At 40.0% G+C, this 144,179-nt stretch overlaps 5 protein-coding genes, 2 long non-coding RNA genes and 1 other non-coding gene across 12 annotated transcripts in view; 4 read left to right on the top strand and 4 right to left on the bottom strand.

Annotated features, from left to right (window-relative positions):
• LOC148356798 (uncharacterized) overlaps nt 1-2,153 on the top strand; it is a 7,622-nt gene extending 5,469 nt beyond the window's left edge. The window contains exons 4-6 of the mRNA XM_088348052.1: nt 1,623-1,748; nt 1,841-1,882; nt 1,990-2,153. Coding sequence (XP_088204178.1) covers nt 1,623-1,748; nt 1,841-1,882; nt 1,990-2,088 — 267 coding nt within the window. The 3' untranslated portion in view covers nt 2,089-2,153. The remainder of the gene's footprint in view (nt 1-1,622; nt 1,749-1,840; nt 1,883-1,989) is intronic.
• A 2,101-nt stretch (nt 2,154-4,254) lies between these two features.
• Nucleotides 4,255-50,503, top strand: shank3b (SH3 and multiple ankyrin repeat domains 3b). The gene is made up of 28 exons (XM_088346787.1): nt 4,255-4,547; nt 9,356-9,573; nt 13,661-13,832; nt 13,963-14,166; nt 17,487-17,558; nt 17,632-17,740; nt 20,097-20,248; nt 20,334-20,463; nt 24,814-24,851; nt 24,971-25,087; nt 25,394-25,471; nt 26,621-26,687; nt 26,781-27,000; nt 28,536-28,714; nt 28,795-28,908; nt 31,243-31,318; nt 31,394-31,476; nt 33,484-33,608; nt 33,701-33,833; nt 35,701-35,781; nt 35,862-35,879; nt 38,013-38,143; nt 40,315-40,408; nt 41,767-42,309; nt 43,516-43,800; nt 44,572-45,673; nt 47,191-47,217; nt 49,339-50,503. The coding sequence occupies exons 3-28, from the start codon at nt 13,665-13,667 to the stop codon at nt 49,937-49,939; spliced, it is 4,947 nt and encodes a 1,648-aa protein (XP_088202913.1). The 5' UTR covers nt 4,255-4,547; nt 9,356-9,573; nt 13,661-13,664; the 3' UTR covers nt 49,940-50,503.
• LOC148356797 (U2 spliceosomal RNA) lies at nt 23,239-23,426 on the bottom strand. The gene has a single exon (XR_015852147.1). It is a non-coding gene; the product is annotated as a U2 spliceosomal RNA (small nuclear RNA).
• Nucleotides 50,504-59,721: 9,218 nt separating the features above from the next.
• Nucleotides 59,722-78,304, top strand: tymp (thymidine phosphorylase). 2 transcript variants are annotated; one of them, XM_088347828.1, is made up of 11 exons: nt 59,722-59,901; nt 60,734-60,848; nt 63,330-63,453; nt 65,144-65,346; nt 66,860-66,958; nt 68,706-68,835; nt 71,422-71,540; nt 72,976-73,138; nt 75,853-76,080; nt 77,736-77,876; nt 77,936-78,304. In XM_088347828.1, the coding sequence occupies exons 2-11, from the start codon at nt 60,771-60,773 to the stop codon at nt 78,076-78,078; spliced, it is 1,428 nt and encodes a 475-aa protein (XP_088203954.1). In that variant the 5' UTR covers nt 59,722-59,901; nt 60,734-60,770; the 3' UTR covers nt 78,079-78,304. The 2 variants fall into 2 exon arrangements, with proteins under 2 accessions (XP_088203954.1, XP_088203955.1); XM_088347829.1 differs by lacking the exon at nt 60,734-60,848.
• A 552-nt stretch (nt 78,305-78,856) lies between these two features.
• Nucleotides 78,857-89,314, bottom strand: lsm8 (LSM8 homolog, U6 small nuclear RNA associated). The gene is made up of 4 exons (XM_088347830.1): nt 89,097-89,314; nt 85,413-85,453; nt 79,334-79,461; nt 78,857-79,260 (listed from the first exon to the last, which is right to left on the bottom strand). Exons 1-4 carry the CDS (start codon nt 89,296-89,298, stop codon nt 79,170-79,172), a joined length of 462 nt encoding a protein of 153 aa, XP_088203956.1. The 5' UTR covers nt 89,299-89,314; the 3' UTR covers nt 78,857-79,169.
• A 20-nt stretch (nt 89,315-89,334) lies between these two features.
• On the top strand, nt 89,335-90,510 carry LOC148356793 (uncharacterized). Its single transcript, XR_015852047.1, has 2 exons — nt 89,335-89,715; nt 90,135-90,510. It is a non-coding gene; the product is annotated as an uncharacterized LOC148356793 (long non-coding RNA).
• Nucleotides 90,511-90,593: 83 nt separating this feature from the next.
• LOC148356792 (uncharacterized) lies at nt 90,594-92,063 on the bottom strand. Its single transcript, XR_015852048.1, has 2 exons — nt 91,823-92,063; nt 90,594-91,060 (listed from the first exon to the last, which is right to left on the bottom strand). It is a non-coding gene; the product is annotated as an uncharacterized LOC148356792 (long non-coding RNA).
• Nucleotides 92,064-93,798: 1,735 nt separating this feature from the next.
• Nucleotides 93,799-141,036, bottom strand: grip1 (glutamate receptor interacting protein 1). 4 transcript variants are annotated; one of them, XM_088347825.1, is made up of 25 exons: nt 140,819-141,036; nt 117,392-117,472; nt 117,185-117,320; nt 115,393-115,538; nt 115,235-115,318; nt 115,095-115,170; nt 113,290-113,435; nt 113,048-113,195; nt 112,766-112,935; nt 110,613-110,750; nt 109,439-109,585; nt 109,068-109,254; nt 108,853-108,998; nt 107,386-107,466; nt 107,238-107,307; nt 107,031-107,176; nt 106,820-106,964; nt 104,980-105,119; nt 104,722-104,907; nt 104,494-104,647; nt 103,759-103,870; nt 102,225-102,335; nt 102,029-102,145; nt 98,055-98,201; nt 93,799-97,978 (listed from the first exon to the last, which is right to left on the bottom strand). In XM_088347825.1, exons 1-25 carry the CDS (start codon nt 140,871-140,873, stop codon nt 97,688-97,690), a joined length of 3,360 nt encoding a protein of 1,119 aa, XP_088203951.1. In that variant the 5' UTR covers nt 140,874-141,036; the 3' UTR covers nt 93,799-97,687. The 4 variants fall into 4 exon arrangements, with proteins under 4 accessions (XP_088203951.1, XP_088203949.1, XP_088203952.1 ...); XM_088347823.1 differs by lacking the exon at nt 140,819-141,036 and adding an exon at nt 128,950-129,123; XM_088347826.1 differs by lacking the exon at nt 140,819-141,036 and adding an exon at nt 118,951-119,177.
• Between the last annotated feature and the right edge of the window lie 3,143 nt (nt 141,037-144,179).

Here is a 144,179-nt window from a genome sequence, read left to right as displayed (position 1 = left end):
TTTGGTCTAGAGAAAGAGAGCAGCTGGGAGAGAGAGAGAGCGAGCTCATCTTTATAACTCTTTTGGCGCGCGTGACATGAGCGAGCGACTTGCGGTTCTGGTGTCCTGGAAAAGAGCGAAGCGCTGCATATGCCGCCACCTTTTAAAAGCCTTGGAACGTCATCGACCACCAGAAGCGTGTCATCTAAACCTGCTCTGTAATTTCCTCAAAGCAATGTACTGAAAGCTTCATTAAAGCAAAGTTCTCTAGATGCCAGAATGGGGCCAATTTCACCAAACACGCTATAAAATTCAAGGGCTGTGATCAATCAACAATGTTTTGATTACAAGCTAAAGACTTTGGTGATTTGATGTGATTTGATAAGTCTCTCAAGGCATGTCATGGTCCTGGAATTGGAAGATTGTGTATTTGTAGCAAGGGTATCACCCTACAATATATTATCTATAGGGTTTGTACAGCTGCTTGCAATCCTTGACAATGCTTGAATATTAATGTTGTTTTCAATGTCAAGAAAATGCTTGAATTTTGGGTGTTTCCTGGCAGTCTGACTCTGTAAGACCACGCTTTTAAACAAAGCAAAATTTAAAGTTATAAAAATGACGCAGATAGTAGCTCTAGTCCTCATTATCTAATCGTCATTGTTTCATCTAAGACCACAGGTTTATCACACTAGTCATGGGAATTCATGCAATTAGCACCATACACAGGGTAGGATATCAGGATCATACTAATATTTTATTCCTGCAGTCCAAATTATTAAAATTGGATAATTTAGTAAAATTTTCCACTTCACAACTGCTATTTAAGGTCAACAAAAACATAGTGCCAGAAAACATCCAAAAATGATTCACTCGGAAAGAGGGAAGTTATAACTTAAGGGGCTGTAGTAAATGCAAAATCCCAAAGGTGAGAACCACCAGGAAAAGTATGTGTGTGTCTGTGTGTGGAGTCAAACTTTAGAACAATTTACAAGACGACATTAATCAATGTCCAACGATTTACGTGTTCAAATTTAAATACAAAATAAACATTTCTGGCAGATACAGAGATGAAGAAAATGGGGTATGAGTGATACTAAAGATTGGAAATACTTTGTTAACAACTATAGTAATTTTGTTGTTATTGTTACTATTATATAATAACTGTTATTGCTATTGTTATCATTGGGGTCACAATGATATTTAGTGACTAGTAGCATTATAACATTAATAGATGGCTACTACGATGATTAGTGTATAAAATATGTGACTATTCTTATAATTATTGATATCTGACTTATGTAATATGTATATCCGTGAGATTTTGTTATATTTAGACACAAAAGAGGAGCTATCTGTAAAATGTAATTAATAGGGAAGATGAAGGGGTAGGGAAAATAAGCGTCTGCTTCTGACTACCCCTTTTCGAACATGTTATAGCATTATTTTGTTGTTGAGTCAATGTTTTTATCCTGTTTTTATTTTAATGTTCGAAATGAAGTATTCATTCATTCATTTATTCTTCCTTTGGCCCTGTAAAGAATGAAAAATTGGCCTTGAAAGTGCTTAAATGGGCTTGAATTTGGTCATGAAAAAGGTGTACGAACCCTGTTTGTATCATCCCCGTTTGTGTGTGTGTTCAGGCAGTGCTGTCTGATGCCCTGGGGGTTAAAGGGGAGGTGCGTAAAGAACGTCGTCTCTTCCTGATTGGTCAAACAAGGGTGCACCTGGATGCAGTGGAGGGGCTTGGAAACTACATGGAACTCGAGGTCTTGTAGCCATTTTATTAATGAAATTAGCGCTTTGTGGTTATTTTTGATGAGATTTATTTTTGAAGTCAAATGTTTGAACGTATCTCCAGGTGGTGATGCGTCAAGATCAGACGCTGGAGGATGGCCAGCAGGTGCGCTTTTTTCTGCCTTTACATCATTGAAAATGTGACCATGTTTTGAGTGTTTATTCATTATATGAGTATACATTTGTCTTACACTTTTTCTCTTGTGGTCGCAGGTGGCTGAAGACCTCATGGTGCAATTGGGTGTAACAAAAGAGAGTCTGGTGAAGGGTGCTTATGTGGACTTGCTCCTGGAGGGACGTACCGACACGTAAATTGAACACTCGAAGCAACAACACAGGACTATAAAAAAATAAATCAATTATCTTCAATTAAAAACTGGTTTGTCTTTGAATACAGTAATCTCTCGCTGTGTTATGGTTTACTTTTCCTGGTTTCGATACTTTGCGGATTTTCATCGTACATTGTAATCTGCAGCAGACAACACACAGCAAATGATATCACACGGGCAAATGGCTTATGGCTTTGTATGCTTGTGTTGGGTGGGCATGACTGCGTGTGTATGCGACTGTATATTTGTCAGTCGGGGGTCTCCCAACATCTTTTAGAGCTACTTTTTGTCACTAATTATCGCAAAGGGCTACCAGTTTGATATCCATCCATCCATTATCTGCACCGCTTGTCCTCAGTAGGGTCGCGGGGGTGCTGGGGCCCATCCTAGCTATCTCCGGGCAGTGGGCAAGGGAATTTTGGAATGTGGAGCACGGGGAGAACATACAAACTCCGCACAGGAAGTCTGGTAGCTGGATTTGAATCCACGACCTCAGAACTGTGCCGCACACGCGCTAACCACTGCAACGCCGTGCTGCCCACAGTTTGATATGTATTTCTAAAATAACAACTTATCATCTTATTACTAGATTATAACTATGTTGTTGCTATATTATTACCCTTTCAATTATTGAAAGTAGGGTTAGACTTATTTAACATTTAGAAAATAATTTGTATTAGAAAATCACAGTGACCAGCGCTGGTGAACTACTGGCATTTAAGCAACCGGTCTGCAGGCTACTCAGCTGGCCTTAGGGGGGGTTACCTGGTGCCTGCGGGCACCACATTGGAGACCCCTGACCTATTGTATTTTCCTCTATTATTTGTTGCATGTTCTTCATGATACAACTTTAGCAAGAGCTCATCAAATAAAGCCCTGCCTTCTTTGGATGTTGGCACGTTTTTAATTTTGTGTCAATAAATTCTCATACATGATCATAAAATCATCCAATGAGCAAATTAAAATCCCTTCCCTTTTCCCCTTCCAACATTTTTTCCATTCATTATTGTCTAGCTAAGATTGTCGTAAATGTAAATTGCTTGTTCACTATATTTAAAAAATATACACAAAAGTCTTGAATGAAAATAACACATAAAACCTTTTGTGAAGCAAATTTAAGCTTCTTTGTTACTTTGTCTCTGAGATTGAAATGTAAATAGGCAACTTTATTGTCCTGAGTAACAGTTGGCAGTTGTCATGGTAACTGTTGCCTGTTGTGCTCTGGAGATAAAACTTCCAGCAGGGAGCGCTATAATACTGCTCACGCGGTATTTTTTCCTGCATTCCTTGCATTTTTTAAAAAGCAACCTTTTCCACTAATTGCACCTTTTTAGTTTCTTTTAAAAGTAATGTGACCATAGTCACCATACTGTATTGTAACTTGGACGTTTTTGTCTGCTTTGTTTTTCTGTTTTAACTATTTTCTGTCATTAGGACGATTTGGGCAACAAGTTCAACTTGTGTGCAAGCATTTGAAATAAAAGCACTGTGTGGTGGCTTTTACCGTCATCATTTATTCTCCATTTCCTGCAAAGAATGGTTAACATCTTCCTGAAGAGTGACAGTCTTCATTTAAGTTATTTTTGCTGCCAGGAGACTGGCATTCACACCAAAATACATGTAGCCCCAATGCTCTCAATACTCGCTGGTCCCATCTCTTGGCTTGTGTCGTTGCAGCCTCTGTCAACCTTTTTATGTTGCGCGTGCAAGTACGTGCACTTCTCAGATGTGCTCGAAATAAACTGTTCTTTTTCATCTTCCTTGGGGTTTTGTGTTGGCATTTGGACTGTACTTGATACGCGCCCTTTCTTACTTTCGCCATTTTCATTCTACGCTAAAAAATAGAGGAAAAAAACGTGGGGATGAGCATGACTCTTGGGATGAAATAAACTTTTATCTAAAGCAGGGGTGGGCACTCCGGTTCTCAAGGTCCGCATGTCCTGCAGCACCTCCGATCTAAAGTCACCACTGCACTTTACAGTTTTTGTCCTCTTTCAAATGGTCAGGTTTAGTGTATAATTTCCCATAATGCAGCAGGGTGGGCTGTGATAGGCCGAAGAAAGCACCCCCCCTCCGTCCGTGTTCCGGTGCATCGTTGTCATGGCGACGGGGCCGCTCCTCCACACCCACGCCAATCACCCCGATTCTCTCACCGTGGAAGCCAGCTAGTGGGCAAGTGAGGGGGGGAAAAAGTGAGAAAGAGAGAGGTGTGTTTTCAATCCCACGCATTGGAGTGGGAGATAGTGTGCAAATGCTGACGTTTGTGTGCGTGCTTGTGTGCGTGGGCTGAAGCGACCAGCCTTTCACTCGTTCTGCTACTACCTCTCCCCGCTTCATCTTCTCGTCTCCAGATACACCTCCTCCTCTTGATCCATCATCCTCCACCTCCTCCTATTTTTCCCATCAGTCATCAGGATGGAGACCAAGTCGCAGCTCTGCTGGGTGAGTCCCTAAATGTGTGTGGGTACATGTGTGTTTGCGTGTGCGATCATGTCAGCATCATAACAGTTGTGTGTTGTGTGTGCAACTTTTTTTTATTAGTTGTTCTGTTCCACTTGTCTTGAGGGAGTGGCCAGTCGTCATTATAGTTTAAAATGTGTCTATACTTAAGATAAGACCGTGTAAAGTTGGATTTGTTTTTATTGTGGATTTTCCTCCAGGAATTGTTTGAAGTTTTGGGCTTTTCAACTTTTGTTAGAGGTCAACTTATCCTTAAAAGTGCTGCCCCCTTCAGTTTTGGAGGCCTTTATTTTACTCTTTGGGCTTCTTTCTTATATTCCCCCATATAATAAAGTTGACCATCTCTCTTGACTATTCCTCATCTTACTTTACTTCCTACAGTCTTTGTCCATCCATATTTTCTTCACTTCTCTCCTTAGTGTTCTCGTTCTGTAAATGTTTCCTTTCCTCATTTGTCATTGCACAAGCACATGACTAATAAAAGATTGGATTCGGCTGTTGGGAGTGGTTGGTAGTCAGGAACTGCAGTACCCAATTTGGCTTCCAAAAGGTATTAGAGACCCAACGAAAGCAGACCACACGAAAACTGATGTTTATTGATTTTGTTTATATTTATTGAGGGTGCCTTGACACGAATCCGAGCTAAAGTCACTCACGGAGGCCTTAAGTACAACTGTGTATATTCATGGAAATCGGTTCCGCCGTTTCAGAGCCTATAAGTCACATATAAACGCACGCACACACACACACACAAATTGCGATTTCTAAAGTAGTTTAGATAGATTAGATTACATTTAGATAAATTAGATAGATTACATTTACATTTGTTATCTCATCCTCGAGTCTCCCTATCTCGAATATTTGGCTTATTTGCATCCCTTTTTAATTCAATTGACCTCTTTATTTCCATGATTACTTTTTCTCTCTCGTTTTTCTACACTGTTTCACTCCTTTTCCCACCTCCTTGTCCTCCTCACCTTTATCTTACCGTCTTTTCTTTTTCCTTTGATGACTACTTTGCCTTTTCACTTCGTGCTCCTTTAAAAAAATCTAATCATCTATTGTCATTCAAACCTTTTATTAAATCCTCTGTCCATTTTCATCCCTCCTTTGTCCTCCTCCCTTTTTAGTTGTCCTTTTCCCCCTTACATGTCTCTGCCCAATATGTGGTTGTCTTGGGTAAGTGGCTTGTTGAAATTATAGTTTAAAATGTGTCAATATTTGAGGCAGTGGTTCTCAAATAGGGGGCAGCCCGGTCCCGGGCGCCCCCCCCCCCCCCCCTGGGTAGCGCAAGGCTCCGTCCTCGGAGCGCACTGTTAACCTCAGAACTTTTTTTTTGCTTCCATAAGAATGAAGTGCAATCGCACCTCCACTTAACTAGGGAGCAGTGATACTCTCGTTGGCAGTATTTTTTTTGTTTATCCTCCACGCCATGCATATAGCACAGAGTATAAGGATTAAGTATGAATTGTAGATACAAAGTGAAGCAGACCTTCAAGTGATCACATGAAATAATAAATAACCCGGATGAGGGGACCAACTTCCTGGGGGAGACGGGAGAGGATTTCTTCTTCTCATGGGGTGGGGCATGACATAAAATAATTGAGAAGCACTGATTTAAGGTAAGACAGCATAAGGTTAAATAAGATTTTCCTGCAAGAATTGTTTCAACTTTTTCAACGTTTTAATTATGCTGCCCCCTTCAGTTTTGGAAGCCTGATTTTATCTTGGATTTTTTTCCTTCTGCCTTGTTCCTTACATTCCTCCTCACCCCTTTATGATTAAGTTGGCCACACCTCCTCCCAATTGACTCTCCTGTTCCTCATCACACTTTACTCCCTGGACTTTCTCCATCCATATTTCCCTGACTCATCTACTAAGCACTCTCATGTATTACACTTTTCCTTTCCACAATTATTATTCTATTTGTCAGGTCATCTTCAAGTCCTCCTAATGGTACTTCCAGTGGCGGTCTGTGCATTTCACACCTAGGCTTTCAGCTGTGCTACGTCTGAATCAGTCCAGCCTTCAATAACTATTTTATGGCTATATAACACTTACTACAGATACTTTATATGTGTTCACAACTGTATCTGTACTATCCTCATAATATTGCACTATTATTTAGGTATATAGCCACATTTTACTCAGCAAAAATATTTTTTGGGTGCAAAAAATCCATCCTATCTTTCTCCAAGAAGATTTCAGTCTCACTGTCAAACAGATTATCCATGCGTTTCAGTTCCATAAAAAAGTTATTTTCTATCGCTATCGAAGCTAACACTCAAAGTCGAGTCTATTCTGTTGTAAATCTGGCATATTTCTGGTATTTACTCAATTTAGAGCTAAAAAAGTTCCTTCAACAGATGGATTTGCAATGGATTTTTTTCTTCACTTTTTTGTTCAGGGACAAATGAATATATTATTATAATTAATGTTAGAATCCACCCCCTGCCCCACAGCCAATCATAGTTTCTGAAAGTGCTGACATGTTGTTACACCTTTGTGAAGGCCCTGCACTGCCAACTCGAAATCTGATTGGTTTAATTTAAACCAGCAGTTTTATCGACACTGATGTTTTGCCTCAGGGCCTGCAGAACTGATTGTGAAGGCCTCCAGGTAGATTTCTGTACCCTGGCAACAAGTAATAGCTTATATGTGATTGGTTAAATGCTTAAATATAAAAGCACACATTTGGAATCAGGGTAGCCAGGGGAAAAGTGATGAAATGAAGATGAAAGACAATTTGGAATTATTTTATACGCATTGATATTTTTTAGGCCAGCAGAGAAGGGCTTATAGGTCCTGACAGCGCGCCACCCTGGGTCCTTCACTCTCATTTGCATGTGTCCTTCTTTTCTTACCTTCTTATTTCCATTTTTCCCTCTTTTCTATACTCTTTCACTCATCCCTCCACCTCCTTGTCCTCACATTTTCCCTACCTTTTACCCTCTTGCTCCTTTAAATGTTCTTTTCTGATCATCTCCTGTTGTTCAGACATTTTATTAAATCCCTTGCGTCCATTTATCCCTCTTCTTTCTTCCTCCTCCTCATCCTGGCCTTTGATCTCCCCTCTGGTCTTCTCGCTTTACTTGTCTTCTTCTTTCCTCATTTCCTCAACCCCTTCACCTCCTCATTTCCTCATCTACCTCTCTCCATCCAAACCACTTCATTTACCTCTTCCTTTTTTGCCTTATTGTATTTATTCTTTTGGATTCCTTGGTACATCATTTATTTCTTTAATTACCTCACCTGGAGTTGGTAGTTTTTTGATTCCTTTCCTTTTCTCACCCAACCTCCACTTTTCCCCTTATTCTAACCTGCTCTTCAAACCCTATTTTTATTTTAGTTTTCGTTCCATCCTCATCTTCCCTGTCTTGCCAGAGCCTTCTTCTGATGCTTCAAATCCTTGCCTGCATGCTTTAATTCCATTCTCCTCTCTATCCACAAAGTGTTCTCAGCCCTTACTTTTTTGTACTTTTTTTTTCTCCAGCATCCCCCCTTCATCTTTTGCATTTGTGCGCGTGCGTGTCTGTGCATGTTATGTAAGTGCGGCAGTGAGTGTGTAGGCCGTGGTCTATCTAAAAGCTGATCTGCTGCACATGCTACAGGGGGGAAAAAAGACCACTTCAAGCAGGAAGTGTCTCTCCTTGGCACAGCACGTGGTTGCCATAGTAACACTTCCATCTTTTGGGACAAATTAATGTATTATGTCCACTGTGTCTTTGCGAAAAGAATAACAAAATTCCAAAGCTTCAACTGCTAATGATGTGAAACTTGACAATGTAACGTGTGTGTGCGTGAACGAAAGAGACGAGTGGATCTTATATGCTCCTGTCAACGGTTGCCATGGTAATTGGGCAAGGGGAGCTACAATACCAGGACTGACTTGGGTCTGTGACCATAAGATAATCGAAGCTGGATCTGCATCTGGGTATTATGGTAGCGTATTCCTTAAGCTTAACTTAAAGTTAAACTTCAGAAAACGATATGTCTGTGTATGAGGAGAAATTATATATGTGCCTTGCACACACACGCAATATTATGAGAACATGCAAAAGTGGATTGCTATTTATCTTAAGTACTGTCTGCTCAAAGTTCTACTTGGATTTTGGGGTTGCCCATCCTAAAATTGTATTAAAAGTTCAGCTCTCTGAACAACAACATTTGTGTAATGTATGTTGAGTGGCTAAAATATGTGAGATATATACACACACATTTTGTGATTACAGCGGATGAGCCTTATATTAGGTTATCGATCAAATCTCAGGAACTCATCTTTCTAAATGTCACAAAATGTATCCACGCGGTGTCTGAAGTGTGTATGCGTGGTTGCGCGTGCGTGTTATCTGAGTTGTCCAGCTTCTCACCTTTTCCTTCCTCTTATCCGTTTCTTCGCCCACACAGACAGGAAACGGGAAGTTTGAGTCACAGGAAGTAGTTCTGATCTTTGAGGGGAACGGACATTGTTTTTGATTTTAGCTGTCCACTTGTTGGTGTGTGGCGCCAGGGTATAATAATGCTCCCTCGCTATTGTTGAACGCAGAAGAGTTAACTGCTTTCTTTTCTTTCATGACATTTCGTAAATTGCAAGTTAGCCATAAGGTTATCAAATTACTCCAAACAAAATTATATCAAATTGTCTCAAACTGGCCTCCAAAGAGGCAGTTGTCTATTTGCAGTCTCCACTAACCCTATCTCTTTTGTTTTACCCTCTGCCCCACCCTCCCTTTTTCCACATCCTGGCGCCTGACCCCCATCTTCCTTTCACTGTACCGCCCTCTCCCCAGGATGGCCCGACCGACTCCCACAATACAGTCTGAAAGTCTCCCTGTCACCATCCACCTGAGGCGTCCTGGCCGCATCCCTGACCTCCAGACCGCCAAGCCATCCCCTCCAAGCGTCCCAGATCGAAGGCAGGTTGTAAGCCTGAAGGTGAAGCAGTAACGCCGTCAGGCTTGGGATCAGATTGCGCTTTGGAACATTTTGATGGGAGAGCTGCTAATAGGTAGGAGACTTTACCCAAAGAGAATCCCTAATCCAAACACTGTTGATTTATCGTCGTGAACCATATTGAGCAATCCTGTTGAATGTTAAACTGACATGAATAGTTCACTTAAACAGCAAATTTGCTGCAACACTATCTTGGTTTGTCTTGCTACCAAGCAACTATATACTGTAAACACCATATTTGGACAAAGGTTGTGTGTTTCTCCATCATCTTCTAACATTTTGATCTAGAGAAAAATATCAGCCTGGATAATTATGTGACATCTTGTTTCAATAATGTTAGTTGAAATGAACTGAGGAACTTCATTAACACAAAAGTATTATTTTGGTGCCATCTTCAGGCATTTCGGAACTATTTTGAAGTATTTTTTAGCTTTGTCTTAAAGGTAGTCGAACCACTTATCTGTGTTATGGCTGATGGAAACTTTCCGTGACTTACTTTGTCCAGGCTCTGAGTTCAATTTTGGACATGAACAATGTTTGGGTTGTTATTCTGGCACAGTACCATTATTCAAGTAATGCAGTGATCCACGGACCGATTAATGCCTGGCTATATTCTCACGACCCAGCCTAATAAAAACATTACTAAAAAAACAATACTGGTAAAAATAATAATAAGCCTAACTCCACTGGGTAAATGCTAGACCACTAGGGATCTAGATAACAAAAGAATAGGCATTCGATTTTATCCTATCATCACTCCATTATTACTTACGGTACCATGTCGTTTTGGCTGAACTGTTTTCCGTAATGCTCCATTAAAACGTTGTGCAACTCGGCTCCGTGTGTGAAAATAGTGCAATAATGAGATAAAATCGAATGCCTTTTACAATCCTATATGCCTAGTAGATAGCATTCTGCGCTCTTACCACCGAGATATGGGATCAGTTCCCATTGCATCCAATGCTCGGTAAATATTTTTAGCGATATTTGTTGACTAATCAATCTTTGCTCCATTACGTTATCACTATAAAACATTGGTATAATGCACACTCAAACGTTCAGGGTTTCTTTAGTTAAAAAAAATATGTTTTCAAATGAATAAATATGATATATGCAAAAACCAAGGCCTGATACGAAATTTTATACTGCCCGGTGTCAGTCCAAAGCCCAGTGGTTACTGACCAATGAAACAGTGCATGGCTACCAGGCGGTATCCGGCGTTTGCCTTGAAAAACACTTCGAGCTCCTGGGTAATTATTCACTTGACGAACGTCGTCCTTGTACAAGACAATGCAGGAAAGTTGGCTGCCTTACTTATCACTTATTCAGCAGTCTGAGTCAAGTGTTGTCACCAGCCTAGAATAAACCCATTGAAGCTAGAGGGGGGCTTCTTCTCCCCCAAACGTGCATCTCTTCCTGTATGACAAATGTGGCGGGTATTGTGAAGTTTGGTGGGGTTTATGATATAAATATTTGAAAAGACCCCCCGCCCCCCATGCAGATTAAAAGGAATGGGCCACTGCATGACTATAAGCCATTGAACATGTTTTTTCTGATACTGTAATACAAGTAAATGTAATTGAATATCTACTTCAGTAGACAAGTGGATTGTACCCACAACCACAATATAGACACATGATAAAATGTAGTCACTACAGAGAGCTGTAGAAAAACACACATTACATTTTCTTTAGTGTTTTAAGATTTATTTTGTCTTTTTCAACGATAATATCCAGCAAGTACATTTTTAGATACTCATTGTGTTGTTACATTGTTCATTATATATTATTATATATACTGATTTGGTCAAACCTCAAATAAATAGACTAAATTCTAAAAGAGCAACAATATCACTTTCTCTAGATTTGAAGACAGTGATATAAGAAAGAACCTTCTTTAAAAACAATACTTTTTTGCCGTAAAGGAACAATGTGTATTATTTGACCACTGGATGTCTCTGTAGGCAGCACGGCAGCACAGTGGTTAGCGCATGTGCGGCACAGTTCTGAATTCATGAGATCCAACCTTTCTGTGTGAAGTTTGCATGTTCTCCCTGTGCTTGCGTGGGTTTCCTCCGGGCACTCCGGTTTCCTCCCACATTCCAAAGACATGCATGTCAGGTTAATTGGCCGGTCCAAATTGTCCCTAGGTATGAATGAGCAAGTGAGTTGTCTGTCTCCGTGTGCCCTGCGACTGGCTGGCAACCAGTTCAGGGTGTCCTCTGCCCACTACCCGAAGATGGCTGGGATGGGCTCCAGCATCCCCGTAACCCTACTGAGGATAAGCGGAGCAGATAATGGATGGATGGAGGTCTCTGTATGGTGTAGTGTGATTGAAAAGTGCCACAATGCACAAAGAATAATACTAACTACGCAGACTTAAAGTGATCAAAACATATCGTTTTATGTCTCTCTTTTTTTTTTTAGGTTAGGGTTATGTTATTTCACATAAATCCAAATTTCTCTACCTGTGAGTATTTTTAAAAATGCCCCTTTACATGATAGGTCACGTATTGCTTATTGCTTATTATCCAAATACATATTGTAATTTTTAATGAATGGAGGGTTTTTCCTCTAGGAGGTGTTAAATATTACACACTGTCACTTTAAATAATAATTAAAAAAAGACATTTTGGTTCATTACTAAAGTTATTGATTATGACTGTATGTTTAGTTATATTTTGTCTGTTGGGACAACATAACCAGCAATTCAAGCATCATTTTCGGGCGCCCCAAGCTATGACTGGTGAGGGAACAGCTTAAGAGTCCTGCCGGCTCACTTCTCCATTTTTGAGAATCTCCAAATTGAGCACAACGATATTGAGATCAGCTGCAAGCTTTGCTTCCCAAGTCTCTCCGCAAACATCTCGCCAGGGCAAGATCCTGCTATTTGACAGTGTCCCAGATGTGTCAGAGGCAGATGAAAAAACAGTGAGAGTCAGCAGGTAGGATGTAGTTTTCAAAAAAGCGAACTGCAAACATATCTTCATCTGCGTTGCCATGGCAACAACGAGCACATCGAACGCACACGCGCCCAGAGAGTGACACAGTGAGGTTAGCACAGGATTCCCTGCTATTCCAGTTGCCATGACAACACGTCACTTGTGCCCCCGCCAGCTCACTGGGATGCGGGCGGTTGTTCAATTTGGTGCTTCATCAAATGACGGCTCGTCTTCGTTAACAGGAAGCAGAGTCGCGTTCACAGGAAATAGAGAAGCGGCGGTGTTGTACTTGAACTTGTGAGTTTGTCACATCACCAACTTGTTCCTTGGAAATGACAGGTTTTTGTATTGTTCTTAAAATGTCACTGGCATGCGTGTGTGTAAGAATTTCTCAGAGTTGAAAAACAGGAAGTGATGTAAAATTCCACAGCTAATATTAGCGATGCAGATGGCAGCAGTCAAATGAAGCAAAACAGGTCTTAAACGTCCCCCTGAAGTAAAAAAAAAAGTCCAATTAAGTTCACCTAAAGTTTAAAGTGCAATAAGGGTCCATCCTATAATGTCAAGTAAAGTTTTGCTAAAGGTCCTTTTGAACAGACTGAAAGTACAGGCTGAAAACATGCTAGCCGAAGAACATGCAACTTGTCCGCGAAGCGCGGTCATCACAGTCAACTTTTCTTTATTTACAGTCGCCATGTCGGAAAAGAGGTGGGCTGAAATTTTCACAGAATTCGAAAGAAAAGTTGGCCAAAAGGCAACTGCCATCATCTGGTGAAATGGTGATTCAAAAGGAAAATGATTTTGTACACATTTATTTTATAATGCGGTCAACATTACTAGCGGACCAAAGATTATTCTTTTAATGACAGAGGCTGCAGGCTAGTAAAAATTTAATCACGGGCTGTAACTGGTCCCAGGGCCGAACTTCGGACATGTCTGACCTATGTAGTTGAGGGAACCGCAAACCTAAAATGTTACAAGTAAAGATAAAGGTCCACTTTTTCTCAAACGGAAGTCAAGCTTATATCTGTAATTGTTTTAAGTATGGTTTTTAAAGTAAAAGCAAACTGCCTATATAAAATGCATCATTGTTTTTGTTATAACTTTTATTATCAGAATGTTTGGCCTGGAGGATGACATGGGGGCCATTAAATAAGTTTCTTACCTGGTGTGTGACCATTGGTGACTTCCTGTCTTGCAGCCACATGCCTCTGAGTCCGGCTGCTGACACCAAACATGATCGCCCACGCCAACAGGCGGTTACTAACGGCAACCCGACAGGCTCTACCGTCGCCCGGGACGACGACGCGGAGGACACTGCCTCTGGAAACAGCGTCGTGGTCCGCATCGGCATCCCGGACCTGCAGCAGACGGTAACACACACGCTAGCTAACACACTCCCGTCCGTCGGCCGGTCGGAAGACGAGGAGAAAGTGAACACGAGGCCAAAGTCAGAAAGTTTGCCGTCAAACATGTCCATTTGTACGTCTTTGGCTCTCTCAGAAGTGTTTGCGGCTGGACCCAGAGTTACCCGTTTGGACCAGTAAGCAGAGGGTTCTGGTCACCTTGACTCAGTCTCTGTCGGATGTTTTGAACTATGGTCTCTTCCAGCCGGCGTTCAACGGCCGAGCTGGCAAGTTTCTGGACGAGGAGCGACTTTTGAAAGAGTACCCTCTCCCACCTATCACGCCTATTCCATATCTTGAGGTGCGCTATTTTGTAAACAATTTTAGTAAAGCCAGGCTGTGTTCGGAATCACTTTCTACCCACTACAGTGAAATCGCATAATTTTGGTGGCAGGTAGAGATAAACCAACTGTTATAAAAAAAAACATGAAGGATTACTTTTATTTAAATTACTTCTGTTTTCATTTTATATTTCATTTGAACTTGCTACCAGAACAGGAGAGGACTCTACAAAAAAATCCATACACTGCCAAATACCAAATCTGTCCTTTCATCTCTTAGGTTATCAAAGAACAGAAAAATCATTGGCCAATAGTGATAATGATGTAAACAGTGCATAATAGTCCAAATAACAAATAGTGATAAATAACAGTCAAAATAACAAACTGTCATCCAATGCAATATCCTTTGTAGGTGTCCAATATTGAAAACATAAACAAGCAGAATGAACTAATCAATAAGGTAATTGACAGAGAAACTGATATTGTTTTTTATTTTTAAATGAGAAGAAGAGTCGACTGAAGGAGAACACACTTATCTCCAAAGCAATCAAATATGCCTCATTTTTACAATACTGGTACTGCTTCCCCAGCACCCTTTCTAAGATGCATTGAATCTTTTAGTTCAATTTTTCGGAAGTGAACGATTCTAAAGAAGCTCAGTTAAAGAACCATCTCTGACGCCAAGAAGAGCCCACTTATCCGACAAAAGTAGGTGTTAAGTTTTGGGTTTGCAGCGTCCTTGCCAATTGATTGGAAAGTGGCTTATTCGTTTTTCTAGGTGACTGACATTAAGCTGTTTTTTTTCCCCTCTGCCGTTATCTTAAAGGTGCAGTGTGAATTATTTAGTATATTTCAAGTGGTAAAAAAAAAGTTCATTTATTAAAACAACATTGATTCAAATAATAAGCAAAAATACATTTTTACAAATACTTGTCAAAAAATTCCTTTTTTTTTTTTACCCAAAATGAACTTTAATTTTAGCAGAGGTCGGGAACATTTTTGACTCTGAGTCAAAAAAAAAGTAAAAAATGTAATTTGGAGGGCTGGGGGTTAAGAGCCACACCATATATTTTAAAACAAATTTAACAAAACCACTAACCAGCTCTCCACACAAAAGCTTATTCTTCTTCTCATTTTATTTCACTGTGTGCGCTTGATGATTTGATGGAATCCATGCAATAATAATAATGCCAGTGCTTGTGTCCCATATAAATACAACACTTAAAATTCTGCTCCCGTAAGAGTGTTAATGCTTAGTTTGACCGTCATTTTTCTCACAAATTATGGTTTCAAGGTGCGAGCAGAGTTATTTTGTAAAAATGGCACAGCATTCTGCAAACTGAGATCCTGAAGATTTACTTTCAGAGCAGACGGCGCAGGGCGGGAGACAGAAGAGAGGGAAAGCTTGCGTTCTGTGCATAGCTCCGCCCAACCCTACCGCTCATCCAATCAAATTTCTCTGGGTGCACTGCTGGCGGTTTGGGATGTTTACAGTTTTTATGTAGATTTTCATGATAAAGTGTCTCAGCAGTGAACATGGACTATTTATACTATGGGCTTTCATATGAAGGATTCCTTGGCGATGCACAGTCAAAACTGGATTCTTTGGTGACACTGTGACTGTAAACTGTTGTTAGAACTGTAGCCTATATATTCTGGACAGTACCAATCAAGACCTTAGTGCTTACTTGGCTTTGAGTGCATGACAATGGACTTTAAAGTTGGGAAAAAATTGTGTGGGACCAATATGTAGCCATATGTACTCATGAAAAGAGCCTTATATGGCCTTGCGAGCCATAGGTTCCCGACCCCTGACCTTTAGCGAGATGACACAGATGACACTACGCCTAACTTAAAAGGCAGGGTAAAAATGAAAGTGAAATGGTGCTATTTGGTCACTTTGAATCCCCGTAGTTTGTATTCTTCCTTGTGCTTTTTAAGACTCGTTTTCAGTAGTGGTCAGATAATACACACTGTCCCTTTAACATGAGCCGTCCTCTGCTCATTGCTGGTCTGCGTGGCTCTTAATTACGTGATGTTATTTACTCAACATCTAGCAAATCCTTTGTCCTGCTGCTTGTTCGATCTCCAAATGTTATCTGAGAGGTTTTTACATCGTAGTACCTGGCCCAAAAATATTTTTGGGGGAGAGGAAAACGGGCATTATTTGTACTGGAATGTAAGTCACATTTTTGGGTTCAGTGTAACGGCTTAGAAAAAGACGCTAATTTCTGGCTTTTATGTGTCACTAGCTTTCTGTGTAGATCATGGGTGTCAAACTCATTTTAACTCTGGGGCCACGCGATAGAACAAACATTAAAGAGATTAAAAGAGAAATAGTGATAGAGGGGGGAAGAAAGAGAGAGAAAAAAAAATCCAAAGAGAAAGAGAGGAGAGAAAAGAGGAAAAGAAAAAGAGAAGGAGAGAAAGAGAGAAGGGGAAAGCAAGAGAGAAGGAGAGAAGAGAGAAAAGGAAAGAGGGAAGAGGGAGCAAAAGAAGGTAAAAAGACACACCGAGAGAAAGAGACAGAGGAACAAAGAAAGAGAAAAAGAGAGACACAGAGAGTGAAAGAGAGAGAGACAGAGAATGAGAGAAAAGGGGAGGAAAAGAGAGAGAGCGAAAGAAATACAACTACAGCGTCTTTGTGAGAGGCACCGGGCTTTGGCAACATCAAGTGAACATATTTCAACCTGCAGCTCGTTCTTCTCTTGCACTTCCCTCAGTGTTGTCTCGTGGGCCGGATTCGATCCCTTAGCGGGCCTGATCCGCCCTGCGGGCCGCCTGTTTGACACCCCTGGTGTATATGATAGCTCATGTTTATAACGTAGAAAAAAGAAAGCTTCTTTAGTTGTGAAATCAGACAACTTTTAAACTAGTTTTGGGCAAAGAAGCAGCAGCTTGTTTTTGAAATAGAAGACGACAAATTGTTTTTCTGCATTGACAAAAGATGACATTGCGAGTTCTTCGTGTAGAAGATGACGGCTCTAGTTTTCGGCTCACTGGAAGAACAACAAAGCACAACACACACAAACGTATCTGTTAAATGACATATATATTTTGATGTCAAAAGTCATTTTGACATATTTGTTCCAAGAGCTGCCTGTGGAGAGAAAGTTACCGTTACCTATCGTCTTGATAATATGGCAAGGAACCGTTCCAGAAACAAAAATGTTTGTGAAAAGATGAACCGCTAACACTTTGCAGGATTACCCAACCTTTGCTCATTTTACAGAACAAATTATAATAATACCTTGTCATTCGTCAGACGATTGAGTGATTTTGAACACAGCACAAATGTTTTTCTCTTTCTGTGCACTAACGTCGCTGTCTTGTCTTCCAGTTTCGTTACAAACGCAGAATTTACACACAGAGTTACGTAGACGACAAACAGCTTGCCAAGCTGCACACTAAAGTAGGCAATGTTTTTCGTGGCAAGGCAACGTTGCAGGAAAGGAAGTTCTGACCAACTTGTTTGTCAATTTCAGGCCAACCTGAAGCGATTCATGGAACATGTCCACCAGAAGAATGTGGAGAAGGTTTCCAAATGGCTGGAGAAAGGCCTGGATCCCAACTTCCACGACTCAGACAGCGGGGGTGTGTAAACTAATTAATGAAAAGATTTTTGTTAGTATATTTTATGTGAAAGGAAACAACAGATATTAATTAGTATAGTTAAATTTAAAATTATATTGATATAATTTCAGTGCGGCGCAGTGGGTGTCTGGTTAGCATGTACAGAGATAATAAGTTCAATTCCAGCTACTGGCCTCCTTGTGCAGAGTTCCCATGTCTGTGTGTTTCCTCTCATTTCCCAAAAACATGCAGGTTTTTTGGGAGGTCCGTATTGTCCCTTGGTACGAGTGAGCGTGTAAACGCTTGTTTGTCTCTGAATGGATTAATAAATGTCAAAAAGTAAATTAAATATATCGCTTAAAATAAAAAGTTTCCTTGTAAAAATCATATCCCAAGCCCCAAAAATAAAATGTTTGAAAGCAGATTTAGTGATTCAACTCTTTTTTTAAAAAAAAGCATTTCAACAGCATAAATAACCTTTCCTTTATTTCATGTTAAAATGGGATTTCAAAATAAGACTTTCATTTTCTTTCTTAAATTAATGATAGTTAAAAAAAATAATACAACTGCTTTAAAAACAATAGAGGATATTGAGCTTGCAGTGCTATTGCCATTAAAAAAATCTTCATCAACATCCCGATCGTTATTTTATCATGATTTAAAAATGAAAAAAAATGGAGGGACTAATTCAATTTGTGCATGGGTAAAAACTGCTAATGCCAGCGTCGCAGACATGGTCACTAAATTAGGCGTTAAAACTATTAGCAATAGCTGCTTGAGTAATGCAAGTTGCTAAACCAGCTAGTGGCCTTGTCACCAAACTGGGTGCTGGCTCCACCCTGGAACAGAATTAAAAAAAAAAACCCAGAGACAAATAAAGGGACACTGTGTATTATTTGAGTATTAGATGTTGCTGAATGTTGTAGTGCACAGGTGTCAAACAGGCGGCCCGCGGGCCAGATCAGGCCCGCTAAGGGATTGAATCCGGCCCGCGAGACAACACTCAGAGAAGCGCAAGAGAAAAACAAGCTGCAGGTTGAAATATGCAAACTTGATGTTGCCAAAAGAAAGGTGCCTCGAACAAAGACACTGTACTTGTATCTCTTTTTCTTTCTCTCTCTCTCTCTCTCTCCCTCTTTTCCACCCCTTTTCTCCCACTCTCTGTCTCTTTCACTCACTGTGTCTCTTTTTCTCTTCCTTTGTTGCTCTTTGTCTCTTTCTCTCTCTGTGTCTTTTTAACTTCTTTTGCTCTAACTTCCTTTTCTCTCTTTTCTATTTCTCTCTTCCTACCCTTCGCACTTTCGTTTCTCTTTTCTCTCCTACTGTCTTTCTATTTCTCTTTGGATTTCTTTCTTCCACTCCCTTTCTTTCCCCCTCTCACGACTTCTCTTTTTATCTCTTTTGTTTCTCCCACTCTTTCCCTCTCTCTTTCTTTGTCCTGCCTTCTCTCCTTTTCCCTTCCTCTTTGTCTTATTTTTTTATCTCTTTTTCTTTCTCTTTGATCTACTAGTCCGGCCCCCGACAGAATGTTTGTTCTATCGCGTGGCCCCCGAGTTAAAATGAGTTTGACACCCCTGTTGTAGTGAAACAGAAAAGTAGTGCTCAAAAGCACAAGGAAGAATACAAACTACGGAGACTCAAAGTGACAAAAAAATACTATTTCACCTCACATTTTTTGCCCAGCCTTTTTGAGGTTTTTGGATAACCTCACAAGCAAGATACCGAAAAATTATGTCAGCTCCCTTAAGGTGAGGCTCATGTTATGTCAAATAAGTGCCTACAAGTAGTTAAAAAATGCATATTTATATAATAGTTAATGTATTTTTACTTACTATTTAAATCAATATTTTTTTACCTCTAGGAATTACTACATAACACACACTGTCCCCTTTACCAAAACACATTTTAGACAAAAAAGTGCTTTAAAAGGTGGGGTGAGTCGTTTGAGGTGTATTTCAAAATTTTTAAAGTAGATTTTTTTTTCTCTGTCAAATAAGTGTGAAAAATACCCATATGAGTTCAAAGAGCCCTTATCTCACTTTTAGCAACGTCGATAAACACAATAGTTTGGAGGAAAAAGTGGGGTTAGCGACTTTATGATCATCACCGCAGGTTTTTGTTAGTACAGCATGAAAATGGTGAAAGTAAGAAAAGGCCTGTTTCAAGTACTGTCCAAATGCCAACCCAAACCCCCCAAAAGTTGAAAAAGGGTTAGTTTACCTGAGTACATCTATGAAATGCACGTGCAACATAAGAGGCTTGACAGAGGCTGCATGCCTCAAGCCAGACTGTGGCATCAGCAAGTACAAAAGTTCCCAATTCCGTACAGCACCTTTGAAGAAATAAAAAAAAGCTGTTGCAATGTGCTCCCTCCCAGAGTGTCCTCTGACATTGGCAGTCCAGCTGGAGGAGAGCTGCGAGCTCATCAAAGTTCTTCGCAGTGGTGGTGCTCACCTGGATTTCCGCACCCGGGACGGAATCACTGCTTTGCATCGGGCCGTCATGTGCCGCAACAGCGCCGCTCTCACAGTAAGGCTGTTTTTTGGCCAATGGCACCCCCAACGACCTGCCTACCTCCCCACCTTCTAGATGACTCGCTTCGGTTACTTTCCAGACCCTGCTGGACCTTGGAGCATCACCAGACTACAAAGACAGCAGGGGACTGACGCCTCTTTATCACTCCGCTATGGTAGGCGGCGCCCCCTACTGCTGTGAGCTGCTTCTGCAAGACCACGCCACACTAGGTACTCAAAATATCCTCCAAATACTTACCATACTCGTTAACTTCAGTCAATTGCTACTGTTATTAGTAACAACCATCCCTATTAGCAAGCGATAAGCCTTACAAACACAACACTCACAGCAAATCAGACTAAGTAGAATACAAAAAAAGATCATTTGTGTAAACAAGTTTATTTTATTTTATAAATAATCACCATAAGCAATTTAAGTCCGTTCCCCACTTGCAGTAAATTTGGTGTTCCTTATAATTGATAGTTTTTGTGTGACGTCATGCGCATTGCCAAATGTAAACAGTCGGCTATATTGGATGGGTCCAGCAGACGTGGTGAGATGTAGTCATGGGTCTACAATAAATTTGTTTTATGTTCAAAATAAAGAGGAATCTGTCTGGCATTGTACTGCTACCTGGTAAGTGGAACCCTGGGGAAGAACCACAGTTGCAATGCTCCCTTCAAACATAGTGGGCCTCGCCCCATAAACCCTAGGCAAAAATATTGCGCAGTTTTTCCAAAGACAACCCTGGGTGACCCTAAAAACTTGCCAAAACGAGTGCACCCTTATCCAGTGAATGAAGGGCAGAGATAGGCTCCGACTTATGGGAATGCAACCCCAGGGATGGCCCGGGCACCTAAAAGATGTTGCCTGCTGAAACGAGTCTCAAATATCGCCTTATACAAACCCTAATCCCTATACCACACGCTTTTGTTTTTACATCAACAAACATTTGTTGACGTAACTTAGCCCACAACGTTAAACAAAAGCCAAACTAATGTCAATCACAATAATAATAGGTAAACTTACACCTATTCAACATGGCCGCCAATACGTGGGTTTCCCGGAAGTTGTTCACGTGATTAGGATACGGTAGCAGTGCAGGATTTCGTACTTTGATGACGTTTTTGTCTGCTACCAGTGACCAAGACGATCCACAATAGGGGCAAAATAGGCAAGATGAGAACTTTATAACAAAAAAAATTGAGGGTCTTATGTAATTTGTATTTTTTTCCCCATGAAAAAATGTTTTTACCGTGTAAACAATTAACAGATAAAACGTATAAATTGACAGGTATGACTTTGTGATGTTCCCAAACTGTTTTTCAAAATTATTAGAATTTAAAATAGGTTACAGTCAGGACCAGAACGAAGACAGGATCCGATTGTGTTGCGTTTCTCAAAAGTTATATTGGAAGAAAGGGAAAGGGTTGCGCCCACGATCCAGTGATTGCTGGACGCGAGAAGCGGTGTCGGGAACAGAAAAAACGGGTCAGTAGACAGAGAGCAAAAACGTGGTTGGGGTCGGAAACGAGTCGTGAGCCAAGAAAGGAGAGTAGACGTGGTTGGGGACAACAGAGGTCGAAAGCCGGGACGGGAGAGTAGACGTGGTCAGGATCAAAAAAGGGTCGAAGCCGGGGGACAGACAGGAGCAAAAAACGAGACAGGTGGGAGTCAGGGTCGAAAAAGGCTTGCCTAGTGATACCTGAGGTTCGCAGACGAACTGACAAAAGTGGACAGACAGGCGTGGGTACAAGTACTGATCGGGAGACAATCAGAGTCCGAGGCAGTTCGCGCCAAAGGAGCAGGCACAGGTGATTCACATCGGTAACCATGATAGGTTCCTAGGTAAAGTGTTTTTGTGAGGTTTAGGGATTCCAAGTTGGGATTCTAAATATGTTAAAATTGACGCCCTGTTTAGGGTTTGCATTGATTGTGTTGAATTTACGTAGTTTTGTGCAAGGGTAAGGGTTTTAATAGCAAGTTTTAGTTTAAGACTTCATTGAATTTTCAGACATACAGCCTTGCTGTTTAATTTTATGTGTAAGGATTGATTCAACATTTCAGCTTAAAAGCAGGCTTCGAACTACACTTCAAAAAATAAGTTCGGGTTTCATAGAAGGACTCAAACTTTGAGTCCTTCTATGAAACCCGAGTCTCAAAGTATGGTTATAAGTTAGGGTGCTGTATATACTGAAGCTTTGAAAGTAAGTTTTCAAGACAGGATTCTGCTTCAGAAGTCACATTTCTAGACCTTGATTACCATCTTTGTGGTGGAAAAGCTCTACTTTAAATGAGATCTGGGGTGTCAAAGTCAAATAGATGGAGCTGTGGGCTGGATTGATGGAATGTTAAACATTTAAACATTTTTAAAATTAAGCCCAACAATTATATTCCAATAGGATGAGATAAATAAAGCAATTTTTTCTTCTGGCTTTGTCAGTAACCTTGAACTTTTGAACAGGCACAAAAAAGAAGTTTCCTTGATATCAAAATCCCTATAACAATGAAAGAAGCTGGTATCGTTCAAGCATATCAGTAGGATATTTCTAAAAGTGGGATTCATTTACTTCAAAGAAAACATTGAAATAGCAACTTTCTATCATTTATTTAAAATGAAATATTTGTAAACATGAAATACAATAAAGTGCTAGAACTTATGACCCAAAGTACCACTTTCTTCAAGAAGTAATTGCTGCAGTAACATATAACAAAAAATCAAGATCACTTCAGTTTTGATAAGTAGTAGGCAACCTTTTCTGTAACACTGAACGGTTTAATATATGACAATGTTCTCATAATGTCATGAGTAAAATAACAATAACCTTAATGATATTAGGGGGTTTTTGGGGTTTTTAAGGGTTATTGATCTATCTTCGTTATTCATTATCCATTATCCGTTATCGGTCAGTTCATTATATGCTACAAAGCCTAGGAGCCGGGACACTTACTCTCAGCCAAAAGGCCAAGCTAAGGTCCTAGCCCTAAAGCCTTGTTGCAATCATTGCGAATGCACCGTTCCCGGAGGTACTGCAATACCGGGCCGATGCGTGGAGTGGACAGAGCAAGCTCTTATTCCATCTCCGGAATGCAAAAATCAAATGGCCAAGCTAAGGACCTAGTATATAAGGCCAAGCTAAGGACCTAGTTAGGCCAAGCTAAGGACTTAGCATCAAAGCAAAGGCCAAGCTAAGGACCTAGCATCAAAGCCAAGTTAAGGTCCTAGCAATAAAGCGTTGCTGAGCATAAAGTACTCAGTTCAACATCGATACAATTTTGTGACTCTAATAACCCAAAATCCACTGTGTAAACACTATACCACTGAAGATATAGATGACGGGAAAAGGCATTTAATTTTTATCTCATCATCACAGTATTTTTACTCATGGTACCACGTTGTGCAACATTGCTTTTGCTAAACTCTTTCCCATAATGGTCCTTACAACGTAGTACAACGTGGAACTGTAAATTAAAATGAGATGATATTGAACATAACACCTTTTCCTAGGTAATCTACAATCCTAATGGCCTAGAGCAGTGTTTTTCAACCAGTGGGGAACACTAGTGTGCAAGAAGACCTTGTCGAGTGTGCCGCAGGATATTATCTATCAATAAAAAAAGCATGCCATTGTTCAGTATATTTCCTTTTATTCCAGTGGTCAGCCAAAAACCTTTAACATTCATCCACCCGGCAGCAGTTTCTTATTCTTTTACCTTTTATATATTAATCATAGACAGGGAAATGTTATTAATAACCTCTTTTGTTTGATGAAGCTGTTCAAGATTGTAATCCAATAGAAATAATATAATTAATCAGTGTAAAAATGCTGCTTTTAATTGTACTCATTTGGATTGTTTTTTCTTGTTTAAAAAAAAAACTGAAAAAGTTAATGTAGTAAAATAAAAAGTCATTGTACTGGCAGATCTTTTTGCTCATTTTAAGTGCAATATTTTTATTATTTTTTTAAGAAAAAGAAGATTAATATGTTCTAAAACTTATAAAAGTTATAAATATAGTAAAATCCAAAATTACTGTAATATGATTAACCAAAATAAATAACCTGTATTACCGCCAGATATACGGTGAACACAAATTATGATAAAAATGTAACACTGTCAATTTAGGCGACACTATCATTCAAGCTTTAAAATTACAAAAAATTGAATTAATACCTTAACATTTTCAAAGGAGAGTGTGCCTCAAGATTTTTTTTCGATTAAAAAAGTGTGCCTCGGCTCAAAAAAGGTTGAGAAACACTGGCCTAGAGGTTAGGATTCAGCGTTGTCACCACCACCATCTAGGTTCGATTCCTGAGCAAAAATGGTCAGCGTTATTTATCGATTTGTCATCGCTCAAATATAGTAGTATACTACCGTAAAGCGTCGTGTATGACGCACACCCGAACTTTGAGCTTTTTTGGGGTAAAAAAAGTGTCTGTACTTCAATAACTAAGGCATAATCAGTATTGGATGAAGTATTGGACTTTCCTCACCAAAGTTTCTTTAATGCCCACATATTGGGGTGCTGAAGGTCTGATGCCAAATGTCTGATTAAAGATCCATGGTTGTTATGGTTACAGGCATGACTGATGAGAACGGATGGCAGGAAATCCACCAGGTGATAAACACTCACTCAGCCGTAGGCACCCACTCACAAGCGCACAAATCACCGCTACAATTATAAGTATAAATTTAGTAAGGGTAATCAGTCGTTTGTGTTTGTATGCGTGTGTCTAGGCGTGTCGTCATGGAAACGTGCAGCATTTGGAGCACCTGCTGTTCTATGGGGCTGACATGAGCTCCCAGAATGCATCAGGAAATACTGCACTGCATCTCTGTGCTCTCTACAACCAGGTTAGAAGATTATGCCTAAAAAGTATGATATGAGGCCGCCTAGTATCTGACTAAGTTGTTAATAAAGTCCCAGCATCAGAATCAGAATTCAGTGAAAGTGCCATTCACAACAACAATCAACTACACCTTTTTCCGTCATTTCACAAAAAAACATGCAAAATTAGTTGTGATTTATACCAAGTTTACCACCATTTCTACATGCGCAATACAATTCTGCTTGGATGTTCTTATACTATCTGTATAAAAAATAAGCATGAGTTTATTTCTGTTGGTCTCGTCATGGTTGTTTCTTGCTTTCCCTTGCAGGACAGCTGCGCCAGAGTGCTGCTGTTCAGAGGTGCCAACAAGGACATCAAGAACTACAACAACCAGACAGCCTTTCAGGTGAAAACTTCTACTATTATAAGTAAATTTACTAATACTATTACCAGTATCATTATGATTATTATAAGTCAGTGGCGGGCCGTGCATTTCCACCCAAGACCTTCAGTCGCGCTATGTCTGAATCAATCCAGCCCTCATCTATTTTATGTCTTTAAAACATTTACTGTAGCTATAGCTCCGACACATATAAAACCATCAATAATAATCTCATAAAATTGCAATATAATTTAAGAATATAGCCACATTTTACTAACCAAAAATTATTTTTATTTATGCACAAAATCCATCCTCCTCTCTTTTCTCAAAAGGATTTCAATGACGATGTACAGATTCTCCGTGCGTTTCCGATCCCTCAAGAAGTTCTTTACTATCACCGCCGAACCTAATGCTGAAAGTCGAGCCTGTCCTGTCATACTTTTGGGCATAAATTCTTATTAGATTTAGGGCTGTTTGACAAAAGCGGTGGATACAAGGAAACTGTATTTCTCTTCACCTTTTCATTGTGATACCTCTGTTACCGCCCCAAATCATACCGCAGAGGTTTCCTTGTGCCTAATAGAAGGCCCTGGCCTACCAACTCAGAATCTGATTGGCCAAACCAACAGCTTTATTGTCACTTTTTTTTATGTATCAGGTCCTGCGGAGCTCATTATGAGGCCCCCGGGTAGATTTCGGACCCTACCAACACAAAATGTGTTGTGAAATGTGATTGGTTAAATGCTTAAATATGAAAGAACACATCTGAAAGCAGCACTACCAGAAGAGAAGGAATGAAAAGAAGCTGACAGACAATACGGTATAATTTAAAAAGTATTATAGGACAACATATAAACATCACATGATATTGATATTTTTTGGCCAGCAAAGAAGGCCTTACATGCCATGATGGCCCGACCACTGATATATATGGTCATAATATTTTTACCTTTTTTATACAGCGGGCTGAATTAAAAAGCTTGACAGGCCCCCAATCTGTAAAAGTTATTTTGTAATTTTGTTTTGTGCAGGAATTTGTCATTTTATTTTATTTCAATGTAAAAAATTGATTTAAATTGGTTACATAACACTATATTTTTCAAACGACATTTGTCATTGACCCCAAACTCAGAAAATTGTATGTGTAACAAATATGAATGCCTGTTGGTGTAGGTCGCCATCATTGCAGGAAATTTCGATTTGGCTGAAATTATCAAGATCCACAAAAGTTCTGATGTTGGTGAGTGGTTCACTATATCTCCCCATGACTGTTTTGATGCTTGAAATCCACACCAATTTAGCAACAAGAGTCTTTGTACGCGTGTGTATGCAGTCCCATTCCGAGAATCTCCGTCATACACCAAGCGGCGCCGCCTGGGAACTCTGCGTTCCCCGGCAGGGAACGGCCTTTCGTCGCCACGCTCTCTTATACGCTCCATCAGCGACAACACACTGGAAAGCCCCGCTTCTTCTCCAGGACCGTCCCTGCAAAGCTTGGAAGCGCACCTTGACACGCACACGCACTCGCTACGACGGCACACACGCCGCCTAAGGTGAGACATACAGGCAATAAAATAGCTACCATTTAATGGATCAATAGGTACATAATAAAAACAAAATATAGCGGCCCCTCTTCTTATGAGGACACTCGAGTTATCAGAAATTTAAGATACGAGATGTCGCTCAAGCAAAAATCTTGCTAAGTTAGAGAAAATCCAAGTTACAAGAATTTCCAGGCGCTACCACTAGAGACTGCGGGAGACAGCTCACCGCCAGCATCAGCTTCTCCCAGTTAGCATGTGCATTTGCTGCCATTGTGCTGTTAGTTTTCATCATGTTGAGGCCGCTCGCTCGTTCCCGCACTACACCTTTACACTACTGACAACGGATAGGCGATAATTGGAAAGCGGAGAAGAAACAGCCTTCTTATTTATATTTTTACTTTATTTTCATGTTCAATTACTATTCAAATGGGTTTTGAGTGATCAGGAATATGTGTTTAATAGCTATTTAGGGTTAACTTAGATGCTTTTGGAAAGCAGGGATCGGATTAAATGGTTTTCAGTTGTTTCGTATTGGGAAAATTCGCTCAAGATATGAGAAATTCGGTATACAACCTCGTATATAGAAGCATCACTGTATTGAAATATTTTGACAGAAATTCATTGTAACAAATTAAAAAAGACAAGACCTCTGTAGAATTGCTAAGTCAAATTACATTAGGTGAAAAAACAGCAACAAAGAAACAGTCTTTTTGTCCTGCTAAAAAGCGCACAAAATATTATAAACTACGAAGACTCAAACGCACCATTTTATCTTTTTTTTTTTTTTTTTTTGCCCAGCCTTTTTGAGGTTTTTGGGTACTCGTAAGAGCAAGATGGAGGACATTTTTGTGAGGCTCATGTTCTGGAATATAAATGCTTGTTTCTTTGCCCACGAGTAAATTAGAAATGCACATTGTGATCATAGTTCATGTAATTTTTTTAATTATTTATTTAAATATCATTTTTTTGAATGAACGAAACTTCTTTTTACCAAAAGAGGCGCTAAATAATACACACTTCCTCTTTAAAAAGTGACTCAGAAAAACAAGTTTTTAAAGGTATTTTCCTAAATGAATGCCATATGCTTCCATACAAAATACTATTATAGCAATGCATAAAAACCTATACTGATAAGTTCAAACTTAAGTAAACATTCAGAATAAGGAGAAAATATGTGAATGGATTTTGAACTTGCAAGGAGGAAAGGGAGAGAAGCCTTTAGATAATAAAGTCCAACCTGTTCTAAAAACCCTCCCCTCAGCCCTTTATTTTTATCAAACTTTCTAGGTTACGAAAGCAGATCCCCCCCTAAAGTGTATGCGGGAATCAATGAACAGCAACACGATTGGCCGATAGTGAAAAATATGTAATGGTCAAAACAACAGACAACAATGCGCAATAAGTCGAAATAACAAACTGGCATCCTATGAAATATCCTTTACGGTGTCCAAGATTAAAAACAAAAAAACGTATCAAGTTTTGACTTTTCTTTAACTTTCTCTAAAAGTGGACTGTGTCACAAATGCACGTTTTCATTTCTTCAGTCCAAGTGGCGGCGGCATGCACATAGACACCAGCCCCCCGTCGTCGCCACCTCTCACCCCGCAATTGAGGAAGAAGAGGCTGTACAGTGCCGTGCCGGGGCGTACCTTCATCGCCACACGCTCGCACGTTCCTCAAGGTTCCGGCGAAATCCAGCTACATCGCGGCGAGAGGGTGAAAGGTCACTACGCCCGAAACCTCCCTCATCTTATGATTTATGTGGCCTGCTCACCTCATGTGTGTTTTTTTGCGCACTTCCAGTTCTGTCCATTGGCGAAGGCGGATACTGGGAAGGCAATGTGAAAGGAAGAACAGGCTGGTTTCCTGCTGACTGTGTTGAAGAAGTTCAGATGAGACAGTACGATCCCAGACTGGGTAAAAACATTTTGAGTTTGAAAAGTGCTTGAAATTTAGGTGAAGTGCTTCTAAATGCTTGAAATTGTTGCTATGTTTCTCAACAACTCTGCATCAAAATTAAATCCACACTGCTCCCTGGTGGCTTTGCTTTCGCTATCGCATTTCGCAGGTGGCATTAGTTTGTACGGTATTGTCCTATGAAGCGTCATTGCCCACCATAGGTTGCACACAAGAGGACAGGTGCAGGGCACTATAAAATGTCTTATCAATGATTACGTATCAATTAAGGACATTTATAATCGGCCAGGGCAGCACGGGGGCGCAGTAATTAGCGTGTGTGCGGCACAGTTTTGAGGTCGTGAGATCAAACCTTCCTGTGTGGAGTTTGCATGTTTTCCCTGTGCTCCCAAAACATGCGTGTCTAAATTGTCCCTAGGTGTGAATGAACAAGTGAGTTGTTTGTCTCTGTGTGCCCTGCAACTGGCTGGCAACCAGTTCAGGGTGTCCCCTGCCACTGCCCGAAGAGAGCTGGGATGGGCTCTAGCACCCCCGCGACCCTACTGAGGATAAGCAGTGCAGATAATGGATGGATGGATATTATAGGCCATGCAAAAAAAAAAAAGGTAGCGTTTCCCAGTAATAATGGGAAGAACTTCCTGCAACTGAAAACTGTCATATATACCTAACACCTAAATCATAGCGCCAGAAGCGCTGCCTATCCCATGCTAAGAACATTACCGGGGACCCCTCTCACCCCCATCATGGACTGTTCACACTGCTAGCCTCTGGGAAGAGGTTCTGCAGTGTGCGGTGCAGGACCACCAGGCTCCGCAACAGTCTAGTCCCACTGGCCATTAGACTGTTAAATGGTCAATCTAACATATAGTTAACTTAAATCTAAGCGGCTGCTAATCTGACTTTTTGCACTACTGGCAGTTTTTTATAGCTTGCCACTCATTGCACATTGCTCTCTGCACTATGGTAATTACAGCGTTATTGTTACAGTGTTAATGTTACTGTGTACCTGACTTGTTAACCTGACTGCCCATTTTGCACATCTGGTTAGCTACTCTTCTTGCACTATCGGCACTATGGTAAAATACTATACGTAGCCAATTACAATACGACTTTATTTATATCTGTACATTCAAGGAAACTGTGGGGGTCAGATGCATCGACATTTCGTTCTGTATACACGTGTACTAGAATGACAATAAAGTAGATCTGAATCTGAATCTGAATCTGAATCTGAATCTGATATGTCTTGATAAACGCACACGCAAGATTAAAAAACACATATGTAAATATCAGATATATTTGTGTCTCTGCAAAATACATGATTCATCCATATTATTTCTTTTAATGATACTGGAGTTATTGGAAGGTTTTACAAACCCTGGTTACTCAGAAACATTATTCAGTTACAGTTACTTCATTTAAAAAGTAATGAAGTTACCCCCCAGATTACTGACACCAATAACTAGAGCGTTACTAACTTTTTAGTTGCAAATAACTATATGTATATTCACATAGAAAGCTTCTTTCAAATAGCCACACAATAAAAGAAATAGAAGAAAGGTGTTCACCAAAGTCTGGAAGCAGTGAACCCTTTATTATTTAGGCCTTAAAATCGAACACTAACCCGAACCACTCCATTTCCATATATTTTGTCTCTGGGATTCAAACCACTCCCAGATCTTCTTACATTTCTGGGTACTGTCCAAGACAATTTTTTTTTCTCCAGGGATGGTGTATTGCAAAAATAATGTTACAAATAAAAAGAACAAAATTCAGCAAAATTTAACCGGATATTCTGTGCTCACGTTTTCCCTATGGAGTTCCAGTTGGTTTGTTGTTCCTGTAAAAGCAATGGGAGAGGAGGGGCCCCCACTCCTGCCTACCATTCGCTGTTAGTTAGTGATGACACGCAACCAAATATGCGTTTATAAACTGATCACTGATTTTAGTAGTTTATTTTATAGTTGTAAATTCAGCTTAATAAACAAGTATGTATTTTAGGGAGAATATCTTTATATGGAGAAATTCAGCCTTCTCATACTCTGCTTGAGACTGCGCCACCATATCTGTATTGAGGTTTATTTAAAAATATATACATGCCCACCCTTCAGATTTTGTTGATGGCGGGATGAAGGTTGCATATGACAACTTGAGTGAGTGAGGTTGGAGTATTCAGAAATTAGAGTACAGTTTTCTACATGATTTGCATTAAATAAGTAGCGGAATAACGCAGCATATAGTAACAAAAATAGAGTCACAATATGTTATTAATAACACGTTACAATACTGAGAAATGTAATTGCGTTCAAATAATAAATTGAGAATGTATTTCAGAGACAAGAGAAGACCGCACAAAGAGACTCTTTCGACATTACACGGTGGGCTCGTACGACAACTACACTTCTTACAGGTGAATTGTGCACCTCGAAAGACTTGCCGCTGGGCGCTTTTAATGTTCTAAACACTTTGATTGCATTGTCACCAGTGACTACGTGATCGAGGAAAAGATGGCCGTGCTACAGAAGAGAGAGAGCGAAGGATTCGGCTTTGTCCTTCGGGGAGCAAAAGGTAGAGGAGAAAATAAATTGAATCGGGGCTTCTAGGCTACTAATGCACTTTGGTGTACTTGAAAGCTCAAAGTTTCAAAATCACTATTATTCTGAGAATCTATTATAAAAGGAAACTGAAACTTGTTCCCCTTATTTCAACACTGCAAAAGAAAAAACATTCTGATTCACGATTTAATCATAACAATTTTTTACTTAGACAAGAGCGGGGAAAAACAACTAAAAATTAGTCAAGTATTCTTACTTTTTTATATAAAATAAAGCTGAAATGTTAAATAATTATTTTGACCCTAATTCTAACATATGTTGCTACAAAATAAGACATGAAATCATTGTATTTTTTTTACAAAAAAAAAATTGAAGGAAAACCCTAAAAATTAGCAAACATTTCTGATATTTTTTTCCTATTTTAAGTGATCTGTATTCTTATTTTACTATATTTTTAATGTAATGAATCCTAAACGTTAACTATTGTTTGTTATCCGAACTATTATTTTAACCTATTTTTCTTAGAAAAATTAGAAGAAAAGGATAATTGTATTTATCTTCCTAAGATAATGCTAAAGAAAAAAAAATTCCAAATAATTCTTTTCATATTTGAAGTGTTATGTAGCCTAATTTTACTATATTTCAGACAAGTCAAGTCAAGTCACATTTATTTATATAGCCCTTAATCACCAAAATGTCGCAAAGGACTGCACAGGATTACAATTACAAAATTACACAATTACCTGATCTTAAACCAGCATGCGGGCAAGGAACAACTCAAAAACCTCAGTATGAGGAGAAAAGAGAAACCTTGAGAAAGGACCTCACATGTGGTAATCCCCCTTCCAGGATTGACCAGGGTGCATTACAATTAGCATTACTGTACACATAATAGTAAACATTAGGTAAGCTGTTGAAAATGTCCGGAAAGTGCATGACATCAACGACGCCCCCAGCCTGCAAACCAGCAAGACCTATACTATATTCAGTAACATAAAGCTGCTTTTTTTCAAACTATTTTAATTTTAACATTTTGCTAGAAATTAAGAAAAATATATAATTTTTGACTAAAAATTCAAAAAATGACCTATAATGTAAACCTATAATTTGAAGACAGAGCATTGTGATTAAATTTAATGTTACATCTTCAATTTAATCCACCATATCTTCCGGTAGACATACGCTGCCCTACTTACAAACGATCATTCCTAAGTTGATTTTGTTCGTAAGTTGCGTCATTGCTATATTTTGTATGTTTAAGGTTTATATAAGTATGTTTAAGGCTTGTAAAAGTAACCTTAATTGTTTTGTACCAAAAAATAAACATTTAATAAAATAATATATTCTATAAAGATAAAAAAAAGTTGAGTTTAACTAACTTTTGGAAGATGAGCTTCAAGAGTTAGGCGACTTTCTCCTCCGTGGTAGAAAGTGGTAAAAAGTGGCCAAAAAAAAGCGATCCAACCATTTTCTCAACCGCATCAAGCTTTCTTATTCCACTTTCATATCAAAAGAAACGTCTCGCCTCTTCTTTACACTTTACACCAACCATATTGAATGGATGCACGAGATATTAAACAATGAAAATGTCAAAGTTCTTAGCGTGCTAGAGATATAGTATAGTAGATTTAATCACAAACTAGGAAGAGGAAGCCGTATTTCTTCTTGGGTGGATGCTGGGTCACCTCTTACAGCGCTACCACACGCTGGTAGCAGCAGAGAAAAGCACTACAGTAATGTCCTGTACTCGGAAAAAGGTGCACACAATACAAAATCTAACTTACAGCAATGCCCAGCTATTTTTCGACATCCTATCTACCGTTTTACTTAAGTCGTAATTAGGGGAGCGTCTGTATAATGTAAACATCAGATTCAAAATTTCAGGCCAATTTGGGGTGTTTAGGTGCACCTCATATTTCGGGAAATAGGATACTCACATGAAAAAAGGTTAAATGAAAATGGAAAGAAATGGGTAATGTCCACTACTCACATATATAATCCTTCTCTGTGTCATTGCAAGCTGAGACCCCTATCGAGGAGTTTGCCCCCACTCCGGCATTCCCTGCACTGCAGTACCTAGAGTCTGTGGACCAGGGTGGTGTAGCCTGGAGATCCGGTCTGCGTACAGGAGACTTCCTAATTGAGGTTTGCTTGATTTATTTTATTCGGTACGGAAAATGCATTAAAAAAAATCCAGCATCTGAACAGACATGTTTGAGCCATACTATTTTGTGCAGGTGAACGGCGCAGATGTGGTAAAGGTTGGCCATCGACAGGTGGTGGCGCTCATCCGACAGGGCGGCAGCCGCCTGCTCATGAAAGTCGTGTCCGTTTCCCGCAAGTCTGAAAATAACTTGATCAGGAAAAAAGGTTTGTCCACACTAATCCAAAAAGTCAATATTTGCTTACCCTAGTGGTGTCAAACTGATTCAGTCCGCCACCGTGATACATTCGTTAGAGAAGCATGAGAGAAAAACGAGCCGCATCGCGTCAAACGACAACCTGTTGTTATAAATATTTCCACTGGAAGTCATGCGCCACTCCCGAAGCAAACTGTGCACTGCAACTATCTTTGCTGACTACCATTTATCAACCAGAGAACATTTGAGTAAATGCCCATCCTAACATTTGTCCTAAAAAGAAGTCATGGAATTAAAAAGCAGAACAAGACTTTTGAATCATTAAGTAAAACTATTTGCTCTTAAATTTGTGTTTGTGTGCAAAGTATTTGACTTTCCAGATTACATTTGTTTCCATGCGTTGAAATAAAGGGACAGTGTGTAACCTTTGACCACTAGATGTCACTGTATTGCGAAGTGCAGGAATAAGAAGATAACAAATTATGGAGACTCAAAACAAAAGCGCGCTGTTCTTTTTTGTAAAAAAAGAGGAAAAAATGAAAGGAAAAAAGACTAAACAGGAAAAAAATAAAAATGAAAAAGGCGAACAAAAAGGGGGAAAAGGAAGAAAAGTAGAAAAAGGAAAAACGAATAAGAGAGAAAAAAGACAAAACAGAAACAAAAAATAGCAAGTAAAAAAGCAAAAATAAAATTTAGGTGAGCCTCATGTCAAATGGGTACAAATTTCTCGACCTACAATATTTCAGAATGTGCACTTTTATATGATAATTCATGTATTTTTGCTTATTATCCTAAGCTTTTCTTTTTCATTTTATTGAATGAATGTTTATTACCCACTAGGAGTTGCTAAACAATACACTCTGTCCCTGTAACAGTATTATAAATTATTAAAATTGTTTTGCTTGTTTTTTTTTGGATAAACACAAAAATAGATTAGGTGAAGGAAAAAAAATTGAGTAAAAAATAAAAAACCTCCATGACCGTTTTATTATCAAATCTTACATCCCAAATCGTAATTTAATTGTGAGCTTCTGAAAAAAACCTCAGCCCTCTAGAAAAGATAAATTTTTTATGCCATTACTTTAGCAGTCCGTCCCCAAGAAAGTCCTTTTTCAGGGCTCGTGCTGTTACTTGAAATAATTGAAAACGCTTGAATTTGAATGTTGCGTTTTCAAGGTTTAAATAGTTCTTAAACTTTGAGTGACGTGATTGTAAATACTTGCCATTGTTGCCATGTTTCCCAGACAATCTGACTTGTTAGACAACACATCAAATGAAGAAAAATAAAACAAGTTTGCTTAGAAATGACGCCTTTGTTTACATATGAGTGTACAAGAAAACCTAAAAAAAAACTGTCATTCCTTTCTCTATAGTTTAACGTCATTGAGTGCTGTCAATAAGAATATGAACAAAAAAATGATACAACATAGAACTAACAGACGGTAGCAAACACTGATAAAATGGGGTGCAGAAATTCAGTTTCAGTACTCTGGGACCTCACACAACAGGGCTATGTATTGGTTTACATTGGATTTCTACTTTCGATGGTAGAAAATAAATTGAAAGATTAATAATAATCCTATATGTAAACCACAGATATAATTTTGTCCGAGCAAAATAAATGATTCATAACAGATTTCTTATTTTAATTGTAGACATTTAAAAATTGGTTTTGGAAATCCTTTTTAAAGTGCTTGAATCAGGCCATGAAATGGTGTAGGAACCCTGGGTGTACGAACCCTGCTTTTGCTACCTTGTGACCGATGAGATTAAACAAGTTTGACACCCCTGGGTCTCATATAGTAGAAAACAAGTACTATGCTACACAAAGAACCAAGTTCTTTAGCTGTGATCGGCCTTTTTTTTTTCTATTTTAGCCCCGCCCCCTCCCAAGCGAGCCCCAAGTACCTCGTTGACTCTGCGATCCAAGTCCATGACCGCTGACCTGGAGGATATAGGTAATACATTCATACAAACACAAACAAGCTCCCACAGTAAATAAGTAAGAGGTATTTGTTGACTTTTTCCCGGTGTGCAGCCAGGAGGAGACGCTTTGGTGAGTCATTTGATCATCAGGTCAGGTTATGAGCTGTTGTGTCCATGCTGAGCATTGGTCAAAGTGCCTCTCATTTGTATGCATGAGATGAAAGAATACAGATCTGCTCGTGTTGTGTGTTTCTTAGCGGAAACAAAAGTGGCCTGGGAGAATTAGTTGCTTGTGGGTTCAGGCAACACCTATGTTTTTGAAATGAGGTTCTGTCGCATGCAATCCTGTTGCTCATGCAAACACTTCACATCTAAAAGTAACATATTTTACACACTATAAGGCACACTGGATTAGAAGATGCACCCCCCAAAATATTTGTTGTCATATATTTTTCATATAAAAGGCGCACTGAACTATCGGGCGCATGGAATTAAAATTACAGTAAGACTACAGTAAAACTATTGCACATTTTATCAGTATATTTTAAGCAATGATTGATCAGTCAAAAATTGTTGACCGATTTACGAAATATTGTATGCAACGGGACTCGACCCTGTGTCGCGGCAGTGAGAGCGCTGAAACATAACCACGAGACCACTAGTGAGACAAATTAATAATGAAAAGGCATTCAATTTTAGATTATTGCCACACTATTTTTACTCATGATGCCAGGAACAAATATTAGAGAACAGAGAAAACAGAAAGTCGTCCTGAAAGATATAAATTAACGCCAAATAGTAAGACGAGGGAAACAACTTTGGTGTATCTGACGATGAATCGGACTTTGCATTTATTTACCGTATATTTTTCGGGACAACTTTCAGTTTTCTCTATTCTCTAACAATAGTTTCTGGCGCCGTGAGTAAAATAGTGTAGTAATAAGATAAAACTGAATGCCTTTTTGTATATCGTTTCTTGTACATGATTCAATTGTTTGTTTGTTTGTACATGATTCAAATTGAATCGTTTCTCCGGCGCCGTCACGAATGGCAGCCACTCCAGCAGCTCCCGTGTTATTTTCGATTGTTCTCAGTTATTTTCGATTGTTCTCAGCTTAGGGATGCTGCTGGAAAAGTGAATTTCCCTTCGGGGATGAATAAAGTATCTATCTATCTATCTATCTATCTATTACCTGTATATGTTTTACTGGTGGTCTAGTGGTTGTGTATCCTCGCTATCACCACCTAATCCCGGGTTCGGATCCCGCTGCATTCAGTCTTCTGCAATTAATGTTTTTCGATTGATTGATCATTGCATAAATACTGTAGTACAGACGCTGCCCAACTTACGAAAGAGATCCAGACGATCGTTCATAAGTTGAATTTGTTTGTAAGTTGCTTCATTGCTATATTTAGTATGTTTAAGGCTTGTATAAGTAACCTGTATTAGTTTGTACGAAAAATAAACATTTCATAAAATAATATGCTCTCTAAAGATAATAAAGGTTGAGTTTAACTTACTATTGGAAGATGCGCTCCAAGAGTTTGGCTACTTCTTCCTCCGTGGTAAAATGTGGCAGAAAAAAGTGATCCGACCATTTTCTCAACCGCATCAAGCTTTCTTATTCCACTTTCATTTCAAAAGAAACGGCTCGCCTCTTCTTTAGACTTTACAACAACCATATTGTATGGATGCACGAGATATTTAACAATAAAAACATCAAAGTTTTTAGCACGCTAGATACAGTACACGTAGTACTGTATGTTTACACATGAACTAGGAAGTAAAAGTCAGATTTCTTCTTCAGGGTGGATGCTGGGTGACCTCTCACAGCACCACCACACGCTGGTAGCGGCGGAAAGAAGCACTACAGTAATGTCCTGTACTCGTAAAAAGGTGGACGCAATACAAAATCTAACTTACAGCAATGTCCGCAATTTTTCGACATCCCCCCCAAAAAATTTCGTATCTACCGTTTTACTTAAGTCAAATGGTCGTTCGTAGGGGAGCGTCTGTATAATGTAAAACCTTATGTGTAAAAGAACATGTGTAAATACTGTATGCATTTCCAATCTTACGCAATCATTTTTACCGTATTTTTGCTGTATATAAGGGGCACCAGGTTACAAGGCGCACTTTCAATCTGGCCAATTTGAGGTTTTAGGGTGAACCTTATAGTTTGTAAAATACAGTAGTATTTTTTGTTGCTGTGTGAAAATCTAGAGTTAAAAAAAAAGGTTTTTATGCAACTCCTGTCTACAGAGAAATTGGATGAGATGTTGGCGGGGAACACACAGGAAGTTGTTCTGCGGTCCCGGCCTTCCGACGACTTTAGGGCGGCCACGGTGAAGCAGAGACCCACCAGCCGGAGGATCACTCAAGCAGAGATTAATGTAAGAATCATTAGTCGCCCCTTAGGTGGAATCCCCCCAAATACCATGCTTTCCACACTTTAAAGCGCAGCCCCAAAAAATAGTCTCTATATACAGTATGAGGCACACCGGACCAAAAGGTGCATGGACTTAATACTATACTATAGAGCGCACTATAGACTATAGAGCGCACACCCAGTACATTTTTAAAGGATAAACATTCTGTACATATATAAGCCGCACCCGACTATAAGCCACACGTGCCCAAATAAAATCATGAGGTATTTACAAAGAAAATAGTTTTAATGCTATACGGTACCCTAACCCCTTAACGTTCCGACGACCTGGGTAATAAAATCTTGTCTTCATGATTATCCTCATCTCCCGTCCTGAATAATATCATAAGTAGGGATTTACCCAGAAAAATAAATTGTCGGAAGAGGAACATTTGGCCGAAAACTGAAACACATAAATAAATTACTGACAAAAAATACGTTTTCAAGATCAATCTTTTCTTTAAACTTTTTTGCACAGATTTGATAATGAAACACAAAATAATGCGCCTTTTAGTGAACAGAAACCCCTCGGTTTTCACGGTTAATGTGAACCAGTGCTACCTGCAAAAATAGGAAACCTGTGAAGTAGTGTCACACCTGAAACAAATATGTCACTGTATGATATCACCACTCACTGAAATACGTCATGCCATATATCATTGGAAAGCATAAACTCTCCGGATTCAAGATATGCTAACGATTTCAAAATGCACTGATCAGAAAAAACATCTCGATCAGTCTGAAACAAGATACCCGAAAACTTCAAAGCCAGCGTAGCTCACTACTTTGAATGCCCGGGAAGATGGCTTCATTACATCAAGCACTCCAACCGTGTAAAATATTCACTCCAGAACACACGATAATACCAACAGATAAATAGAAATCTGCCTGCTTTGTTGGACGTTGGTTCTTGTAATCCGTCCGTTTTGCCACATTATTTCCGTTCACAAATAAACAGACTCGTAAAATGATTCCCAATATGGTAGTTAGCCCTCCCCTTTTCAGTTGACAGCTTTTCCATGATGAGAGTCTGTTCATGCTAGTTTTATTCCTGCACAAAGAGCAAAGTTACATTAAACTTGCGTCTTCCTCTACACATATATTCCACATATCTCAATCTTACCTTTACTGCTCGGGTGCCCCTGGCGGCCGTCAGAAAAATGCATAAATTAGGCTTGGGGGAAAAAGTGGCTACTTATAGTCCGAATTTTACAGTACTACAGTAAAGGCTGGGGTTGCACTAAGAATAAATGAGGACCATATTTGAGCAAAGATTGTTTAGTCGAAATATTTTGCTGATAACAATTGCAAAAATTGGAAATTGGAACAATTCGATTTGAACCTGATTGCGCCAGGGAGAGCGTGGGATCTCCTAGAACTACTATGTCATCATCATACTATTTTTAGTCTCTGTACCTCGTTGTTGATGTTATTATAAGTCCGGGCTGCAAGAATATTTTCAGAAATTAAACAGGTCACTGGTACAGAAAATTTTAAGGACCACTAAAATACAGTATTGTATTGATGACTTGCAAAGTCTTTAAAAAGCATGCAAGATTCTCAACTTAATTAGGAGAGAGGCATTGTGGGAAGTAGTTCGATCGCTCTGACCCGAAGGAAGAAAAGGCATTGTGGAAAAGATAAATAAACACATTCAAAATGTTTGTCACTTACAATACTTAGTTTGAGCTGAGAAAAAGTTAAACAACATTTATACAAATTTTTAATCACTTTATGTTTCAATTTCTAACATATCTGGTACTGTTACTAAAAATTGTGTGATAAAGGCACAACACATCATGCCTTTTCATGTATCCCTGTATGTACATAGGAACCTGTGCTCTCCCCACCACGATCTGGGTTAAATTCCCGTTGCATCCAAGGTTATACAATTGTGAACAATCATCCTTGCAGCATGATGGTTATGATGTAGTGCTCTTAACACTGCTTTCCTCTTGTATCTTTTTGCCACCATTGTTATGAAATTGTGGGCCTTCATTGTTATATAAGGCGCATCGGGTTGGAAGCTGCATGTTCAAATTTCTGGCCAATTTGTGGGTTTTGGTTGTGCGCAAATGACAGTGCACTCTTACACTTGTGTATGGTAATAACATTTATTCTGTGTGTGGTGTGAAGTCATTGTTTGAGCGTCAAGGTCTAGTCCCGCCCTCTGGCCCAGAGAAGAGCACCATGGCGCTTCCCCGAGGAATGTCCAGAACTAAAAGCTTTGGTGGGTCTTTAATGTTTCTCAAGAAAAGGGAAAAATTATGAAAGAGGGGTACAATTGTTTGAAGTACTGTAATCCCTTGTTTTTTGAAGGACCTGCGAAAGTCAAAATCTACGAAATAAAAACCTTGATATGTTTATTAAATACTCTCTGATACATTGAAACCAAAGAACAAACCCTATTTACAGGCTCAAACTTTGATTTAACGAAAAAAACGGACTGTATAAATGTTTTTTTACAAATAACTTTTGTACTGTCAAATTATAGTTTTAAAAATAATCTTGCTGCTTTATTTTACTGCCTTGAATCCACTTTTTTACCTCGGATTATATTTTGTCGCCATCATGTAGATGTTATCAGGAAAACAAGGATGTGGTGTAAAAATGCTCTTACCTTCCTTTAGCACAGTGCTTCTCAATTATTTTCTGTCATGCCCCCTGCCAGGAAGAAGAAAACCTATTTTTTTAATATGGGTGGTGAGTCGTCACCTCCATCGATGCCATATCTACCCCTTTGTTTGGCTAGTTATCGCTAAAAAAACTAGAGCAGCTTATCAGTATGATTGGGGTCTAATGACTTTTTTTTTACTTTTTTACTGGCCCGTGGCATTTGTCCTAATAATAATAATTTGTGGCCTGCCAGTGAGGTTAAATACGGTCCAAAAAAAATGTACAAAATAAATTCAGCATTTCGCCAGATGAAGGCAGTAGCCCTTTGGCCACCTTGCCTTTAGCTTTCTGTGAGAATTTTAGCCCACCCCATATCCAGCATTGTGAATAAAAAATGAAAAGTTGACTCTGAGGACAAATTGAAAGTGGAGTATTTCTTTCACCGACATTGAAAACAACTGCGTCCGCCTAATTTTCCAAGAGACTGTGGCTGTTTTCAAAGAATACAGTATTAAGAGGCAATGCTAGACCAAACATGCTGACTACAAATGGCTATGTGAAACAAACGCTGTGAAAAGGTGAAGCAATTGAAAGCTGTTTAAACAGCAAAGCAGCGCATTTTCAATGAAAATACTCCAATGGCAAGCTGCAAGGTCACAATGCTGTTTGCAAAGCACTGCAAACCTTTCACTAAGGGGGAACTTATTACAACTGTTCAAAGAATCCCAGGCTGTATAGTGGGCACGCTCACGTTTTCAGCTTACCAAATCTGGCCCACTTTCTGAAACATTTGGACACCCCTGGTTTAGCCAATCAGAATCCAGGACACAATGCACGGTGACAATCTGCTAAGAACCAAAACCAGGAAGAATCAATACAGCGAGGGATTACAGTACTTTGTAATTTGAAAAAAGTGTTACACAGGTAAAAGCCCACCTCACGTGCTTAAGTGCCCCCTTTGGTACTATACAGGTACCCCTGAGGACGACCGAATCTCTGCCCTGATCCACGAAAGTCGCTTTCCTCGCAGCTCCTCTTTGACGGACAGTTTTATCCCGCCGCCTCCCCAGACGGCGCCACCTCCGCCACCTTCGCCGCTCTTTCTCTTGGATTCGGGGCCTCCCCCCTCCTTTCTCCCCCCACCTCCTCCCACCAGAGGGGAAGGCTTGACCCGCTCCAGCTTCAAACCTGGTGCAGAGCCCAGACTTCAGGAGCTCTCGGAAGGGCCGTCTCGGAGCCACGCTGAGCGTCAAAGAAAGGCGCGCTCTATGATCATACTGCAGGATACGCCGCCTCAGCTGCAGCCGGACATGCACGCTGCCGGCCTGCATGTGTCGTCCACGCACACCTCAACGCTGTCCCTTCACACAACCGCACTCGGGCACTCTCCTCTGTCCCGGCGCCGGGGACGACCCATCGAAAATCCTTATGCCAATGTGGGACAGCAAGCCCCACCGGCCAAACCGCAGAGGAGGAAGTCGCCTCTCCTCAAGCAACTTCCTGTGGAGGAGCAAGGTAGGTGTGGTCTGGAGCCTTGTTGAACATACTGTATATTAACCCACATATTAACTAACATCTCATTAGATATCACTCGTGAAGACGTGCTGAATATTCAAAAGTTTAGGGTTGCTTATATATTTCCATATTTTTGAAGGAAAAACACAGTTTTTTTCAATGAAGATAACATTAAAGGAGATATTCGGAATTTGGAACTATACATGTAAAAATGACTTGACTTGTTACTTTCTGCCGCCATCTCCTGGCTTAAAGTCATGATTGCAGCCTTAGCTCATCCATGATGCACGTGCAAGTACAGGTCTTTACAGCATTGACCTATTACTTGTGTTAGAATGACTTTCTGAAAGCGCATTTCTTTCCAGATTTTACTGTATTTTATATTATACAGTACAAGAACCCCCTTCCCAGATGCAGCTTAGCAGCCCTACAACATAAGGCAACTTCCTCCATATTATGTCACATTTCTTTTGTTAGTATGCTCCATTTTTATTCATTCCCTTTTTTGGGTAGCAAATCCATAAAAAGACAAAAACGGAAATGGGAAAAAAATGCATTTTAATGCCACAATAAAGACATTAGTATAAAACAGAAGCTTTTCAGAAACGCCAATGAACCTTTTTATAGGCATCAAAAAGAATTATAACAAGAAAAAACAGGAGGCTAATTTATATCTGGCACACGTTTAGTTAAATATGTGCTTAAATATGAGATTTCCAGAAGGGCCGGTTCTGGTCAAGGTGGAGTTTTTTCTTGACATAAGGCGTTTAGAGAAACTTAAACTTTAAAGAGATTGTTTGCATGGTAACAAAATTTGTAGAGTTGTTTTACATACATTTGCAACTTGAACAGGGAGACACAGGCAGAAAAGGGGCTGGGGACTGTTTAGCAGATCAGATTGCGGAACACAATGCACGATGAAAATCCGCAAAGTAAGGAAACCGCGAAAAGTAAACCGCAATACAGTGAAGGATTACTGTATTATTTTTAATGGATAAAAAACAAATACTAATGAACACTGAGGATTTTTTTTTATGTGAAATGTTTTTGGGGTTTTTGACAACACTACAAAAGATGTAGATTTTTTTATTACCTGTACATTGCAGGAATTCACCTTGCATGGGTAGACATGGAACATATAACGTGCAGAAATAAAGGAAGACTAATCCCAAGGAATGGTAGTAGTCACCTCCATCTTATGTGCAGGTCTCAAAGACCAGGATGCAAAGTCAGACGCCAGTGCTCCGGGCAGTCCGAGCAGGGCGGAACTTTACCAGCAGCAGGTTCTATCTGAGCGTGCTCGCGTCCACGGCCGCCGTTCTTCACTCTTCCTATCTGTAGAGGGCGCCATATCCGACAATCAGGCGCCTCCACTCCTTACTCAGAGTCACTCCATGGATGATCTGGGCGAGCTTCCACCTCCTGCGCCTGTCCTTTCACCCTCTCCAACCCCACACACTTTCCTGCACCCACTAACTGGCAAGCCTTTGGGTAAGAAATTGAAGTTGACTGTCAATGTAGCAGAGGTAAGATCGACCTAAAAAATTCCAGCCCGACCAGACCCAGGACCGTGGGTATCGAGGCATGACCCAGCCCGAGCCCGACCAACTAACTTAATTTGCAGGACCGAGCCTGAAACGAACCCAAAATTTTATTTTATATTTGAGGATACAGGAGGAGGAAAAGTAATTAATTATAAAAAAAATTAAAACTTGTCTTTAGTAACAAAATCTAAGTTAAACAAGACTGTATAAACAGTTACATCTTTTACAATTCTGTGTCTGCAGAAGTTACACCGACAATTTTCCATCCTTGACTGATATTTGTAGTTGACGGGAAAGTTTTGAGGCCGTCCATCAATTTGACAGGTTGAAAATTAAGCCATATTCCTGAGCAGCAGTGCGTCCTTAAGAATCTAGCGCGGCACTTTGAGTGAGAAGGAAAGGCAGAAGGACAAAAATAACAATGACGGGTGGATAATAGTAAGATACAGAAGGGAGTTCTTTGAATTGACATTGCAAGAGTTTAATACAGTACATGTTGTGATGAAGCGACTTCTGTTTTTTGCTGACCATGGTCTCTAGTGGCCAAAATTACTCACGGCCTTGAAACCCCTCAATGCACTGTGATTTTAGCGTAGCGTAGCCAGGCCCGATTGACATTTTAGGCCCGACCTGGGCCGGAATTCGGGTCGGAATCGAGCTGGGGCTTAAGATCTTACCTCTGCAATGTAGCAGAATCTAACATTCTCTCCCTCCATAGATCCATCTTCTCCACTCGCCTTAGCTCTGGCCGCACGTGAGCGAGCGCTCACCGCCCGTACGCCGAGCCCCGAACCGCGGCCTAAACATACCTCGGCCTCCACCACCCCGATACCCACTCCGTCTGCCAGCCCGGAGGGTCGGCAAAAGCGCACCCCCATCCCCACCCCGCAGAGCAGTCCTGAACCCCGCTCTAAACGCACCACCCCACAGACCAGTCCTGAGCAGCGAAGCAAGCGCACCACCCCTCAGAGCAGCCCCGAGCTGCGGCACAAACGCGCGACTCAGCCTTTTTTCCCTGACGGACAGGTGGAGCGCCCTGAAGCAGAGGGTGGGGTAACATCCCCTGCAGGGCCGTCCCCTGAACGTTGGAGGCCAGTCCCACTGGCAAACCTGACCAATGAGAGCCACTCGGCCATGATAGACAGGCGTCGGAGCCTGACCATTGGCAGCTCAGAGGAAGAAAGCGGTGCCTACACAGTGACCTTGCCCCCCGCGTTGCTGTCATCAAGTGACGAAGAGACAAGGGAAGAGCTACGGCGGATCGGTTTGGTGACTCCGCCCCCTGGTTTCGCTGCCCCTGTGTCCCCTCTCGCCATCACCCCAAGGCGGGGTGGGGAGGGGGACACGGGTGAGGACGAAGAAGAGCCCCGTGAGGGTTCACTGCCGCCCTCCATCACCTTAGCGTCGCCCCCCGCCCCGCCGTCCCCTTCCTCGCCTCCTGCAGGCCACCCTTCCTCAGCTCTCAAACCCCGCCTCCGCTCACCCATCGGGCGCGGTCGCTCAGCCCTCAGGGACCCCCTGCTCAAGCAGTCGTCTGACAGCGAGCTGCTCCCGACTTCGCCCGCCTCCCCGACTGCCACACGACAGCCTCGCTACCTCTTCCAGCGACGCTCCAAGTTGTGGGGAGGCGGCGAGGAGGAGTGCCGGCCAGCTGCGCTCGGTGGCCAAGGGTCCGCCTCGGCGCTGGAGCTAAGCGGCAGGGCCGAATCAGGCCTGGACCTTGCCAACAGACTCCACCTTCTCAACAAAGATAGTCACTCCCTGGGGGAGGAGCCCAGCCCCCTTGACCCAGGCCGCAGGTCACCAGTAGGTGGGGCCAGGTAAGTTCTCTGATATATTTCCTTATGTATGAATGTGTATGCATGTTCAAGGCTACCGAAGTACAGGCTAAACCAGGAATGTCAAACATACGACTAGCCATACATTTTTGAATATGTCTAAAAAAAGTGAGTCTCCATGTCATTATTATCAAAAGTTATGATTTTTTTCTAAATAAATGAGAACCAAATGCTCTCTTCGGCCGCTGGACGGCAGTAAATGTGTAAAAGAGCTGATGTTTAGCATGCAGACAAGATGAGTTAATACCAGGAAATAGACATTTGCATCATGCAATGTGATGGGTCCATCTAGAAATATTCTCCGTACTTTAGAATAAAATGGTATTGTCTTCACTGTCATCGATATCAACATTGTGAAACAGTGCAACAAGATTAAAAATGGCACTCCAGGTTAAAACGTGTAATAAAGACTTTGAAAAGATAAAAGACTAAAAACTTTCAGTAAAAATAGGCAAAAAATAATAATCTGAATGTAGTGCTTGGAAAAACTGGCCTAAATTTTACTAATTATGCAATGAAATAGAATATTACATTGTAACATTAGTGCAATGAACATAAGTGTAATCACATTTAGCAGCAGCAATCAAAAAAATCAAAACTATATTATTCACAAGGTATATATATATATCAACATTTTTGTGCAATAGTATTTCGTTTTTCACAGTTTCATTTTGCAGCAACAAAAAGAGATATGTTTTCAGTTTTGTGCATTTGATTAGGGTGGTGATGGCCCTGGGCAAGAAGCTGTCTCTGAGCCCCTTTGTCCTATTTTTTAGGGGCTTTTAGCGCTAACACACGGGCTTTCCACATTGGCTTTGTAGAAGGAGCACTGGCAACTTCTGTTCCAGGTTGTATCTCCTGAAAACCCTCAGGAACTTGTAAACCCTGGTGTTAACTACCCACCGACTGTGTTTAGGTTTCGAGAGCGGCCAGATCACGATGGCACCAACGGTGCACGGGCCGGGGACTAGGATCGGACATGGATGCTCTCAAAATTGTGAAAGAAACGAGCCGAACTGGGAAAACTGATGTTCGACCGTTTCGGAAACGCAATGACCTGGCCACACTGATGCCAAGCAACCATTAATTCGACCCGCGTGCGCACCCACACTCCGTTACGCTCCCTGCAACGGACATACTCTCAGCTTTAGTAGGCGCAAGTTCTTTATTTTTTATTTTAATTCTTTTTCAAACCAGTACAACAATTAAGGCAAATATTATAATTTGACATAGCTACCACTTGAGTCTGTACAGCGTGGTGAGTTGGTTAAGGTGTAAACCTGCATTCACTCAACTGTTAAAAAAAAGAAAAGATCCTTTGTCATCCGCGGTTGTAATATGTAGGGTAAGCTTCTAAAGTAGTCTGAATGATAAATCATAATACTAAAAAACAATGCAAATTGAAATTCTTTTAATGATCCGAGTTTCACATCCCTGGGCTAAGCAGTGTGTATGTGTGTGCGCGTGCTGTAACAAAAGTGTGATTTGTCTTTTTGCAGATGTGTGGACAGTGGAGAGAGCAAATCGTAGGTTATTATCGCTGGTAAACATTTCATGTTATCGCTCAACGATGCTAACATCTGCTAACACCTAGATATATGCTTATGTGGTGTGGCTAATATAGGTGTCACTTCACAAAGCAGAGTAACAGGTTGACTCACATTTAAAGCCCGGCGCAGACCTGGCATCAACTGCGTGGGGAATTTGGGGTCCACATGTTTGTCTGCAAAAAGCCAACCGTGCCATGCCTCCACAAGCCATTTCAGCTGCGCAGTTTTCTATCGAGTTGTTTACGTCACGTGTTTTCAGGTCATCTGACCATTGAAGATGGCGAATACGAACACAAGCAATATTTACTACTGCGCTGAAAGAAATAGTAATAAAGAGTTGCGGCACGTAAAATTTGAGCCCTTTATTTCTAGGCGACAATGCCAGGGTAACATTATTGTGGAAAATAGTGCCAGATTGCGACACATATGTGTCAAGTCATCTTTCTGTGTTTTTGTCATTGGCAGTCGCCCTGCTAACAAATTGCGTTTGCGTGTTACCAATCCTCTTGGATTAAAGTAAACTTCAACAACATGACAATGACTCCAATGATACGGAAAGAGAACTTAAGTGCTTTTGATAGATAACTTCCACAGCTAGTTCAAATTGGATTCATAATTTGAGGACTTGGTTCGTGGGTGAAAATATTGACTGTCAAACATCCAATTTTGCTCCTGTATATATTATATAAATAATTTTGGCAAAAACATTGAATATTTTATCCTCTAATAGGACTTAATAAATGTTTAAATACAACACTGCGGTGTGTTGTGTTTAGAGCGCATGCGTTGTGAAAAAGAGAAGCTCGCATTTTTCCCATTCAATGCTACGCACACTTGAGTAATTTGAGGACCGAGCGCCAGCATTATCAAACATGTTTGATGTTTCCGTCCAAAAAGTGCCCCCGTACACCTGCCGCCAAAAGCAAAATGCTGATCGCCAGTGGCCTCGCATGTGGTTGGTGCCAGGTGTGCACGGGGCTTAAGATGGTGTCCAGCCAAAGCTTGTTTTTCGTTTCTCATTATCTTGTTGGACAATTTCTACTCTTACTAACAAGCTAATTTTACACAGTACAGTTTCAAAAAGATGGTGCGAGCCTTATAAATTGTCAGATTCTTGTTAAACATCCTATAAAGCAGTGGTTCTTAATATTGTTGGAGCTACCGAACCCTGACAGTTTCGTATGAGCATTCACTGAACCCTACTTTAGTGTAAAATTACAAATTTAAGACATCTGTGACTAATTGAGCAAATATGTTTTTACTCATGTACTCTTTTCTGTCTGATGGTGTCATTAGAAAGAAGAGTTTGGGACAATTTACTATTGGTTGTTGTTCTGAGGATCAGATTTGGCCTATTTAACCAAGCTGGCTTTGGTGTGTGGCTTGCCATGCTTAGAAATCATTTATTGCAACTTCATGTGATGCTGGGGGAAACGGTTTGTAATCAGTGCAAATCCCCAAAAGGGCAGAGTGGCTTTATTATCGAATCTGGCTGTCCTCAACTTAAACTCAGCGAGAATTTGTGTTCTTATATTTACCATCTCAAGGCAGCTTCAGGAAATCTTCCTTTAGTTTTGCCAGTGCAAAGGTCAAGTTGCTAATCACTGCATTGCAAATCATGCAGATAGGACGCAGAATGCATCCCGTTTTTGATGCACAAGTACCTATATCGTACCTATGTGTCTGACCACTTTCTTTTTTTTTTTTGCTCGTCATAGAAATTGAAATATGAAGGAAGTAATAACACGACGTACTACGATGACTTTCACACGTTGGATCACTCCTGAGTGTGCTAAATTCTGTGCAGATCTGATTGGCCAAGTGATGTTGCATGCATCCAGTGATGGCCAAGCAGGGCATGTAAATGCATATAGACATGATGAGTCGGTTTGTCCTGACTTTCGTGCCAAAGGCTCCACCGAACCCCTGAGAGTGACTCACGAACCCCATGGGGTCGATCAAACACACGTTAAGAACTACTGCTATAATGTTGAGCACTTCCCTCTCAGGGTTAAGGGTATAATGTGAATGCTCTGAGATGCTATTATCTGCTCCGTGCTAACGTGCAATGACTCTAAAGGTTGTGTGGTGTTTTAGGTTGTTCTCCAGTCTGGGCGAGCTGCACACAATCTCCCAGCGAGGATACGGCGCCACCTATACAGTCAGGCCGGGAAGCCGCTACCCTGTCACCCGCCGCAGCCCTTCACCCTCACCCTCGCCTTCCCCCTCCGACAGGCCACCAGCCCTCGCCTCCTCGACCTCGCCCTGCTCTGAACGCCCGGACCTGAGCTCGGGCCGCGGCCTCACCATCCTCAAGTCGTCTAGCCTCAGCCTGCCGTCGGAACCCAAGGAAGTCCGCTTCGTCATGCGCAGCGCCAGCGCTCGAACCCGGTCCCGTTCGCCCTCGCCTTCCCCACACGCCTCACCCTGCCCGTCGCCCGTCCTCAGTGGCCCCCTGCTGGCGCTCAGACCCTGGAGGCAGCGGCCACTCAGCTTATGGAACAAGTACGACGTGGGCGACTGGCTGGAGAGCGTCGGGCTGGCTGAGCACCGCCAGCGCTTCCAGGAGCACGAGATCGAAGGCTCGCATCTTCCCGCCCTTACTAAGGACGATTATGTGGAGCTGGGCGTCACCCGGCTCGGCCACCGAATCAACATCGAGCGAGCCCTCAGGCAACTGTTGGATGCTGCCACTTGACCAATGTCAACATCCTGGGTCTACTTGCTATTTTTTTCAAGTCAGCTCTTTGATTGCTGAGTGGGTGTCAAATCATTTCTATATCAATCCTCAATAGTTTGGATCCATCGTCTGGATCAGGGGTGTCAAACTCATTTCCACCAAGGGCACATCAGCTGTCCTCAAAGGGCTTAATGTATCTTATAATTGTAACTGAATGAAATTGGTATGTAAAATAACTCCTTTATGTGAAGTAACTCTAGATTTGATTAAATATTAAAGTCACAAAGATTATAGCGGCAATTACAAAATGTCACTCCACATATTGTTAACCTCATGCTAAAATGGCACTACTGAGGGTTTTTTTTGTTAGTTTGTTTTATGAATGTTAAGTAGAAAGACTGTCTCAGTTATTAATATTTTTATTAACTTTTTGATATTGGAATTGTTGATATTGTAAAATTATTAATAAACAATTATTTGACTGTTGCACGCGATAATGACCTCAACTACTTATGTACCTAGTATGAGCAGGGTTGGGTAGGGTTACATTAACTGGATTACTTTCAATTACTTTTGGATGACTCCAATACCAAATATGCTAATAAAAGACAAAAGAAACTAAATATGAATACAATTATGACTCACAACACGTGGTAAGCCTTCTCTCCTGGCTTTGATCTCTTTGATCTCCGGCAAAACTAACATAAAATGCGACAGAAACAAAATGAAAATAAATCCAAACAGCTTGCCAACATCATTTTTGCCGTTCCATGTATTCCGTTACTCCCCAAGCCTGCACAAAATTTAGTAATTGTATTCACATTTAGTTTCTTTTGTCTTTTATTAGCATATTTGGTATTGGAGTAATCCAAAAGTAATTAAAGGTAATCAAATTAAAGTAACCCTACCCAACCCTGAGTATGAGATCATGGCCGTACTGATCTACTGTAAGGCCATTATTGCATACAACATCATTTTGAAACCCAGTATTTTTTGGTTAATTTTTGCTACAAATTTATCAGATGTTGATGAGGCTATCCTCGCAAGAGAAATCTGTAAACTGGGAAAAACGTTTGAATTTCTTATTCACTAATTAGTGATTGTTTTGACAAACTCGTTATATTGTAGCAATGCAAACTGGTGATTTCAAATAAATCACATTTTGTTTTCAAAATGTTAGTTTTTATCCTTTCTTTATTTTGGAAAAAACAATTCTTGTCGTAATGCCATTTTCGCATGAGGTTAACAAAATGTAACTAAATGTAATTGGTATGTAACATAAATGTAACCACTACTTCATGGGAAGTCATTCTGAATTTAATAAATATTCAAGTCACAAAAAATTGAGCTGCATTGAAAAATATGTCAATAAGTGTATACTTTGTGTTATAAATTAAATACAGAGATACCTCTTACATACAAGCTATTCGAGCTACAAGAAATTCTAGATATGGTATGTCTTTCGAGCACACATTTTGCCCGTCATCAAAGAGAAAATCCAAGTTACGAGAATTACCAGACATTACCACTGTAGACCGGGGCTTTAAAGTCCTATTTATTATCATTTTATTTCTGTACTTTATGCTCAATTACTAATTTAATGTGTTTTTAATGATCGGGATGATGTGTTTTATAGCTGTTTTGGGTTAACTTAGATGCTTTTGGGAGGCCGGATATGAATTACGGTAATTGGTTTTCAGTTATTTTGTATTGGGAAAGTTCGCTCAAGATATAACCAATTCTAGATACGAGCACGATCTGGGAATTAATTAATGTATAACAAAATCTTCTTTTTAAGATTTTTAAGATAATTTATTTCTCAGTTCCACTCATTGACATCAATATGGAAATACTGTCGCCTCGCGGATATTATAGTCGACAGGCATCGTGGGAAAGTACTTTCTTGACAGGTTTATTTTTAGGGGCTCATACATTTTAAACTCTCGTGGGTGACATGATATGTATTAACGGGCTAAATTTGCCAGTTGAGTTTGACACATGTGGTCTAGATTGATGGTTGTGATTGAGAGTGTTTGAGATTTTCGTTCTCTTCCATTTATCACTTCCATATATAACAATTCCAAACTATTCAAACTATTATGTCCGTCCATCCTCATCATTCATCAGATCCAGCCTGTGTGTATTGTTGAACTCCAATAATCATCATCATCCATCATGTCTTCTCATCACAGTCATCCATCAGGGCTCTTCTTCAAATCCATCATTCATCTCCACTGAACACTCTCACACCTACTAATCCAGAAGACTTTAAACAAGTAAGTCACAAATTGGCTAATACAGCTGATCAAAGAGCTGATTTGACCTTTTTTCACTTCCAATGGTTACTATAGGTCCTGAAAAATATTAGTCTTGATTTTAGATATTTCTTATTATGATGGACTTGATGCACGAGGCAATTCTGCGTTGGGTGTACGTTGGCTTTTTAAATAATACCTCCAAACTAAAAATCAATACAGTACGTTTTATAAAATTTAATTTTAGACTCTACTGAAAAATGTGGTGTTAAAAGTCCCGCCAAATTTAATTAATTGAAGAAAGATTATGGGTTAAAAATGATGGGACGTTTTTTTGCATGAAGGTAGATAGTGTATATTCCACCTTTGCAGTCCTTATTCTCATGCTTGTTTTTTCCTTTTCTACTCTTTTGCCGTTTTCTTTTATTATTATGTCCTCTTGACAAGGCACTCTAAAGCACTGGTTCTCAACTGATCTTACTTCAGGAATCCCAAAATCCCACCTAATAACAAACTGCAACCCTAATCAAGTAAACATCCACTTCTAAAATGTATTCAATTAAAGGTTTGTGCAGTCAAAAGCAGACATTTTAGAATATATTCATCTTTTTTCTTTCTTTTATTTTTTTTAATTTTTTTAAACAAAACTACCGGTACCTCAAGTGTAGTATATACTTCGCATATAAGTAACAGCCTAAAACTGCTTTAAAATAGCCACATATTAAAATAAATTACAAATGATAAAGCATGTACTTTACCTAAACATAGATAATTATTTATCTCTATGTTTAAAAAAGATATAAAATATACTGGTAAAAAACTAAAAATGTATCTTTTTAAATCTTGCAGCGCTTTAATGGCTGACACTCGTGTACCATTTTTGTATTTTGCAATCGTTTTCCTTCCTTGACTCGATTGTTATCACTCACTTTTTTGGGGACCTATTATTATGGGGAGAAAAAGGAAATAAAACTAACAAAATCCCAATATGAGATGCGGTCCTTCTCAAACATGCCGATTGACTTAAACATGAAGAAAAGATCAAATGGGGCATTATCATCATCTACTGTTAAGGAGATTAATTGACCCTCCGTTTTTTTCTTCTTAGCCTTTTTTCCCAAGGCAAAGGCCCACGACCCACTTTTGGGTCCCGACCCTCTAGTTGAGAAACACTGCTCTAAAGCAATTAGCCTTTTTTCCCCTTAACATTCTTATCTTTCTGCCTTGACTTGGCTGACAACAGGGCACTCTAAAGTAGACACACCAGCTAATTTCAGATGACCAGATGCCACCCTCCACCTTAAGGATAGGATATTGTGGGAAAGTTGCTGATGTAAAAGAAATATTTGAACTAAAAAAATAAGCACAAATGTAGGCGGCCAAATGTTTTCTATCAAACTAACCACCAGAGGGCATTGTACTAGCTCAAACTTTCTTTTAGTTGCTTTTATCATTGTAAAATGATGACCAAAAATTGAGGCAGTATTAGTGTACAGGGTGTTCCAAAATTCTCTGGCACATTTTTACATTAAATATCTCAAAAACTACTAAGGATATAATAACACATTTGGTAAATTCAGAATGTTTGTAATCTAATTTTTTACATGGAATCTTAAAAAATGTTAAATGTGACACAAATCAAACCGATCGTCAAAATCTTGCTTAAATGCGTCCCAGAATTGTATTGTCAATGGTCGCAACAGCTTGTGTTAATTATGCCTTTAGCTTATCCTCATATCTTGGAATAGGGCACATAGATCAATCCTTTTACGAATACCCCCAAAAACATCGCATGGTGTGAGATCTGGGTGGCCAGGAAAACATGACATCATGATCATTCTGCCGACACAGTCCATCTATGTAGCAGGGTTGTTTTCAGAAACAGTCTAACCTTGTGGCTTCAGTGTGTTGGCGCCCAATCCTGTTGGAAAATGAAGTCACCAGACTCTTTCTAATTCAATTTACCCATTAACCAGTTTTCCAGCATGTCTAGGTACGTCTCACCATTGACTGTTGCTCTTTCAAAGAATGGTCCGTAGACAGCTTTCTTTGACATAGAACAAAACACGGTCACTCTTGGGGAATAAACAGAAGTTCAAGAACTTCATGTGGGTTCACAATACCCCATATGCGAGTGTTATGCTTGTTAACTTTGCCATTTATTTTCAAAATCGCCTCATTGCTGAAAACAAGCCTTTTGTAGAATCCGTCATCTTCATTGCAAAACTTGCCGGTTTATCAGTGTCCTTCAACTATAGATGTGATGCGCCGTGTTCAATCGTCTTCTTAAGCCACACCACACAGTTGTTTTAGGACATTGAAGTTCCCTACTGCTCCTCTGATCAATGTACGGGGGTTCCGCCGTAAAGCACTTTGGACTTGTTCAATAATATCTTCTGGAGTAGCCATCTGTTATGAATTTACCTTGATATCTCACTATGGAGGGCAGCACGGCGGCGCAGTGGTTAGCGCTTGTGCGGCACAGTTCATGTCATGGGAACCTGTCGTGGGTTCAAATCCAGCTCCGGACTTCCTGTGCGGAGTTTGTATGTTCTCCCCGTGCTTGCGTGGGTTTCCTCCGGGCACTCCGGTTTCCTCCAAAAACATGCATTTCAGGTGAATTGGCCCGTCCAAATTGTCCCTAGGTGTGAATGAACGAATGAGTTGTATGTCCCTGTGTGCCCTGCAATTGGCTGGCAACCAGTTCAGGGTGTCCCCTGCCCACTGCCCAGAGATGGCTGGGATGGGCTTTAGCCCCCCCCCGCGACCCTAATGAGGATAAGCGGTACAGCTAATGAGATGAGATCTCACTATGGACTTCCTCTCTGGTGGCTCCTTCCGGATTTTCTGTGAAATGCACGTTGAACAACAGTCCACGGTTCGTTTTCTTGCAAATTCATGCACGCAAAACGCCATTTCTGGCTGAGTGGACGCCATTAGTGGGTCTGAAATTTTTTTGTTTTTTTTAAATCAATATCCTTACCAAAAAATGCCCAACTTTTCTCTCACTACCATTCATAGTTAAAGAGATTATAGGGACCTCAAATGAGCCCGTTTTTTTGAAACACCCTGAAAGAAATTCACAATATTTAAACAAAAAAAAAACAAGCATTAATGTACAGTAGATGGCCAAAGCTTGTCTCATGAAAATGTAACTGAACTATCAAACTAACCACCAGAGGGCGTTGAACTTGTGCAACTGAAATCGAGCTAGCTTTTCATAGTTGCTTTTATTATTGTGAAATCGAATCTATCAACTCACATGACCGTTTTAGTAGATCCAATGCCATCTGACCTTTTTTACCGAAAACGCTTTATTGCCTTTCCGTGCCAAGGTTCATAATCCTTATTTACATTTTAAGAGAAACGATGTACCAGTGTTGACTTTACTCTACCTTTGGTTTTAATTTGACAACGAGTTGAATGTCCTCGTCACCGTGGTGACGTGCCGGAGTTCTTGATGACTTGTCAAGCAGTATGTGTGTGATACGTGTTGATTGGACTTGGTGCTACATGTTGAAAGCCATCTGTACAGGAAGTGACTTCATCAACCTTAAAATTATTGCAGCAAAGCAATCAAAAAAATTCGGGTGTCAAGGTCTTTTAAGAAATATCCACTCTGCCATGGGGTTACTGCTTTTTTTTTTAACCTCGCCATACGTGGATATTTCTGGAGTATTTCTTTTGGTGTATTGGTTATAAGTACTACGACAGTACACCTCAGTTTGAAATCTATCCAAATGTGAGATTTCACATATTTAATCATTTTTACTGCAATTTCAAAGTTTTTAAAGGGGTTTGCTAATATTATAATGATGATTTTTGGGAACGTAAATCAACTCCTTGTTTATCCTCGTTTAAAGGTATTCCTGACGGAATTTCAATTAGGCACAGAATGTGTAGTGTTCCTCCCCACAATTATGCCAATATGTTGTGAAATACTCCGTGGGGCTCGAGAAATTTAGACTCAAAGTTGACCTATCTGGCTTATTTGGTGTATAGCTGTGACGTCATTGAGGGAACACAACACTTTCAAAATGGCGAATCCCGTTAACACAACATTAAAGTCAGCTCCGAAACGGACGGTGAGTGTAGTGAATGGCGATTGCATACCGCTCATTTCTGCTTGGAGAAATTAAAGCATTAGTTACACTGTATTCGCCTCCTTTTAGGTTAGAGAATGTGGCTTTTTGTTTGTGTTTTTTATCGCATGTGTTTCTGTGGTCCGGCTAGCCTTCCGTTAGCGTCTGTAGATGCGGAGGAATTTCCTGTTTTGTTTGCTCCCGCTTGGTGCTCGTTGGCTGCCCACCTTTTGTTGTTTGGCTAGTCAACAAGGTGTTAGCACCAGTTTTACCGTGTCCCTTTGTTTATTCCTGGCCGGCTTTGCGTTATCGCTGTGGCCGTTGCCACTTTTGTTGTGGGTTTCCGGTTAGCCTGGCCGCCTAATTTGTGTTTTTTGGGATCGGCTAGCCTGGCGTTAGAGCTGGTTATGCCGTATTCCTTGGATTGTTTATTCTTGGCTGGCGTCCCGTTTTTTTTGTCGTAGCCATTACCGCTTTCCGTTGTTGGTTTCCTGTTGTCCTGGCTCCTCAATGCGTATTTTTGTAGTTGGCTAGCCTGGTGGTTTTGCCGTGTACCTTGGTTCGTTCATTCCTGGCTGGAGTCGAGTTTGGCATTGTAGCATTTACCGCTTTTCGTTGTTGGTTTTCGGTAAGCCTGGCTGCTCGTTTCGTGTTTCCTGGCGTCAGCGCCGGATTTGCCGTGTTCCTTGGTTTACACATCCCACTCCACCATGTATGTAGCCATTGCCGCTTTTCATTAGTAGTTCAGCTGCTCACTTCGTGTTTTTCGTTCGGCCAGCCTAGCATGAGCGCCGTTTTTGCTGTGTTCCTTGATTTATTCATCCCCGGATGGCTCCGCGTTGATCACCGCAGCTTTTACCGCTTTTCATGGTTGGTTCCCGGTTAGCCTGGCTTCTCACTGCACTTTTTTTGGTCGGCCAAACTCGCGTTTTTCCTTCGATGCTGTGACCGCCTTACGATGATCGGTCCCGGTTAGCGACCGATCGCTTAAAACACTCGTCACTTATTTGTCTAATTACCATGTAAAACAATATGGCGACTTGTTCGCTAGGGTCTTGGTGTTCCTCCGATGACGTCACAGCTCAGGATAACAAAAACAAGACATGTTTTCTTCAAAATGCATAATCTCTAAAAATAATTGGAATATACCGATTAAATATGTATAGATTGTATGCAAAAACCATGTACAATTTCTTCACGTTTTGCTTGTTTATATGGGGATTACCTTTAAAGACAGCATCTTATCAGGACAGACCCTGTAGTTATGACATATTATGATTATTTTCACAACAATTCTTACAACCACAAGATTACTTTTTAGGGTAACATCTTTAACACGAAACATGATAACGTGGTGTAGCACACAAAGGCCCACCTGGACGCAGCAGTTCGCTGTCACTCAAGTGTTTTACACTACTAGCAAACAGGGAAAATGGTAACATGCTAACAGGCGCTAATTGATCAACTTTAGGACGTAGACTCCATATAGAAATGTAGCTTGATAGTTATTTTTTTGTCATGAATAAGCAATAGACTGCTGTTGGTGATGAAATCCTCATTTATCACGTTCATCATTTATGAGATGGCTTTGATGTTTCTTTGTGCTCTTTTCCCCCCCACACACCAACACTAAACATTTTATGTTTCTAATAAAGGCTCATTTACTACTTCAAGATCCCATTTTCGGTTTTGTATCTGTTAAATTGTCAATTAATACACTTTTTGTCAATTGAGGGACTGTGTGTATTTATTACTGCCTCTTTGTGGTTTTGAAAACATCATTTAAAAAAAACACATTGTTTAAAGAGACATTGTGTATTATTTAGCGCCTCTTAGTGGTATAAAAAAAGCTACTTTAAAAAAAACGTATTATTTGAATCATAAGCAAACATACACGAACTATCATATAAGTGTGGAAAATTCTACTGATAGTAAGTAGAATAATTTGTATTCATTTCACATAAGAATACAAATTGTCTGCCATCTTGCAGCTTTTTTCTATGTTATTCTTTTTTTTCCTCACTCCTTTTTTGTCTTTCTTTTTGCGTTTTTATTTTTCAATTCTTGATTTTGCCTTTTTTTATTTATCTTTCATTTTTCCCTTTTTTCATTTTTGTTTTTCTTTTTTGTTTTGTTTTTTTTTCCACTTTTTGTAGGTTTTCTATATTTTATGTTGACAATATCTGTGTTTGCCCTCATGTAGGTTTTAGATCAGGGGATGGTGTCATATTAGTTTGTGGTTTGCAATAATCTGTGGCCTGTGCAGCCCTTTGAAACTCTTTGTGATTAAGGGCTATACAAATAAACAGGACTTGACTTGACTTTTAATTCCCATTCTTTTTTCCCTTATTTTAATTGTTTCTCTTCATTTTTCGTTTCTTCTTTGTGTTTAACCCTTTTGTCTCTTCTTATTTCCTTCAAATCTTTATATTTCAATGTTTTTTTTTCCTTTCTGTGCAAATCTTGGTCACTTTGAGTGTTCGTAGTTTGTATTCTTCCTTGTGCTTTTTAGCTCTCGTTTTCAGGTGCACTAGTCAAGTCAAGTCATGTTTATTTTTTTAGCCCTTAATCACAACGGGTCTCAAAGGGCTGCACAGACCACAGACTATCCCCTGATCTAAAACCTACATGAGGGCAAGGACAATCTTAAAAACCTCAGCATGAGGAAAATGAAGAAACCTTGAGAAGGGACACTAACTTGTTATTGCATCGTGTACTGCAGCTCACTAAAGACTATTATTACAGATTATTGCAAGCTACAGATTATTATTACACCATCCCCTAATCTAAAACCTACACGAGGGCAAGGAAAAACTCAAAAATCTGAAACCGTCCTTTTAAAGTGATTTTGGGAAAACAACAAAAAAACAAAAAGACAGTACTGGCTAATTTAATAAATAGGAATTAAAGGACGAGTCAAAACCAATACAGAATTTAGACATTAATTTAACATAAAATAATAAATAGCCAAGTTAAAAACAACACACCCAACTCACTGCACAATAAATTAATTATCAGAAATCATAACTCATCCAAACAAATGGAAACGAAATAATACTAAGTACCAGATTGTGTTCCTTACTTAAGATTCGTTATACATTAGGTCGTGGGTGGGCAAGGTTTTTGAGTAGTGGGCCGCATTCGGTTAAAAAAAATGACGAACAGGTTTCGAAATGTCAGAATTAAAGCAAAACGTTAAAATCCTCGTCCCTTTTTAAAGCACTGAATTTCATAATATGCATTAAGGAACTCCCCCGTTTTGATTTGAAACTACTGCACCTCAATTATGCGTTTCCTGCCGGTCAACACCCCGTTCTGGTTTTGTCTGTAAAGTGTGAGGTTTTCCTGACTTCCAAGTCGATAGAGCAAAGCACTTTTTAACCCCGGGTTAGAGAAACTGAACAAATGTGTACACAACCATTCGTTCACTTTCTCTGCGTGTACTTTGGGCATGTTTGAGAACACACTCCGAAACGCTCACCCTGACATTCACTGACTCTTACGCACCATGCAATAGTTGCTCACTGATAAGTGGATTACCTTATTAAAAAAGGAGCGGGATTATATAAAGGAGGGTTCGGTTTTCCGCTCGCAAATCCAACTTTTGTGCTTCGGTGTCAAGGTCAAAAGTTATAAGCCTCGGGTGAGTACTGGACTTCTTGCTTTTGTGTTGCATGGACTACTTTTATACGTATTAATGAAAAAGTGACATTTAAAAGCAATTACCTTTGAGTTGCAGTTCTAACTTTGGATAGAGAGAGAAATGGAAAGATCGATAGCGGTTCCTTCTCAAGGTTTCTTCATTTTCCTCATTTTGAGGTTTTTGAATTTTTCCTTGCCCTCATGTAGGTTTTAGATCAGGGGATGGTGTAATAATAGTCTGTGATTAAGGGCTAAAAAAATAAACTTGACTTGACTAGAGATAGCTAGATTGATCAATCGTCAATTGACATATCGATCTGTAGATAGTTTAATTACATGGATCTATTGATAAATAGATCTTTGGATGGATTGATCGATTGATAGACATATCTGTAAATGGATTAATGGATATATAAATAGTCCTATTGATTGATAGATAAAAAATCTGACTGCATGCCAAATAAATATCTTGATAGAAAGTTTGCTCTATCAATAGATAGACCTAAAGATGGATCAACAGATCTATAGATGGATATTGATATCCGCCTCCCCTGACTGCATGTCAAATAGATTGATTAATAGAATGATTTATCAATAGAGCGATCTATCGCTATAGCAATATATAGATCTATAGATGGATGGTTAATTTGGACTATAAGTCGCTACTTTTTTTCTCAAGCTTTCAACCCTGCGGCTTGTTCATTGATGCGGATAATTTATGCATTTTTCTAACGGTCACTAGGGGCACCCGAGCAGTAAATGTAAGAGTGAGACACGCGGAATGTACATATTGAGGAGGACACCCAAGTTTAATGTAACTGTGCTTTGTGCAGGAATGAAACTAGCTTGAAAAAACACTCATCATGGAAAATGTGTCAATCAAAAGGGAAGGGTTTACTACCATTTTGGGAATCAACGGACGGATTACAAGAAACAACGTCCAACGAGGCAGGCAAATTTCTATTTATCTGTTGGTATTATAGTGTGTTCTGGAGTGAATATTTTACACGGTTGGATGCTATGGATTATCCTTGATGTAATGAAGCCCTTTTCGCGGACACAAATTGAAGACTGTCTGGGGACGTAATTGTTACTTATGCTGTCTTTAAAGTTTTGGGGAATTTTGTTTCAGACTGAGCTTGAAGGTTCTCTAAAGAGTATATTTTGAATCCCTAGAGTTTAAGCTCTCCAATGATATGTGGCATGTCCATACCTGTCAAGCTCCACGGCTCCATGCCCTTACAAACTGTCGTATTTTCCCCTACAAAATACAAAATAATCTTACACTATATATTTTTTTTCCAAACGTGCTCATTTATGTAGTTTAACATGTTATATTGTACATGTGTTTCGTTATATCATATATATTGTTAATTAACATTTTGTTGTGAGAGCCTAAGTTGCTCGACATGAATTAGGTTTATTATAAAAAACAGTTCAGAATTTAATTAGCTTGGACGTTCACTGTAGAAGTAAAAAATGCATGCAAATATAATTAAGTAGAATAATACATTTTCTTATTCAAATTATGAATTCATTTTGTGCATTAAATTATTGTTGGTAATATACTGATTAAAGGGATAACCACAAACACGTCTTTTTTCATTTTTTCATTTTATACTTGCTTTTTTTCTTAACTTCTTTATACAATATAATAATTCGTAATATAATGCATCAAAGCAAGTGAGCCGTTTGAGAAAAAAGCCATGTCTCTAAAAAGAGACGGACTTCCTTTCACTACATAAAACCGTTCACTTCATTTGCAACGAAAAAAACGATACAGAGATAGAGGCTTCCGCAGCGAACTCCTTTGACTTAATTGATTTGCTGTTTCGTGATAGTCTGTGTATACCGGATGGTACCTATTATTGACAAATTTGCGTTTTTCTGTACAGATTTTCTCGTACGTCGTACACGTATTAAAATGCATAATAAACGTACTTTGTCCGGCAAAACCGTACAGGTTGACAGGTATACATGTCGTTTTCAGTGACTGGTGACATCGTACGGACACGTTTTTGTTTATCATTTGTTTATTTTGTACATACCAATGTAACCGCGGTGTACGTGTCCCACCAAAGATCCACATTCACGCTGGACTGGATGATGAGGTTTTTATTATTACAGTTTCTGAAAATGGATGAGTCACAACATTAGCTTTTTCTGCTGGGTCTGATCTCTTTGATCTCTTTGTAGTTCTCTCTGGTAAGACTAACAACAAAGCATATCAGAGAGCTTTCTTTTCACTTTACATAAAACACATTTTAGAATATCACAATACACTTTTACATCTTAACAAGATACTTTTAACAAGAGATCGTATAGTGGATTTTTAACGTTTACAATGAATTCAACATGTTTTTCTTTAGTCTGAATTTTAACCAACATCATCCTTTTTTAATGTATATGAGAAAATAAGAATAAAAACAATAAGGTATTTGTATATTGTATTCTTCTTGCTTTATTATTGTATTGTTCTCAGCTCAGGGATGCTGCTGGAAATGTGAATTTCCCTTCGGGGATGAATAAAGTATCTATCTATCTATCTAAAATGTACTGGGTGCGGTTTATAATCAGGTGCGCCTCCATCTCATTAGCCGTACCGCTTATCCTCAGTAGGGTCGCGGTGGTGCTGGAGCCCATCCCGGCTATTTTCGGGCAGTGGGCAGGGGACACCCGGAACTGGTTGGCAGCCAGTTTCAGGGCACATGGAGACATACAAATCCCTCGCTCATTCACACTTACAGACAATTAGGAGCGGCCAATTAACCTGACATGCATGTTTTTGGAATGTGGGAGGAAACCAGAGTGCCCGGACGAAAACCCACGCGAGCACGGGGAGAACATGCACACAGGAAGGTTTGAGCTCACAACTTCAGAACTGTGCCACACACGCGCTAACCACTGCTCCACCGTGCTGCTCAGTTGCGCCTGATAGTCCAAATTTCATGGTATATGGATAGATCAATAGAAAGATTTATCGATAGATACATACATCTACATCTACAACATTCGGGAACTCTGTTTGACCCTCACAACACCCCCCCGAGGACAACAAAGTCAGTTAGTACTTTGTTCCTTGTTTCTTTGTTTCCTTATCCTCACTGTAAATGTGGGACTGGAGTCGTCCAATTTCGTTGTCACAGCTGTCCCATGTTGTAACAATGACAATAAAGGCATATTCTATTCTATTCTATTCTATCTATAAATGGGTAGATAAATCGATGAATACACCTATCGACGGATATCTAGATTTATGGATAGAAAGCTAGCTAGATAGATCAATGAATAGATCTATACCTATTGACATATAGAGGAGGCAGATCTATCTATCAATCTATTGATATCAATTCATAGATTAATCTGATAGATCTGACTCCCCTGGTTTCACGTCACTGCTTGACATGCAACTGTGGGTCTCAACCTCAGGTGGCCATGCTGTCGATTCCAGACCTGATCAAGAAGAAGCGCGATGGCGGGAAGCTGAGTGACAGTGACATTAAAACATTCATGGATGCGCTGACCAGCAGAAGCATCCAAGATTGCCAAACAGGTGAGTTTAAGTTTTCGGTCGCAACCTCATTTTTTCCGACATAAAGGCCCGCCCCACCACTGCCTACCACATAAGATTGGTATTTGTCAAACCTGTTGGGCTCTTTACTGAAAAACATTATTAGTTACAGTTAATAACTTAATTTAACCTCTTGAGACCTGAGCTCTTGTCAAAAAACTAGCACAATACTTGGAAAGTAACTAACTACGGATTACCGTATATACTCGCATTGAAGCCGGTCGGTTAAAAGTCATGTTTATTTGTATAGTCCTTAATCACAATGAGTCTCAAAGGGCTGCATAGACCATGTTATTGCAAACCACAGACTATTATGAGTATTGCGTTAACAAGAAAACATCTGCTTCTAACTTGGGATCGCCACTTCAAAACAGCCACATAAGAAAAGAAACGGAAGAAAAAGTGCACAACAACCTTTGAAAGCAGTGAGGACCTAATATTTGGCTTGTGCAATCTTAGGAAATTGCAAACACTTAACTGAGACACTCCAAATCCATTTTGTCTTCAAACCACTCGGTGTATTGCAAAAATGATTTATGTATGAAAACACCAAAATTCAGCATGATTTTACCTTAAATTCTTTGCTCAATATGTGCATATAAACTAACCCCCTGTTTTCAATATTGTCTTTTTATGTTGTGTCTTAATCACGAGCAGAGGATGAACAGTTTGCAATCAGAGGACATTATGGATTAGAACACGATCTGTTTTTAAGAAGTAGCAGAGTAACGCACCTTTTTGTAACAGCAGTTGAATTACAAAATTTCATTGAGCCATTCTTATTTGGTGCTGTTTCAGCATGGTAACCTTCGCTCAAAAACTTTAAAATATTAAATGTTTTCAACATTTCATCTGAAACAGAGACTTTCAAACTACTGTATAAGAGAAATTTATCAGTCCAGCTCAGGATATAATACTGTAACATTTTGTACCAATTACTTCATACATAAGGCAACTGTCCACCCTGTTACGGGACATTCTCATTTCTTTTGATATCCTTTTTAAATACAGTAACAGTAATATTTACATTTTTCAAGAGCTACAATGTCCCTAATTTCACCCTGCAACAATATTTTAAGAAATCTTTCATTTGAGTTTTTCCTTGCCCTCATGTAGGTTTTAGATCAGGGGATGGTGTAATAATAGTCTGTAGTTTGCAGATCAGTAACAGGGTGGCGGGTGCTTAGTAATGGGAGGTACATTTGATGCTTGTATTAAAAACAAGCTAGTGCACAATGATTACTGAAGCTTTTTTGGTTCTGTTGCCATTGTAACAACAGATTTACAGGTTTTTGTTGAGGAACAGTAACAAGCTTACATTTTTGGTTACAGCTCCGTGCTTTCTGCAGGGAGAGGTTTTTCAATGTGTTATTGTAAATTTTTGGTGTTGCCTTAGTAACATACCACTTTACCTCACAAATGACCTGGCAAGTCCACACTGCACTGCGCTTCTTGTTTGCATCCGTCCTTTTTGGCTTCTGGTAGGGGATGGCGCACCAGGAGGCAGGCAGGATGCAGCAGCAGTCCAGATAGGGAGAGATGCTAAAATTGTGCCTGTCAGTCATGAAATCGATTCCGATCCAAGTACTTGCTTAGTATCGATAATATCGAGGTTTGGACCGGTTTTGGTTTTGGCCCAAGGCAAATGATTGCTATGTGCCACCCTTCTTAGGCGCCATGCTGATGGCAATCTGGCAACAGGGCATGGACGCACGTGAGACGGCAACGCTAACCAAACAGATGATGTTATCAGGGGACGTGATGTCGTGGCCTCAAGAGTGGACGAAGCTTCTGGTGGACAAGCACTCCACGGGCGGTGTGGGCGACAAAGTCAGCCTGGTTTTGGCACCGGCGCTCGCTGCCTGTGGCTGCAAGGTACTGTATGTAAAAAAATACCCCCAAAAAGATGAATGGCATTTGATTTTTGATTACTGTACTTTCCACAATATAAGGCGCACCAGATTATAAGGCGCAACCCACAAAAAAATCCATTGTGATATATTTTTTATACCAATTCCTGTGTCTTGGACAAGTACGGCGATTATTAATCTCCAGGACGGTGTTTTTGCTGGGGGGTTTTTTCCCCCGTTAAACAGATTTTCCTTGGTTATGAATCGCAGTAGAAGCCTCCAGATTAGAATAAGATACAGAACCTTCATCATTGGGTGGCCGTGACGGCCGCGTCAAGCCGCTGTACAAGCATGCACTGCGGCTGTGAGTTCAGCATGTTGCCATACGTTTCAACAGTCCGAGACCAAATCTATCCGCAACAACAAGTTAAGAGGACGGTTTCAGATTTAACACCATGTTTGCTTGTTCTTGGGAATGAGCGTAATTTTCTGTACAAGGGACTCTTCCCAAATCGACTAGCATTATAGCGGGAAACTTTTGTTTTGTGCTAGTAACTATGAGTAACTGTCAGCAGTCGAAAACTCCCATATTCTCCGGTGCCTTCCCCCTTCCCTTTTTACTATCATTGATTCTCTGTGTTAATAAATTGTGTGTACTATTTCCAACGGCCTGGTTCATTGAATCAATTTTCTTGGGATCAGTACTTCATATCAGAACTCAAATAACTTAAAGTAATAACGTAATTTTTTTTTTTAATCAGTGTAGGAAATTCTAGCATCCTTAAGAGAAAAAAAGATTTATGGTGGAGGACACGCAAAACCAGGAGGCAAATTGGTTTGCTGATTGCAGGAAAGAATAATTGGTTTCAATCTTAACGATTTTTAAAATTAAAGCTAGAAAAATCCCCACAAAGGAATACAAAAGTATTAACTTTTCAGTGTGACAAATTAAATATGACTAGACGACACTTTCTATTTAAAGCAAACACCTTAGATAATTTGCATCTGGGATCTATGACTACATTTATAGTATGGGAGAGTACATTTTCAGTGTATAGTGCGGGCAGCTTTAAATGGAGGATCACAAATGCCGCATGTCACAATCCCCAAAAATTCCAGAATAAATTAGAAAAAAGTGATCTATCAGTCTGGTGAAGGTCACAAAGCCATTTCCCAGGCTGTAGGGCGAACCACTTTCAGTGCCCTACAATTTGAAAAAAAACTAGGAACAGTGGAAAATCTTCTCAATAGTGGTCAATCAACTAAGATTACTCCAAACTACGACAAAAGATTTATGTATTTCAATGAATGAAAAGCTAGATGGATTAAAAATGAAAATTTTCCTTCAAAAATAAAAAAGAAACAATCTCAAATAAGTTACATAAAAAATTCAATGAAATGGTTCCATTAAAAATACATAAATAAATGAAACAAATAGTAATGGGTGTGTAGTTATGAGTTCTTGGCTGCACCTTAGTGTGGAAAATATGGTACCGCGTTTTCCTCATATAGAATGATTACTATGGCCCCTGTCCCAGGTTCCAATGATAAGTGGACGGGGCCTGGCTCACACTGGCGGAACACTGGACAAACTGGAGTCCATTCCTGGTTTCAACATCCACCAGTCAGCTGAGCAGGTAAGACCTCACTAAGTCATGCAAAACATTGGAGCAAGGGTAGCCAATTTCTTTTAAACCTGAGAGCAACTTTTTTGTTACTGTTAAGTGCTAATGGACACCAGTTTGAAATGCATTTCTAAAATAGCAACTTATGTAATTACTGTTATTACAATCTTATAATCACGTTACTACAGGTTGTAATTATTAGAAATAGGGTTAAAATAAGCACAGTCAACATAACAAAAACACCGATCATGTCAATTATTTCCTTTTCCAGTTAGAAATCACATTTCCTCGAAAATCGCAAAGACACATCACTGGTAAGCTATTTTGAGAACCAGCCCACGGGAACCACGTTGGAGTTCATATTCTGAACTTGATTTTGTTTGTATTTTTTTCAAATTCAGAAGTAGATTTTTTTAAACCTATTTTCTTTCATACAGGATTTTTAGAAAAACAGTAGACGCAGAAATAAAATACAAATCATTCTTTTCTTTTTTTTATGTTGAATGGGGGGAAAACACTTGTATTTCCCCACAAAATTACAAGTAATTTTAAGGATATTTCTTTTACATGAACGCAACCATACATTTCATATTGACAGATTCAGAAAGCGATTAATATTTAAGAAAGAAAAGAATGAATCATGAATCATAGGAATGAATAATGGACACTTCAAAAAAAAAAAAATCATCCTTTGTTTATCGACAGGGTTATGTTCCAAGAAGATCCCCAATAAGCAAAATCTGTAAAGTTGCAACCTTTTTTTTAACAAATATTATACAATTTAAAAATATTAGATTTTACACTAACACTAAAGAACAAACCCTCTTTACAGGCTCAAATAAAAGTAATATTTTGTATATATAATATGTATAATATATCTATACATATATATATATATATATATATATATATATATATATATATATATATATATATATATTACAGGTCAACCGATTATCGTCATCGATATTCAGGAATTTGACTGATATCGGTATCAGCATTTATTTTCTTCATTCACGAGCCGATTATTAAGTCTCTCTTGCTTTTTTATTCCCCACTCACGGCCCCTGCTCTCATATAATAAACTTAAAATCTCCTCCCCTTGAAAAATGCTTGAAGTTGTTGCCGTGTTTCTCATATGTCTACTTAAAAATGATGCAGATGCTGCTCTCTGGTGGCCTTGCTCTGCCATTGCATTTCTTGTTCCCTCGTGATGAACAGGAGCCGGCATTAGTTTGTATGGTATTGTCCTGTGAAGCGTTATTGCCCCTACGGGTCGCACTCGAGAGAGCAGGTGGATGCTACACTTAAACAGGGCTCTATGAAATGTGTATTAGTGTAAGAAATACGTATTATGAACATTTATTACGGGCCATTCAATTACAACAAGGAAAGGTTTCCCTGTGGTAAACTGTAATGGGAAGAACTTACTGCAACTGAAAATGTAAGCTACATATTACTGTCATTTTTACCCAACACCTAGATCGGGAGAGATTTGTCTCAAAAACAATTATATTTGTGATTTATTCAAGATCTAAAAATCATATGTCTTGATATATTCACTCATAAGATTAAAAATCGCATTTGTGAATTGCAGATATATTTGTGGATCTACAAAATACACAATTTACATCGGATTTCTTCTTTTAATTGTACTGGGGAAATTACAAAATTGCCTTTGAAAGTCCTTAAAAAATGTTTGAATTTGGCAGTGATAAGGGTGTACTAACCCTGTTCTTTGCAATGGACAATTTATCAGGTGCGCTCCATCCTGAGCACCGTGGGCTGTTGCATTGTGGGCCAGACAGAGACGCTAGTACCCGCCGATCGCATCATCTACGCCACGCGTGACATCACCAGCACTGTGGACAGCTTACCACTCATCACCAGTAAGAAACGCCGGAACCCTGAGGCCAAACCATCAAACATTTAAAGCAGGGGTCTCAAACTCAATTGAGTTGGGGGCCACTGAAGCTAGGGTCTGGGTGAGGTTGGGCCAAATGGGGTTTTACACAAAAAACAGCACAGATAAAAACATTCCACTGTTCTCAAAGGGACATTCTTTTATATTTGATCCACTAGATGTCACTGTAGTATGGAGTGCACCCAGAAATGAGTCCAAGGAAGAGTACAAACAATGGAGGTGAAAGTGAGCAAAAACAAAATTTTTCTTCCAATGTTTACCTAGCCGTTCTTAAATAAAGACAAAAAGAAGGGAAAGAAAAAAATAGGGAAGAAGAAATAAGAAAGAAGTAAAAGAAAGTGTGAATGAAAGGAAAAGCATGGGAAAAGAAAGCAAAGAAGGACAATGAAAGAAAAGGAAGGAATTAAAGAGATAAAACACGAACCCCCAAAATTGTATTTGTTTTCTTTTTTTTTCTCGTCCCCTTTTCTCGAGTTTCACTTTTTGTCTTATTTATTTTTTTGTTTTTGGTATTTTCTTATTTCCCTTTTCAAAAGTAGTAAGGTGTGTTTTGGTCACTTTGTCCTTTGCCTCCTTTGTCTCCTTTTGTTTTATTTCCCCACTCGTTTTCGGTCACACGACAGAAAACAGCGACATCTAGTGGGAAAATAATACATACTGACCTTTTAACTTTCATATGAAGGCAGGTTCTCAAACAATCATCCTGAGGGTCGCAATTGGCCCCCGGGCTGCGAGTTTGAGACCCAAGTCTAAAACCTTTGAAATGTGAGAAATTGTATATATATTTTGCATAAAATCCATATGTATTTCAACTCTATATTCCAATTCTTTTCCCAGATAATGCATTTTAAAGACAGCCTGTCTTGTCTTTGACTTCCCGAGCTGTGACATCATCAGAGTAACACCGGGACCTTGTATTCTAGTCAAAGAGGCCAAGTGTGTTTTTAGCCAAATTCTGGTAGTTTTTGTGGAAGATGCACAAGCCTTGTGTTGCAGGTGGATTCAGTAATGGTATAACAAAGGTTGAGCAACCAAAATGGGGCTAGCTGGCAAAAATAACGCATATAGAACTAACATGCCAGGATCAGGGTTGGGTAGGGTTACTTTAACTAGATTACTTTCAATTACTTTTGGATTGCTCCAATACTAAATATGCTAATAAAAGACAAAAGAAACTAAATATGAATAAAATGATGACTCACAGCACGTGGTAAGCTTTCTCTCCTGACTTTGATCTCTTTGATCTCCGGCAAAACGAACATAAAATGCGACAGAAACAAAATGAAAATAAATCCAAACAGCTTACCAACATCATTTTTGCCGTTCCATGTATTCTGTTACTCCCCAAGCCTGCACAAAATTTAGTCGTTTTATTCATATTAAGTTTTTTTTGTCTTTTATTAGCATATTTGGTATTGGAGTAATCCAAAAGTAATTGAAAGTAATCCAGTTAAAGTAACCCTACGCAACCCTGGCCAGGATTAAAAAAATGGACACACCAGGCTAGCAGGCTGTTAAAGAGGCCTAACTGGAACCTATCTGCAAAATAAAAGGGAAGCTGGCCAACCAAAAACACAAAGTAACCGGAAACCAACAACAAAAAGCGTGGACGGCAACAAACACTGGAAATTGACCAACAGACACGGCAGGCTAGCCGGCTCCCAAGGAGAGCTAACATGGACGATCAACTGCAGGATGGCCGACCGAAAACACAGTTAGTAGCCAGGTTACCAGGAACCGACATCAAAAACCGGGGACGGCAACAATCACTGGAAATGAACCAACAGACAGGGCAGGCTAGCCGGCTGCTAAAGTGCACTAACTGGGACAATCAACTACAGGATGGCTGACCAAAACACACAGTTAGCAGCCAGGCTAACCAGGAACCAAACAACAAAAATTGGCGACGGCAACAAACACGAACCCAATGGACATGGGAGGCTAACCGTCTGTTAAAGATGGCTAACAGGGGCTGACCTGGACCAAACAAGACTGGAAAACCTTTGACATCCTCTGCGTTAATGGAGAGCTAGCCGGACAATATAATACAAACCGCGACATACTCAATGAAAAACACAATGGAAAAGCCACAATTGGCAAAAAAGAAGCATTCAATGTAACCGGAAGCAGGTAAAATGACCTCAGGCAGCTTTCGGAGGTTGAAGCACGCAACTCAGACAAAACAGTCACAAGGCTCCCCGACTACAGGGTGGGTAAAGTTGACATTTCTCAAGGCACCAATGAGCTCTACGCAATCGCCGGTCTCTTCAATGGGCGTCTATTTTGGAGCTGCCTCAAATGTTGCGTCAACGAGACCCTCCATTACCAAGAGTCTTGTCTTCACCGGATGATGTCACAGCTCTAGAGGAACCGAGCCAAATCAATCATGTTTGAGACTTTTACTCTCGAGTCGTCCGGAAGGTGGACTATTTTGCGACAAATTTGCATAATTGTGGGGAGGGGACGCTACATCTCCTGTGCCTAATTCAACAAAAAATGTCTTTCGTTATCTCTTTAAAAGAAACCGATGTCCGTAATTGTTACCGTTTAGGTTCCATCATCTCCAAAAAGGGTGCAGAGTCACTGACGGCACTAGTTCTGGACGTCAAGTTTGGCCGGGCTGCTCTCTACAAAGATTTGTGCGGCGCCAAGGAGCTGGCGCAGCTTCTGGTAAGACCTTTTTGTAGTTATGCGTGGTTTTACTAATAAACTGGCTCTCTGAGCTGGTGTTAAAAGGAATGCAGTTCCTTCCTACGCCTCAAGGACGTCTTACCAATTCGCTGTGCGCATGTGCGTGCACAAACGCTCCCCTACTTACTCACCCAGCATCCACCCTGAAGAAACAAAATCCGCATCCTCTTCTTAGTTCGTGTGTAAACATTATATACTGTATCTCCAGCGCGATAAGAACGTTGACATTTTTATTGTTTAATATCTCGTGCATCCATTCAACACGGTTGGTGTAAAGAAGAGGCAAGCTGTTTCTTTTGAAATAAAATTGGAATAAGAAAGCTTGATGCGGTTGAGAAAATGGTTGGATCGCTTTTTTTTGGCCACTTTTTACCACGGAGGAGGACCTCTTGAAGCGCATTTTACTAAAGTAAGTTCAACTCAACTTTATCTTCATATACCATATTATTTCATTAAATGTTTATTTTTAGTACAAAACAATACAGGTTGCGTATACAAGCCTTAAACATACTTGTATAAACCTTAAACATACAAAATATAGCACTGAAGCAACTCACAAACAAATTCAACTTATGAACGATCGTTCGGAACCCATCTTGTTCGTAAGTAGGGCAGCGTCTGTACATTGATTAATGAGCTTCCATGTATAAGATTTCCTAGTGACATATAGCCAAAACAGGGTCTGTTGATGTGACACCATGTAAACTGTGCCATTTAGATACTGTATCTAACCACACATACTGCTAGCATTATGTCAGCTAGGCACATATCAAACTTGACTCTGCGCTTATCATAATTGGAACGCTGTAGAATAGATTTGCACAGCCGGAATTTTATCTCCAAGCAAAATGAAGGCGAGAGGATTTCTTCTTCCGAGGGGGACCGTGACAGAGAATAATTGAGGAGCTCTGCTTTAAGGGGAAAAAAGCGGCAGTCTAATGGATAGAACGGTAGTTTTGATAACAGAAGTAAGCCCTTGAGCCCGGGCCTGATCTTGACACGAACCCGGCCCGAAATTCGGGCTAAATTGTTCATTTAGGCACACTTGCAGTGTCCACTTGATTTGAAGGACTCGACCCCAAGAAAACACCAAGCGACACAGTACAGCCGAAACGTGTAGTTCGGCGCTGAAGTGCGCGAGGCTACAGTAAAGCTTTGTGTTTTCGATTACTTTGCCAGCAAATTGATGCTTTGGGTTTTTTTCGGGCTCGTTAATCAAATCAAGTTAATCTGTCGGGTTTGGGCGGGTTCGGATTAATATACCGTGACTCGGGTCGGGTGGAATGAATTCTAATTAGTAGGTATGAGAACTCAACCAACAACATTAAAACTAAAAGCTGTTTGGGATAAAAAGCGCCAGAATTCCTACAATTAATTCAAAGACCCATACGACTTGAATTTTGTGCTGTTGTAGGTGAAGGCGGGCAACGATCTTGGTATGCGCACGGGCGCTGTGCTGAGCCGGATGGACACCGTGATTGGTCGCAGTGTGGGCAACAGTCTGGAAGTCATCGAGGCACTCCAACTGCTTAAAGGCGCCTGCCGGAAGGACCTCATGGAGCTCGTCACTACGCTCGGTGAGCTTTGCTTAAAGGGACACCGTGTCATATTGGAACACTACATTTCGCTCAATATAGAATAGAATAGAATATACCTTTATTATTTATTATTGTTACAAAATGGTTTGAACATATTGTGACAACGAAATTGGACGTGGCACTCCAGTTACACATTTTGACTTTTAAGATAAAAGATTTAAAAATAATTTGGATATGTATGAACACAAAATATTTACACAAGAAAGTGTGGACATGTAAAAGCAGAATATATTTACATTGAGTGTTTTCTTACAGGGGATCGTAGTAGTGCAATATGCAGTAGTGCAAATAGGCAACATTGTGCAAAGTAAGCATAGACGCTCACTTCTACTCTATAGCATATGAATAACCTACTCTTCTCGTCGGCTCCAGAGCAGGGGAATGTATAATAATATTCTGAAAAATAGTCTGTGTAATATAGTGTAATAATCTGTGGGGCCCTTTGAGACTCTTCATGATTTAGGGCTATACAAATACAAATGACTTGACTTGAAAATGCCTTGACATGAATACAATTTTTCATCGTTATGAGGTAGTGTGTTTGCATTGGTATTCCTCCTTAAATAGCATTTGTGGAGAGTTTGTTTTTTTTGTGCAGTGTGTATTTAGGGTGGTGATAGCTTTGGGGAAGAAACTGTCTGAGTCTGTTTTTTGTTTTGTGAGACCTATAGTGTCTGCCGGAGGGCAGCACGTCAAAGAGGTGGTGGCCGGGGTGAGAAGGGTCCTCGATGACCACATACCACACCGTAATGCAGTATGCCATAATAGTCCCCACTGTGGCTCTGTAGAAGGACACCAGCAGCTGATGTTCCAGATGATTTTTCTTGAGCACTTTCAGGAAATTGAGTCACTGCTGAGCCTTACCTACCACAGCTCTGGTGTTTGAAGACCAGGAGAGGTTGTCAGAGATGTGCACACCCAGGAATTTGAAAGAGTGGACTCCCTCTACACAGTCTCCATTTATAATGAGTGGTGCTGGGTTCCTGCGTTTCCTCCTGAAGTCCAGTATGACTTGTTTTGTTTTTGTGGTGTTCAGTAGGAGGTTGTTTTTCGAATACCACGTTGTCAGTGACTCCTCCTCATCCCTGTACGCCACCTCGTCCCCATCAGAGATGCGGCCGACCATGGTAGTATCATCGGCGAACTTAATTATGTTTGTGAGGTGGGTCGGTGAACAGTCGGAGTTGTAGTGGGTGAAAATCAGGGGGCTCAGTACTCATCCTTGGGGAGAGCCGGTGCTGTGTTAGGGTGGGAGAGTCGTGGTGGCCGAGTTTCACGGACTGTGGGCGGTTTGAGAGGAAGTCCATTATCCAGTAGCAGATGGAGGAAGAGAGTCCTAGGTGAGAGTTTCTCCACCAGGATCTCCGGGATAATGGTATTGAAGGCTGAGCTTGAAGTCCAGGAAGAGCATTCTGACGTAGCTCCCCCGGTGGTCCAGGTGGCTCAGCGCGGTGTGAAGTGCAGTGTTTATGGCGTCATCAGTGAAGCGGTTTGCCCTGTAGGCAAATTGATGGTGGTCCAGTGTGGGTGGTAGGGCGTCCTTGATGTGCTGGGACACCAACCTCTCTAAGCACTTCATGAACACAGGCGTAAGTGCAACAGGCCTGTAGTCGTTGAGGCTTTCCACTGCTGACTTCTTGAGAATGGGAATGATGGTGGAGGTTTTGAAGCAGGGTGGGCCGGTAGCCTGTCACAGGGATTGGTTAAAGATGGTGGTGAAGACCCCAGCCAGCGGTTCGGCACAGTCCCTGAGTACCCTCCTTGGTACTCCATCTGCTGCCTTCCTGGGGTTTACAATTTTCAGCACACGTCTTATTTCTTACTTTTTTGGGAGGGATCACAGCTTGGCATTGGGGTGTAATGGCGGGTCCGCAAAACAGACCAGTTGAATACCAGTGATCTAATATATCATTAAAAATACTAAAATATCTGAAATTATTTTCCTCTAAGTATTGTTAATTGCACTAAACTGTGATGCTTAGAGTTGGTGTATGTAAGTTCAAAATCATCATCGCAGCGCCTTCTGTTGTGCGGGCAAGTATGTGAACTTCTTAGATGCGCTCCTATCAACTTTTCTAGCTGTTATTCATTATTCACTGTCTTACTGCTGTAACAAAAAAAAAATCCCCATTGTGGGACGAATAAAGGACTATCTTATCTTATCTCTTCCCTTTTTTGGGGTTTGACCTGGCCTTTGGACAGTATTTCAAGGTTCCTTTTCTTACTTTTACCATTTTCAGCCTGGAATGAAAGAAAACCACGACTACACGGGCGATAACACTCTGTCCAAACCCAATTCCCCCATTTTCGCATAGTGTGCTCCGTGGCCGGAACAACGAGAATAAAAGTAAGATGAAAGCAGATACGTGCAATGGAAAAAAATATATATAAAGGTTCTTTGATCTCACTTTGGCATTTTTAACATACTTAATAAATATTGTAAACTTTTTGGGACATCTTATATTGCGCACCCTACCCTTAATTGTTTCAATGTGGCATTATTTTTGACTGATCAATCGTTACGGAGATATACTAACGTGTAGAACTCGTAACCAGACTTTTCAATCTTTTTTTCGGTTAAAAGAAAATGTGCGTGATTCATAAATAAGTACTGCAATTATTAGTTGTTGCACCTCTACCTTAGTTTCACTGTCTACTAGCACTCTAAAGGATTATGTCGGATTGTGTTTCAGGCGGGCTTTTGCTGACCATGACGGGCCTGGCAACTGACCAATCGGAAGGCAGACGCAAGATTTCCGAGGCTGTCACAAGCGGAGGCGCGCTGCTTAAGTTCCAAGCTATGATGGAGGCTCAGGGTGTTTCCAAGGAAACGGCCAGGACGCTTTGCTCCGCGCAGGCAGATTACTACAAAATTCTGAGGAAAGCCAAGCATCAACTTGAATTGCCCGCCAGCCAAGATGGTATGAACTTCAAATTTGTTTTTTTTTCGCGTTTCGCCAATCCCCTACCCACCTGGGTTGTAAGTGCACCACTTCCTGTGGTGTGTCCTGGGCAAGTTCAGCCTGGCGGTGCTCATCCTGCTCCTTGCAGTTTTTTTGGAAAGGGTTTTGCTCCCCCACATGAAGCAGATAGTACAGGTTTCCATGGATACTAGTACCAGAAGACCCCTGATCTGACTCAAATACAGCACCTTCATCGACAGGTCACCTTTGTTATCGGTGTATATAATTGGCGGAAAACTCATTCAGACTTGAGTATCACATTGTAAAAACCCCTGCGGCTTTCATATTTTTAGAGAAAAACAAACTTTGGACAAGGAGAACGTCCTTGAAGTGTCTTGTTCTAAAATTGGTGTTCTTGTGTGCACTAATGTCTTCTTCGTGTTTAATGGCGGTTGGCAACACTTATCTCTTCAGTTTGCTCAACTATTACTTTTTGAACCTTCGGTGTGTTAACGCCTCAACTTTTCGAAGTTTGGATTGTCGCATTAGTTGGAGGTTGTTGTGGAACAGGGTTTTCTGCTGGCAATTGAGATGGTTCTCGTGAAATGTCGGGTTCTGGAGGTAGTTACCAAATGGATCCACTGACCCTTAATTCCGGACAACAAGCCTCTAATTTATTTCTACAGTTTAAACACTGCAGATAACAATGTGACTTATTTTTTTCGCAAGGTGGATGGTCGCAAGGGTGTGGGCAAATTTCAACAAGCCGGGCCCTTCCTGTGGTTCTCCCGAGGTGGCGGCGATCTCCGCCCCATCTGGGTCGATTTTGATTTCTGCCAAGTATTCTGAATGTCAAAAGAAAGAAAGTCAATGAAGCACTGGTAAACAGCACGACTAACTATGACTCCCTTCGCTAGCCAAATCACCAGTCATTTAACTAGTGATCCGCATTAACGGACGGGTGAGTTTTCCACTGTCCCCTTTGGAGGAAGATCACGATCTTGGCGGAACCGGTGCGGAAATGTCTAGTACAGTTAAAGTAACACATTAGGCCTTGATTAAGACACTCATTCTTTGAATCTGTCAATCAACTAGCGTAACATACAATATTAATTATATTGGTGTTAACATGTACGCAGGAGAATGACAAAAAAATTCTCAAACCAAAACTCAATGTACTGTACTGACTAAAAATTTAAACCTGTACCATCAGAACAGCCTGTTGACATGCAATTTCTCTTAAGCTCTCCCATCCCTTGCACACATGACAAACTACTAACTGAAGTGTACATGTAATTTGTCACCTGCTTTCACTAAAATCTTCATTCAGCTGATATGACTTGTTAGAAAGATTCCAAGCATTTACGTATAATGTTTTTTGTCGTACTCCCGCCTATATGTTAATGCCACTTTGGTAAGTATTGACTGCTGCGCGAGTTGATAGAGATTAACATCTGCGGACACAGTTTCCTAAATGCGGGAAGACTTTTCTGTCCTGGGCCTTTTCTTGCTGACTTTGTTTTTAATGTAATAAATGGACATAAATTAGGTCATTTCTATGGTTGCGGCTTAAAATCTGGTGCGGCTTGTACAAAAACAAAGTTGAATTTCCAGAATTTACGCATATGCAGCTTTAAAATTAAAAATCTGGATATATTTTTGTGTTGTTATAGGTGTAATATTGGATGTGGATGGTCTAATTATAGCGGAAGTGCTCCATAAATTAGGGGCGGGGCGTTCTAAGGCAGGAGAGCCTATCAATCACAGCGTGGGAGCAGAGTTACTATTTTGCCCTGGCCAGAAAATCACAAAAGGTGAGTTCCGATCTTTTCTTGACCGAATCACAACACTTTCAGCTCCATTTTGTTTTCAGGCACGTCCTGGCTTCGGGTCCACTATGAGGACCCGGCACCAAGTCCAGACCAGATCGAGTGTCTGGGGAGCGCGGTAATCTTGGGATCCATTGATGATTGGAAAAATCAAACTTTGGTGCAAGAAGTGATACTTCCAGTTTGAGGGGAAGCATTTTGCCATGTTCATCAAGGTGCTACTCATTACTATTTAATTGTTTTTAATGATTTAGACTCAATCCCATTACTTCATCTTTCTTCTTCCTCTTCTTTGGTGGGGGCAAAGAACAAATCAGAATCAGGTATGCGCCTTCTGCTTTTATTAAGTCATCACTTCGAGCTGTTTGTTGTCACCTCACGTGACTATGTACACTTCACTCGTTTCCAAACAGTATCCGGTTTTAACGACTGTATGTTAAACTTGCAAAGCAAATATATATGCCGCCAGACGAGAACTGCACTTCACCCTTATTCTTCCTCATCTTCACAGACACCACTTCTTCTGCACCTCTCCTTTTCGTTAACGTTCCATAAAACCACACAACATAAACAGATATTATTGGTAGATTGCTTCCGGATGGTTGACAATAACGAGAGAAGCTAGAGCGCTCCTGAGATGAATTTGTAAAACTAGGCTTGGATCCCTCACTCTTTCTTCTTATTCAACACTTTGAGGAGGATTCAGACTTTCTTATTGTTATTGTATACGAGCTTTGCCAGAGTAAGGGGAAAAATGTCTGGGAAGGGGAGTAATTGGAGAAGCTAGGGCGCCTCTAAGCTGACTTTGTGAACCAGGGCTTGAGCCCCTCTTTCTTCCACCTTATTCTACACCTCCTGGAGGATTCACTTAACCTTCATCGTGAATGTGCAGTCTTACTGAAAGGGGTAAAATTGAGGGAAAGGTTATTGGATTAGGCCATGAAGGAATTTTTTAAAAATCAAAATAAGTGTAAATTAATTTTATTAAATCGCTTATTTGTATATTAAAATGTGTATAGGGTCATAAGATAAAAATAAAATGCCAATGTAAGCAGTTTAGTGTTCACTAATCATGGCAATATACAATATACGTTTTGACGTTGGGATGCAATATAAATTGTTCATGGAAAAAAAAATCTACAAATTTATTGAGGAAAAGCAATGTAAATACATGCTTGATTCACAAATCTCATTTAAAGCATAAAATGTCACTTAACTAAACACAATTTATATAATGCAAATTTGAAAAAAGCCTACAACGTGGTGCTTGGTTTTAGCTCAGTGGACGACAGAGTTGAGCGGCTCAGCTCGGATATTCCCCAGATCGAGTGTCGAGTCCGTCTCCTCGTCAATTTCGCCGATCACGGCGCTGGCGGACACAAAACAAAGTCAGACGGTGTCGATGTCACCCACAAAACCGCGCAACGTGAACCCATACATACACGTTGTCTCCTCGGACGATGTAGAGTCCCAGGACCACTTGCTCCACACCTTGACCCGAACTGAAGACCCGCTCGTGACTCTCGTCCAGGATCAGGTTGATGGTCTGGTCGAAGCCTTTCAACGTGCCCTAACCAAACATCAATAACATTAATACAATCGGAAACAAAGCATTGATTCATTTGTGTGGTAGCCGACTTTAAATCAGTGCATCCTTGTATAAGTCCAAATCTAATACGTTTTTGGTATCAGTAGACATGTCTCCTTAAGCAGTACAAGCAAGTACATAGGGTTCCTGCGAATCCTTGAAAAGTCCTAAAAACCATTGAATTAATCCATTCCATTCATTATCTGCCACGATTATCCTCAGTAGGGTCCCGGGGGTGCTGGAGCCTATCCCAGCAGTCTTCGGGCAGTGGGCAGGGAACACCCTGAACTGGTTACCAGCCAGTTGCAGGGCACACAGGGACAGACAATTCGCTCACTCACTCACACCTAGAGACAATTCAGCCAATCAACCTGACCTGCATGTTTTTGGAATGTGGGAGGAAACCGAAGTGCCCGGAGGAAACCCACGCAAGCATGGAGAGAACATGCAAAGTCCCCACAGGATGATTCCATCCCATGACATCAGAACTACAGTGCATCCGGAAAGTATTCACAGCGCTTCACTTTTTCCACGTTTTGTTATGTTACAGCCTCATTCCAAATTGTATTAATTTAATCTCCTATCTCAAAATTCTACACAAAATACTCCATTATGACAATGTGAAAAAGTTGTTTTTTTTTTTTTACTTTTTTTGAATTTATTAAAAATAGAAAACTAAGAAATCACATTTACATAAGTATTCACAGCCTTTGCCATGAAGCTCAAAATTGAGCTCAGGTGCATCTTTTTTCCACTGATCATCCTTGAGATCTTTCTACAGCTTAATTGGAGTCCACCTGCAGTAAATTCAGTTGATTGGACATGATTTGGAAAGGCACACACCTGTCTATATAAGGTCCCACAGTTGAGTGTGCATGTCAGAGCACAAACATCAAGCATGAAGTCAAAAGAACTGCCTGTAGACCTGCGAGACAGGATTGTCTTGAGGCACAAATCTGGGGAAGGATACAGAAAAATTTCTGCTGCTTTGAAGGTCCCAAAGATCACAGTGGCCTCCATTATTCGTAAATGGAAGACATTTGGAACCACCAGGACCTAGAGCTGGCCGGCCTTCTAAACTGAGCGATCGGGGGAAAAAGGGCCTTAGTCAGGGAGGTGACCAAGAACCCGATGGTCACTCGGTCAGAGCTCCAGCGTTCCTCTGTGGAGAGAGGAGAGCCTTCCAGAAGAACAACTGTCTCAGTAGCAATCCACCAATCAGGCCTGTATGGTAGAGTGGCCAGACGAAAGCCACTCCTTAGTAAAAGGAACATGGAAGCCCGTCTGGAATTTGCTAAAAATGCACCTGAATGACTCTCAGACCATGAGAAACAAAATTCTCTGGTCTGATGAGACAAAGATTGAACTCTTTGGTGTGAATGCGAGGCGCCATGTTTGGAAGAATCCAGGCACCGCTCATCACCAGGCCAATACCATCCTTACAGTGAAGCATGGTGGTGGCAGCATCATGCTGTGGGGATGTTTTTCAGCAGCAGGAACTGGCAGACTAGTCAGGATAGAAGGAAAAATGAATGCAGCAATATACCAGCTCAGTAGCCTAGATGGTAGGGCGCCCGCTTTGAGACTGGGAGGTCGCTGGTTCGCGCCTCGGCCGAGTCATACCTAAGACTTATAACATTGGTAAAATGGCGGCGCATCGGCTCGCTACAACGGGTCAGGTGTATCGACATTTTGTTCTGTGTACATTGTTACAAAGAATGACAATACAAAGGAAATTATTATTATTATTATTATATAGAGATATCCTGGATGAAACCCTGCTCCAGAGCGCTCTTGACCTCAGACTGGGGCGAAGGTTCATTTTTCAGCAGGACAACGACCCAAAGCACACAGCCAAGATCTCAAAGGATTTGCTTCAGAACCACTCCCTGAATTTCCTGGATTGGCCTAGCCAGAGTCCAGACTTGAATCCGATCGAATATCTCTGGAGAGATCTTAAAATGGCTGTGCACAAACGTCTCCCATCCAACCTGATTGAGCTTGAGACTTATTGCAAAGAAGAATGGGCAAAACTGCCTAAAGATAGGTGTGCAAAACTTGTGGGATCATATTCAAAAAGACTTGAGGCTGTATTTGCTGCCAAAGGTGGATCAACAAAGTATTAAGCAAAGGCTGTGAATACTTATGTAAATGTGATTTCTTAGTTTTCTATTTTTAATAAATTCAAAAAAAGTAAAAAAAAAAAAAAAAAAAACTTTTTCACATTGTCATAATGGAGTATTTTGCGTAGACTTTTGAGATAAGAGATTAAATTAATACAATTTGGAATGAGGCTGTAACATAACAAAATGTGGAAAAAGTGAAGCGCTGTGAATACTTTCCGGATGCACTGTATGCCGTGGACACGCTAACCACTTATTCGCCGTGCCACGCAGCATTGAATTCATTATTCTAAAAATAAGGCCTTAATTGGCATTAAAATCTCTTGAAACCAATTTTAGAAAGTCTTAAAATGTGTAGACAGCGATTTAGTAAAATTCATGAATCTTCCACAAAAATTGGTCATGAATATAGCGGTGTTATGTTTTCCCAAAAAGTTTTCCACTGGACCGAAAAGTAATTTTTCATGCATCGTGATAAAAAGGTTTCAGGAATGTAGCAAAAGAGTTCTTTGTTAATAATGGTTATCTGCCAGTTTTGACTGAGGATCCAAGTATTGTAAACATCCTTTTTATTTCTCGTTTTCCATGTCAAACTTGAGGGTGCTATGTTTTTCAGATAAAAAGTATTCAAATAGACTGAAATGTGATCAAAAAATAAAAAACATTTGTCAAAAACTGCCTCTAATTCATGTGGGTTATGTTTTTTTTTTCTTCTAGACTCTTGTCTTAAATTTGATTTCAAACAGAATTCTAAAAAGTCTTGAATTTAACTTGCCTTAAGCTGTAGGACAGTAATCCCTAGTTGTATCGCGTTCTACTTATTGCAGTTTTGGTATTTTTCAACATGCATTGTGTTCTTTCTGCATAGTGATTGACTAAATAGCCGCCCTGCCCCTTTTCTGCATGTGTCTGCCCGCGGTCTGAGTTGTACATACATTAGACAAATTGACGAACTTTACGTATGCGCACTCTTTTCAACTTCAAGTATCTCCTGAGGGCCATGTCAAAAAAAAAAAACGCTCTGGACTGAAAAAAAAAAAAAAAAGCTGCAGATGGGCCCAAAATGCAGAGCAAGACGCTCTCTAGCGCCAGCAAAGTTGAACCTCAAGACCCGCTAAACTTGCCTACAGCCTTGGTAGCACCCTGGCGCTTTTTCAAAAATGTTTAAGAATGGAAAAAGATATGGTTTCTGTAGTGTAGAAGGTCAAACAGGACACAAACATTTTCAATGTGTTCAATACAGATCCCGCACGTTTCCTTTTTGTTATTTTCTTGCAGAAGCAGACATACTTTTTTTTGTGCAATATGGTTAAAAATTTTGGGTTGCCAACCCCTGCCTAATGGAAGGTAATACCAGTTTTTCATAACATTCTCATTCTGTAAATTGTGTTTGATCTTATGTTTCAATGTATAAGGTTATTTAATAAATTAATTCTAATAGGGGTTTTGAGTATCGCAAGACCTTTTTGGAACGCAATTCCTGTAAAAAAAGGAGGGATTATTATTTTTTGGTATAGATTTTTCCGAAAAAAATCTCTAATCATATAAAAACACTAAAACCCAAATTGGGTGAAAAAGGATTAATATGATTGCTTTAGTCAATTTTAGCTAACTTTCCAGATTGTTTTATAGAAAACGACCCAATTAGATAGCTTGTTTGTGCTAACATGACCACTTTTGTTTTTCAGTTGGTTCAAACAACAAAACGACCTCGTTTTTTGGGGTTAGAAAATACAATATATTTATTGAAAGCTGCTTTAGACAAAGGAGCACGTTAGGGCTGCCACAACTAATTGATTAAAATCAATTATTAAAAGCGTTGGCAACTAATCAGATCATTAATTCGTTGTATCACGTGATTTATGATCCACTAAGTACCTCAACTCATTGCAAATGAGAGCGCACAGAATTCTGTTGACATGAGAGTTGTAGTACCCCGTTGGTCCGGCAGATGGCGCCAAGACCATTTTACATAAAAGTTTCTATTGAACATTTAATCAATTCAAACAAAATTAGCATGAATGTTTCAACTTTGTATCGTTTGACTGTTTTCTTAGGCAACAAAGTTAACAATTTTCAAGCAGACGGAAAAGTCTCCTGCGGCACACTAGATCTCACAGCACACTACTGTGCCCGGCCTCCTGGTTGGAAAATACAGTTACAGGGATTTGTGATTAAGGGCTATACAAATAAAAATGACTTAACTAGACTTTTGATTGTTCTTGGGATTTGGGTTGTCATTCGGACTGTGTCTGAAGAAGGCCTCTTCTTACTTTACCATTTACATGCAACACTAACAAATACAAACCCCCCCAAAACGGCAAGATAGAACATGATGTCACTCTTCAGCTGTCTACGGCTGCTTTATTTTGAGGAGAGGCGCAAAAAAACTGCTCCAACGATCGCATTCGATTTCTGTTTTGGTACAAGTTTGCCATTTTAAGTTTTAAACAATCATATTTTTTGTTACCCCTTAACTGTTGATAAACAAATACATGTCTGCACAATGTCACCAGTCACTGAAATACGTCATGCCTCGTATATCATCGGAAAGCATACTTGTCAAAGAAACGTCACGATCCGTCTGAAACAAGATACCCAAAAACTATAAAGCCGGGATAGTTCACTAATAAGTACCCTAGGAATCAGCTTATGAGAAGATTATTTGCAAACATGGGCTTCCTACACCCAGGACAGTCCAGAGAACACAACCGTGTAAGATATTTACTCCAAAACACACGATAATGCCGACAGATAAAAATAAAATCCGCCTAAAAGATTTTCTGCATCGTTGGACGTTCTTTGTTGCAATCGGTCTGTTTAGCATCATAATTCCCGCTTACAAATAAACAAGACTCGTAAATTTATTTCCAATATGGCCATTAGCCTCTGACCTTTTGATTGACACCAATCTTGGCCAATTGCAGGCTTTTTTTTTCCACAATCCACATACGGCATTAGGCTCTAAGGGCCTGTATTGATAAAAAACAACTCAGCCTCTTTTAGCTCTGAATATCTTTAACCGGAAGTCACCGACTCAAATGATGATTGACAAATTGGTTATCCAGGGAAATTCTGAAAAGAAGGATACGCAGATATACACAGAGTATTCAAATTAGACCCCAAAATAAACATGCTTAATGCCACCCGTGATTCATTTTTACGCACCATTATTACGTGCAAGTGTGCACAATCAGTGATAGATATGTGAAGAGAAAAATCAAACATTTACTACTCTTTCACAATGTCTATAAATTGGCCAGAGCAAAGTACCAATTGCAGATGTTTAAGTGCTGTAAACTGGTCGTCTTCAAATGGCCACTTTTGGAAACGCCAAGAGCTACCCTCAAAAAATGTGTTAAATACAATTTATAGATTGTAATCAAATTTGACAAGGTACCAGGTAAAGCTTCGAGCTACTGTTTCCGCTGTTTTCCAGTTAAGATGCCCCTGGTAACACTGCTTTGCACATATTTGATTTTGATTGCAAAAAAAACCCAAGATAACAGGCAGAATCAAAACCAATTTCTGTGTTTTCCAACTCCGATTAAGCGATGTTAGTAGGACTTGCAGTGATTATTTCAGTCTGAGACAAAATTTCAGCGTGTTACCTTTCAGAAGGGACCCTATTCTCCTAACGTTTCAAGAAAAACTTTCAATTTGCTTTGGGTATGTCTTAAATTGAGATTTTAGGCGAATTTCACAGAAACGTTAAGTGGTTAATATTGTGTCTGAATGTCGAAAGGTCGGAATGCATGGTGATGTTTTTGTGCGGTTTTAAATAAACTAAACACAAACCACACAACTCACCACAATCATCCTGCCGTCTGACGTCACGATGGCAACCGTACCTGAGGGTCAAAACAAGAGTCGATCATTTATAGCAGTGGTCTGAAACCTTTTCTGTACAATTGTCAGACACCCAATAATAACATGATTAATAACAACGATAAAAAAATCATCTACTGTGGAATATCTAGATTACGAGGGATATATATGACATGTGAAAAGGCGTTCGGTTTTATCGCATTATTACACTTTTTAGTAAAGGTAGACGTATTATCGTCACAGATATTTGGAAAATTGACGGATATCGGTATGGGCTTTTTTATTTATTCAGCGGGACGATTATTTAGAATCCAATGCAGCCGATCCTGTCTTTCCTTCTCTCCTGCCTGCAGTCTCAGACGCCACCCTACCCACGGCTTCTAATTGGATAAGTGAGCAGGAAGAATAACGTTAGAGCTGAGTAAACAGCGGCAGCTCTGCTAACTCAAGTCCCGACATATCGTGAATCAAGAGCGCTGATGATATTGAGATTTTGAAATTTCTGCGGTAGAAAAGCTTGTGTTTTATTTAGCAATAGCCTAAAAAGTGAACAGACGCTCCCCTACTTACGACCATTGGACTTACGTAAAACCATAGATTCGAACATTTTTTCCGGGCTGTCAAAAAATTTAGATTGTGTATTGTGTGACCCTTTTTCCAAGTACTATACATTACTGTAGTGCTTCTTTCCGGCGCTACCAGCGTGTGGCGCTGTGAGAGCTCACCCAGCATCCACCGTGAAGAAAAATCCACTTCCTCTTCGTAGTTTGTGAGTAAACATTCTATACTATCTATGTCTACTATCTCCAGCGCGCACATTTTTATTGTTTGATGTCTTGTGCATCCATTCAATATGGTTGGTGTAAAGTGTGAAGAAGAGGCAAGCCGTTTTCTTTTGAAATGAAAGTGGAATAAGAAAGCTTGATGCGGTTGAGAAAATGGTTGGATCACTTTTTTTTCGTCTACTGTCTACCACGGAGGAGGACCTCTTGAAGCACATCTTCCAAAAGTAATTCAAACCTCACTTTATTTATCTTCATAGAGCATATTAGTTTATTAAATGATTATTTTTCTTAGTACAAAACAATACAGGTTACTTATACAAGCCTAACCATACTTATATAAACCTTAAACATACAAAATATAGCACTGATGCAACTTACGAACAAATTCAACTTACAAACAATCTCGTTCGTACGTAGGGCAGCGTCTTTAGTTGACTTATTTTAGGGAAACCCCTTCAGGTAGAAACTTATTTTAGCGCTCATCATAACATTAGTTTGTTAATCAAGAGTGTGTGTTTGTGATTGAGAAAGAGCCTAAAATAACGCTACAGTGGAAGGCTGAGTAATTAGCTGTAACGATAAACATAATTTTGTCAATATGGCTCTAAATCTTTTCAATTCGCCAGCTTCATTAATTTTTCGATGCACTCTTTGCTTTAGGTTAATTTGAGTCATGTTGTTTGGTTTGACATCTTTATTTACCCTAAAATTCGGAGAGCAAGCCGTAAAGCCGTAATTTTTCCCAAGCTTTCAACCCTGCGGCTTATGCAATGATGCGGCTTATAATCAGGTGCGCCTTATAGTCCTAACTTTTTGGGGGGTTTGTTTTTTTCAGTTTTTTTTTGGGGGGGGGTTTCTTAAATCAGGGCTATTTAAGTTTTTATGTATCTTCATACGAGTTGTGCCAAGCCCAATTTAATTTCTGGAACCGTTAGTTTTTTGTTCATGTAAAATATTAATCATGTTAGTTGTGTTGAATATCAAATGTATTTACTGTAAAAGGTTTCAGGGACCCTTAAAGTTTTTTGGGGAATTCATGACAAATATTCTTTGTTTCTTTTTGCATCATTAAAAAATTCTTACACAATTTTTTATTCTTTTATAGCAAATGAATATCATCTCCAAATTTTGGTTATTGGCCTTCTCTTAACACTAATAATAATAATTGGTATTTGCGGATCCTTAATTTTTAGTCAAGGTAAGATTCTCAAATAGGAGTAATATGCTGCGTATCCATAGGCAAACATTTTATTGAATTTATGTAACTTACTATAAATGGTTTATTTATTTATGAAAGAAAGTCCTTTGCCGTAAACTATCCTAAATGCACAACAAATAAATACATAGAAAATTGTATTTTGGTATTGAGTTCATAGTTAACATTGCCAATAAATGATTTGAATCATTGCTCCACATCTTGAACAACGCGCTACTGCCAGTGAAAAAGGTGTGATGATGAGCTCATATCCAAATACTCTTCTTATGTCCTCTACATCACTAGTGGTCTGGTGGTTAAAGTTCTGTACTAGGTCAAGGCTTTGATTTTTGCAATCTCGCAATGATCGCAGCAAGGCTTTAGGGCTAGGGCCTTAGCTTGGCCTTTTGGCTGAGAGTAAGTGTCCCGGCTCCTAGGCTTTGTAGCGTATTATGAACTGACCGATAACGGATAATGGATAATGAATAACGAAGATAGAAAAATAACCCTTAAAAACCCCTTACCACTGCAAGCTGGGTTTGATTCCCGTTGCATCCAACCATGCAATGTAGTGGTCACCAATATTTTTGACTGATCAGTCATTGCTCAAATATGGCGATATACTGTACTGCACTACCGTAAAACCTCTTATATAACGCACACCCAAACATTGAGTTCTTTTTTGGATTTAAAAAAATCCCCGTGTAATTGACGGATAAATATGGACGAAAAAATAAGGCAACTTTGTGTGCGCCCTGGTACGAAACGACCCACGACCAGGTACTGTTTCGCGGACCACTGATTTACAGGACACGGACTAACCGATAAGTTACAGGTAAGATGGTAATTTGAGGTGCCCTTTAAAAGTGCCAAATTAAATAATTTATCTATTAAGTATGTGTAAGAAATGTACAACTGATGGCTCAGGAGGTAGAGCGCTCGTCTTGGGAACAAAAGATCGCAGTTCGAATCCCGGCTCCTCCGTGTTACATGTCGAAGTGTCCTTGGGTAAGACACTGAACCCCTAATACTCCCTTTATGCAGGTTAGCGCCTTACATGGCTGCACAGCCGCTATTGGGAAATGTGAAGCACACTGTAAAGCGCTTTGGGAAGTCTTGACTTGAAAAGCGCTATAGAAATGCAGATCATTTCATTTTCATTTAATTTTCCCATCGCTCGTATCAGCTTTTATCATCGATTTTCCGGCCACAAAGTGCATTACGCTGAAATGAAAGGGGCCTGCCAGACTGATATCACGCGCATGGGCATGGTTTTCTTTTATTATAGGATGAAAATGGTCAAAGTATGAAAAGGACCGCCTCAAATACAGATCAAACGCCAACACAAACCCCCAAGAAAGATGAAAAAGGAAGTTGATTCGATCGCGTCTAAGAATGTCACATACTTGCACGCGCAACAAATATGATTTCAGCCAGAATATGGCGTCAGGAAGCATACCCCACTTACCAAATAGACTTGACCATGTACTACACCCTGTGTCAGGGTGGAAAAGCGGCTAAATGTTGTCACACAGCTGAGAAAAAAAGTTTTCCCTTCACAAATTTAACCATATTGATAAAGAAAGAGCACAAACAGAAGGCTAAAAACAGAAGGCACTACATGATGCATTCATTCATTGAAAAGGAGCATGCTCGTAGCTAGTTAGTTAGCTTGCGGTGGCTTACGGTTAATGTAACTCTCCAGTGCCGTGGACATGCTGCTGCTTCCTGAGCCGTAAATCCAGCAGCCGCTTCGCTCGAGAAAAATATTTCGGTTTGTGCTAGATAAACAGCATAAACGTGGAGAAAAACAACAAAGTAAAGCCTTGTTGGAAACCCAAAACAACGACGCACGAGTGATAGCAAGGAACGGTAAATAGTGCATCATATCCGGTTCCGTTACGCTACACACGACTATGGCCCAATCCCATTTCTCTCACTCGGCCCTGAGGACCCTCCAGTGAGGTCCCTCGATAGAGGAGTGCCCTCCGCCGGTGGAGTGCAAAGTGGAGATGGTTTGGACAAGACTTGCAAGGTTCCACCCCTGTCCAGGAGATGGCGGTAATATTAATTGGCTGTAGACCTCAGTGACGTATTGGTCTACCTCACATGTAAACAACTTGAGTCTCAACCTGCAGTGTGTCAGTTGGAGAGTTCGTGCAACGTTAAAAATGCCCGCTACTGCTGTGTTATTACCGATTGCCTGAAAGCTCTTCATCTTTTCCGTGTCTCCAATCAACGGAGGAGAAATGTGCTATACTGAAGACAGCTTCGGCGCTATGTAGTGCTGATTCATCTTTACAAGGTACGTACACTCATTTAAAAAAAATGACCCGTTCGGTCAAATACAGAAAGAGTTAACATACAATGCACGTTCACATAATACCCTATGTTTGTGTAGACATAAATGGCAATCTACTTATTGGTATCTTAATGCCATTTTATGACATATAGTAGGGGTCTTGAATGTGTGACATGACGAAAAGTAAACAAACACAAGAACAGTCCACCTGACCCTTAAGCTGACATAATATCGTCACCAAACTTCCCTGTACGACCCAAAAACCTTAGTTCATAAGGAATTTAATTCAAAAGAGTTGTCATTGGATATAAAAAAGGTCATTTCAACATTTTTTCATGATGCTTACATCACAGTTAAAGCGGTCTTTTTCTTTTCTATGCCCACATTTATGTCTAAATTGTTTGTTATCTATTGTGTTCCAGAGTGGCTGTCCCATAAGCGTGGACAGGTTGGACAGGAATGTTCCCATCCTGTGCTTATGGTTGGATGTGGAGTCAGAACTCATTCAGGACTTAAGGTTGAGCAAGAAGGTTATGTGGGCCCTGCAGGAGCTGCTAAAGAGGGAACAGGGCCGTGGCTGGAGGTCCTGATCTACGTGTACTGGCTGGCCCACGCTCTGTCCTACCGTGTGGTGTCACAGGTCTTCAGGGTTCCCAGGTCCACCGTACAAAGAATTGTCCACAGTTAATATGGAATAAATTGCCCAAAAGCCATATTTTAGGCTCTTTAAGTCAGACCCACATTTGCATTATGTGCTTTTCTGCATTACTATTCAATAAACATCTTCATTTTGAGTAACACCTTGGTGGTTTATTTCATAATGATGTGAGATACTGTGTGTGAACTATGTGACTGTTGGACAGAAAACAACTACAAATCACTCCAGCTTAAATAATAGTTTACTTTCAGAAAAACAAACTCACATTGGGCCAAAATACATAATAGTAAATAAATAATGTGTCACAAATTTTAACAAAAATATACCAATACTTCCATGAAGCTGGGAAACACAAACTGGAACTTCATTGAGTTCTTAATAAAAAAAAATATTTTCCTTTTATAAAACAAAGGGAAACATTGCAGAGATGTCACTGTTCTGGAAATTTGTCCACGAGCTTCCCAAAAAGGACAGGAACCGCTCAGTTTTGGCCACAGTTTCTTCGAGCCTTTTCCTCACTCCGGCAGACTCCACTTTCAAAAAGTCAAGGAGTGTATTGTGCTTCCTTTTTTTTCTGGGTGATTTGGGGTTTGGCGCCGGATTAGAAGGTGCCAACGACGTGCCCGGTGGTGTGGATGGCGTGGTAGCTGTGATGGTGACCAGCTCTTCCACGGGACGTTCTACAGTGGCCTTTAGGTTGGGTGGAAAAAACAAGAATTACTTAATGCTGATGTATTATACAAAAACAACTGTGTATAGGGTGCTCAACAAGTTGATGTGAGACAGGAAATTATAGGATGTGTTCTGGATAAGTATTTGATAGTGAATAGATACACAAAATTGACATGTTATTCTTATGGCTGTATGAGCCTTCTATTGGCCAGCATCACATATGCTTTAGAATTGTCTCCACATTTGGACAACATTTTGAGAAGGTAATTAGTTTACTTAATATGTGTTTACAGAGAAGGCAGTGGACTATGTGATAGTAGTTTGTATCAACTGTATTTCCACGTGAAATTCGGAGACATTACTCATAATGCATGATGAAAACTAATGCATTCTGATCTCACATGAAAGAATCATATTGTAAATAAAACACGACACCCGAAATTGTGTGCAGTAAACAAGCGCTTATGTCCAGAACGGTATTCTGACTATGCTCCTTTAGCGACTGGCCATGTACAGTAGATGTAAAAGGACGACTCGTTTAAGATAAAAACAGGGATGGGCTGAACCGTGATTTTCTGCACAGTTATCCTACTTTACAGTTTGTAGCGTGAATATTTTTTTGCCAGCTCCCTTGGTAGATTAGTGCACTTCGTAAAGTAGCGATTTTGCAATGTTCGTGTTTTAACGCGAAAATACGATTTTCTATTGCATTTACGTCCAACTAAGATATCTCAATACATTTTGTTGCAAATACATGCGCGGTTGTGGAAAACTACTTACATTTGTGCGGTTCCTTTCCGGGCATGTTTGTTGATATTGAGAATTCGCAAAGCCTTCTGGGTAGTCACTTCGCTGCCAAGGGAGGTCGAGAGCCCCCTCGGTCTTGAAGTGGCTACGACATGGTTTGAGGGCACTTCTGCCTCGGTCTTGAGAGTATCGGGACACACCCCATTTTCACGTGAACGCGCAAACCGAGTGACTAGGGCACATAGCGAGTGAAAGTGCGAAGAATGGGACTCAGCCTATGTTTCATTACAACAATGATACTGAAAATGTAAATATAATACTGATATAAATACATACTAAAACATACTACAAAAAAACATATAACTTGAATTATTTTACTTCTACAAATAAAAGTGCAAAGGCAGACGAATAAAGCGACATTGGGTCCGCAAAAAGCAGCTCTTTTGCGCTCCCTAGTGGCTCTCTGGCAGTGTTTTAAAATTCTTTGATGATGGAAAACTACACGGCTTCTGTGGAGGGACAAACATGACACAAACATTATTCATGTTTTATATATATATATATATATATATATATATATATATATATATATATATATATATATATATATATATATATATATACATATACATACATATAAATGGGTAATCCTCTGTTATAAAAACAAAGTCTATGCAACGAAAAAGGAAATACTGGATGGCTTAACTTGCCGTTTGCCTACTAATACTATCACTAATTCTATTATTTAGAGATGAAAGGTGTGCCAAATAAGAATCCTTGGTTTCACTATCACCTTTTGGCATGAGGCAAGTAAATAGTGCGCCTCACTCTGGTCTGCAGACGCATAGCACAGTAACACATAACAAAGTAATTGTACTTATAATACCCCGTGAAAATTAATTAATTTTAAAAACGAAATGTAAATGACAAAAAACTTTAACACTGAATAAATATAACAATTTTATATATTTTTGATTTTACATTTTCATGATGACAGGTGAGACATAGCCTCTCGGACTGCACGTATCGGTGTGAATCAATGGAGATGTAAAAAACGCTATTAAAAAGGTTTGGGGTAAAAACCTGTGAGGATACTTATATTAAATATTTTACAACCAGTGGTGGGCTGTCAGGGCCTGCAAGACCTTCATTGTTGGCCTAAAATATCTGAATTGTGTAATAATTATATTTTGTCCATTGTTATGAAGTAATTTGAAATGTTCTGTCACCTTCACTTCAATGCATTTTCCCCTGGTTGTGCTGCTTCCAGACCCTTGCTTTCCCAATTAGGCTTTTAACCAATAACATTTCAGCCAACCGGTGATTGAGACAATTACATTCAGAGTTAGCGAATCTGGCCTGCTAGCGGGCCTTGGGAAACATCACCAGTTTCACAAACTATGATTGGCTAGGGGGCGGTAACAGAAGTATCAAAACAACCTGCCTTTAAAACATGGCAACACTATATCTTCTTTTGGCATAAATTTCATCTAAGAGAATGTGACGGTAAATTTTATTCTCATTGGCCACCATTTTGGAATGCTCCCACCTGACAACGTAGTATAATAGACCTGGATGTAAGAGTCTGGTGACTCCTAACTCTAAATTTCGCTTGTATGTTAGGGGAAATTGCTTCTTTATGAATATTGAGTATATTGCAGAATTGAGAGTATCTAATATCACAAGTTTCTGTTATTCATCAAGAACTTCCGTATGAAACTGAAATGCACCACTGAGTAATTGAAACCTTGAGAAAAGAAAGGATGAATTTTGTGCACAAATAAAATGGACTTTTAATGGGTAAAACGAGGCGATATCGCTAAATAGTAGTACAAACTTATGTTACTATTGATGCTTTTTAATATATGTTGCAGCTGTAGCAGCAGTAAATGTTTTACATGTATACGCATAAAATATCGATTCATTCAGCCTACTGAAGGCCTCGGTGAGAGATGCACGACCCGCCAACATACCACAACAATGAATTCCAAAAAGAGTAGTAAAAGGCGTCATGAGCAGTTGGTGTTTATTGTTTCTCAGTAGTCGTCCACACAAAGAAAAGTGGAGACAGCAGGACACACAGCAGGAACATCATGCTACCAAAGTATGAAATTTGTACAAAAATACTTTACATCATCCGTGTTCCTGAAACAAAAGACATTGGTTCAGTTTTCATTTAAATGGTGAAGCTACATGGAAGTCAATGCTCCATTTCCAATGGCAGTGCAATGCGCGTGTGTTTGTGCACACGTGTGTGCGTGCACGTGAGCAAAATCTTGCAATATTGTGCACGCGCAACACATGCATACAGACACAATGTGTATGGCTTTATGGCGCGCATTCTAAAGCCACGCCTCCCGTTTCCCATTGGCTCCTTTTATCGGTGGCAATGGTCAACGCTAACTGTTTTTCGTTGAAGTGAGCTCGGCCATATGGAGACGATCCTGCCATAAGTACATATAAATGTGGAAATACAGTGCCTCGTTAAAGTTGGCTTTTTCATGAAACTACATTGGAGACACAAATAACATGGACCAAGGGGCTCTGGTCAGAATACCCCAAAATTGAACTTTTTGTGCTTTTTTAATGACACTGCACATTACCCCAAAAACACAATCCCTACTGTTAAACATGGTGGTGGCAGCATCATATTCTGGGGTTGCTTTTCTTCAGCCTGGACTGGCAAGAACATTAGAGCATTTGGGAACATGGATGGAACGATTCGGGCAAAAAATCTGTTAGAATCTGCGAGAGACCTGTGAATGGGGCGCAGGTTCACCATCTAACAGGACAACGAGCCTATACATAAAGCAAAAGCTACAATGGAGTAGTTAAAAGTAACAATAGAAGTTGTTAAAAGGGACCAGCCAAAGTCCAAACCAATATGTCAAAAAGTTCTTGGGGTGTGGGGTTTGGCAATACTTTTGCAAGGCACTGTATTTTTTTATTTATACATCTATTACTACCAACGGCAGGATAGGCCAACCATACGGCTGTGCTAATGAGCTAGCCCTGTGTTAGCCTTGTGCTAATTATTTTGCTAGCCACAAGCTAGCTGTGTGCACTTGTTCGCTAGCCACTAGCAGGCGCTGTGCTTTGAACAGCTTAACGGCTAACTGAAGTCAAGTAGAACACCCAATCGCAACCAAGAAAATAACAGCCAATCACATTTCTTCTCTCAAACACAGAGCAGCATTTTTTTGTCATTAGAGGCTTCTGATCGATCGCGTATGAAAATGTCGACTTCCTAATGAGGCAAGAGAGCTAGCAGCTAAATGTTTGACGTCACGTACGTGTCACAATGTTTTCTAAAATGTCAAAATGTTGTCATGGAAACCGTGTCGACGACAAGGACACAACCTTTTTTCCGGGGGATGTAATTGTGAGGTCCAGTCGTCATGGAAACACAAACAAACAGAGAAAAGTGACAACAGTCAAACAAAACACACAATTTGTTAGCATATTTGATCACAGTTACTGAAGGGAGGGGGCGGGGTCATGCTCGTAAGCGTTTGAATGAGAACCAATCAAAGTCTGGTATTGTTTTTTTGATTGATTGGTTCCAGCCAATCTACTGAGTGTGTCATCCTGCCTGCAGGCCTATTGGCCGAGAGACAGCAAGGGACGGGGTCAACAGGGGAAAGAGCCGAGACGGCCAAAGACGACAATACACATACGCACACGCTCACACACAGTGTGGCCAGTCAACGTGTGTAAACATTAAAAAATATATTTAAACTGCTCAGTGTCTGTCAGTGTCATCATCATCATCATCATTATTTGTGTTTTCTGTTCCCACTAAAACTTCCCTTTTCACCACTCCAATTCAGATACAGATGCTCCTATCACTTTGGGTCAATAGAAATATGTCCATTGTTGGTCGTCTCCGTGGCGACGACTTGCAGCCAATAGATTGGAAACTGCAATTGTTCCTTAGTCTTTGTGCTGCTGCTGTGCTTCTGTTGGAACTTCTATTCCTGTCACACCAATCCACAGCCTCAAAGGAACAAAAGTTAAGAATTGGGCACCAGGAATGGAATAGGGATTGGAACAGAACTGGTATCACTATCAATCGCAAGATAAAGGACGGAAGTTGAAGATATTCCCAAAAAGATATTTTTTCAATTAGGCACAGAATGTGTAGTGTTTCCCACAATTAGGCAAATATGTAGCAAAATATTCCACGTCTCAATTTAGTCTCAAAAGTTGAGCGATCTGGCTTGTTTCATGTAGAGCTGTGACGTCATTGAAGGAACTCAAAACTTTCAAAATGGTGAATCCCATCAACCCAACAAGTAAGGCGAGCTTGAAATAGACAGGGAACAGCGATTGCATACCGCTCATTTTGGCCTGGAGGTAGGCGATTGTTGCTTTTCGTTGATGTTGTTTACCGCGTGTGTCGCGGTTGGTATAATTTTGTCCGGCTAGCTCCCTGTTAGCATCGGAGCTACCGAGGGCTTTCCTGTTTTGTTTGCTCCCAAGTGGCGCTTGTTAGCTGTCCACAGTGTGCTGTTTGGCCGGCTAGCATTACGTTAGCGCTGGTATTGCCGTGTCTCTAGGTTTATTCCCTGGTGGCTTTCCATGTATGGCCATAGCAATTGCCACTTTTTGTTCCTGGTTAGCCTGGCTGTTCACCTTGTGTTTTTGATTGTCTAGCCTGGCATTAGTGTTGTGTTTTCCATGTTCCTTGATTTATTCCCGGACGGCTTTGCGTTTATCGCCATTTCCGTATTTTGTTGATGGTTCCCTGTTAGCCTAGCCTAGGTCCTAGCTGCTCATCACGTCTTTTTTGTTGGTTAGCCTAGCATTTTTCCAGTGAGGCTGAGGCCGCCTTCCGATTCCGGTTAGCCCCCCTTGGCTTTCTGTGTGTTTATTTTAGCGAGTTAGTCCATTTTTGGCTGCTCCCCCTTGTTGTACCATGACTCCACCTGCCACACAAAGCCTAGATTTCTCCACAAAATCTACCAAAACCTCTCTTAAAAGACTTGTAACCTCTGACGAATTAACACGTAAAACAATATTGTGACTGGCTTGCTAGGGTGCGCTGGTGTTCCTCTGATGACGTCACTGCTCAGGATGACAAATACAAGACATGCTGTCTTAAATGCATTATCATATATATATATATATATATATATATATATATATATATATATAAAGGTGTATGTATAATTTTTTTGGTCTACTTTAAGGCCTGAAATAATGCAATACAGTATGTCAAAAAGTATATATATATATATATATATATATATATATATATATGTGTGTATATAGGGCAAAAAATATGTACTTTTTCCTCACATTTTGCATGTTTAAGAATTTGTGATTACCTTTAAGGTTAAGTTTTAATTTTAGTGGGATTGGAATTTGGAGGGATCAGTATCATCATTGAGAGCTGGCCTTGGTTTGGGATCAGCATTGATGGATTCTGGATAAAGTTTCAGCAATGCGATGACAATTTGGAGTGAAATCAGGAACAGTTTTTGTATAGTGATGAGAATTTTAAACTATATTCGGATTAGTTGGAAATAGGGATATCAAGGTTTTGAATGGGAAAAAATAATGGTATACCGATCAGTAGTTTGGATAAGGACAAAGCTCAAGACCAGTGTCGTTAGTAAGAGCGACCAGTACGATATTTCTGATTTGTTGTGAGATTGGTACTGGCAATTCAGTAGTAGCATTAGGACTAAAATCAAGATCAGTAGTGCAACCTGTATTGGTCTATGTTTGAAAACGGGATAGGAGTCATGGCTCAATCATAAATGAGATAAGACTTCGGATAAAAATGAGGTCTGGGAAGTTTTCTTTCAGTGTGAAGTGTGCTTTCAGACTGCCTTTGCAGGTCAATGTTCACATGTTGTGTGTAGCACCAAGGGAGTGTGGCCCATTCAGTCTCTATACAGAAGTGTTGGTGACTAGCTCCACCCCCAGGCACACCCCCAGCCCCTCCCCGGGTTTCTTCCACTTGATTGGTACTCCGTCCTCACTCGTGTCTTCGTGCACTCCCTTTTGGTTACCGATTGGCTGAGGAGCGTGGCTGTTTTTTGTGCCTTCTGTGTGATTGGTCAGTGGGTTGGCCGAGGAAGTGGGGTTTCTGCTGATGACCAGATCCAAGCGGTTCGAAGACTCTGCGATAAGCGGAACCACTAGGCAGCAGTCAAAATCTCGAGTGCGCACATGGTTGATCTGAACACAATGAAGTGTATTCTTCACTTGGAAGCAAAAACATTTTACTTGTGATGCGTATCGCCTCTGTGTTTACCTGCAGGAGGCGGTCATAGGGTTGCAGGCCTCCGCGCTCTGCGGGGCCGCCATTTCGGATGTTGTTCACGTAAACGCCGCGATCCAAAACACCGTCTGAAACGCTGAAGCCGAAGTCCTCCAAGTCAGAAGACTTTTCCAGAGTCAGCTGCAACAAAGTTGTCAATCAAAGGGCACGTAAAACACATTTGGCTCCCCAAAATCATGAAAATAACTTGGTTGCTTCCTAAATGTGACCAAAAATTCCTTCAGTTTAAGTAAACACACATTCATTAAACTATCAAAATCCTACAATTTACAATCGCAGGCTTTAATAAAGACGCATAATGTACAGTAATTCCTTGTTATTCACGGGGGTAAACGTTCCAAAAAGAATCCTCACTTGGCAAAATCTGCGAAGAAAACTCGATTTATTTATTTATGAATGCTCTATTGCTGTCTCGCTGTCTCTTAGGGAGTAGAGATAGAGAGGAGAGGATCCCCAGTCCCCTCGCTCCTTTCTCACACCACAGGACAAATTCTAAGGGATGGGCAGGGCACCCATATGATGCGGCAGGGGTAATCCAGCAAAAGCTGTTGGGCCATGCTGTTGAACAGAAGAGTGTGTTGTGTCTAGAGGTAAGATTTATGGCCCGAGCCCGAACCCGAACCCGAACCCGAGGCAATTTCGGGCCGGGTCGGGCCCTGAAATGTCAGTCATACGGTCGGGTCGGGTCGGGTTCGGTCCTGCTTTTTTTTTTTTTTTTTTTTTTTTTTTTTTTTTTTTTTTTTTTTTAATTAATTAATAATGTGTTAAATGTTCATTAAAAATATATACTTAAACTATGTATGGATACTAGACCAAGGAATACTTGTTATAAAATAAATAATTTGGATAAAACGGAGAAGGAGCTGTAATCGCTATTTTTCCGACTCCTATGGAAATTCCTCTCCCCCCTCCGATTTTAAATGAAAAAAACAACAATTTGTTTACACCGCGGGATCCAATGCAACCAGGGTTTCATTCACAATAAAAAAGACATTACGTACGGATATTATAGTAAATCAAATGAATATTATTTGTGTACAATTAGTTGTGGTTGCGGAAATCATAGCGTACAGTGACGTTGGTGACTTTTCCATCCGCGTTAAAAAAATGCATTTTGTAAAATACGATCGCGCTTTATTGTTTAAATAAACGCGATCTCCCAATGATTATAATTAGCTCGCTTTATTTTGTTTTAAAGCGTATTATATAGAATACGATCGCTTTTGTCGGAAGCGTACATTGACGTTGGTGAGATTTTCATCCGCGTTAAAAAACGCAATCTGTAGAATACGATCGCGCTTTATTGTTTAAATAAACGCGTTATATAGACTAGGATCTCCCAATGATTATAATTAGCTCGCTTTATTGTTTTAATAAGCGTTTTATATAGAATACGATCAGGGGGGGGGGGATTTGCATAGGAGTCGGCACAACACGTCAACATCCCCTCTCAATGAAAGTGCTGCGCTAAAATCTTAAAGGCGTACTACTACTGCTGCTGTGGATTATGGCCCAATGATCAAGTCGTCAAAATGACGGACGCCTTTAAATGTTTTCGCTACCTCAAAAAAAAAACCGTCAATGACAGATTGCAGTGCAGACACAGAAATATAAAAGATGTAAATGTTTATACAGTTTTATTTAACTTAGGCCTAGATGTTGTAACAAAAGGCAGAGTTTAATTTGTTATCATAAATCACCCCTCCTTATAAATAAAATATGTAATTTCGGGCCCCCTCGGGCCGGGCCAGCAAATCCAGTTAATTAGTCGGGCCGGGTCCGGGTCGGGTTTAATACCCCCCGGGCCTGCGTCGGGTTCGGGTGCTTTTTTTGGGCCCGATCTTACCTCTAGTTGTGTCACCCCGACCCGAGTGACACGGCCGCTTTCTTGTGTCCCGTTTCATCTGGAGGGACGAAAGCATGACCAACTTGGGTGCAGAGGTGGTTAACTTGTTTGGGTGTTTGGGCATTTGGGTTGACCATGGTCCACAAAATTTTGTGTGTGTTTTTGGCAAATTTTTCCCTTTTTTATTTTATTTTTTTGGATGTGTTTGTCTTGCTGTCGGTCACCCCTCTCGAGGGATGTGACCAGGGTAGATAGATTTGAATGCCCTATTATACATTGAAACCAAAGAACTGAACCCATTCATAGACTCAAGCATTTGTTTAACAAATAAAAGAACTGTACTTTATAAATGTTTTCTTTGTTATTGGGGAAAAAACCGTGGCATTTTTTTCTCTTCTGGGCAGAAAGATTCTTATACACCGACATGCACTGGTGTAGGTTTGGGGTTGGCATTGGTGGGGACAAAATTACAACCAAACATATTTTTCTAATTAGGTGAACGGCACAGCCAATACATTGGTACTATGCATCAGCGCTTCAGCAGAGAACGTAATTAAACCCTTTCTGTGCTACAAAGTAAACGAAACGTCAATTGACTGGGATTTTTTACGGGAAAGTGATCACATAATATTGGTGGGGACAAAACAATGATTGCACAATATAGATAAGAACACGTCACCTCCGTCCATGCCAAATATATACGTCCTTGCCAACATGTTTCAATCGATTACAATGGAGACAACAGCTTATCAAAGGCTCTCATCCTTGAGCTACTCGCTGAAAATAGGGCTGCAACGATTAGTCGAAGTTGTTGAAAAGAAACCATACATTTGAGAGTTAAATTTTAGACAAAACTCAAGACCCTTTTGAAGGCCATAATTTGGGTTTATCAAAGTTAAGACTTTTTTAAATTTTAAGACCTTGCAGGAAGCCTGTGTTGAGGGCCGTTAAGTACTTTCGTAACAGACTTTGCAAATGGACATCATATTAGTTTTATTTGCTGTTCTAATGCTGCTTATGAGCCATTTCTTTTGTTTTCAAGGATAAAAGAATGTTTGCTTGATTTTGATTTATCACTTATTTTCCTTGTCCCTAAAATTGGACACTGATTTATTCAAGGATTCATGTCTCGACTGACCAAACACAGGACCTAATTGGTTTTAGATCGGGCATTTTTATTGAATTTTCATACAAATCCACAGTATGTTAAATCAGATGTATTTATCAATTCTTCTTGTGTTTTATAATTTGCCACACAATTAAATCAAACTCATGCTAAATTTAAGAAAACAATAATAATTATACGATTTTTTAACTGACTATTTTAATCATCGGTGACCATTCGCCTATTAAAATAGTTGTCACTTGCAGTCCCAATTGAAAGGCTTCGCTCAGCAGAGCCTTGCGGGTAAGGCCTCCGCCCAGAGACTGGGAGGTTGCTGGTTCGAGCCTCAGCCGGGTCATACCTAAGACCTACAACATTGGTATCCATTGCCTCCCTGCTTGGCGCTCGGCATTAAGGGTTGGAATTGGGGGGTTTGGTCTCCTAATGACTCCCGACACATCAGTTGGGTTCAAATGGACCCATTAGAATCTCATTGTAAGAATGTGGATTACATTTAATGGAAACTGAACTTAAACTGAGGTGGATTTTTACTTATATTTTGTACGAATCCAGAGTATGTTCAAATAACGATGCATTTTACTTTTAACCCATAACTAGATAAACTTCATGCTAAATTTAGGATGTTTTTTAAACCAGATTATTAGATTAATCGTTTCAACGGTTCGTAAGTAGTGGACTGTTAAAAAATTTGTAGTTAGCTGCAGATCTACATGACAAACGAAATTGCAAGACAATTCCAACGTATGTTATGTCTATTCAGCGATATATTTTACGCACATGTACATATTAAACTGCAATTGTGACGGAGAAATAGAGAAGTGGTGGAGTGACTGTCTAGCTACTCAGAATGCAAAACACAATACACGACAAAAATCCGCAAAGTAGCGAAAAAACGAAAATTAAACCACGACAGAGCAAGGGAATACTGTAAACTAAAAGATTGTAGGAATGTGGGGGAGAGAGCTTCACGCTAACCTTGTGAAGTTCTACTGGTGTCTGGTTGAGGATGTCGTTGACTTCCTGCCTCATCTTCTTCATGGCAAAGGCTCTGCGCTGGGGGTCAGAGGGCAAGGTGTTGGAGCGTGGGGTCACCTGGTGGAGGGGAGGGGGGATAAAGTGAGTACTTTGTTCGAATCAATACAATGAAGAAGTTAAGGCTCGTGGTGCTCACCTGGGGGCGGGAGTTGCTACGTTCCTGGAAGCTGGCCTGTCGACCCAGTGAGGTGCGAGATGGGGCCGGTTCATGGTTTAGGCTGAGGGTGGAGCCAGACATGATTGTTGCCTGGAGAAGACAATCACATGTCCATATAATAAAAAAGGATGTGTCAAGATTACCGTGCCTTTGGACTCCAACAGGTGCATGCATGCATTTCTAAAACTGTCCTAGCATGCCTTGCTCACACTGGCATAACTAAGGGACTCACAAGCTGGTTAATGGCACCCAATTGCACTTCAATGTTGTTCAAAGCTGTACACGTATTTTACATGTCAAAAATGAAATCAACCAATAAAAAGGAGCTCAATATTACACAAACTTTTTTGATGCTCAACATGTCACAAAGTCAAGTCATATTTATTTGTATAGCCCTCAATCACGAAATGTCTTAAGGGCTGCACAGAACACAATTACACCATCCCCTGATATGAAACCGATATGCGGGCAAGGAAAAACTCAACATGAGAAAAATAAACCTTAAGAAGGATCCACAGAAGTGGAAATTCCCCTTCCAGGATGACCTGCGAGCAGACAACTGCTACAAAATTTCACATGCTACATTTTTGTTAAAGGTGCTGTCTGGAATTTAAAAATGGTCCACTTGCTGACGAAATCTTCTGGCTTAAAACATTATTGCAACCTCTGTCAAGCTACTCGTGTTGCGTGTGCATGTACGCGCATTACTTAGATGCGCTCGAAGAAACTCTCCTTTTTTCATCTTTTTCGGAGTTTGAAACAGTCCTTTTCCTACTTTAACAATTTTCATGCTACACTAACATAAATCCACGACCATCGACTCACTTACCATCCCCCCTACTTTTTAATGAGTTGCGAGTCACAAACAGTTCTGATAAAAGTAAGGTAAAAGTAGATAGGCGCGGTGGAAAATATCTCAGATAGGCAACACGTCTTTAAAACGGACAATATTCTCATTTCAATTTTTAAGGACTCCTTAAACGACGCAGCCCACTTTTAATAGAATATACATGTGAAAAATTGTAAAAATCACTTAAGTGTTTCTAAAATCCAAGAGAGCGAAACATTGATTTGAATGTAAATAAATTTTAACAAAGAAATCGACATTTTGTTAGTTAAACCATCCAGAAACATGAAACATAATTTAGAATAACTTCCAATGATATACAAAAAAGCCACTTGGAAGTCCTTCAGCGTTATTGTTAGGATATGCATATCACCAGAGTCAATGAGTTAGCTCACACGCACACAAAAACAAAAATAAAACAAGAAGAGAGTAAGTGAAAAAATTAGTGGGGATAAAGAATAAATTGAACCCAGGATGATACCCCAGAGAGGAGGTCTGGCTTTTTTTCCGGCTCCTGGAAAACAACCAGGCCCTTTTAAAATTCTGAATTTTTAAAAGGTTTTAATTGGTTCACCCAAATTGTAAATGTTATTAACAGGATAAATGAAAAACACAATTGATGTATCATATCACAATCAGTGTGTGTGTGTTGGTGCGCGAGCTTACCTCCAGTTCTCTAAGAATTCCACTCTGTCCACAAGTCTCTAGATCCTCCAAAGCCTGAGACCAAAAGTTTTCCTCCTGATCTGGTTCTGTTCCGTCATGACCCACGGTGAACCTGTACCAGCACCGTCCAATAAAATACGAGGGAAACCAATATTACAGTATATTTTGACTGCAAATAGCCCTGTCCCGTCAAGGTAAAGTAAAGCTTCGGGTTTACTCCGGGCTCAGTTTTAAATCAAGTTAATCTGTCGGGTTTGGCTGAATTTTTTAGGCCCGATTTTACCCCTAACGCACTGTGTTATACACAGAGAAGCACTGGCACTTTAGGAACATTTTTTTGTTGAATTTCAGAAGCATTTTAAATCTTGCTGTTTCAGTTAGTAGATATATTCTTTCTTGTAAGTTGGTCCATATTACTTTTTATTTGTTTATATGTTAAAAGGATACAGTGTTATGCATATGTGTAGGTATTCTCTCATATGTTAATACGGATACAGTGCAATGTAGAGGTGTACTTATAACAATTGTATGAATAAAGCATACTATCTAGACGCGTGTTGGGGTGCACATGGAGACACTAGATAATTTATTCTATCTAGAGAGGGCATGACAGAAAATAATTTAGAAGAACTGCTCTATGGTGACAACTGTCATTACTTTGCTTGAGGGAGGCTATTCTGTTACTCATGTTTATTCGATGTGATTGAATGGCGTGTAATCACAACTGCCACTTACCCAGTTATCGTGACGTGCTCCCAGTCGTCGTTGAGGCCTGATAAGTCCGACAGTGGATTTGCTCGCTGTCGAGAAGGAGCAGGCGAGTGGCTGTTGCCTGTTTTGGCGTTGCGCCACTCGTGGAAGGTGAAAGGGGAGGACTGGAAGGAAGGAGCTAAAAACACACACGACATGTCACTAAACAATGGTCATGCGGGTGATGTGGATGATGTTTAGGTATGCTCATACCCGGGCTGGTGAAGCTGGCATCTATGTTGGACCCGTCCCATGACTCGACTGCACTATCAACAGATGGAAGTGTGCTAAAAATCCTCTGACTGGAAGGGGGTGCTAACATGACCGTCGGGTCCTCTCCACCCTCTCCATCATGGTTTTCCTGGCCAGGCTCTATCATGGACGACTTGGGACTGGTCACTGTGAGGATCACATGTACACGTTGAGGCCCGTAGCGTCTAGACACCCGAGGTGGCGTGCAAAAGGACATACACTCCCCGTGTTTCTTGATCTTTAGCGTGACTGTTTCCCCCGCCTGCTGCAGGAGACTGATGGCCTCGCTCAGGGGTTTGCCCTTCAGGCTGCTGCTGTTGATAGCCAGGATACGGTCGCCAACGTGGATGGCGCCTGTCCTGCGGAAACATAATGTCGTATTTCCTTTCAACTGGTCAGTCTAAAATATGTTGGGTCAAACAACCGAATTTGGTTCAGGAAAAAAAAAATCTGCTTTGGTATAAATTCAACTGAACTTCATGGATATTTTCTTCATTGTATTAATTATTCAAGTCAGAACACATATCTTTTGTGTTAGGTTTAATCACAAAACGTCTCAAAGGGATGCACAGACCACCAATAAAACATACTCAAATCTCAACCCACATGAGGGAAAGCAAACACTTCAGAATGAATACATTTAAGAAACCATAAGAAGGGGTCACACATCAGGTAATCCCCTCCCAAGATGACCAGGCTGCAATGGATGTGAAAATGGCATAAACAGAAAATACACAATCAAGATCAGCAATAAACATAATTAGTAACTAAAATTAAGCTGTGGCTGAGTAAGGGAGAATGACATGCATGGATGTTGCAAGATCCATGCATTTGGAGCTATCAGATTGGCACATGGAGCTCATGAATGACATTAACTAGAACAGGGATGTCGAAATAAAAAGGACAGATGGGTAAATCAATAATTTGACTACAAATCGAGGGCCAGACTAATCGACTGTTGAAAACGAAGAAGCTGCTAATGCGAGCTCCTAATGTAGTGCTCGGCACAGATAGAGACCCCCCAAGCAATCCTAGACAATATTAAAGTTAAACACTTTAGGCAAGACCTGTGCTCAGTCCAAGCTGGCAACAGAGAAATATTTAAAATAAAAATAAAAAGTATTTCTTTGCGGAGCATTTTTCTCATTTTCAATTTGACCACTACAACCTATTCTAGTTATTTTTGGTAGTTGCTAAGACTAATACAGCAAGTGACAGACAGCGTCTGTGACATCAGCTGCTTAAGCAAAGCTAAATGCTTATGTTGTGCTAGTCACAGCTAGCAACCCCTAAAGCAATAAGTAGACAGATACTTAACCGCTAAAGCAAAATATGTTCTCTCTACTGAAAATGATTATTTTCGCTGTGTATTATGTGCATTCATTTGCAATTTTAAATGATTTGAATTGAAAAGATTGATGCTAGAAGCTATCTCAATGATGCTAGCTGCTACTATTCAGGCTCTATCAGTAGCCTATAGTTTTGTATTTTAGCAAAATTTGGCCTAAAACGTAATAGCAGTTTTGTATAATTACCTTAACAATTTTGTTTTTAATAGAATTGGTTTGGAATACAATAAAGCACACATATCTATTAATCATAAACAACACTTTCTACAAGAAGTATTGGAAAGTAAAAACAAAAACAAAACAATTCCTGGGATACGATACAGTAATGTATCAAGATTATCTCAGAGGCTGTAGAAAAACACAGATCTTGCCCCATGGCCTTCACTTTGACATATGTGATCTAGAGCAGGCTGCATTGGTGGAGTATTTTATTAAATGTATTGTTATTTTATTTCAATCCTAAAGAACTATTCAATACGTAACAGCCCAAAAATGGACGTGTTTTGTTTCTAACAATTCAAAATACCTTGGTGATTTTTTACAAATTAACCCAAAAAGTTTATCCTAGAAGTAGATTGGTCTTTTTTTGGACCAAATGGTGGTTATTTTACACCCACATTTTTAGAGTGTGTGTATAAAAAAATTACTCCAACTAAAATAATTTATGTGGACACGAGATAACCTAATAGTCATTAAGAATATATGCTGACCTCTCTGCCAGGCCTCCCTTGGTGAGCGAGGAGATAATAATGGGGTCGAAAGGCTCCTCGGTTCCCGAGATAGTGATTCCCAGCGGGCCCCCGTATCGCTGCAGCTCCACAGTGTAGATGATGCTCCCCGATACTTCCTGCTCATCTGGAAGGGAACGCACGCATTCGGTGTGGGTTGTCTGTGGTAAGCGGATCCACATGCTTCGCCTACCTGAATTGTCCTCGTCTTTGCGTATCTTGAGCTTGACGAGCTCCTCGCACTGCTGCAGGATCTGCACCGCTTCCTCCATGGAACACGTCTCCACGCGGATGTTGTCGATGGCCAGCAGCTTGTCTCCCAGCTCCAGCGTCCCCGTCCTTCACAATAGGACGGTGGAGTTTACACTCTGTACTATGCACTTGTGTGTTTGCGTCTCACCTGTGAGCAACGCTGCCCTTCTTGACATCTGAAATGATAAGAGGGTCTCCAGCTTTCCGGTTGGATGGAGCTGCATTAGAACAAAAGTGAGCAGCATGTTCAAGGCATGCCAGTTTAATTGTCGCTTGTGTGATATGAATGAACTTACAGCTGATGGTAATTCCCAGTTCCACTCCTGGTTTCTTGGGAAGCTTCACATGGAACGTTCCAGAGGACGGGATGACCGATTCTAGGAGAGGACACACAAGGTTTATAACAGGAAAGATTTAATTTGCTGTGTAAAAGCAGTGTCTAAAATAACGTCTGCCCGGGGCGTGCATCTTTTACATTGGGCGTACAACTTACAAAACGTCTCTGCCTGGGTGGCCAACAACTTTTTCAGGACCAAAAAAAACAAACAAAAAAAAAAATACTTTTTTTCATATCGAACTTTTGCTTTATTCCGATTTCCAAATTTTCGTTCGGTTTGGAAAAATTGGAATTTTGGTTGGTTAGGCAATTTGCATACTCGGCAGCCAATCAGAAGCCTGCATCGAATAACTTCGTGCTTCCGGACTTTCCCGAGCGTTATAAGGTCGTGCATTTGCATATCGTTTTCCAAAGTAGACGCACAGAGAATACAAGAAAAATGGATAAGTGGTTAGGCATCAAGGCAAAACCTCAGCCCCTTAAGAAAGATTCAAAAGAAGCTAACAGCATTTATGACGCTACAAAACGTAAATGTACATTAAAAGCATCGTGGAAAGAGGAGTTCACGTGGCTTGTAGCAGACGACGCATCGCAAACATTACATGAATGAAGATGAGTAAATACAGGTACATACTGATGGCAGATGGAAAACAGCGATGTCATATACATGCAATGGATGCAATGGACTGATCAATCAATGCACTGGAATGGAACTTATTCATTTTAACTGCAACCCTAGCTTTACTGTACTGTAAATCCTTTGTGCCTTATTTGTCCTGTGTGCCTTATGTATAAAAAAACATCACATAAGACACATTTTTGGGAGTGTGCTTCTTAATCCTGTGCACTTTGTAACTTGAAAAATATGGTATAATAGGAAATTCTTACCTTGCCCTACTGTATATAAGCCTGGTGTGTCTATGAGTACTAGAGGTAAGATCTTGGGCCGGGGCTTAAAATATCATTCATCAACCGGCCGGTTGGGCTTCTCTCTCACGTTTTTTTTTCTTTGTGGAGGCTCTACGCAGCATGCACTTACTTTTACTCAAATAATTATTTCGATAAATAAAATGCTTACCAAACTATCAGTTTAAGCCTAAATCACTAAATCCAAAGAAATGTTAATCCTCGATGTTAGGGTAAAAGACCCGCGGCTTCCTCCTTCCACCTCCCTCATGTCAGACGTAATTTTTGTTTCTTGCCAATAGCTTACGAGCTTTAAAAACTTTCCATCTGCTTTTTGGCCAAATCTATTAAAGGCTCGTAATCTGCAGAATTTGATTTACTTTTCGGTGCCATTTTGTTCAGTTTTACTTTCATCAGCTGCACGTCGCTGAGATGCGCACTTCAGGTTTGGGTTTGTATACCCACGACTCGGGTCGGGCTGAACATTTTAGGCCCGATCTTACCTCTGATGTGTACATACCAGCCACGTCAAACTCTATCTCCAAGGTGAGTTGTGCAGTAATGGAAGAGTCTCTAAGCAGCTGATTGGTTTCTTCTAAAGTGGAGTCTTCTGTAGGAACTCCATTAATGGACAAGATACGGTCACCTATTTGCAGGATGCCGCACCTGCGCACAACACACACATTCATATACAACTCGTACGTTTTGGTATGTCGTGTGCTACACGAATTTTACCTTTCAGCAGGACTGTCGGGGTCGATGTAAGCAATGAGGGGCGGCGAGGAAAGTGTCTCGGTGGCGAAGACGCCACCTTGCAACTGGAGGCCGAAGCCCATGATTCCGTCACCTAGCAAAGTAACCTCCGTGGTCTCTGTGTGGACAACCTGGCCGGCAAGACCCACCGTACTGGATGCCAAGGACACTGTTGCAAAGAGGGAATGACATTCAAAGGTTATTGAATGCCAGAACAAAAAACAGAAAATGTAAACCCTTCAAGGAGGCTGGAAAACAATTTGTGCAATTCACAAACACAGAGTTAGCAGTTAGTCAGCCAGTTAGCAGAAAATTGTAAGCTGGTGTGATGGTGAGACAGCATTATTCCTCACAGGAGCTCTTGAAGTCCTTCTTCTTCTGCTTCTTCCTCATCAACGTTCCCCGCGGACTCGTGGGATACGCGTTCCTGGGAATGGTCATGTTGAGGGACGACAGGCTGTACGCCGACATGGAGCCCGGCGAGAACGTGTGGCCCAGCGCTGCGTGGCGGCACACACAGCCAGACGTCAACACGCACATGCAGAATTTTCCTCCCGATAATGTTTAATGCAACCTCAATTACCAAAGCACGGTATTCAGCTTACCATAAATTCCGGACTTACAGAGCGCACCTGATCAAAAGCAAATGAGGGCGATGTTGCGTAAAAAGTGAGCCCCGTATTTCCAGATGACAGCACCAGGGCAACCATAATGTAGAGAAATGTGTTGAATTGCAACGCAAATCAATATCATTTTGTGTTATTGTCATTGGTGGTTTCCGCAGTAATGGGCCTAATTGTATTTGCTTGTTAACGTTCCTAGAGGATTAAAGGAAAGTATAAAGAGTCTAAATATCATCAGTACGTGGTAGATATTAATAATAAATACTGTCAAATGCAACCGGTATTAACGGCATAATAATAATACTGTCAAACCTACCGTTTAATGAGTTATATGAATAATGTTGGCAAAAACATGGACTGATTTCTCTCGAAGTGTGTCAGAGATGTTTCCAGATGTCACCGCAGTGTTTTGTATTTAGAGGGCATGTGTTGTGGAAAAGAGCAGCTCGCCATTTTAGTCAGTGCCACCCAAAAAAAAAAAAAGAATAAGCAACAGCTCATTTAAAGACGCAGGGTTTAAAAGATTAGCAAAGAAGTAGATGCTTGTAGTCCAAAATGTATGGTATTATTGGATTTTGTGGTAAATAGGTTTTTCAGCAAAAAGTTTGTTGTTGACTGACAATTGACATCAGTTGCTAACAAAAAATAATGTCAAATTCAGAAAACAAGAAGGAAAACACTGGGTGGATTTTGCTACTTAACTCAAATTACACAACCACAATTGTGTTCAACATATTTTTGCAAAGAATTCTGGGATTGACATCCCTCTTCAAAGGCAAAAAACTCAAGACATCAATGTTAAGGCACACACATGAACACGAGCACACACATTTGGATGCCTTCATACAAAACCTCACACATATGTATGCAGAAAACACATGGTGCAAGAGAGCGGTCGACATACATGGGTTGTTTGTATGTCGGTTGTGCGATCTGGCGCCTGATTGGTCAGGATGGTACGTGTTGTAGTGGTAAGGGGGGAGGATAGGTGCAGAGGTTCCAGTCTCCCAGGGGAGAGGGCGGGGAGAACGCTGCACCTTGACTGCACGCACGCACACAAACACACACATGCAGGACAGTGTTCAGGTTAAAACAAAAGGTTTTGTTTCGGCTCAAGAAATTCAAACGAATGTGTTGCCTTTAGGGCCAGTTCCACAGTGCTTGTGTGTTGGCACCTTGCTGTAGTGCAGGGGGAGGGAACTTATGACTAACGAGGCAGGTAGCTCTTTACATGAGTACATCTGGCTCGGAGATAAAATTCAGTTTTTAATGCTTTAAGGTCAGGAGTGCAACCCCATTTTCTACCATTAACGACAGAAAGGACTATTCTACGTTTTAGGCTGGTAAGAAGAAATGTCATTAGCAGGCATGAACATGGGTCAGGTGAGAAGGGTGTGGAAGAGATACCTTATTTATTTGTGTGTACTGTAATGCACACTCGTGTATAATATTGACCATTTTTAATTAAAACCCGCTACAAAATTTAGTTTCACTTTTTTTCAGCTCAAACTAAGCATTGTGAGAGACAAAAATCATTCAGTCATTTATTGACCACGTAAACTATGAACAAAATGCCAACGTAAAATTCACAATATATTTATTTAATGTCCTTCAATGTCCGATCCACCTTCAGATACATCAAAGGGTTGTTTCCCTCGTTTTGTAATGTAAATGTAATCTAAATGCATTTATATAGCCCTTTTCAAGTCAATGAAGACCTCCCAAAGCGCTTTACAATGTGTTTCACACACTAATTAACTAACCGGTAGCAGCGTCAGCAATGCAAGGTAACTACCTGGTATCGGGGGCTAGGGATTCAGTTTCTTGCCCAGGGACACTTTGACATATAGCACGGAGGAGCCTCTGTCGGTTTTGTGTTTATTCATATCTTTCAATACGACCTTCTGTTTTCTTGATTCTTTACCATTTGTCTTTGATACCCTGAATAAAAATAGTGTGAAAATGAGATAAATTCGACTGCCTTTTAGTATGTCATCTAAATCACAGGTGGTCTGGTAAGTAGGATTTGGTGCCCCCACAGCTGCAACCCGGGTTTGATTCCCGTTGCATCCAATGTTTTGTGCTTATGATCAGCTATATACAGCAATAGAAAACTGTAAAACTTTGTGTATGACACGCACCCAAATGTTGACTTATTTTTTAGGCAAAAGAAAAAGTAAGTGAAATACGCATAGGAATGTAGGTCACCTTTTTTTTTTACTTCAAAATGGTGAATTCTGCTGAAAGGTAAGAGATTTTCAGGCGTGGGTTATGGTGTTTTCCATGTCTTCTAGCCATTAAGATGCATCGAAAAACACGATCGAGTATGACATCTGCCTTCTACCATTTCTTCGATATTCTTTCAAGCGTATAGCTTGTACAAGTTACGAAAAAAAATGATCAATGATTCTTCGCCTGAGGACTTTTCAGACGAATGTTTGTAGATTTCAAAGTTGTTCAAGATTCATGTCTATAAAATGGAATGGAGGATGAATAAAGACCACTCAATTCCTAAGGTTAGAACTGTGACCACACCACACAGCTTAAGGTAAATAAATCTGAACCTTGTTGTTTGCAGAATTTTGTGACATTTTTACAAAAGAACTCTGCACGCACCTTGTTTTGAAAATGTTATCTATGACAAAAATGACGGTCAAAGTGAACCTCAATGATCTTAAGTCACTTTTTCATTTGCTGGGATATTTATTCATATGGGACACAGGCTCTGGCATTATAATTATTTCATATATTTTACGACATTCTCAAATGTTACACAGTGAAGTAAAATGGAATACAAAATTAGCTTATGTCTTGAGATCAGGTTTGACAATTATTTTAAATTTAAAATCTATGGTGTGGCTCTCATTCAAAAAAGTAAAATATCTTGCTTTCATAGCTCTTTGAGTGTAACAGTCCTGACCCCTAGAGAATAAATTGTCTTACTCTACACCCCTGCAGCAGTGCACTCAAAACCAGTTGGAATTGACCCTAGTCAGTTTGTTGCATGTTAGCGATTGCGTGCAACGCGAATCTGACGTAATGTGTGTTTGCAAGAACCTTGCTGCGGTGCGTTCAGGGCCGGTCGGGCCTGGTGCTGCGGTAGGATCTCCATGCGAACAGTGTGGCAAGACGTGGAGAGTAGCTGGGTGGCTTCGGCCAGAGAGCAGTACTCCATAGATTTACCGTCCACCGAGAGGATGTGATCGCCTGCATGGAGGGCGCCACACCTAAGCAGGCACACACACACACACACACACACACACACATACACACACACAAGCAGACGTCCAGTAGGAAAACAAGTCTAAAGTGTAGGTGCGATGAAGAAGTGAGAGTCACCTGTCTGCAATGCTGGCCGGTTTAACTTTGTCAATGACGATGACCTGCTTACTGCAGAACATAGATGAGGACAAGGCCACACCCAAGCTAGAGCCTGTTGCCTTGGCAACCTCTACCAGCAGAGGACCCGAAGCTGAAGACACAGAGTCTAAACCGCAAGGGGGCAAAGGTTAAGTGTCAGGTAAAATATGAGTGTACCTTGCTCTGTTTGATTGTGTATTGTCTATGTCGTGTTTGCTGACCCATGACAGAGACGTCATACTCCAGCAGCATGGTTGCTTCCTGCCCGCTCTGCTTCAGAACACTCATGGCCTCTGTCAGTGTGTTGCCATGGAGACGGATGCCGTCGATACTCAGCAGACGGTCACCAGGTTTGATACTACCTTCCCTAAACACACGCGCGCACATGCATGTTTTAACTGCCTTCGAGGACACAAAATCAGTTGAATCATCTATCGGATCTGAATGTGCGCCTTATAATCCAGTGCACCTTATATGTGGTCAAACAGGGGAATGCGCTACCATATTGTTGCAGTAATGTGATGTTCATAATTGCTTAAAATTGAATGCAACAGAATTGAACTCGGATCGCAGCAGACAACGCATCAAAAGATATTAGGTCTTATCTCATTATCACCCTGGTATTTCAGAGAAATGAGAAAACAGAAAAAAAATCGGTATATAATGTTTTGTTTTTTTTGGACTTATAATTCGGTGCGCTCTAAAGTGCAGATAATACAGTAGTTAGAGCTTTTGGACATTATCAAATATTAATTGCGGACTAAAAACTTCACTCTGGTGTCTTGCTCCAGAACCATTTGTAAGATTCCAGCACATTTTTGCACTTTAAACTGCACATTATCCTATCTCGTTAGGACTATAAATTTGTTATTTCCTCCTGGCACTTGATGATGGTCCAATTAGCGTTTATCAAGAAAAGCCCTTTCAAAAAATGTAATCATAAAGAACATCTGGACTAAGTCTGAAAACACTAGTCTTTGAATACACCATGAGTCTAATGCAGTTCCTCTGTCTGGCAGACACTTGGATTTTGTTAACAGAGTATCCTAGTTTTGGGGGAGAATCCTTAACACCAAAATAACTTTGGTACAAATAGACATCTCCATTTGGTCAAGGATTAGCTACAGACTTATTGATACCTAAAATGTAGAGCTGGGGTTGGTAACGTATGGCTCACAAGCCAGATATCACTCTTTTCATGAGTACATCGGCTTGGAGAGAAAATCTCGGCCACAGTAATCTTCTCAATGACATTTCTACTCGAGTGTTTACGAAGCCGAATAAACACAGTATCCCGTCAGTTCGGTCCCAAATGTAAAAGGAAAAATTTCAACGACAGTTTACACTCACGGTGTTACACCAGCAGACCCAGTTTTAGCTGTACACCTCTAAGGTATCCATTGTATGGAAGCTCATTAAACAATCCATGTTCACTGTTGAGACTTTATGATGAAACCCACAGAACAAACTGTAAACACACAAAAGCGCAAGCCAAGCACCCAGAGCAATTTTATTGAGTTAACTGTAAGGGTGGGTGGGTCTCTGCATGCATTACACACTCCCCTAAATACATCTGTATCCTTCTCGTTGGTAATAATTTTTAATATTTTTACATAAGGACTCTGCTCGCTACTTATATTGAAACAATTTTTTATGACAAAAATGAACCTCTATGATGTTAAGTAACTGCGGGAGGGAGACAAATTTTAAATGGTGTATTTGGTGATATGGGACACAGATGCTGGCATTATTTTTATTTCATGGAATTCATCAAATCCTCAAACGTCATACGGGGAAATAAAATGAGCAGAAGAAATGGTTTCTTTCTGAAGAGCAGGTTTGGTGGTTTTGTTAAATTTTGTCTAAAAATTCATGGTCTAGCCCCCCCCCATAAAAAAAAAAACTTTCATGGCTTTTTTAGGCAAAAAGGTTCCTGACCCCTGGTTTAAAGTGAAAAGGAATAAAATCAAAATATAAAAGCGATACTGGTGCACAACTATGACAAACATAAGTCAGTGCCGCTCACCTGTCAGCTGGCCCTCCTGGACGTATGGTTGTTACCACGATGGGTCGACACTTGTTCCTGTCTTCATTTGCTCCGCCTACACGGCAAAAGTCTCGTCACTATTTCGCACTCCACTAAGTCCCCCACTCGCCCGCACATACCTCTGATGACGAATCCGAAGCTGTTCCCTTCCTTGTGCAGCGTCACCTCCACCGTCTTGAACATGACGCCCGAACCCTGCACGGCTTTAAAGCAAATACGTCGTCAAAGCAGTGAGGGGCATACGAAAGGAGACGAAGCAGCGGCGTTGTGGACATACAGACAGGCGGTAGCTCGTACTCCACCTCCAGCAGAACACGCTCGCCCACGTTCTTCAGAAGACTGATGATCTCGTCGTGCCGAAACTTAGCCAAGTTGATGCCGTTGACGGAGCGAATGTAGTCGCCCACATTCAGCTGGTCACTCCTGACACCGATGACAATGACTAGGTAAGGATAGTTTGCTTCCAGAAGCTTAAGTTTGGGCCTACAGCAAGGATTTAGTTTGTGGTTTAAATTGGAAACTAACTGATTAAAGTCATTGCTATCAAGAAGCTACCGCTAGTCTTGTTTTAGAACTTTGGATTAGATAACGTTTGTGAGAATTTTATTTTCCGAAAGGAAATAGAACCCTCCCTAACAATTAATATTCTACCTTTTCACCGATTACCTTATTTTCCGGACCGACAAAACCCAAATTGCCCAGAAATTTGAAGGTGCGCCCAGATTCTTTTCACTAACCACTAAGGATACAGGCATGAAAAGGCGTTAGGTCTTTTCTAATTTTCCCACTGTTTTTAGTCATGTTACCAGATTTGAGATAGAAAGTGATTAAAAAAAACAGTATAAAACTTTGTTTTACTTTTTCTCAGCTCAAACTAAGCATTGTAAGTAACAAACATTTTTAATATGTGTGCCCATAAATAATGATTCAATTTATTTGGTCCCCTGAAGGATATTCATTTTCACCGAGAGTACTGCTGCAGCAGAGAGTTCACCAACTAAAGAGTTTGCGAGTCGGTGATACAATATAGGATTTTAGTGGTCTGCGGTTTAATATAAGACAATATTCTTGCGGCCCTGCCCAATAATAACATCAACAATTTGGTAGCCAGACTAAAAATATTGTTATGATGAGATAAAAGATACTGCTTTTTCAAGTACTGTATTGTCTATATCTCTTGAGGTGTAGTATGTGAGGCTACGTTCACACTGCAGGAAAATCTTTTTTTGCAGGACCTGCATCTAATTTGCTAAAGTCCCTCTGAACGGCACATGTCCGATTTTTTTTACACCAGACCCAGGCCACTTTTATATGTGGTCCTAAATATGTATAATATCTGATCTTTTGGAATGCGACTGCTGTGTGAACTGTCGAGACGCATTTATGCAACCTGCATGTCATCGATAGGCGACAGACGTCAAAATTCAGCGTTCAACGAGGCGGTAGAAAGCGGAGAAATCAACAACCATGGCCGATGAAACACGGAGAGCATTCAATGGAGGGAAAGTGAGTTTTGAATTTAATTACTATTTCGGGGGGACAACTCTGATATGGGCAAACTTGAGGGATCTCAAAGAAGAATGTGCTGAATTGCTCTTCAGAAGTGACAGAAAATGGAGCAGACAGTGGACTTGGCTTACTGTTGTTTTAATTCCATGCGCTTTATAATCCGGCATGCCCTATAGTGCAGAAAATATGGTAATCTCCTTCATTGAAAAACGAGAACCTTTTTTCAGGTCTTGTAGCCTTTCTGGGCTGAGACCTTCTCTTATACATACTCGGGGGGACTATAAAGCTCCCGTTAAATCCTTCTTTTAACAAGCCACGGCTATACATTTAATCTGGGGCAATTAATAATTCTTTTGGGATTTAAATCTTCTCTTGAAACAGAATCTTTTTTTTCCCTGTATGACAAACTTTTCTTGGAGATAAAACTTTCTTGAGGTGAATCTCTTTTAAGACAAGAGCCCCAGTTCTAGATAAGTCAAAACTACAATTTTCCCCTTAAAGGAATTTTACTTCCTGCAGGCGATAATAAAAGCATTTGAGTCAAATTTAGGGCTCCCTACCTGGCGGCGATTCCTCCCTGCCTCAGATTGGACACCCGCGGTTTCCCGTCCTTGTCGATGCCCCCCGACACAGTCAACCCCAGCGTGGTGCCCTCCTTCTTCATCAGTTCCACCACGGTGCATCCCCGGAACTCATCTGGATATTGCAAGTATGTGAGTGCATCGCTTGATTTATTGCGGCTGAGTTAGCATGAGCATTGGCGCTACCTGGTATGCTCTGCCTCCGGATGGCCAACGCACCGTCTGATGGACGTGAGCCTGCCGAGTGTTTGGTGTACGGACCTTCATCTGTAACCACAAAACATAAAAAATTGATTTCCCTTCCAGATGAAAAAATACAGGGTGTTCCAAAATTCTTGGGTATATTTGAAGTCTACATATGTCCTTAACTATAAACGGTATTAAGATAAAAGTTGTGCCTTAATAAAGATAATTAGACTCAGGCTATTGATTTGTTCATTTCTTTTACGACCCATTAATGGTGTTCACTTTTACAATTTGCAAAAACTGAATCCTGGGCTGTTGTTCAACATAGATTTTGCAGAAAATTTAGGAAGGGGTCACCAGAGAGGAAGTCCATAGTGAGAAGGTATGGTAAATTCATAATGGAAGGGTGCTTATCCCAGCTAAGAGAACGGGACACCCCACGACTCAAAAAAATGTGATTTAACAAGTTTGAACTGCTTTCCAGCGGAGCTGCCGTAAATCGAGTAGGAGAGCCAGTGGGGATCTTTAGTGTCCGTTAAGCATATCTTAAGAAGACAACTTTTTAGATCAGGGGATGGAGTAATAATAGTCTGTAGTTTTCAATAATCTCGGTCTGTGCAGCCCTTTGAGACTCCTTGTGATTAGGGGGTCACAAATAAATATGACTTGTCTTGACTGTACATAACACCTTACAAGCTAGTCTGTTAGTCCAACAGTTGAAGGACACTGAAAAACCAGCTTGTCGTGACTTTTGCATTACAATGCAACAGAAGTTGACGGATTTTACGACTGACTTGTTTTCAGCGATGAGATTTTCCACGCAGATGGCAAAGTTAACAGGCATACTGTAACAATCGCATGCAATGCAATGCTTGGACCTTTTTGGCAAAAATTTGACAATCGGATTGAGGTGTGTCATGTGACCAATGGTGCTTACATTGATCATCTTTGATCATTCCATATAGAAAATGTGATTAAAAGCTTTCTGAATTTACCAGATGTGTTTTTCTAACCTTTATAATTTCCGAGATATTCAATGTCAAAATGTGCTTTTGGAACACCCTGTATATTAGATGTTAAAGAGAAGAGAATTAAAAAAAAAAAAAGATAAAATGATGATGGCTTAGGGAAAAAAACACGGGAGTTATCTGAGTTTGTTCCATTCCACGAGTCTAACATTTCATGCAAACACACATACACCCACAATAATCCATAGTGACACACTCCACATAAATATACACGCTGCTGATGCATCAGAAGTGAGACACCAAGTTATCATGCCTTCTCACCAATCCGACAACTCCTGCAAACATTCACAATCAATTGTAGCGACACGCTACACAGAGTACACATTATGATGCCAGCACTTGTCTTTCCTGTTATCCCACATCATGAATTTTAAATCTCTCTCTCCATCCTGCACCGTTTCACTCTCACACACACTAGAAAGCTTTCTCATCCCATACATACAAAATTGTCAATCAGTGATCAATTGCCAGGATATGATACGTGTACTGTCGTCCCTCTCTCTCTCTCTGCGTGTGTCTGTGCAGCTCTACCTTTATTCACCCTGCGCAGAATCTGACATCGGCATTTGAACGAAACGGCGATCATGATGAAGCCCCCAGCTCGGCGTCGTCGGCCACTCAGCCAGCGCCATGCACACTAAACAGCCTCTGCCCTTTGCCCTTGTCCTGCCTGCTCCTTTTCCTTTTGCTTTTCCGTCCTTCGGCCAGCGAAACCTCACCAAGACGCCATCAAACAGATGAGGAAGAGTGCGACGAGGGAGGAGGAGGCGCAGAAGGAGGGGGAGGGCGCTGCAGATGTGGAGCGCAGCCATGAAATGAGGATGAAGAGGGGGAGGGGGAACCCAATCTGATGGCATGATGACGATGAAGGGGGGCGTGGAAGATGGTACGAGGGGAGGATGTTAGAGGACGCCAACGTTAGGAGGATGGAGGAAGTGCATCATATATTAAAGGATAACGGAGGAATCAAAAAAGCATCTATCCTCTGAGGTGGGTTGAAATCATTTGTTCACGGACCCTTTAAATCAGGGATGTCAACCTCAGTTTGGATCTGAGGCTGGATCCAGACTTTCTGTTCTCAGGCAAGCCGAACCAGTAAAAATACTGCAAAATATTTAGCTTACTATGGTTTTTCAGTATGATTCTTTATCATTCAGCATACTTTCGTACAATACCTTACATATTATAATCAAGGATGAAGGGACACATTCACAAAAAATGGAGAAAAATGATTTTTATGTTTGGAATACGTTAACTGATTAATTTTTGCCTTATTTGTCGTACTGTTTTGAAATGAATGAAAAATAAATGCAAAATAAAAAGTTTAGCAGTGCATGTGCATTAAAATTAGACTACATTAGATAAAACTACTAGGGTGGACCTACTAAAGCTGAGAGTATGTCCTTTATTGTCCTCTAGCAGTCAGTGCGGCATTTGGTCTGCATTTACTTTAAGAATCATAACTTTTTATATAAATGACCTGGAAACTCGCTATTTTTTTTGAATTAAAGAAATTTATAGCGGGCCGGAATCATACAACTGGCCGGTCTTGCCTGCTGGCCTTATGTTAGGTATGCCTATTTCAAATGATCCTTCATAAACATCAAAATGTGCTCCACGCAAAACTCTAGACTTTCACTAAATGAGGAGTCTTTTCCCTCAATATGAGACTCCCAAATAAAATATTAATCCATTTTCTTACTGGTAGCAGTAGCAATTTGTTAATTTTGCAGGTTTTTAGAAATAATGATGTCGAAATTATGTGCGATTTTGTTGCCGTTATTCTTTTCTTCACACTTAAAGCCATTTCTCAGGAAAGTGTTGTTGTGACAATGATTAGGATTACAGACGCTCCCCTACTTATGAACATTCGACTTAAGAAAAATGGTAGATACGAATATTTTTTTCGGGATGTCAGAAACTATCCGGACATTGCTGTAAGTTAGATTTTGTATTGTGTGCAACTTTTTCCAAGTACAGGACAGTACTGTAGTGCTTCTTTCCGCCGCTACCGGCATTTGGTGCTGTGAGAGGACACCCAGCATCCACCCCAAGAAGAAATCCGCTTCCTCTTCCTACTTCATGTGTAAACATTCTATACTGTCTATGTCTATACTATCTATACTAAGAACTTTGACATTTTTATTGTTTAATATCTCGTGTATTTATTCAATAAAGTTGGTGTAAAGTGTAAAGAAGAGGCGAGCCGTTTCTTTTAAAATACAAATGGAATAAGAAAGCTTGATGCGGTTGAGAAAAGGGTCTGAACGCTTTTTTTCGGCCACTTTTTACCACAGGGGAGGACCTCTTGAAGCCCATCTTCCAAAAGTAAGTTAAAGTCAACTTTATTTATCTTTATAGAGCATATTATCTTAAGAAATGTTTAATTTTTAGTCCGAAACAATACAGGTTACGTATACAAGCCTTCAACATACTTATACACTTCTTAAACATACAAAACATAGCACTGACGCAACTTACGAACAAATCCAACTTACGAACAAGACTATTGTTCGTAAGTAGGGCAGCGTCCGTATTTACTTTTAAGTAAATTTGTGTGCCTATACGTTGTATTTGAAGGGACTTTGCTTATTGATTGGCAGCCCCTAGTTGTAAAAAAAAAAATTCATGCCTCGGAAATCAAGCAAAAATACATTAACTATCATATAAATTTGTAATTCTTGTTCCAAAGGCTCTTGTCTTTTAAACAACAAAGATGCCTTTTTTGCACTTTTTAAAAAAAAAAGGTATATATTTGCAGGTGTATAACATACATACCTGGAATATTTTGTAATATTATTGCAATTGTATTTCTGTATTATTTCTCTCATAATATTTATGTAGTAGTATTTTTGTAATATTTATTTTGGAATATTAAACCCCAAACATTCTATCTACAAGCGGTGGGTATCTTTGTGAAATGTCTGTGGTCTGTGCAGCCCTTTGAGACTCCTTGTCATTAAGGGCTATCCGCTATACAATATGTTAACCCATTTTGTAACAATGACAATAAAGGTATATTCTATTCAATTCTATTCTATACAAATAAACATAACTTGACTTGACATTTGTATGTATTTTCTCTTTCATTTGACAAACACTCATTTCTTATTGTTTAATATTTTAGAATATTCTGTTTTGTGCAGTATTTTCTTTTTTGTCGACAAAATGTAAATATTTGAATAAAGGTTTTTTAAAAATCCGATTCATCGATCAATCAAACAAGTAATTGTCGGATTAATCAGTTATTAGAATAATTGTTAGTTGCAGCCTACATCATTGGCCCTTTGTGTGTCTACAACCAAAATACTACCACAGAAATACTAAAAATTACTAAATAGAAAAACTAAAAATTAAATTTATTGCTTAAAAAACATTACAATTATTCTGCTTTCATTCTGAAAATATAAAAAATATATTAGAAACACTCTATAATAAAAAAAAATACTGCTATAAAAACATTACAACAGCAATACTACAAAAATACAACCACAGTTATACAGTATTACAAAAATACTACAAAATACCATTATGGAAATACTAAAAATGCTACTATGGAAATACTCGAAAAATATTTCTATAGAAATACTACAAAAATACCACCACACTAATACTATAATTAAAAAAATAATACTATAGAAATATTACAACATAAAACTATACTACAAATATTCTACTGTACTACAAAAATACTACAGAAATACTAAAAAATATTAGTATGGAAATACTACAAAAATACTACAGCATAAATACTCCAAAAATAAAACTACAGTAATTCTACAAAAAAGAACACAACAATTCGACTGCAGAAATTGTTCGGTGTGTGGTGAGGATCCCTTAAACACACGGCGAATGTGCTTACTACTGCACTAAAGCTAGATATCAATTATAGTGATAAAAACACAGAGATAATATATTATTTTGATTTTTTTTTAATTGTGAGCGTTTTAAATTACATTTTATTAAAATAATCTATTTAGAAACAAATATAAAGAATTACAACATGTAGATGTCTGCAAATATGAAAAATCCTGGCGACCTATCCTCCAGGATCAGCCCACCACTACAAATAGTTGCCCACTCTGCTTTAGGGTGTGAAGTGTGATATGAATGAAAAGGTAAATACGCAATTTACCATCATCTACAGTCACCCACAAACTTGTTGTAGTTCAACAACTAACAACCTCAGAACCCATAAGAACACGCAAAAACACACAAACTGGAAAAAGTGTGCACTGGTCCTTTAAATCAATTTTTTCACGCCTCTCAGCGTGCCCATCATAAAACTACAGCAGAGCATGGGGCATTTACACGCTTCATGATGATGATGTCATCATCAGGGGGAAAATGCTACGAACACACGTGATTGGTTGCAATTGTGGAAAAAAGCCACGGCCATATCTAGGTCAGTGTTCCAGATCCAGATTACGCAGATCAATTTCACTTGCATGTTTTCTAATTTAAATTCAAAATAAATAATGGCATTATTATTAACATATCATTAATGCATTACAAATTACACAGTTCCGGTGTCTTTCACAACTTGATTCCTGACAGCCAAGCAAATAAAAAACTTACAAGGATACGTCTATATTTGTGTGAACAATTAAAAATAACACGACTTAACTAATTCATCACATCTGAAAGAAGTTAACAGCCACATGTCAAGCAACACGTGTATAATAAGATGGTTGTGATACTGGCATACTGCTGCAACTGTTACCATGGCAACAAGCTGATGAATAATTGAAGGGAGTGAGCGACCCTGCAAGTGGATGGAGCAATTTTTAGCATGAATCACACACACACAGGTCAGCTTCACAGGCTTCACTGATTTCTTTAAAGGGACAGTGTGTATAATTTGACCATTAGATGTTGCTGAATATTTTGGTGCAACTGAAAACAAGTGTTAAAAAATACAAGGAAGAATACAAAATATGGAGACTAAAGGTTACCAAACCGCACTATTTTCTTGCCTAGTCTTTTGGTTTTCGGGTACACGTAGCAACAAAATGCCTGACAATTATGTCAGCCCTTGCTCATGTTATGTCAAATAAATGCAAATTTCTCAGCCTAGGAGTATTGTGAGAAATGCTTGTTTATATGATAGTGTGTGTGTTTCTGCTTATTCTTTATTCCAAAAAGGTTTTTTTTAACAATAAAGTACACAAAGATTTGTTTCCTTTGTCATGTTTTTCTGTGTTTGTTAATATCTTTCAGGACGATTTTCTGTTTTCTCCATTCGTTTCTGGCACTGTGATTGGAAATATTGTGTAATGAGTTAAAATCTAGTTCCATTTCACATGTAATCTGTGTCACTAGGGGTCTAGTGGTTGGGTTTTGGCAGGTTAAACCGCCGCGACCTGGGTTTGATTTCCATTGCATACCATGATTTGTGATTATTATGGAGCGATATTATTCTACTGTTCAATCATTGCACTCATGTATATTAAGGATTTTTTGGGGGCCGATACCGATAATGATTATTAATATTAAGAGGCGGACGATAACCGATATCTGAGACCGAAATACATTTGCTGTAAAAGTTTAATAAATGGCATAAGAAACTTTTAATAATGCAAAAAGAAAAATAATATGTTTTATAAATTCAAACAAAACCTTACTAGCGCACTGAAAACTTTTACAGTAAATAAATTAGAATTTCAACACAACTAACATGACTAGTATTTCACTTTAACTTGACTAATAAGTGTGGTGGTTTACACAGGGAGAATCCAATAAAAACGGGGTCTCAGTCACAATGGTGCCCTGGTTACAGCGATGAATGAACTATGTAAAATAAACATGTATTACAATACGGCTACGAGTACTACTAGTACTCTATATAGAGCCTACTTGTGTATTACTAGTCGTGTTTGTGAACATGGGCTCAAGCACCCCCCAAATTCAACCCAACCACCCCCAAAAGTTCTAGCAGTTTACTTAAAAGGGAGTCAGATTCTGCAGGGGAATCGGATTTAGGCACAACAGCTGTGTTGGCTTCTGCCGTGTGTGCATCGCTTCATTTTGACGACATTTACTCATCATTTCAGGGATGGTCAAAAAGAGGGTATGGAGAAAAAGGACGATAATTGCGAATGTGAAAAGTATTCGCAAATATGAAAAAGATTCGAGACAGCGCTGACTTTTGCTTTAGTCTGTGACCGCGGACAGTGCAGAGTGGGAACTTCCTGCTTAAGAGGCTAAGCCCCTGGTTGCTTATCCAATCAGAAGGCGCGGGGTGGGTGGCGTCAGAGACAGAAAACAGAAAAGGAACAAAAAAGTCTTGGCTCGGCTGTTGCTCAGTGTTATGCCTAATATTGGCTTAATCGGGTTCATAATATACCGAAGCCGTTATTCGGTCAAATTCTCAAATATCGGTACAGATAATCAGCCAGCCCGATAATTGGTTGACCTCTGAAAATACCACACCATTGATGTATAAAATTTGCAACAGTTATACACGAATAAAAGCTCCTAATGTAGTTTTAATTCAATGTGCCTCGTAGTCCAATGTGCCTTATGTAAGAAAAATATATGAAGTAAAAAAGGTCGGGGAGGTTCAAGTATAATCAGGATTTTGCATTGACTCAACACCAGATTCAACATGCTCAACACACATTCATGTACTTCTTACAGTTAAAAAACTGAAATGTTTTGAACGACGCTAAACATGAAAAGGAATGTGGCGTTCAAGAGCACTCCGGACGTTCCGCTGAGTGCAGACCGGTGGTAACATGCTTACCCAGCGCGCGCACTAACAGACAGACGCACTCGCACATTTAGTGCTTAGTGGTTAGCGTTAATAGCAGGGGAGCAAACAGGAAGTGGAAGTGCTGTTTAGAAGCCAAAAGAACTGAAATGACACTACTTAGCTCTGACATACTGTAGACTACATACTTAAAAAGGACAGTGTGTAATATTTAGCACTTCCTAGTGGTATTAACTTGATTCATTGAAAAAAAAAAAAAAAAAAAAAACAATATTGACTTAAATACTAAGCAAAAAATGCATATACATTCATAAAAATATGCATTTTTAAAATACACATAGGTTGAGAAAATAGCAGTTATTTGTATAACGCAAGCCTCACCTAGAGGTAGTTGGCATAATTTTCCACCATCTTGCTGCTATGGGTACTCAAAAACTTCAAAAAGGCTAGAAAAAAAAGAAGCAAAACGGTGCGTTTTTCGATCACTTTGAGCCCATGTAGTTTGTACTCTTTCCTGTTCTTTTTGGCACTCGTTTTTGGTTGCACTACACCATACAGTGGTGTTGATATATTACATTGTTCACGAATCCCTAAACTGCCTGGGTTGTCAAAGACCCACTTCCTGTGGTGTGTCTTGGGTTTTGCAGATAGTACTGGTTTCCGTGGTTCACAGGAGGAGAAGCCTTCTGATCTTACTCAGATATAGATACTTTAAAAGTCTGGTATCAGAAATGTGTTTATGAACAACAATATGAAAGCCACAAATCACAAAATGCAAATTGCACGATATGATACTCAAAAATTCGGTACAAAATAGTTTTTCTCCAGTGATCTAGTATCGGTATTGTCACATGCTGCTACCCCTCCATGCCGAGGTAGGGCTCATCTGAGATGACGCGTAACAGCAAAACAACAGCAACCAGATGATGAAGGTGCTGTGTCTGAGTCAGATCAGAAGCCTTCTCCCGCTACTGGTACCCATGGAAACCGTACCGTTTCATGTGGGGGAGCAAACTCCTACCCAAAAAAACGGCCTGGTAAGGGACGGGCACCACCAAGCTGTACTTGCCCAAGACACACTATAGGAAGTGGTGCCCCAACGACCCTAATGGTTAAGGGACCCATTAACCATGATCAGCTTTGATACCTGGTATTGGTACTACCCCATTTGTAGGTGCAAGTATGTACTCTGTAAGTATGTATATTTGAATATATTTAAATTCTTTGAAATTATTTCCAAATATATACTACTGTATATGAATGTAGGCTTCAGCCAACCCCTTTTGGGCACTTGTTTATGTATTGTATGATTGTATTGTACAGCTGTTATTTTTTTCAAGTAGTTTTTTGATTCCTTTTGTTAATTAATGATTTGTTTATTGTAATCAATAATTAATAGTTTTCCCTTGTGCTGTGCCTGAATAAAATGCCACAAACAAACAGCCAAAAATGTCGGCCCTTTAAATTCAACGTTCTTACATACACAGTGGTTTCAGAGACTAATTTACACATAGACAACATGAATGGTGCAGGGGTGACATATTTCTGCCTCGTTAATATGCAAATGTATGCGGCCTTATTGTATCCAAATTGCAGGCACACGCAAGTCGATAGATACCATCTACAGTTACTTTTTTGGGGGTGCACTTTATCAAGATGATTCGGGGACAAAATTGAAAAATACACAAAAATCCCAGCTCTCACACTTCCAAAAAGGCAGCCACTCTTGCACTGCGTTCTACTGCCTTTGGAGTAGAGCCTATCTAGCTAACAAGTAACTATATATGCGCGCGCTGGGATGTGTCTCTGCTCTAGCGTGTAAAACTTGGCAGTGTTGGTGAAATTCCTGTGGTGTATCAACATTTGTTATTACACAAAGAGCACCTGGTGGCTCAGTTTCACGTGCATGCTCTTCAATTATACATCAAAGTGTACACGAAAACAATAGGCATGTGTATGGAGTCGTGTTTGGGTGCCTATCTGTAAGTGAGTTTTACATGTGCAGAAGGAACGACTTTAGATATTTGATTCATCAGTCAATAATTTTGTCGATTGATTGACAAATCAGATTAAATACAAGCCTGTATTATCAAATAGAAAATTATTTCAAATCAAAATAGTAAAAAAAAGTCATAATTAGGTGATTGGTATGGACCGTAGATTGAAAGGAAATAAGGAAAAAAAAAATTTGAATGGAAAAAAATTACTTGCGTCAGACGGATAACGCAGCAGAGCCATCAACATTATAAACAACTGTTCGCAACCTGGCCACCACGTCTTTGACCTCTTGCCCTCTGGTAGGCGCTACAGGTCTCTTTAAACTCAGACTAACAGGCTTAAGGACCGTTTCTTCCCCAGGGCTATTACCACCCTAAACAAGCACTCAAAACAATGAAAACTATATATCTTGCAACTTATTTGGGATTGTTTCTTGCTGCTAATGTTATTGTACTATTTTGCATTGCACTATTGTTACGACGCATTTAGGCCGGGAGTGCAACACCGTGTTTCTACCACTAGCGGCGGTAGCACTGTAGCACTTTTCTACTTTTAAGACTGGTAAGAAGTAATGTCATTGGGATTTTTCTGGGTCTCTTAGCCAGTGATATGCATCTGAATACACATACAAGTGTGAGGTCTTGCGTCTACAGTATCGTAGATTTTTTTCAAGCATGTAGTTTGTGCAAGTTCTGAAAAAATGATGAATGATAAATGACGTGCTAGAGGACTAAAGACGGATGTTTTTAAATTTCATAAACGTGGATAAATTTGCGTCCATTAAACAAAAATTATGACCACTTGATTAAGAAAGGGGGCAGCACGGCGGCACAGTGGTTAGCGCATTTACGGCACTGTTCTGAAGTCGTGAAATCGAACCACCTGTGTGGAGTTTGCATGTTCTCCCCGTGCTTGCGTGGGTTTCCTCCGGGCACTCCGGTTTCCTCCCAGATTCCAAAAAGGTGCATGTCAGGTTAATTGGTCGGTCCAAATTGTCCCTAGGTGTGAATGAGCGAGCGAATTGTCTGTCCCTGTGTGCCCTGCGACTGGCTCGCAACCGCTTCAGGCCCACTGCCCAAAGACAGCTAAGATGGGCTCCAGCACCCCCGCGACCCCACTGAGGATAAGCGGTGCAGATAATGGATGGATGGATGATTGAGAAAGGATAGAATTGTGACCACGCCCCATAGCTGAAGGTAAATATATTTGTATCTTTCTTGTTTGCAGTATTTCTTGACATTTTTACGAAAGAACTCTACTCGTACCTTGTTTTGAAACCATTTCTTTTTACGCAAATGATGGTCAAAATGAATCACACGGAACTGAGACACATTTTAAGTGGGATACTTTTAAAGATGGGACAAAGGCACTGTCATTTTTATTATTTCATATATTTTATGAAACCATTAAACATCAAAAAGTAGAAAAAATGCGCTGAAGATATAGGTTTTCATCTGGAGAACGGGTTTGGCGGTTTTGTTGAAAGATATGGTGTGCGTTTGAAAAAATATATACAGTATATTATTGGGGATACCTCATGTGTGACCCCTTTTCAAGGTTTATTTATTTTCCTTACGCTGAGGTTTTTCAGTTTTCTAGTGTCTATTAATATTTTCCACATAATTAAATCATCTTCATGCTACATTTAAGAAAAAATTTGTAATTATCCGATATTTTACCAACCGTTTTAATAGTCGGTGGCTAGTCGACTATTAAAATAATCATTAGTTGGAGCCCTATGTGTGAGATGAACGTGTGTGTGGGTGCATGGCTGTATTCACAAGTGAACAATGCGCGTCATCTGCAGGTGTGCCACTCACGTATTAAGCGTGTTTGGTACTTGCTGGTGTAGAAATAGACGTCGTCGTATCCTTCCTGGTAGTCGTCAGCGGCGCGGTACCTCCTCCTGCGCCTCCTTTGGAGCAAGCGCAGGAGAGCCAGGAAGCGCTCCATCCTTACCGGCCTCGCAAAACACGGCTAGTCGCGAGAGGCACTCACGAGAAACGTCAGTGGTCACACAAAGAAAGTCAGCTCGGGTTTCTTCTCGCGCGTGCAGGCAAACACCTCTGGATGGCGCACGCTCTCATTGTAGCCCCTCCTCCTCTGCAGCCTCCTCCTGCCCTGCTTCGGCCAATCACAACGCTGGCAGAAACTCACACATACACACACACTTGCACACTCTCTCACAATGGTGTGCGATCGTGTGTGTAAATGTGCACTTGAAGAGTCAGCAGACATGACTTTCTTTTTTTTTCTTCCTTACATCCTCCACACATTTATCCCTCCATCCTATGCACCATTCATTTTTCTTTTTATGACACACACTCGTGTACACGCACACTTGATTCATCTGAGGGGTCCATTAACTAAAGGCATTGCAGGGTTTTCCACAAAGGACATTGAAGAAGAGATGAAAATTGATACAATAACTGTCTTGAGTAATGCACTGCAAAGTAACGTGTTCTGCAAAGCCTTTTTTCAGTTACAAGTACTTTAACGCACTATTAATACGTATTCTGGAACTCAAACGTCATTACCTTGTGGTGCATTGCTCCACTACTTAATAAAGCCATTCCTGGATTTCAAAGACATCTAATTGGTATCTGAACTTTCTTTGCTGAAGACGGATTAATTAACCCTTAGTCCTCCAGCATCACACCACTGATCACAACAACTAAGTGGAGTTGGCGTATTTTTATGGTTCTACAAAGTACAATTCAATAGTACGTGGCATTGTCTCAAGCACAACAATGCAAGAATTTACTCCCAACTGATATTCTCTTTACCGTATTTACTCGCGTATAAGCTGTATTTACCGCTATTAAAAATATACTAAAAGCAGGCGGTCAGCTCAATTGCACAAATATGGTTGTGTGTCAATAGTAGCAAATGGTATACAGAAACAGCAAACCAACGGGAAATCAACGGGGCAAACATATGCACAGAATTAACAGTAAACGTGTTCTGAATTCTGGTCTTTTTATTTTTAATTGATTTTTCGCAATACATCATGCCTGGAAAACATTTAAAACAACTGGGGCAGTACTAAGCCATGAAGGAGGAAATCTTCTAGTGGTTTGAAGCTAATCGACAAAATGGTTACACTGTACTGAGTGTCTTGGCTAAGTGTTAGGTTCCAGGCTAACAAGATTACACAAGAAATATGAAGGCTTCACTGCTTCCAGAGCAACACATTTTCTTATAATTATTTTATTATATGGCTATTTTTAATTAGTCATAGGTGGTCAGCTTCAGTGCAAGTACATACGGTAATTTGTAACAAGATAGTTAATGACAGAGTAACGCACTACTTTTCAGTGTCTGTAATCTGGGGGGTAACGTAATTACTTTTTAAATAAAGTAACGGTAACTGATTACTTTTTTTCAGTATCGTGCCCAACACTGATAAGAAATGATTATAAACTACACTTTCAAGATGCAACTGGGCGAGATAGCGTCTTGTCATGGCAGAACTACATCTCTAATCGTTATCCAATATATTTCATTAAAGGCCACAAATCCTTGATTTCCTAAATTTTGCAACATTCGTTTCCAGTCTTCCTTGATAGGACAAACTGACTATTCAAGGAGTGCCCCACTTCAGTAGCCATGACAACCAGGCCTTGAAACACCTAAATATACCAGTTTGTCCATTCAAAGACAGGAAAAAAGGAGTGTTAAACTTAGGAAGTATTGGAGCTGTGCATATGTAAATATGAATTTCCCTTAGGAATGAATAAAGTATCTATCTATCTATCTATCTATCTAGTCAAGTCACATTTATTTGTATGGGATTTAATCACAAAAAGTCTCAAAGGGCTGCACAGACCACCATTACAACACCCCTTGATCTGAACCTACATGAAGGCAAGGAAAAACTAAAAGACAAAAAAATCATCTTAAGAAAAATTAAGATAGAAGGGGTTTTACATGAGGTAATCCCCCTTCCAGGTTGACCAGAGTGCAAAGGAGGTTGCAAGGGCATCAACAGACAATACACAGTCAACATCAACAATTAACTGTATACCCACAATACTTGTTTCAAACAGGTAACATCAAATATTTAGGTGTTAAAATTTCAGCTAATCCAAGTAGATTAACAGACTTATATTTCCGCCCACTGCTGCACATCGTTTGTAACGTCCTTCAACATTGGAGTCATTTCCCCATATCACTTCTGGGACAAATAGCAACCGTTAAAATGAAAGTTCTACCCAAAACAAACTACTTATTTTCAATTATTCCATTCAAAGCAACATCCCACTAAACGCTAGGTTCTGCACTTTTCTGTAGGAAAAAAGGATTTCCCTATCCATGCTCCAAGGGAAAAAAACCTGAAGGAAGTCTTGATGCACCTAATTTTAAGTATTATTATTTAGCTAACTAACTACAATCTATCCATCTACCAATCCATCCATTATTTGCTCCACTTATCCTCAGTACGGTCACAGAAGTGCTGGAGCCCATCCCAGCTATCTTCGGGCAGTGGGCTGGGGACATTCCGAACCAGTTGCCAGCCAGTTGCAGGGCACACAGAGACAGACAATTGACTCGCTCATTCAAACCTAGGGACAGTTTGGACGGTCAATTTACCGGACATGCATGTTTTTGGAATGTAGGAGGAAACCAGAGATACCGGAGGAAACCCACGCAAACACGGGGAGAACATGGAAACTCCAGACGTAAGGGCTCATACCTGGATATGAACCCATGACCTCAGAACTGTTCCACGTACGCGCTAACCACTCAGCTGCCATGCCGCTCACCAACTACAATATCTTCCTTTATGGGCACATTTTAGTAGTGACCCTTGTTGTTGGTTATTTTTTGTATATGGTCCTCAGAGGATAAAGTTTAGACTTCCCTGCGGAGCCCTGTTTAAAGGCTGTCTCTGTGCAAAATTATTTTGTGGAGATCATACTCATGTCACCCTTTGGGGGGATTATGGGTCATCTCATGGATGATTTTATGTTTTAACAGATTAAGTCATTTCAACATGCTTTGTGCAGAAAATGTAATGGATATTTGGAAAGGACTTCCGGTCTGAATTTGACACTGGGAGTCAGATCATGAGCTGTCGCCTTACACTTTAAGTTTGATGATCTGCATTTATTGATGCAAAGTGTAAAGCAGCCACGTAGTGCACAAACTATCCCCGAGTAAAGCCAGTTCAACACAATACTCATTTTCTACACCCTTTTTTAACATTTATATTTTCTTTCGAATGAAGCCGAAAATACACTTCTGGTCATTTTTGGCCAAAAACTATCCGTAACGAAAATTCGGTGCATTTAAATTTCATTTAAATTTTTATTGATTAGTTTCTCTTTACATAAAGTTTTTTAGCAAACGTAAAATCAGAACTTACATAATTTTGATACTTTTGACTTGTACGTGAATTCTTTAAAAACATATATTGGGCGTTTGCCTTGTAATATGCTGGCAATCAGCCTAAGGGTGTACCCTGCCCACTGCCCAGTTTCAGCAAGGATGAGGTCCAGCCTCCCTGCAACACTAGTGGATAATGAATGAATGAATCACTGAATGAATGAATCACTGAATGAATGAATGAATATCAGAGGTTCATAGCTACATTACTTCTCACCTAACTGCACTTCTTTTCAAGAAAGTTCTTTCTAAATGTAATGCAATCATAAAAGCTTTGCATTTATTTAACCTTGGTGCTATGGTACCACGTTAATATTAGTTGAGAAGTTCAGATTGAGCATAAATGACGAAGTGATTTGACACCATCTTAGGACAGCAACAGAATGAAATTTAAATGCACCGCATTTTCGGTACGGAAAGTTTTTTGCCAAAAATGACCAGAAGTGTATTTTCGGCTTCATCCGAAAGAAAATATCAATGTTAAAAAAGGGTGTAGAAAAAAAGCATTGTGTTGAACTGGCTTTACTCGGGGATAGTTTGTGCACTGCGTGGCTGCTTTTCACTTTGCAAATGATAAGGTAGAAAGAAAGCGCTATCAAAAAAGGAGTTCCGCCTTGCCTTTACTCACAAAACGTTTTCTCAAAAGTTTGTGTGTACCTTTCCTTCTACATTTGTTAACTGCTATACAGACTTTGGCTAATGTCTGCGTGCTAACGCTAGAGAGCGGACTTTCTATTGTCGAGCAGTTTGAATTTGTAAACATGTACTTTGTGACTTTTAATCTGTTCGCACCCAAAGTTGATTGGTTGGCACTAAGCTATGTATGGGAGGAATTTATTTTAATATTATTGCTATTGCAAATATGTAAGTGTGACACTTTGCATTAAGCTGCAACGAATGCCGAATAATTATGGTCATCAGTTTCTTCCTCCTGTCGTTTTCTTGTCACAATGTACTCATAAAAAAAGAGAGGGATTTACTGCTGAGTCAGCAGTTTCCAGTGATTTACTTTTCATTATAACCAGCCATTCTACTCAAAGTACTGAAGTAAATTGAACTTTGCCATGTTATTTGCATTATGGATGCGTTTTTACTTCATCTGCTATAACTTGTTGTCTGACAGGGATTCCTTTTTAAAGCACTTCAAGCCTTTTTTTGTTTCATGAAATCAAAAATATTTTGACAAATAAATGTCGCTTTTGGTGTAATGCACACAAAAAGCTCCATTTGACTTCTCCTTTTTTGCCCAGCGTTTTTTGGTACTCGTAGCAGCAGGATGGTGGACAATTATGTAAGCTCCCTTTCGGTGAGCCTTATTTTATGTAAAATAAATTTCTTGCCTTATGAGTCTTTAAAAAAATTTTACCACTAGGGAGCACTAAAATATACATGGTGTCTTTTAAAAGAAAAAGCCTCTAAAATTAGTAGATAGTAATATGACAGTTATTTATTATTTAACATGCCGTTTAAGCCCAGAAGTGATGAATTACAAAATGGAAAAAAACAAAAAACATTTATTTCGCTGTTGTCATTTTGGTATTTCGATATAGTTTCACAATTTTGCATCCATACTACAAACAGTTTTAGGGATTTTGTCAATAACTGACAGACTTTTAATATTTGTGGTAAGGGTTTTTTTTTGTGGTCATAATCTCCTGTGACTAGAGCGGAGGGACTCTCTGTAAAGTAAGACAGAATAGTAATTAGAATATAGTGTCTTAGAATGTAGTGAAGACAAATCTACTGCAGTAAATTGCGGATGAATAGTTATTATTTGTATTTCGGTAACATAACCTTCACAGAAGAATTAAATCTTCAGTATTACAACCGAGCAGAATGTTGTTGAATCAAGTATTTCAAAAAATATTTGCCATAAATCCCCCGAACAATCGAGTTAAGTTAAACTTCTTGCACTCTCATGTGTTTTGCTACCAACCAGTGAAAAAGTGCATTCTCAGTGTGAAATGACACACAACCGTGACTGATGCATCATCTTTGTCCTTCCTCATTTCCTTCAAATAAAAAGGTTCGACTATGCATCAGCGATGTCAGAAAGACAGACTAACACTCGGTGGAGGGGGAGAACCAGCGAGGGAAAGAGCTTCTAAAAATGACAAGCTACTAGCATTTGCATAGAGTTCATTTGCATATCACTTGAAGGCCTCTGTGTCGCTCTGCTGCTATTGGCTGCCTGATTGAGCACTTGCTAGAGTTGGTTTAATCACATTCGCCACACGTGGCAGCTTATCCTGCTGCTCCACCGCCTGGACACTCCCAAACCTTACATGGGAGAATCACTATGGTCGGTATAGCTTCTTCAATGTCACAGATATGACCTGTAACCTGCGTGGATGTAAAGTAACCGACGACAGCCCACGATGAATTGGGGCACACATGATGACGCCTGAGGTGCTTTGTTGAATGGACGTCTGAGTGACTGACCTTCATTCCTAATGGATACATAAACATACAGGAAGAATACCGTAGAATCTTGAATGGTGTTATGCACTTGAGATAAATGTAATTTTCAGAAATTAACTCTTAAAACCTATTACAACAATGCCGAATATACATTTGTGTCATAAAATGTAGTTCAGTAGAACCCAGTCAAAGATAATCAATAGCAATAATCTATTCTGATGGCTAATAGTTAAGTATAGTCTTAATTATTTTACTACTGCTGCCTAGTAATATCTAAAAGATATTCGTCTAGTTGCTAACATGTAATTCAGCATTTATTGGTGTGATTATTGATATGACAAGATGTTGGAAACACACTGTATGAAATTGAACCTAATATAGATCATAGGAAACCTACAGTATAAATCAAAGCAATGCTTATAGTTTTGGTCTAAACCTGGGATGTCCAAATTATGGCGGAGCAGCTATTTGCAGCCCACAGACCAGCACAAACTATAATGATACTTACTCCAAAAAGGTGTTTTATACAATGTATAATTTTTTTTTCAATATGAAAAGTTGTAAATTAAATATTTACATTTTTATGATTTTTTAGGACATTCAACACTCATATGGGTAGTCCACTTTACTATACCGACTTATACCATGCACTGATAAATTTTTATATTTTCACTTAGTATTTAAAAATATTCAAATAAACAGACATTTTTTTCTTTTTTGTATATCAAAGAAAAACTTAAAAACATTTAAAATCAACCTGGTAGAGGGTATTTGGGTTTCTGTTCAAATAAATAAATGCAGATTTTAGTATGCTTGATGAACTAAGGTGAGAAAAGCAAATCAAAGTGTTTTTACAACCTTTAACTTTTCTGCCATTGGACAACTTGGGTCTAAACCTTTTTTTTTTACTTTTTTCAGAATATACGAAAACATTTAGAACAGGGGTTATGAACCCTTTTAAAGCTGAAAGCTACTTTTCGTTACTGAATGGCGCGAAGAGCTACCATTTTGATATACATTTTCTTATATTATTGCCATGTTGTCACTATGTTATTACCAGGTTTTAATTATTAAATATTAAGGCGACACGTTAAACATCATGTCAGTTAGAAATCAAATGTACTGGTGAGCTATTTTCAGAGCCTGTCCACAGGTACTCAGCTGATCTTAGGAGGCTACCTGGTGCCCCCTGATTTAGAAAATATTCTCAAAAGGTCTTGGGGTGAGGTTTACTATCAATTTCTCCTGTATTTTCTACTCAAGTCAGATCTAGTCTAGTATTAGAAAGATGCCTGAGTAACTGACCTTGATTTTAAATGCACGTGCACACGCACGCACAAAGAGCAAGTGCAGCAACTTCTCAATGAAAGCTGCTAAGTCAAACAGGGGCACCTTTACACACTTAAACACACATTAGTGTGTGTTGGCGCGCATGCATGCTGGGTGAAATCAAGCAGAAAATGACATGATGTTTGTCTGATGCCAGCAGCTCGGTGCTCCACCTGGAGCTGCCCAGGGATGAATGTGCATGTGTGTGTTTAAGTGCCAGCGCAACAAATTAAGAACAAATGTTGCACTAAAAAGGCAAAAACTATGAAAGGCAGTTTAAGAAGGAAATCAAACTTGGTCTCACAGGAAACATCATACTCTCACACATGCACAACTAAGGTCTCATATAGACACAGTCATACCCGTGCAAAAACACTACTATACTCTCTCATAGATACTAGTATACTCTCTCACACATCATACTATACTCTCACTCACACTCTTACTATTTTCTTTCACACATATCAATATGCTCTCATACACACACTACTATACTCTCATACACAAACACACACACAGTACTATACTCTATTAGACACATCACTATGCTTTCATACACACACCACTATACTATCATACACACAAACTACTATTTTCTCTCTGACAAGCACAGTACTATACTCTCTCACACATATTACTCTACTCTCAAACACACGCAACTATACTTTTTTGCACATATTACTATACTCCAAAACACACAACTATACTCTCTCACACATATTACTACACATAATACAATGCTGCCACACACATTCTGCTGTACTCTCGTTTAAACCACTATACTCTCTCACACATACTTCTTTACTGGGAGCAAACCCAGTTTGACGTCAAACTGTACAACATATAAAACAACGCTGAGAGGTGAGGTGATCATTACACTTGGTGGAAAAAAACCCCAATAGTAATATAAATTTTAATGGTGTGATGGAGTGTAATGGACTGCGTGATCTTTACCAGTCTGAGTGGGGGACATAAGTATCATGTTTGAGAGAGTATAATCGTGTGTGTGACAGTTTATAGTAGTACGGATGAAGAGAGTAAAGTAGTGTGTGTATGAGAGTATAATTGTATGTGTAAAAGAATATATCAGTGTGTATGAGAAAGTATAGTAGTGTGTGTATGAGAGTATAATAGTACTTTTGGGGGAATATAGTAGTGTGTATGAGAGAGTATGGTAATGTTTGGGCATTGGTATGACTGCGTCTGTATGATAGTTATTTAGTTAGTTGTGCATGTGTGATAGTACGATGTTACATGTGAGAGCAAGTGTGTTTTATTTCTCAAAAGACCTCTCATAAAAAATAGTTTTCATTTTTTTTGCTTAGTTTTTCTTACATTGTAACGACGGATGAAGTAGTTACACTAGCATACACACACCAGCATTTTATTGTGACCCACAAAGGTGACGTAAGCGACGATTCGCATGCTTTCTTAGAAAATGTGTCACTCAAGAAAAAGATTCACGGACACGCACACGCACGCAGGTTGGCTTGACTCATCCAGAGGACAAGGATGAGCTGAGTTGTGACATCACTGCCTCTTAAAGGACACAGTGTTACTGTGTGTGTATTCTAAAAGTGTTGTGAGATGTCATAAAAAACTGTAAGAAAGTTCTATTAATGATAACAACACATCTACAATGCACATAATATGTAAGTACAAATAGTAAGATTCGTAATGTACATGAATGTTAATCAATCAATTATAATTATGTGTGTAGTCATCTAAGTCAATGTAACATATATTATATACATAAACATTGCAACCACGGTATGTATACATGCAAGTCAAGTACATTTAAGTCAGTACTAGGTATAGTGCAGTTATATCGTTTTACTGTCACGTTAATATTTTAATGAGCACATTAGAAATTTCCAAGTCTTTTCCTTTCTAGTAATTCCCTCTCGTGTCTATTTTTGTCCATTCTTGCAGGAGTGTTATTTTTAAACACAGATGCAGAAAAAGAAACCATTCCACTGATGTGGGACATTTGTGAAAATGAAAATAGCAGACTCAGTGGAAGGTGACAGACAATATGATGTATTAAAATATTTCAGTCCATGAAGCGATTAACATTAATACTTTTGAGGACATTTACAATTCTTGATTGGCAATGTATCGTTGTGGTAGCCGATACCAGCATCAGCTATTATCCATTTGTCACTTACCAATCAGAAACCTGGAATGAAAGGGATGTTAAATTGCCATGAAATAAATGCAACATAAATGAACAATATCATTTCAGTATTTAAAAATGTCAATTGTTTATTGAAGAGAGAAGGGAATTTTATACCTGCCCATTTAAACGTTTATCACTGTATTTTATACGTTATTTTTGACCATTTTAAATTGTGTTCGCCAAATGTTATATAACCATTTTTTTTACGGGATATTTAAAAAAAATGGTTTATTTGATAAACCTGTCTTATCTTGCAGGAGGAGTGACGGAGATCGCATATCATTCAACTTAGATGTTTTCCCAGTACTTTATTAAATGGAAAATGTGTAATATTTAGAGCCTTCCACGAAAAACTTTTATTCCATAAAATCAAGTCAAGTCAATAAGTTTGTTTGCACTTAACAACAAGAAGTCTCAAAAACAATATTGATTTGAATAATAGGCAAAGAATACTTGAACTATCACGGCAATATTATTTTTTATGAAAAAAATCATAGGTAAAAAAAATTGTATTGCTTTTCTATCTATCTCTATCTACCCTGGTCATATTCCTCAAGAGGGATGACCGACAGCAAGACAAACACATACAAAAACAAAGAAAATTTGAAAAAAAAGGGGGAAAGTAGCAAAAACCACACACAAAAATGTTTGGACCATGGGCAACCTAAATGCCCAAACACCCAAACAAACACCCAAACAAGCAGTTAAGCACCTCGGCACTCAAGTTGGTCATGCTTTCGTCCCTCCAGATGAAACGGGACACAAGAAAAGAGGCCAAGTCACTTGGGTCAGGTTGACACAACACACTCTTCTGTTCAACAGCAGGGCTTGACAGATTTCACTGGTTTACCCCTGCCGCATAATATAGGTACCTTATACCTTAGAAACGCGTCAAACATCCCACTATCCTTTTCACAACACCTCTCCACTCATTCCTATCACCAACAAGAGCTCTAGCTTCCACTTTATTTATGCCTCTTTCCTCCAGTGCACTCATAACACCATCCAACCACGTCAATTGCGGCCTTCCTCTTGGTCTCCTTCCATTGACTTCTGCTCTGTAGATCCTCTTCAACATTCGCTCCTCATCCATCCACTCCATGTGTCCAAACCAACCCAGTACTCTCTTATCCACATGCTTGCTCAGTTCAACTACTACTCCAGTTCTAGCTCTCACAATTTCATTTCTCAATCTATATAAGATTGGATTGCTTTTACACAGTGGAATCCCTACTTTGGTCACCGCCATGTTTGTCCAGCAGGATGCCACTACACTGTGCTCTGTGGCACTGGCCCTCGCTCGCAACAGACAGATACAGTGCCATTTATTGGTCAAATATTACACATTGGTGACTACTTCAAATTGTGTGCGCCATGTAACAATTATTTTGTAGAAAACATTTTGGAAAACTCGCTTTTTTTCCTGTTCAACCCATCTAGTCTTGCCCATTTCCACTTTAATTCGGATTGTCTCGGTCACTGTAGCCGATGACAACGTCATTGTCAGTTGCTAATATTGTTGCAGTATTGTATGTAGTCTGAACTGCTGTGAAAAAATATGCTCCGTGTTCTGTTTATGATCGCTTAATAAGGGGAAAGGGAAACATAAATAATTGACAGGTTGGCACGTATGGAATTTTATTCGCTAAATTGTATGTGGTATAGGTATTGATGACTACTTGTGATTTGGGTATCAGTAGGCAAAAAAAATGGATCAAACATCCCTATTTACTGTAGAAGATCTTTAAGAACAAGAAACGAAAAATGACATCCATTTTAGTGATTTAATGACCTATTCAAGTCACTTTGACTAAACAGCCGGATTTATGTTGGTCCATTGCTTCCAGACGATAAAATGTCAATGTGTAACACTCACAACCAGAGTAATGTGTGCATGTGTGAGTGTTGGGGAGGTGGAGGGGGTAATGTACTGGCGCTTTCCGGCCCGCTTTTAATACCCCTGTCCCGGCCACGCAGGAGGGTAACAGCCGGCGGGTCAGCAGGTGGGTGGGCCACTGGGCCTGCTAGCTAAGATAAACTGCTAGCTTAACCTGCTGACTCGACGTAACGTACCGTAACGTGCCACACAGTAACGTACTGTAGCGTGCCGTAACGTACCGCGAAGCACCATTTTTGTACCTGACGTCACCTCGAAGGACGTAACATCACGTCAGCGCACGATCCCACGTCAAGACCAGCCGGCACGCAGAATGCGTCGCACGCGCACGTTCATTTTAAACTTTTACGCGTGCGAGTCAAAAGCCGGCAAACACAAGGCAGCAAACGCTCTCGCGCGCGCACGCGCAGGCAAGGAGTAAGCGAAAGGGGGAGAGGTTTCGGCGGCGGCGGCGGCGGCGCCGCTGGCTCTTTACCTCCTTCCTGGTCCGCTTGCAGACAGGCCGGGATGTTCTTCTTCCATCCGGGCATGATGCACCGTAGGGCGGATAGGGAGTCCAGGGCGGCCCGCTAGCAGACACACAGCACCAGCAGCGGCAACAACATGTTAGCTCGTTAGCTTTAGCTTTGTGGAGGAGATCCACCTCTGTGTGCACTCACTCTTCTCCCTCGCCCCTTCTTCGGCACGCGAGACCCCCACCCTCTCTCTCTCTCTCTCTTTCTCTCTCTTTCTCTCTCCTCTCCCTCCCCCAGTGTATGTCGCTCGACCCCCCCCCCCCCTCCCTCGTCTACTCCATCCCTCTAGAATTTTAGACTAAATGGAGTCTTGCGCTCAGGGTGGTCCTGGGGTGAGGGGTGGTCTTGGCAGAAGTGACGCAAATGCGGTTTAAGGAGCAGCAAATGATGACAACGGTGCGCATGCGCAGTGTACCGTGGTCACCTGCACCTTACTTTTTTTACCTTAGTATTTCTTAAAGGGACAGTGAGTTACATTTGAGCTTGATGTCACTGTATTATGCAGTAGAGGCAAAGACGAGTAAGTTACCTGTCAACAATTCTCCCTGTAATTTTCCTTACAGGTCTGAGCGTTCACACAAACTCGGTGAGCAACGCTTGAAACAACAGTGAGCAACCATAATCCCAAGTGAGGCAAGATAATTAATTATCAAACATGTCCAAACATCAAGTTACATTTTGCTGAGTTTCCGGCAATGCAAAATTATTTTTCTCTTTTGAATGAATTGACTCGTGTACTATTGCAAAGCTTGTACGGCCTACAAACGTCGTTTGTTCTTACAATTCTTTCACAAGATATACATTTCTTTTTATTTCCTGATATATTTTGTGGCATAATATTAACATTTTTGGGGGCTTATTTAGTCGGTTGTACAAGACATAACTGTACTTAATCACATTTTTTAGTGGAAGTACAATGTTGGCAACAAGATTCACTTGATATAATTGGAAAATATTTGAATGCAACACAAACTTTTTCTTCTTTTTTCCGTGTTTTTTTTCTACTTTTTTTTAAATTCCTTTAAAAAAAATCTCATTGTGTTATTTTTTTCCGAGCTGTTACTTTTTTCTTTTTGTTCTCTATTTACTTTTTTCCTACATTTCTTTCTTTTCTTTTTTCCCGCTTTTTTCTAAATTTTTCCTTCTTTTTTCTCTTCCTTTTGTTTCTTTTTTTTCAGCTTTTCACAACTTTTTCATTTTGGTATTTTTTTCTTTTTTATTCTATTCCCCCCTTCCTTCAAGTCATTTTGTGCATAATTTTACATAATATTTGGTCATGTTGGGATTAAAGAAGCAAAAACAACCTGAAGAGCCGTTTAGGACCCAAAAGAGCCGATTCCTTTTAGTGAGCCGAGCCGAAGAAGCCAGTTCTCGACAAACTCTACTAACTTTACTCAACTTTGTTCTACGACTTCAAAATACCGCATTTAGGACACAACGTCAGGGGAACCCGTATATTTTTTACCTTCATGCACTGTAACTTTGACTTAAATCGCTTCTTAATTAGTAATTTTGAGCCCTCATTTTTGTGCTCTGGCTAGATTTTCTTGTGCGCTGAGAATGTGCGAGCGGTGCGCAATTGCGCACGCGCGCAGCTTAGAGGGAACACTGCCTGTCAACCTCAGCCAATTGCTCCCCTGATTATTCATTGTAAATATCCCTATTAAGCGATAATAAACCTTACAAACGCAACGTGGCATCTATTTACTCGGAGCATAAAATAATGTTTGGTGTAAAAATTAAGATAATTTGTGCAAACAAGTTTATTTTACAATATTTTTATCATCTGTCTAGGGTCTTTCCCCACTTGCAGAAAATTTAGTGTTGCATATTATACGTAGCAGAGCAGGATTTCAAGTTCATTAGCTATCTACAATGACGTTGTTTGTTATCAGTGACCGAGACGATCCGGATTAGAGCCGAAGTGAGTAAAACAAGATTGGCTTAACAACAACATTATTATTTTACAAAAATTGAAATGATCAAAAAAATATGGAGGGGAACAAAATGGCAGGCAATGCAGTTTACACCTAGGCCTTCGGCTCCAGTCTAAATTCGTGATGTGTCGTTTGCGAACGGATCGGCTCTGTTAGGAGGCTCTTTGAAGTTAAATTTCCTTTTTTATTTGTGAGATCTTGGGTGGAGTGGCGGTGATTTTGGCCGACCTCTGCCACACGCCTGGTTCTCTGGGTCAGACGCGTTAAACAGGGAGCCAGAAATGCAGACTGCGTGTGGCTTAGAATGGGGGGTCAACGCAAAAATCCCCATGCAACATGTAAAGCCTGTCTTTTATAACGAAAAGTTAAGCAAGACAAAATAAACAAAGATAAAGCGGTACAATGATGGGTGGATAAAAAAAATATTTCAGCAAGAGAAAAGCTTGGCCTGACCCGGACGTAATCATTGTGTCTAACTACCATTAGCCACCCAACATTGTATTTGTCTAGCCTCGGTGCAAAAGACGTGTTCTTTGACACCAAGATACTGCTCATGGAGTCGGAAAATGGTTTCCTTTTGTTTTGCACATGTCAAGTGGCATGATATGCAGTCATCCTCACATGTGGTTAATTAGCATCAAAATGAGACTGCAAACATACGTCACCAAAAATATGATGTCCAACACCCCCACGTAGGCTCATTTTACAGCAGTGTCAAAATGAACAATAATTACAATCATGTGCATGTCAATATCACTCTTTGGTCACCTAGATCTTCCCAAATAGATAACAGTTAAACATTTCATATTTTGGTTTTGTGTGTGGCTTTGTGAGCATATCCTCCACCATGTCTTCAGTGGGACAATACTGGATTGTAACTTGACCATCAACTTGTGCAGACAGTACAAAACGATATTTTACATCTTTGTGTTTACTTTTTGCCTACACATTGGGTTTTTAGACAGTTCAATAGTACCCTCATTATCTTCATATATCAAAACTGGTGTGTGCTGTGTTTACATATCTAGAACATGAAGTAATTAAACTAGATACATGTTTTCTTGAAGCCACGTATTCGGCCTAGCGAGTTGATAGAGGTTGGAGGCTGTTTTCTGGTTTTCCGGGATATAACTGGACTATTTTTGGTTACGTTAAAGCAGCATCACTATAACCTTCTAGTATAATATTCTGATACCTTTGTTGGTAGCTAGCTCAAACTCACTCGTGTCCCTCACCTGCTTTGCTGCGCTCCAAATGTTGTTATTTCGGCTGGGCCAGGTGCTGCGACAATTTACTGACTACTCAGCTAAGATCTTGTCTTGTGGAGGTCATTATGCAGATCAGACTACCCACTATCTCCCTGTAGCCTCTTGAATCCGCAATT

The sequence above is a fragment of the Urocampus carinirostris genome, chromosome 11, assembly GCF_059441175.1.
Source record: "Urocampus carinirostris isolate Australia breed hairy pipefish chromosome 11, RoL_Ucar_1.0, whole genome shotgun sequence".
NCBI lineage: Eukaryota > Metazoa > Chordata > Actinopteri > Syngnathiformes > Syngnathidae > Urocampus > Urocampus carinirostris.
This window is presented reverse-complemented; position numbering and strand designations above follow the sequence as displayed.

Bases quoted from the DNA above. Each gene is read 5' to 3' on its own strand.
- shank3b (XM_088346787.1), top strand. From the start codon at position 13,665: ATGCCTCTGAGTCCGGCTGCTGACACCAAACATGATCGCCCACGCCAA. The intron at 14,167-17,486 runs GTGCGCTATTTT...CTTGTCTTCCAG, and splicing joins CGCCTATTCCATATCTTGAG to TTTCGTTACAAACGCAGAAT. The intron at 28,909-31,242 runs GTAAAAACATTT...AATGTATTTCAG, and splicing joins ACAGTACGATCCCAGACTGG to AGACAAGAGAAGACCGCACA.
- tymp (XM_088347828.1), top strand. From the start codon at position 60,771: ATGTGTCAATCAAAAGGGAAGGGTTTACTACCATTTTGGGAATCAACG. The intron at 68,836-71,421 runs GTAAGAAACGCC...GTTACCGTTTAG, and splicing joins CAGCTTACCACTCATCACCA to GTTCCATCATCTCCAAAAAG. The intron at 76,081-77,735 runs GTATGAACTTCA...GTGTTGTTATAG, and splicing joins ATTGCCCGCCAGCCAAGATG to GTGTAATATTGGATGTGGAT.
- lsm8 (XM_088347830.1), bottom strand. From the start codon at position 89,298: ATGATGCACTATTTACCGTTCCTTGCTATCACTCGTGCGTCGTTGTTT. The intron at 85,454-89,096 runs GTAAGCCACCGC...TTTGACCCTCAG, and splicing joins ACTGGAGAGTTACATTAACC to GTACGGTTGCCATCGTGACG. The intron at 79,462-85,412 runs GTGAGTTGTGTG...ATGTTTGGTTAG, and splicing joins CAGACGGCAGGATGATTGTG to GGCACGTTGAAAGGCTTCGA.
- grip1 (XM_088347823.1), bottom strand. From the start codon at position 129,082: ATGGAGCGCTTCCTGGCTCTCCTGCGCTTGCTCCAAAGGAGGCGCAGG. The intron at 115,319-115,392 runs GTATGTCCACAA...TTTGCTTTAAAG, and splicing joins GTACGAGCTACCGCCTGTCT to CCGTGCAGGGTTCGGGCGTC. The intron at 102,336-103,758 runs GTAAGCTCGCGC...TGTCTTCTCCAG, and splicing joins GAATTCTTAGAGAACTGGAG to GCAACAATCATGTCTGGCTC.